A 124,471-nucleotide genomic window follows, 5' to 3' on the forward strand; every position below is an offset into this window, starting at 1 on the left:
GTTTGTTTTTGTGTTACATATTTTTTTTTCGTTCATTGATTTGTACATAAATAAGGCCGTTGGTTCTCTCATTTGAATTGTTTTACATTGTAATTTGGGGGCCTTTTATAGCTGACTAGGGGAATGAGCTTTGCTCATTGTTGAAGTTCATACAGTGACCTATTGTTGTTTATTTCTGTGTCATTTGGTCTCTTGCGAAGAATTTTTCCATTGGCAATCATACTACATCTTCTTTTATATATTAACCAGTAAAACTTAAGTTAGACTGATAAACCATGCAAATTAGTTCATGGTCATATAATAATTTACAGACAGACATATACACATTACAATTGTTCCATACATCAAATATAGTTGACCTATTGCTTTAAGTATTATAAAAGCACAAACAAAACCAAAACATTGAACAATAAACTAAAAATACTCAAATGTTCATTGTAAAATATTTTCATAGACCAAATATAGTTGTCATATTGAATACAGTATTAGTAAAACAGACTAAAACACAAAAACTTGACCATAACCACTGAAGGTCAAGGTCAGATGTACACCTTGCAGTCATTCCATTCCCAAATATAGGGATTTCATCATTTGAGATTTGGACTTGACCAGGAAAACTTAACCTTGTTCACTGTTCCTTGAAATGGGGTGGAGGTCAAGTGAAAACTATCTTGATTGGCATGAGGACCTTGCAAGGTAAGCACAAACCAAATATAGTTATCTTATTACTCAAAAAATCTTTTTTTTCAAGTAGTCACAGAATCATGAAAACAAAGTCCAGTACAATGGACATATGACAGGTGGAAACTACAAGTCGGACTCAGGATAAAATATGAAAGAATTTCAAAACAGGCTTTGAAGATTAATTCCTAAACGATTTGAGCCATAACCCCCAAAGCAAATTTTTACCATCCCTTTGTGGTTTGGAAACTTGTGGTATAATTTCAAAGAGATCCATACAGCATTCCACAAGTTATTGTCCGTAAACTAGAAAAATGCTTATTTAAACCCCTTTTTGAGCCCTTTATCCATGAACTGTTGGGACATAACCCCCTTAAGGTTTATGTACCCTTCTGTAGCCATTTGTGTACGAATTTTTGAAACCTCAATTGTATTATAACTACAGATATAATGAATAATAAAGATAGGCCATTTAGTTCATATGCCAAGGGGATACTTGATGCAAAGCATTATTTTTGACTGTTTCATTGCATTTGATAGACAAAGAGAACTTTGTGGCAAATAAATCAAGATTTTTATAGAAAATCCACAGCCTTTAATACAGAGATTTTTGTTATAAAATTTGAAACATAAATTACTCACTTGATTTTCTATGATGTGCTAGTGTTTATTTTTTACAAAAAGTTCGAAGCAACCTGTAAATTCTAAAACACCTCGTGCTGAGTCACTAAAGTCGAACGCACCCTAAAAGGTGTACTTGATTTTGGCCATATTTATATTTGTTTTAACCAATAACTACATTTATAAACATGTTTTATGGAAATCAATGCTAGCACTGCATGCAATAGTCATATATCTATCAGTCATCAAATTGACAAATATGAGAGTACAAGGATAAAGGCTGTGGATTTTCTATAAAAATCTTAATTTATTTGCCACAAAGTCCTCTTTTTCTATTAAATGCAATGGAAGAGTAAAAAATAATGCTTTACATCAAGTTTCCCCTTGGAATATGTACAAAATGGCCTATCTCTATTATTCATTATATCTGTAGTTTTGATACAATTGAAGTTTGAAAAGTTCGTACAAAAATGGCTACAGAAGGGTACATAAACCTTAATCAATCCTAAACTTCCTTTTGTGGTCATAAATCTTGTGTTTAAATTTCATTGATTTCTATTTACTTATACTTGTTTGAAACAAGTAACTAGTATAAATGATATGTTAATTTGGATACTGTTGTTTTTTGGGATACGATTGCTGTCAAGCAATCTGTAGACTTTTACCATTGACCCTACGACACACTCCCTCACGTCATTCGTTTTATTCTAAACATTCGGCAACATCTCAGATTCTTATGATTGTCTTGCTTTAAAAGGTAAAAACAAGCAAAACAATTGAACATAAACAACTTTCCTGTAATGTTTTACTCATAATCTTCATGTATGATATTTTCCTTGACTTATATGCGTGTTTTTAACAATACGGAAAATCAGAATTAAACAGTATTTATATTTAGTGTTTTTATAAATTTAGAAACACGTCAGAGGGAATTCCCAAATTTTGATAACTTGCGAGAGTTCTCTGAAAGCCGATCGATAATTCTATTTCTGTCACAAGAACTGAAGTGGAGTATTTCTATATTTTACCGTTATGAAACTGATATTTGATACTGTACTCTCATAAAGAAATGGAGAACCATTCATCATATTTAATAAACGTTCTTGTTCCAAATCGCAAGTCGCGGTTTGTTTATGTATAATGTCCATGCGTGGTCTCACTAATTAGAGACAAAAAGAATTGTAGAGACAAAAAGCGTCAAGAAGCGACAAGAAGAATAATATTAGCAACAAGAAACTATTTAGCGACAAGAAAACATTTTTTTATTTAAATTACTTATTCGAAATAAATATTAAAAAAATATGCAAAAGAAAACAATTTCAAAGACAGGAAAGTTAATTTTGATAGGGGGAAAAATGAAACTTGTAAATCTAATTCAGTTGCTACATTTATTTACATGATATTTTATAAGGTGTCACAGGAAGTATATTTTGTCTTTTTATTTGTTTTTAAAACCATTTTTCTACAATATATAATTAACTTGCAAAATGCATTATTTGTGCATAATTGTCCAGAAAATTCATACACAAATTGTGAAATACAAATTAAGAACTGAAATCAAACAAGAGGAAAACATAATTAAAATGTGAATATTTTTCATCATTTTATTTAGTGTATTGTCTCATTTAACGATATTTATCATGTTTATGCATATAGATCGAAGATTAAAGGAAACTGATGACAATCTTGAGTTTTCAACAGGTTTTCACTATTCGGTACAATAATTTTATATTCTGGTGCATGTAATTGATGAAGGTGTTAATGGGTGTTATTGTTGCAATAAAACAAAGGACACGCACCTAGTTAATCTCATTTGTTGCTCTTAATTGTGTATTACCTTAGAGTGAAGCCACAGCTAATGTTGGTCCTATCAGGAAAAATTAATTGTACAGTTAGGAGGGAAATAATATTTCATGTTTTTGTTTTATTAAATCCTTCAAAAGGAAGGTGACAAATCTTTGTTTTTATTTTCATTTTATAGCGTTTACATTTCCTTTGCTCTTACACATGTTTAATTTCTACATCTATCAATATGATAATAAAAAGTACACAATCTCTTCATCAATTTTTTTTTTATTTCTTCATCTTTCAATATAATCCTAAAAAATATTTTAATGTATGTGATAACAAAATGTATTCTTGTCGCTTAATAGCTTCTTGTTGCTTTTTATACGACCGCAAATTTTGAAAAAAATTTCGTCGTATATTGCTATCACTTTGGCGTCGTCGTCGTCATCGTCGTCCGAATACTTTTAGTTTTCGCACTCTAACTTTAGTAAAAGTGAATAGAAATCTATGAAATTTTAACACAAGGTTTATGACCATAAAAGGAAGGTTGGTATTGGTTTTGGGAGTTTTGGTCCCAACATTTTAGGAATTAGGGGCCAAAAAGGGCCCAAATAAGCATTTTCTTGGTTTTCGCACTATAACTTTAGTTTAAGTTAATAGAAATCTATGAAATTTTGACACAAGGTTGATGACCACAAAAGAAAGGTTGGGATTGATTTTGGGAGTTTTGGTTTTAACAGTTTAGGAATTAGGGGCCAAAAAAGGGCCCAAATAAGCATTATTCTGGGTTTTCGCACAATAACTTTAGTTTAAGTAAATAGAAATCAATGAAATTTAAACATAATGTTTATGACCACAAAAGGAAGATTGGTATTGATTTTGGGAGTTTAGGTCCCAACAGTTTAGGAATTAGGGGCCAAAAAGGGACCCAAATAAGCATTTTTCATGGTTTTCGCACCATAACATTAGTATAAGTAAATAGAAATCTATGAAATTTAAACACAAGGTTAATGACCATAAAAGGAAAGTTGGTAATGATTTTGGGAGTTTTTGTCCCAACAGTTTAGGAAAAAGGGGCCCAAAGGGTCCAAAATTAAACTTTGTTTGATTTCATCAAAATTGAATAATTGGGGTTCTTTGATATGCCGAATCTAACTGTGTATGTAGATTCTTAACTTTTGGTCCCGTTTTCAAATTGGTCTACATTAAGGTCCAAAGGGTCCAAAATTAAACTAAGTTTGATTTTAACAAAAATTGAATCCTTGGGGTTCTTTGATATGCTGAATCTAAAAATGAACTTAGATTTTTTATTATTGGCCCAGTTTTCAAGTTGGCCCAAATCGGGGTCCAAAATTAAACTTTTTTGATTTCATCAAAAATTGAATATATGGGGTTCTTTGATATGCCAAATCTAACTGTGTATGTAGATTCTTCATTTTTGGTCCCGTTTTCAAATTGGCCTACATTAAGGTCCAAAGAGTCCAAAATTAAACTAAGTTTGATTTTAACAAAAATTAAATTCTTGGGCCTCTTTGATATGCTGAATCTAAACATGTACTTAGATTTTTGATTATGGGCCCATTTTACAAGTTGGTCCAAATCAGGATCTAAAATTATTATATTAAGTATTGTGGAATAGCAAGTCTTTTCAATTGCACAGTATTGTGCAATGGCAAGAAATATCTAATTTCACAATATTGTGAAATAGCAAATTTTTTTTTAATTAGAGTTATCTTTCTTTGTCCAAAATAGTAAGCAAGAAATATCTTATTGCAAGAATTTTTTTTAATTGGAGTTATCTTTCTTTGTCCAGAATCAACTTAAATCTTTGTTATATACAATATACAATGTATATTCACTTTTTACTACCAACTGATAAATTTAAATAATCTTTACCATTCAGTGATAACAAGCAGTTTTTTTACATTTTATTTACAGTTTATTTTATGATGTATTTAAATGAGTAGTTATTGTTGCAAACTCCATTAGAATATTTTAATTGAGATTAGTTTTGGAATAAGGGAAAGGGGGATGTGATTAAAAAATTGGGTTCAATTTTTCTCATTTGAAATTTCATAAATAAAAAGAAAATTCCTTCAAAAATTATTTTGAGAGGATTAATATTGAACAGCATAGTGAATTGCTCTAAGAGAAAACAAAAAAATTAAGTTCATTAGAACACATTCATTCTGTGTCAGAAACCTATGCTGTGTCAACTATTTAATCACAATCCAAATTTAGAGCTGAATCCAGCTTGAATGTTGTGTCCATACTTGCCCCAACCGTTCAGGGTTCAACCTCTGTGGTCGTATAAAGCTACGCCCTGCGAAGCATCTGGTTGTCACTTATTATTTTTCTTCTTGTCGCTTCTTGACGCTTTTTGTCGCTAATTAGTGAGACCCCACATGCGTGTAGTTTTCCTGATTTCAAGGGGTATCAAGATTGAGTGATTCCCCGCTTCATTGATTAATTTGAAACTCATGGGATTCTTTCTATGTCTGTCTGCATATGGAGGGCTATTGTTGTTGCATAATTTTAAATCACATGCATAATTTAAATTAAAATAAATGTTTCATCGTAAAAATTACCTATAACACCCCTTCAGCAGAAATGGAATCTTCCATTTTATCGTTTCGAGTTGTCTCCCTTTTCGAAGTATTCGTCAAGAAGAATTAACTTGTTAATGCCGGTAAACGTCATATTATATTAAGAACGATCTCAATGTAAACAGAGGAGTGTGTACGGAAAGGAGTCATGCCCTCTGACCCAAAGGAACTTCAATAATTAAAGAGTTACAAATGGGGTTCCTCCTAAACTGGTCCGCCGTTCTATATATATATAGCTTTGCACCGAAGGTCAGTGTAGCGATCAGTGAACACAATATGATAGGGGTCCAGTTTAGGGTTCCTCCTAGAATTACGGCCTAGAATTACGGTGATAAGATACGGAAGCAAGTTAACTCGTACCACGGCATTGGAACCAAAAAAGTTAACTTGTACTACTGGGAAGTCGTAACATTTAGAAAAATATATAAAAAATATGATGTTTTATGGGTTTCTGTTTGTAAACTTAATAGAAATAAAGTTGAATTACTTGAATTTTACACAGGAGTTAAATGAAAACTTAGACAAAAATAAAGAATGTTTTAAAGCATTAATGTTTTAACTGATCTTTCAAACTAGAACATAGGCGGATCCAGCCCCCCCCCTCTTTTTTTGTGGAAAAAATTTGGTTGATAATAAAGGGAATCATTGAAGCATGACTGGAGCGGGCCCCCTCTTAGGTCAGTCAGCGGGCTCCCCCTTAGGAAAAGTTCTGGATCAAGGTTGGATGGTAAATACCACCCCCGGTATTTACCAGTGGTATTTACCAGTATTTACCGCCCTGGACAATACTCCCCAAGTGGTCAATACTGGCAAATACTGGTCAATTGAAATTTTTATGGTTATTTCTACTATTAATTGAAGTAAAACCTTGATAAAAAGTCAAATATAATGTGTCAGCTTATAACATTAATGAATTTGATATGTTTTATACATTTATAACACTGATTGTTACTGTCCCTGATTTAAAATTTTAGTTTTTATGAATTATGATATTACATACTTAAGATATATATATATATACAAATTTATATTTTATTTAAACATGTTTAAATTAATGAATTTTTTATTCAAAATGTATGATTTTACAGGTAATTAAAATTGAAGGTAAATAAAACCACAGGTAAATGAAGTTACATTGGGTCTTTTTACCTATCACCTGGCATTGCTAGGTGTCAAAAGTTAATTACTAAAACAACAGCCTCCAATAAAAGTTGACAGTACATGGGTTGAAAGTAATAAAATTGATATTTGAAGACTCCCCTAAACAATAAATCATTTCCTGTCTATAGCTATTTAACTGTGAGATCAGAAACCTTCTTCATGCTGGAAATGAAAATTTGAAATAGGGACAAAAAGTTTTTATCCTTTAACTATAATATTATGTTCACATTAATCAATATAGATTCCTGTTTGAATTTACAATATATATATATATAGAATTAAAATTAAAGCATTAAAAATGATTTGAACACCTTCTATATAAATTTATTGTTAATTGTAATTATAATTGACCAAATAGATAGTGGTTTTTATAGTAATGACCACTCAAAATTTCAATTGACCAGTATTTGCCGGTATTTCCCAGTATTTGCCAGTATTTCCCGGTAAATACCGGTATTTACCACTGGCATGGTCAATACTAGTATTGACCACTTTTTTGCCAACCTTGTTCTGGATCCGCCACTGTAGAACTTAATCCAGAGGAAAGTTAAAACATTGCTTTAACTGTACCTTATTAAAATTGAACATGTTGAATATGTATATATCCAATTTAAGTTAATTAAAGCTGTAATCCATGATCACAAATTGAATGCTATGTTTACAATTGTTGAAAGCCATGTGCTTTTTTTGCGGGGAAAATGCGGACCCCCTTAACAGGAATCAGTTAAATTTCATTGTTACATTTATTTATAGACAGTAAAAATAATTTTGGCAATCATTTTGACTAACTGCTAAGATTTTTTTATTCATGAAAAATTTTCTTCGGGTGAAACTGTATATACACAGGCACTTGTCTCAGAAAAAAAAAATTCCTATATACGTGTTATAATTAGGAATATAGGAATTTTTTTTCTGAGACAAGTGCCTGTGTGTATATACCTTAATTATCTACATCTGCCACAATATTTTCTATCCAATATACAAGGAACATAAGCTACAAATTGGTCATTGTACTTTCAAATTATATACATTTTACAGACTTAAGAGGTATTGGGTGAAAGTAACGTATATCATTCATCATTTAACACCATTTGAATGCATTTAAATAAGTTGGTACGAGTAAGCAATGGTTCGAGTTTTTTTTTTTTTTTAATGGTACGAGTTTACAATGGTACAGGATAACTATAATTCGATAAAACACAATAAGAACATGGCTCATACACTTGTAACGGGGATTGGCTATTCTTTAAGTTGAGTGACTATTCAGATTGTTACATTTTGCATGTGCAGTTGAATTAGTTTAGAGAATAATACTATCCAGCTGTACCAGGGTTACCGGCCAAAAATGCTTGAGACTCGCCCATGTTCATGCTTTTTTTGCAACAGTATTCTTGGATCTATTTCTTTCCTCTTTGATCTTTTGAATTTTGGCCAAATCTCATGCATTTGTTTAATGAAAATTTGGCAGAACTGCTATACATGTATCAATGAAAACTATGGCAATCGTATCCCTCAGAGCATTCTGCTCTTTGATTTCATTTTACTTTCATATTTTGATATTTTACTTATATTTATTGAGTAGTTCCAAGTCATGCATCAGTGGTTATATTTTATTGTAAGATTCTCTCATGGCTCAGTGAGTTTTGATCCATTGAGTATAAGTTTACTCTCTAGGTTTTACTAGTTTGTGATATGAAAACTTTTCTACTTCATGGTGATTGGTTAATTTTAAAGTAATGTGTCTTTTTTGGAGGGAAATTCTTTTGTTCGGCCAGATTTTGCTTATATTTTGAACTGAATGAAACTGTGCTGTTCCTTTGTACAATTTTATTCATATTTGGAAGACATCTTTGATTTTATCAAATAAGGTTAGTTTTCCCTTATTAATATCTCACATTCAAACTAATATACTGATATAAATGTATTATATAGATGATATTGTATGAATGGTTTGAAAATGAATTATTTTTATTTTTAGAATAAAAGATGCATATGAAATATGATTATAAAACACACAAGCATAATATATAAAATATTTGATTTTAAATTAGTTGGGTCAAAAATTCATAAGTAGCAAAACTAATAAAGTAAATGATTAAACAGTTTTTCGTATCAAAAATGATAGTTTATATGTTTAGACATATATTTAAATATGCATGAACTGCAACAAGTTTAAAATAATTCATTTAATTACAGATTTTGAACCATACTGTTCCTTTATTGTCCATGATGTAGTACCATTGATTCTTTGAGTGTTGTATATACAAGACCTTTGTACCTCGAGCTCATATATGGAAGGTTGCATTAAACTTTTGAAGACGTCTTATACAAGAAATTGTACTTGAAACAACAAATTTTACCACTTTTTCTCCCATTTTTTCTGCCTATTTATATCTTGAGAAATATTATAGATAGAAAATTAAGATAGTCACTTGATAAATAGCAAAAATGATCAGCAAGACCAGATCTACAAATAATTCAAATTTTGACAAAATGATTATTGCCCTTATATGACAAATTGGCACAGTGAAACAGGCTTTTGATATTGTTATCTAAAATAATCAGAGTTATATCTTTCTTAGTTATGGTTATTTAAAGGGTCATTAAAAACATTATTATTATATAATACTAGATAGATGGATATTCTTTGGTAAAAGTTTCTAGCATATTTTTCATCACTTGAAACATAGTGCATAGCCCTCATTTGGAGGTGCATTTCTCAATCTAAGCAATAGTCATCTGCCCAGACATTGCTTGCTTACTGTTTTGTGGCAAATGTTTTATACATATTCTAGACAGGGTGGATCCAGCCATTTTAAAAAGGAGGGGGGTCCCAACCCAGGACAAAGGGGGGTTCCAACTATATGTCCCCATTCAAATGCATTGATCGTCAAAAAAAGGGGGTCCAACCCCGGGAACCCTCCCCCTGGATCCGCCACTGCTAGTTGACACAAAATGTTAATAGATAACTAAAGTAGTTTCTCCAAATTCTGTAAAATTGGTTAGAGGGGAGTAACTATGGACCATAAAATTAGCTTTGAAACAAACCATCTGCAGATTCTTCTATAAACAGTCAGACTGTATGAACCTTACACTAAGTGCAACAGAAAATGTTTTAGTTGTGATCTATAGCATTTGGCCCCAAATATACACAGAAAAAAGTCCCATAAAATCTAAATTGAGGAAAACAAAAAATCAGCATTTTTTATTTCTTATGGAAATCAATATTAGAAAGGGAGATAACACTGCAAAAATTAGTCTTTTTTTGGTCAGATTTTGGTAGATTTTCTTAAATTTCATGTAAAGTATGATACTTTGATAGGGTTATAAGTTTGTATTTGACTATATCATATAATTTTCTACTCATGAAAGGTACAAAACCAATGTTATTGGTATTTTTTATTTTTTTGGCACATTTTTCAGTAAAGAAATTGCAAATTTATGGCTTTGTAACAATTTTGAAAAAAATAATGTGAATATTTGGTATTGTTTATATCTGTAAATTATATTTTTCAGAATCTTCCTTGTTTAAAGAAACTTTAAACCACAAAAAGAAGAATATATGCTAAATCAGTTTTTATAAATTTGAGATTCTTTACCTTGACATGCTGAAAAATCTAATAAATGGTCAATTATTAAATATGAAATCTAGGTTGTAGCTTGATTAAAGATATGAAAACACCTTCAGAGTTGTTTATTATACTCTAATAAAGGCGGGTAAAATATCAAGAAGCAATACATTCTGTTGAATAGTAGCAGTTTTAAGTTACAACTTTGTATCAATTTTTATTATTATTTTTTTTTTGGCAGAGTTATCTCCCATAATAATACAAATCTCCAAAGGAATTTTAAAATCATGATTTTTTAGTTTTCCTCAAGTGAGATTTTATTGGACATTTTTTTTGTGTATATTTTAGGACTGATGTTAAAGATTTAAACTTAAAAATATCTGTTGCAATTACGTACTTCAAGGTTAGGGTCAAATCTATGCTAATTTGACTGGACTAATTGAAGATTTCTTGCTTTTTCGCAATACTGTGAAATTGAAGATTTTTTGCTATAGCACAATACTGTGAAATGAGATTTCTTGCTATTATGCAATACTGTGCAATTAAAGATTTTTTTGTATTGCACAATATTTTCAATTTGAAGATTTCTTGCTATTGCGTATATTGCGCAAATAAAGATTTCCTGCTATTGCGCAATACTGTGCAATTGAAGATATCTGGTTATTGTGCAATACTGTGCTTTTGCGCTATAGTGTGTTGTTGTGCGATGATTGTGTGGTTGGGCAATAATGTGTTGTTGTGTAATACTATACAATTGAAGATTTCTTACTAATCCCAATCTTCTTGTGGTATTGATCCTTGTGGTACAATTTCAGAGGAATCAAAATGTTTTTACACTAGTTATTTTCCTGGAACCAGAAAAATAAAATTTGTCATGTGAAGAAATGCGCACTTAATTATGAGCAATAAGATAACTGAATTAGGTATATGCATGGGATCCTTGCATCTTCTACATGTCCATCAGGTAACATTCACCTCACCATGACCTCATTTTACAGTTCAATGTTTGAAGTTAAAGTTAAATGGTCAAATCTGTATGTCAGATTCAACTTTGGATTCATTTAATTTGGATATATGAGTTTATGGCTTTTGCAAAGTTCTGCATACATGCAGTGTGAAAGTTGTATTTGGTTGAACATTTGAATTTGTCACTTTTGCAAAATTCTGCATACAAGCAGTTGAAAAATTTATTTGGTTGAACATTTGAATTTGTGGTTAAAATTTTTGGATTCGAGCGTCCCTGATGAGTCTTTTGTAGAGAAAACGTGCATCTGGCATATATATAAAATTTAGTCCTGGTATCTTATATGATGAGTTTATTTACAACTACTGGGTTGATGCCACTGCTGGTGGAGTTTTATTTCCCGAGGGTATCACAAGCTCAGTAGTCAGCACTTTTTGTGCTGACATGAATTATCATTGATATTGTTATATTCATAAATTTTAACTGTTTACAAAATTTTGAATTTTTTGAAATATTAAGGCTTTTCTACCTCAGGCATAGATTACCTTACTTGGCAACACTTTTAGGAATTTTGGATCTCAATTCTCTTCAACTTTGTACTTAATTTGGCTTTTTTTTAAAACTTTTTTTGATTTTGGATTCAAGCGTCACTAGTCTTTTGTAGACGAAACGCGCGTCTGGCGTATATACTAAATTTAGTCCTGGTATCTATGATGAGTTTATTCACATGTACCCTCAGAATCCATGAAATTTCATGGTTCATTGGACAATGTTGAGTTTTTGTGGCTTGGTCTGTTTCTTAAATACTACTAGGAGTAACAATAGGTCAATTCAGTTTTGTGTATCATAATTGCAGAGGTGGATTTAGAGGGGGGCCCAGGCCCAAGTTTTCTGGGAAAACTTATGACAATTTCTGGATCCACCACTGGATTTTGAGTTTTCTGTCTGTCCTCCAGGATTCATATGACTTTGAACTCATTTTTATGGTTTATTGGTTGTTGTCAAGATTTTAAGGGTAATACTTAGATGTTAATCAGGTGCTATTTAGAATCACTATTTGGTGATTGGAATGACTATAAGTTGTCCGTATGGCATGTCTCATAATGCCATGTCCTCAATTTCATAAAACTTTGATAAGTTTATGTGATACTTCATTACTTGATTCAAAACCATCATATTACTGACTTTCAACATCAATTCAATAATTTAAGAGGCGAGACATCTCAGTAGGTCGTGTACATTTAGCAATTTTTTTTTTTTTTCTAAACTGTCATATGAATGTTCCATAAAAGACTGATTCACTCAAGCAAACAGCATTTAGGATTATAAACGTAATTGTGACATCATGTTGGTTTTTTTTTCTTTGCAGTATGTCAAGAAGTTCAGAACAAGCTACTTTGCTTGAAGTGGAATCACAGTGGTCAACATTTCATCCTTTGAATAAAGTAAATTATATTAGAAGTGAAGCTTTAACAGTCATAAAACAATAACCAATCTAACCAATTGGTATTTTAAAGACTATGTGGATTGTGGATGTTACCCGACTATCATTTCTTAATGACTTAAATGTAGCATTTTTCATGTGGAGACTCAAAGGATAAAGAATTGGATGTGACAAAGACTTGTATGCATTCGAAGACAGTTCTGTGTATGAAATGAAGAGTGTTTGCTCATTAAATGAATTATAAAAAATGTTTTCTATGCACTATGCATTCTGCAAGATTATTTGTAATCCTGAAAGTGTAACTCGATGAGTAATCAACATAGAAAACTACAGTTATTTCTCAGCCATATAAAAAAATAGATAAGGAAGTGTTGCCAATGAGACAACTATGGTACCCCTAAAGTCCTAAGATCAAAGATCATGAGTGATAAATTATAGCTTATCATGGATTAATCATTTCAATACAAAAGAAAGATTACCATATACTGTGGATTCATTTATTTTTTTGTGGGTCCAAATTTTCATGGATTAAGGAACATTTGCATGTTCTCAGATATTTAATTTTGCGGTTTTTCCAAAAACTGTATACAATAGATATAGGAAGTATGTGGTATGAATGCCAATGAGACAACTCTCCATTCAAGTAACAATTTATAAAAGTAGCTACTAAAGGTCAAGACATAACCTTCAACACTGAGTCTTGGCTCACACCGAACAGCAAGCTATACTGGGACCCAAAATAACTAGTTTAGATCGTTGTTTTTCCTGATTGAATGGTTTTAATCAGATTCATAAAGGAGGCGAGACACTGGGTTCCACAGAACCCATACGTTTTTGTTAGACATTTTTTACGTGTTTTTTTTTCTCTATTGTTGAGTTGCTGTCACACAGTATTCATTGTCAATCCCTCATGAAAATCAAGATTAGACTACTTGATCAATCTTTACTAGAACTTTTATACAAAAAAATATTCCACTTCTTACAACTTTACAGGAAACTTAGAATTAAGCACAGGCACTTGTTTCTGTCAATGTGGGGTTAACTATCCATACCAGTACAATTTTTTGTACTGGTTTGGATATAGTAAACCCCACATTGACAGAAACAAGTGCCTGTGGAATGAAGGTCTGTAATTACAGGGATCTACCTTTTATTTTGTTCCGTGACTGACATAGAAAACATGAACCGGTTACTTATCAGTACATATTGGATACTTATATACACGTATGGGAAGTTAAGCCGCACTCTGTGTTTAGGGTTCACAGATGCTATACCTCTGCTCTAGGTATAGTAACGTCCCCTACCATACGTATCAAGTATCCAATTTTACTGGTACAAACTGAGAGTGAGGAGGCTCAGTTTGGCTGAGAGGGAGAAGGCTCAGTCTGGCTGAGAGGGAGGAGGCTCAGTCTGGCTGAGAGTGAGGAGGCTCGGTCAAAAACCTTTTGTGGATATTTAATCCCCAGTACCAAGAATCCGCTATTTTTGGTACAGACTGAGAGTGAAGTGGCTCAGTCAGCATGTGAAGCTCTGTAACATGCTTTTAAAAGACCAAATTTTAATGGGGAATGTTTTTACTATTTTTATCACATTTTAATGGGGATGTTTTTACTGGTTTTATCAAATTTTAAAGGGGGTGTTTTTAATGGGGAAGTTTTTACTGTTTTTATCACATTTTAAAGGGGATGTTTTACTGGTTTTATCAAATCTTAAAGGGGGTGTTTTTAATTGGGATGTTTTACTGTTTTTATCAAATTTTAACTGGGGATGTTTGTACTGTTTTTATCTAAATTTAATGGGGATGTTTTTACTGGTTTTATCAAATTTTAAAGTGGATGTTTTTAATGGGGAAGTTTTTACTGTTTTTATTACATTTTAATGGGGATGTTTTACTGATTTAATCAAATTTTAATGATGTTTTACTGATTTTATCACATTTTAAAGGGGGTGTTTTTAATGGGGATTTTTTTTACTGTTTTTACTGCTTTTATCAAATTTTAAACTGGGGATGTTTGTACTGTTTTCATCTAATTTTAATGGGGATGTTTTTACTGGTTTTATCAAATTTTAAAGGGGATGTTTTTAATGGGGAAGTTTTTACTGTTTTTATTACATTTTAATGGGGATGTTTTACTGATTTAATCAAATTTTAATGATGTTTTATTGTTTTATCACATTTTAACTGGGAATGTTTTACTGTTTTTATCATATTTTATCTGGGGATGTTTTACTGTTTTTATCATATTTCAACTAGGGATGTTTTTACTGTTTTTAATCTAATTTTATAAAATTTTAAAGGGGGGTGTTTTTAATGGGGAATGTTTTTACTGATTTTATCACAGTTTAACGGCAGATGTTTTTTTTACTGTTTTAACCAAATTTTAATGGGGATTTTTTGCCGTTTTTATCATATTTTAACTGGTGATGTTTTTACCATTTTATCTAATTTTAATGGTTTTTTTTACTGTTTTGATCATATTTTAACTTGGGATGTTTTTACTGTTTTTATCTTATTTTAATGGGGATGTTTTTAATGTTTTTATCACATTTAAATTGGGGGATGTTTAACTGTTTTTATCCAATTTTAAAGGGGGGTGTTTTGAATGGGGAATGTTTTTACTGTTTTTATCACATATTAAAGGGGGATGTTTTTACTGTTTTAACCAAATTTTAATGGGGATTTTTTTATTGTTTTTACCATATTTTAACTGGGGAATGTTTTACTGTTTTTATCCAATTTTAAAAGGGGTGTTTTTAATGGGGAATGTTTTTACTGTTTTTATCACATTTTAAAGGGGGTGTTTTAATTGTTTTTACAAAATCTTAATTGGGATGTTTTTATTGTTTTTATCTAATTTTAATGGGAATGTTTTTATTGGTTTTTTTTCTAATTTGAATGACGTTTTATTGTTTTTATCACATTTGAACTGGGGATGTTTTACGTTTTTATCAAATTTTAAACGGGGATGTTTTTACCAGCTTTTAATTGGGAATGTTTATACTGATTTTCCCCAATTTTTAAATGGGGATGTTTTTATTACTGTTTTTACCAACTAATAATAGGGATGTTTTACTGTTTTTATCACATTTTAACTGGGGATGTTTGTACTGTTTTTACATAATTTTAATGGGAATGTTTTACTGTTTTTATCTCATTTCAACTGGGGATGTTTTACCGTTTTTACCAAACATTTAAGGGGATCTGTTTACTGTTTTACTGTTATTTGTGATGTTTTGTATGTTTTTATCAAATTTTAATGGTGGATGTTTTACTCTTTTTGTCAAATTTTAATTGGGGATGATTTTAATATTTTTATCAAATTACAGGGGAAGAGGTTTAAATTTTTTTTTCCTATCCATTTTAAACGGGGGATGTTTTTGATACTTTGAAAAGAAATTCATTGGGGAGATTTCATTGTTTCATCAAAATATTTAACAGGATATTTTATCTTTTTTATAATAAAGTTTGAAAAAAACTTGGCTGTTTAAGGCATGTAGATGTCAAATCAGAGACTTTAAAACTGGTACTCCGAATGGAAGAGACAGGTGTCTTACTGTGGGCATTTGTCTTGGTGAACTAGCACTCCAAAGTCCAGATAACCCACAGGCTAGCTGACTAGTACAAGCAGACAGGTACTTTTGTACCATTTGGCATTTTTAAAACTTTTGGCAATTTTTACTTTAGACTTTTTACTTTTTACTATTGTATTTTTTTTAATTGTTTTAAGAAATTTATACACCCTTCAGTTTATAAATACAAATTTTGGCTGCATAATGGTTATCAAATGATAATTTCTTTTTTTCAAAAATTACATCACACATTTTGGCTTATTGTAACTTTGGCTGTTACCTTAGATTTCAAGAAATGATATATATGATAACCATTTCATATTGAAAATAAAAACTACAATTAAAAATTGGCTCAATACTAAAAAATATTTCCAGATTTCATCTCTAAATGTTTTGATCTTTTATACATTGAAATTTTATTTCTTCCTGCCAATACTTCTAGATTTTTATTTTTTTATTGACTATCAAATTTTATTTAGGGTATCTAACACAAAGAGTAGGCTAATATTGGTGGATAAATTAAGACAAATTGAGAGGGTGAGTGGTATGTAAAGATTAATGTTCTAAAGGGAGATAAAAAAAAGCTGGTAGAATGAATTATATTGAGAGGGAGTGGAAATGTGAGAAAACGTTAATTTCTTTGTTAAAGCTTGATGTACTGGTCTAATGGAAGTGTAGTTATTCTCACTTCTCTCATGTAGTTTCTATTTTCTTTAGAAAATTGATAACATTTTAACTTCTAAAATTACTGCAGTCTGAAAATTTACAAGTTAACAGCCTTTCTTGTTACTGATTATGTGCTGCTTATATATAAACATTGTAGCACTTCCCCCTTTCCCTTATTCCAAAAATCTTTCACACAAGATATAGCCTTTTCATCTAAATTTGGGTTTTAAACTTTAAATGTAAAATTAGAAAAAAACAGGTAAAAAAGCCTTTGTGAGACCTGAAATTAAAAGTATTATCCTTTTTCTTTTATTCAAAATTAAGTATTGTCAATGAATAAAAAATCGCAAGTAAAAATTAATTGTTTGGCACTGGCTGTTATCAAAGGGAGACAATTCAATCTCAATGTGTTTTAATCACAGGAGATTAATCTGGTTACATGAGGAGGTATCTCATCTCAGCTATAGTCTATTTTTTTAAAAACATCTTCTAGGTATTTATTTTTCTTACCAATGTTTTATAATTAGTTCCTCACTTAGTGACCGCAAAGTAAAAGAAAAACCCTGAATATGTAACTGCTATGTAATCTTTCAGGATTTTTTTTTTTTTTTTTATTATAGGGTAATAAGGGTGCCATCAAATAAAAAGGTAAGAATGACAATTTAAATTTGACATTCAAAATTTAATTTAGTGTATGCAGGTCTGATTCTTTTTCAATTTATTCTATTGAAAATTTTAAAAGAGGGACGAAAGATACCAAAGGGAAAGTTAAACTCATCAATCTAAAACAAACTGACAACGCCATGGCTAAAAATGAAAAAGACAAAACAGAAAAACAATAGTACACATGACACAACATACAAAACTAAAGAATAAACAACACGAACCCCACCCAAAACTAGGGGTGATCTCAGGTGCTCCAGAAGAGTAAGCAGATCCTGCTCCACATGTGGCACCCATCGTGTTGCTTATGTGATTACAAATCCGGTAAAAAGTCTAATTCGGTAGGTCACATTCATGAAAGGGAAGGGGATTGTAGTTACGATGTAAGAAACATATCCGATATCATTTGTGAAACGGTTATTCCATAACGGTCAACCAACTCGTGATGGCGTCCTTAAAATTTATGAAGAGATGATTTCAACTTCACCATTTGGAACTTTTGGTTTAATAGCTTCCTTGTGAGCAGTAACCCTATATCAAGAAAATCAGGATAGGAAATGCAAGCACGGGAATATTGTATCAATTGGGAGATATATACCTGTATGCAGGTGCTGCTGGAATGTTGCTACTTATAAATGGAAAGTTCACCATTGGAAAGCTGAAATCATCTCTTTTGTCCTAAAGTTTTGTTTTCAACCAACCCTCATTGTCAATTTCTAGATGTAAGTCAAGATATGAAGCAGACTTAACTGTATCTGTAGTATCCTTTATCTCTAGTTCAATGGGATAGATGCGTGCCACATAGTCACCAAATTTTGAATTGTTTAGTGAAAGAACATCATTTATATAGCAGAAAGTAGAGTTAAAGGATATTGCTAACTTCTTATCTTTCTTCCTAAGAAGTTCCTGCATGAAGTCAGCCTCATAATAATAAAGAAACAAGTTGGCAAGTAGAGGGGCACAGTTTGTTCCCATTGGAATGCTGACAGTCTGTTGAAAAACACGTCCTCCAAACTTTACAAATATGTTGTCAATCAAGAAATCAAGCATCTTGATAATATCAGTTTCAGAGAATTTTTTGTTTGAATCAGAGTGATTCTTTACAAAGTAGGATTTATTCCTCCCTAAGACAAGATACTTGTATAATTTGTCTTTTAGTTTGGAATGTGGAATACTTGTGTAAAGAGTAGAAAAGTCAAATGTTTTAATACTGTTACAAGATGAAAGAGAGTTAGATTCAATGTACTCTAAAAATCTTTGGAATTTTAAGTATCCACATCTGGTTCACGCCACCTCTAGAATAGGCAGTTTCACAATAACTTTGAACTAAGAGTGACTATGATTTATTTATACAAGAATATTTATTGAAAGAGTACATTTTTATTATTTTGACAACAAATTTGTGAGGATATTATTTTGTATTGTTTTTGTGTGCATTGAGGCCAAATATAAAGTAAAAAATATGCTTGGGAGTTAGATGTGTGAGAATAAATTGGCCATTATTAAAGCAAAAGTTCTGACTATTAATTTTTGCATAAATGAAACAAATCAGCTAGTATAATATAATTTGTTGTCGAATCATGTGTTGATAATGGGTGTGAGTCATTGTGACACTGATAAGGGGGTAGACAGAATTATGGGAAATATGGAATCAGAATTGGATGGATGAAAGCTGGAGCCAGGGTGGTGTTAACCATGAGGAAAGGGGTGGTTAAAACCTGGATAATTCATGTTGCAGAAGTATAGGAGTGCAGAGGAACAGAATATGGAGTGAAGTAGGAGTTTGGGGAGGGAACTGGTAATAAATACCCCCTGTCCACCCCCATACTGATAGCCATAAAGAAAAAGGAGTGAGGTTAAGTAAATATAAAATAACTTAGTCATGGTTGAAGTTAATGTTAATTAACAGTAACTTCTAAAAATAAGTTTACAGCTACACATCTCAAGACAATTATCACTTCCTTTAACATAATTTTCAAGCAGTGTAAGGGAGGTAATCAAGTTATTCAAACATATTTATAACAGTATTCTTTAAATTGCAATTGGAATTGAATTACCTCCCTTACACTGCCTTTTAAATTTTCTAAATTGTCCTTAAACCAGAAAAACCCTTGTTTCCCCTCCTCCCTTTTGTTTGCCCCTTATTGCTTAAGGATTTGATCATACCCACTATAACCATCCCTTAGTAGTATGGAAACTTGTGGTATAACTTCAGAGAGTTTTATACACCTGAACACAAGTTATTGACTGCTTATTTGGGCCCCTCACTTAAATACAAGTTATTGTCTGTAAACTAGAAAAATGCCTCTTTTTGGCCCCTTATTCCTAAATATTTAGGGATATTAACCCCAAACTGACACCAAACCTGCCCTTCATTATATTGAACCTTGTGGTACAATGTTAGAGAGATCAACAGTTAAACATCAGTTCTTGTCAGGAAACATTAAAAATGCTTAATTCCTAGACTGTTTGCCCCATAAAATCCTGAAAATAAATCTCAACCTTCTACTAAATGATATGAACATTGTGGTACAATTTCGGAGTAATTGAAATACTTATACACAACTTATTGTCCTGAAACTATATAAATGTATGTTTTGGGCCCCTTATTCCTAAACCAATGGAACCATAACCCCAAAAATCAACCCAAACCTTCCTTTTGTGGTTTTAAACATTGTGTTAAAAATTTTTTGATTTTTATTTACTTATACTGAAGTTATCATCTGAAAACCAACCTGTCTCTGAACGAAGCTGACGCCGAAGTGATACCAATATACAACTGAACTTTTTTTTTGCGGTGGTATAAAAAAATCGGTTATATTTAGAAATTAATAAAAATCAGAATGCCATAGGCATAGTAAAAATCATCAGGAAATTGATCTGCTGCTGTACAAAATCATGTTTTCAGTGGAATTAATGATTTGTCCTTGCCAAAATTACAATTAAATCAGGTATCTAACTTTGCTGACACATATTGATACTATAATACATTGATAATACTGTCTTGTTAAATATCCTTAATTGTCAAAGAAAGCAGCAATAGTGTTGTCATTCACGGCCAAAGAAAAAAACGTGATGAAGCATGCAATTCTAGAAATTGACCGTCTCCAAAAACATTAAATTTAAAAATTGAGTTATTGTCTTTATCTTGCCAGATGACTTATGAAAAGGCAACAAGATATGGTTAGTATCTCAATTCAAACTAATGGAGTTTGCAACCGTAATTACCAATTTAAATACATCATTGAAGTTTTAAAATGTAAAATAACATACATAGTCACGGCTAAAATTGATATTTATTAAATAGTAACTGCTAAAAATAAATTGACAACTAATCATATCAAGTCAATCATCATTTCTTAATACATAATTTACAAGCAATGTAAGGGAGGTAATCCAACGATGTTTTTTTTTAAAATTCATTTGGATTACCTCCTTTACACTGCTTTTAAATTGTCTCAAGGGTCCTTTAACCAGAGAAACCCTTGTTTTGCCCCTTTTTTGCCCCTAATTCCTAAATGGTCTGGAAACAACAAAAATGCTTATTTTTTTCATATAATAAGTTATTATCCGGTTGTAAAAAAACAGGTTTTTTAGAATGTTTGATTTTCTTCCAATTTTTAAACCAGAATCATTGTTGTAAACAATATTTTATTATGAATAATACAAGTATATTTCATAAACACATTCACAATTAGGATTCAGAAACAAACAACAAGTGCTTATATTAATCTGTCTCTTAGTATCATTGACACCACAGTTCTTTGTTATTTGGGTCTTTGTTTAAATTTTTGCTTGATTCTCCATATTACATCAAGACACCATGGTTTCAGTCTAATTGATTTTTGTGTCCATACATTGGTTATACTTCTACTCCTCATTTTCTTTATCAACTGTTTTTCTGGAATATCACTGTTTTGTTATTTGCTGGCATATCAATCTGTAATAAAATAAGGCAGCTTCAATAAATCATTAAAGAATAAAAGGAGAAGGTATAATAAGGGGTCAAAAATTATTGCCCTGACTGACTGTTTATGATAACCAAGAGACTGCTTTTTTTTCTTAAAGGTTAACATCCTTAAATATGGAGACAAACCTTTGTCTTGTACATTGTACATAAAAAACTCTTATTGTGCATATTTGAATGATTTCTTTCTTTCACAATATCAATTTGGCAAAATGGTTTACCAAGTTGCAGTTTGCATTCATCTTTTCAAACAGACGAATTCCCAAGGGTGACTGGAGAATAGAAATATGGGCATTTGGTCTTCTTCCTACCAGCAGTAAAATGCATGTCAAAGTGGGGCGTGCGCTTGGCTGTGCAAGATTCATCAAGTTTGCAGCCATGTCCAGTCAGAATGGGGACTTTAAATCAGATGCCTTGTTTAAAGAAAATGCCTTGCTCTTTGCAAGTTAAGAACCCTTGCAACAACTCGTAGAGTCCCTATCCAATATACCCTCATTTTCTAGTGGTAGTCCAAATTTTACCGACCATCATCCCGGATGGCCTCTATTATTACAAGACCTACCTTATTTTATTTATTTTTAACTTGTTCTTGTCCTGAACATGCATGAAATATTTGCCACTGGACATTAAGCAACTTGAACCAATAATCAATTACAATGTAATCAAACAGACATACAAATTTTTTTCGTTCAGCAGATTGCTAACAATCTAATTCATTGGAATGATTGAACAGATATTCAATATTAGAAAACATGATTTCAAAATGTACGACTTCTATTAATTATACGGCTAAGCTTGGTTACCATTTCTAAAAGTTTAAATCCATTTTCTTCTGCTAATTTCTTCACATCATCAATATCTCTTAGTCCCCACTGACTGTCTCTATAAAGATAAAATTGCTATATACATGTAATGGAAATAATTGTAGGTGGTGGTGGAGGAATGGGGTAGAAAATCACCAGGCAACCAGATTTAACTTTCCCTTTCATTGGTTAAAGAACTGTCAGATTTGCATACACTCCTATTACCCATAGATAAAAATAGCATGCAGTGTTCAACCATCCATATATTTTTCAGGCAACCACCTTTAACCCTTCCTTTCATTGGTTTAAGAACTGTCAGATTTGCATACACCACTATTACCCAGAGATAAAAATAACATACAGTGTCCAATTTCATATATTTTTCAAGGAAGAGCCCTTAAAATTACATGTACATGCATTAACAGTCCATAGTCAAGATTAAAACTGGAAGAAAATCATTAATGGGAAATCTCTGAACTTGTTTGAAGTATTTAAGCTATTGGCTTACTGAAAAGCTGTAATATATGTTTTGTCTTGTAAATATAATTTCTTTTGCTATGAACTGAGCTGGTTAAAAGATTTCTATGAACAAAAATCGTCTTCATACATTACAGGCATCCATCTTGAAACAATTGCCCACCCTGATCAAGCAGTTGCATGGGCATTTGAACATGGTATAATACAAACCTTGATCTTAGAGAAGTATCAAACTGTAAATTGCTTTCAGGACTAATTGTACCTTGTATGGCAAATGGCTGAAAAAGAGTAAACTAAATTAAAAAGGGAAGATGGTGCCCCATCTTGCATATTACATTTAACCTTATAAAAGGGCATAACTCAATAACAGGAAAGCAACCCTACCCAAATTTATACTTGATTTGAGTTTGGTTGTAATAAGCATTGAGTATAAGTTTCATAACATTTGGTAGAGAAACACGTGACAAAATTAAGTTAGAAATTTGAATTGAAAAATTAAGCAATTTTCCCAATAGTGAAGGGGCATAACTCTAGACTAAAAAATTGTAAATACAACATCTCCTCAAAATTTTTCACTTAGCATTCTGAACATCTATGACTTTTACATTCGAAGTTGTATGACAGTTAAATTAAACAAATTTTGTTAGTTTCTTTAGTTTTAAACTCTACTTGAGTTTTATTAAAGAAAAATATTTGCAAAAAGAGAGAAACATTGGCCATATTTCACTAACATTATATTTGGTAATTTTCTGCTATATCATGTATATCATGCTAAACAAGATTTTTCATAAGAAAAAGATACTTATTTTGGTCTATCTGCCCCTGTATATTTGTAAAATGTCCAACTATTGTAATATAATCAACTCAATCACTTATTTTCATTTGAAAAAAAATTCTAACTACATGCATATGATGATGATGCTGCACTGAACCAAACCTTATCAATTTCTGCTTGAATTGTAAAATCAACAGATAATAAGAAAACTGAAGATCATTTTATTCTTATAAACAGACTTACTCCATACAGGAATAAATATCCAGCAGGACGCAAAAAATACTTTGCTGTTCTAAACAAACCCTACAAAAACAAAAAATCAAAGGTAAACATAATTAAATTCTATTCAAAAGGTATTTCTAATAATCAAAGGATAGATATTTTTTTATAATTGTTTAATTTTATTCTGTGTGACGGTCACTCTTCTTTGCTACATGACAGTCAATAAACTTTCAATAGTTTTAAAAGTTCTTTAAAACAAATGTAGTGTGAATTATCTCCCTTGTAGATGGCGGAATAATAATATAACAAATGTTAAGTGTGAATTTCCTTCCTTGAAGATGTCTGAATATTAACAAAACAAATGTTTATAGAATGAATTGTCGTAAATTCCTTAAAAAAATCTGAATAATAATAAAACAAATGTTTAGTGTGAATTGTCTCCCTTGAGAATGTCTGAACTATAATAAAACAAATATTTAGTGTAAATTGTCTCCCTTAAAGATGTCTGAATAATTATAAAACAATGTTAAGTGTGAATTATCTCCCTTGAAGATGTCTGAATTATAATAAAACAAATGTTTAGTGTGAATTGTCTCCCTTGAGAATGTCTGAATTATAATAAAACAAATGTTTAGTGTGAATTGACTCCCTTAAAGATGTCTGAATAATTATAAAACAATGTTAAGTGTGATCGAATTATCTCCCTTGAAGATGTCTGAATTATAATAAAACAAATGTTTAGTGTGAATTATCTCCCTTGAAGATATCTGAATAAAAACAAAATAAATGTTTAGTGTGAATTATCTCCCTTGAAGATGTCTGAATAATAAATAAAAAATATAAAAACTAGTGTTACAAAATATTCTACATACAGGAACTATATATCTCTATACCCCTTGAGTGAGCTTATTTAAATTTTAATAATTTGGTGGTTTTGTGCAATGCTCATGTCATAGGTATGACTTATGACAATGCCCATGCTTAAGCTTATGATTTAATTTAAATCAAGCTTATATTAAAGAAAGTAAAGCTAGATAGTCATGTATACATGTAATAAGAACTACAATCACCAACAATTGAATTCTTGTCCACCTGAAGATAACATGTCTAGAAGACTTAGAATGTATACTTACTATAGCTGTATCCCATGGAGATATATGGATCATATTGATATTGTTTATTATATCTACATTTCCTGGACTTATTGTGTCTATTTTTAGGTCTTCTGGAGGTGTTGTTATGTCTACATGTAGAGGTGGATGTACATTTTTCGCACCAGTATGTGCAGTATATGCTGATATACTATATAAAAAAGAAAACTGAATGAATATATTATTTATGTTAATATTTTAATGCATGTTACCATTATTATTAATTTGAATCAAGAAATTAAAATTAAACGTACTAGAAATGTTTTTTTTTTATCTCGTCATTACAATTCATAACATTTTATATATTTAGAACTCAAATCTATGGTGTGTTCCAGATCTATAAGAGATGCCTAATGTATGGTAAATATGAGGTCAAATCTATGGCAGATTTTATAGAATCCTAGTCTGAGGCAAATTTTCAGTTTCCTAATCTATGACAGATTTCTTGTTTTCAAATCTATGGCAGATTAAATGCAAATAGACGACCTGTCACTTCATATCAGACCAATAATTTCAAAGTTTTTAATGACATTCAATATGAAAAAGTGGTAAACATATAAAGAAGACTAATTGATATAATGTATACACATGATACATACCTTCCCAAATTTCTTTGGTCATATTCAGTTGGTTGCCATGTTATATTTGGGTAGAACTGAGCAAAATGTGAAACATGAACTCCTGCACCTGAGGCAATCTCTAATGCTCTACCTTTGAAACCTTGAGGAATGTATTTCTGTAGGACTTTAAGAATTGGTTCCTTGTTTCTTTCAGCTGCTGGTACATGAAACATTTTATTGTTTAAAAGCTGAAATAGTAATAAGACATTCTATTTCACAATAGTCCTTAAGGGTTACAGGGGAGGTAATGACGTTGTTAATGTAAATTGTTATCTTCAAAGTATGACTTATTGGGAAAAGATTCAGTTTTCAACTGATTTTTATCATTCAAACTTATCTAGCATGAAGACAAGTTCTGACATGAACCTCTCTATTTTACAATACCATTTGATTTTATTACGTAAGAAGATTATGTGTACCAATTTTCAGGAAAACGTAAAAATTAAATATGCATTAAAAAGTTACCTTTTTTTTACTACATTTGTGAACATTTGATAAATATGAGATATTTGAAAAACCAATTGCACAAATTAAAAGGACATTTATATAAAACAGAACTTACAAAATTTATAATTTAACCAAAAAAAACTTGTGCTTATCTTATAAAACAAAAAAGTATAAATGTATTTCAGCTGAAAGGAAAAATATGTCCACAAATCAAAAATTTTGAGCAAATATATAAAATGTAAACCTCATTTTACTTTAAAGTAGCAAAATTACAATATGGGATTAAAACTGTATTGTATGCCCTTGAAGTCATATGAAACCTTAAAAAAAAAGATGCATATGTTTTTTATAACTAAATGGATAGTTTGCATTATAAAACTTATGTACATACAATTTCTGAAGATGTGGTATGATGACAATGAGACAACTCTCCACAAGAGACCAAAATGACACAGAAATTGTCAACATTTAGAAGAAGTTTACTTTTTTTAATTGCTTGCTTCCAGATAGCAATTCCCTGACATATTTTTCATATGCAAGTGACTTTAGCATGACTCTTCTCATAAAAATCTGATGATCGAATACACATGGATCTGTCATTTAAATAAACTATTATCTGATTGTTGCACACATGCTCAATATCCATGCTTATTGTTGATTGTTTACTGTTAGGTGACAATCGGTAATTTACAGCATCAAAACATGGCAATTAATGAGCTGCCATGTTTGTCAAATCCTAACAGACAGAGAGAAAAAAATTGACGATTGTACGATGTGTTTGCATAAGTATTGATCAAATCCAGCACAGAAGACTACGATTATGATATACATGCATTGGTTCAAGAATTGGATAAACATTATTTTTCACAAGTTACTCGTTTCATATGACTTTAAGTTGTATTGAATTGAGCATTTTTAATTGATTATAATTCAAATGCATGTTAGGCTTTATTTCATCTGTGAGATTGTATTGCAACCAAAATGTTTAAATAAGTATAAACTTGTTTCTGTGTGGCCCATACTTCTTCTGAGTGATTGTGGTGATTTAAATGATAATTAATATTTCCATTCCTGAAACAATTTTTGAATCATGTAACAACATACCAAATATCATTTAATTATCATTATTACAAATATATATATATATATATATGTCATATGTCCCATGAAACCAACCTGTTCACAAACTTCAACAATTTATACTATGGAATAGTTTTAAAGTGGGTCTCATTGGGGTTTAAGCGTGATGCAGGATTGCTGTTTTTTTGTAAGCGTGACACGTGAAAGTTGAATTATTGTGTCCTGATAACGGGAAATGAGATCTTGTGGGACACGGGAAATGACAAAAAAATAAGAATTGCTTACATAGATAGTGTAAGCGGGATACGGGAATCTGACCAAACAGTTAGCGGGATCGGGGATCAGAACCCCCCAATGAGACCCCCCAATAAGACCATGACTGAGGGACTGAGGTAAAAAGAAGTCTCCAAAGAATAAGATGTGGCAATACTAAAACAACTGAATTTACCATTAGTGGCTCACTAAAATGACCTATTACAAAACATTGACTGAAACAGCATGCCTAAGTCTCAATAACTTCACCAGTGGCATTAAAAAATTAATGAAATGAGATGATCCTATTAAGCTAATTATAATACCAATACAACAGCATACCCTTTATAAAACAGGTCTGAGGGAATGGAAACTTTGAAAATGTCATAGACAACAACTGGGACAAAGAATAGAAAGCAGCCTAAAGCCTGCATAGAGTCTTCACTACAGCTAAAACATTTTGCCCTCAGAAGTTGGCTTCATCTGGCCATTAAATCAATAATATATACTATATAAAAAAGAAGATGTGGTATGATGACAATGAGACAACTCTCCACAAGAGACCAAAATGACACAGAAATTGTCAACATTTAGAAGAAGTTTACTTTTTTTTAATTGCTTGCTTCCAGGAAGCAATTCCCTGACATATTTTTCATATGCAAGTGACTTTAGCATGACTCTTCTCATAAAAATCTGATGATCGAATACACATGGATCTGTCATTTAAATAAACTATTATCTGATTGTTGTACACATGCTCAATATCCATGCTTATTGTTGATTGTTTACTGTTAGGTGACAATCGGTAATTTACAGCATCAAAACATGGCAATTAATGAGCTGCCATGTTTGTCAAATCCTAACAGACAGAGAGAAAAAAATTGACGATTGTACGATGTGTTTGCATAAGTATTGATCAAATCCAGCACAGAAGACTACGATTATGATATACATGCATTGGTTCAAGAATTGGATAAACATTATTTTTCACAAGTTACTCGTTTCATATGACTTTAAGTTGTATTGAATTGAGCATTTTTAATTGATTATAATTCAAATGTATGTTAGGCTTTATTTCATCTGTGAGATTTTATTGCAACCAAAATGTTTAAATAAGTATAAACTTGTTTCTGTGTGGCCCATACTGCTTCTGAGTGATTGTGGTGATTTAAATGATAATTAATATTTCCATTCCTGAAACAATTTTTGAATCATGTAACAACATACCACATATCATTTAATTTTCATTATTACAAATATATATATATATATATATATGTCCCATGAAACCAACCTGTTCACAAACTTCAACAATTTATACTATGGAATAGTTTTAAAGTGGGTCTCATTGGGGTTTAAGCGTGATGCAGGATTGCTATTTTTTTGTAAGCGTGACACGTGAAAGTTGAATTATTGTGTCCTGATAACGGGAAATGAGATCTTGTGGGACACGGGAAATGACAAAAAAATAAGAATTGCTTACATAGGTAGTGTAAGCGGGATACGGGAATCTGATCAAACAGTTAGCGGGATCGGGGATCAGAACCCCCCAATGAGACCCCCAATAAGACCATGACTGAGGGACTGGGGTAAAAAGAAGTCTCCAAAGAATAAGATGTGGCAATCTAAAACAACTGAATTTACCATTAGTGGCTCACTAAAATGACCTATTACAAAACATTGACTGAAACAGCATGCCTAAGTCTCAATAACTTCACCAGTGGCATTAAAAAATTAATGAAATGAGATGATCCTGTTAAGCTAATTATAATACCAATACAACGGCATACCCTTTATAAAACAGGTCTGAGGGAATGGAAACTTTGAAAATGTCATAGACAACAACTGGGACAAAGAATAGAAAACAGCCTAAAGCCTGCATAGAGTCTTCACTACAGCTAAAACATTTTGCCCTCAGAATTTGGTTTCATCTGGCCATTAAATCAATAATATATACTATATAAAAAAGAAGATGTGGTATGATTGCCAATGAGACAACTATCCACAAAAGACCAAAATGCCACAAACATTAACAACTATAGGTAACCGTACAGCCTTCAACAATGAGTATAGCCCATACCGCATAGTCAGCTATAAAAGGCCCCGATAAGACAATGTAAAATCATTCAAACGAGAAAAATAAAGGCCTTATTTATGTAAAAAAATGAACGAAAAAGAAATATGTAACACATAAACAAACGATAACCACTGAATTAAAGGCTATAAGTTTATAGTATGATAAATAGTCCCATGCAGGTACTCTGGTAGTCAAAGATTACTCTGATTTGACAGCCCCAGCTTGTCTAGAAAAACATCAGAGTTATTAAATGAGTCAAAATGAAACGACTTATCACTAAACTCTGAAACAAACAAAAGAACCAAAATAAATGTATCATAGACAAATTACCATTTGTTGCTAATCTTAAACTGACTTGTCACTTGATCCCAAATTTTATAAAAAATATGACTAGTTATTGTATTAATTGACTCCAGACTGATACTGATACTAGCATTATCTGGTCTAACCTGCATGAAGTCTGAGATTACTGTGATGTTTTTCTAGACAAGCTGGGACCGTCAAATCAGAGTAATCTTTGACTACCTGTGTAACCGGAGAGCATGAATTTCATTACAAAATTGCTTGTCTCCACCGGGACTCAGATCCGGGACCTCTGTGTTACAAGGCAGCACGCTAACCAACTGAGCTAAAGAAGCACTTCCTTAGCTCAACCGCTTACGGCTGACTAAGTATCTACTAAGTTTTTCTAAGGAAAGCAATTCCGTCACACTTCCCCCACCTCAAGAGTCATTATACTCTATAATGATGATATTTCCATCTTTTTTATATTTATATTTTAACCTGGCTAGGTAATTCTTCTAACCGTGGGTTATTATTGTTGGGCGCCAATGTAACCGGAGAGCATGAATTTCATTACAAAATTGCTTGTCTCCACCGGGACTCGAACCCGGGACCTCTGTGTTACAAGGCAGCGCGCTTACCAACTGAGCTAAAGAAGTACTTCCTTAGCTCAACCTCTTACGGCTGACTAAGTATCTACTAAGTTTTTCTAAGGAAAGCAATCCTGTCACACCTGCATGGGACTATTTATCATACTATAAACTTTTACTCACAGGCATTGTTTCTGCCAATGACAATGGGAGAAAAAGGGGAGGAGTTACTATCAGCACTTGTACGAGAGTTTTAGTGCAACTTGTGTACAAGTGTGGACAGTTACCCCCATTGACAAAAACAAATGTCTGTGTTTAGCTGTGAATTGTGTACAATAGATAATTTGTACTCTATAAATACCCCCCCCCCCCCCCCCCCCCCCTAAAGTACAAATGTACACTATTAGCTCTCAAATAGTAATATGACACGATAAATGCTACTGTTAGTTTAGAATAAGTTGCAGTCTTTTGTTGTGTTTTGCAATTAAAATTTGGTCACACCTGTTTAAAAAGCTTCAATAACATAAAATAAGAAATAGTAATGTTTGATTTAGATAACCGGAAGTGCCCTTTATCTTGTAAATCAGCCCAAGTTCGGAAACGAAGTAACTTTTCTAATATCATTTTCTAGAAAATTTTAATTGAAAGGAAAGAAATCTCCTGTTTCAACTTTTAAATTTTTATTGCTGTCTCAAAATTGTAACCCAGAGTGACTTAGTCAACAACGAGTCAAACGTTTTATTAGGATTCCGGAAATTCTGACGAGTCTTCTTCGGAAAATGTGTCAAATATTAGTTAATTCCCGCGAAATTTTCTTCAGCACGATTTGCAGCAAGCATAGGGATGGAAGGATATTAGGCAAACATAGAATAAGGTGTTTCCCCAAGCATATAATTATTTATGTTAATCACAAAAATGTGAGAGTTGACGAGTTTTCTGCTCTCTACAGAACTGAACTGTTTGATAGAATATATAAATTTTAAGAATTTCCAACCCCTTCAAGCTCAAGGCTTCATTTGTATACACTGAGGTTCCACATATGCATACTAGCTTTTTCACAAGAAGCTCTTCTGATTGCCGACTCTAATATTAACAGAATTTTATTGATAGAGTTTCCTATTTCTGTGGTAAATTTGCCTAATTGTATGATAACATTTACATTTCATAAAAAAAGTCCTTTCAATGTTATCACAGAGGGTGGTAAAGGAGGGTGCTTGCACGGCAAAAACATGAAATAAGACATAATTTCATGGTGAACGTAAAGTAATTTCTGTCATGAATGTTGCACGAAAAATAAAGACTTTGATGTGAACCTTTTGTGACTGAGTCATTATCTTCTTATATATATAAACTCTCTGTTTTACTTGATATTCCCAATTTGTTATACACATTTATAATATAAATAGTTTACGACTTTTAAAAAAGTATTTCTTGACAATCCCCGCTAAGTGTTTGAATTTAATTTGAAAAAATACCGAGCACGCAAAATAAGCATTTGAAAATAATGATGCATGTTAAAATAAATAAGCAGAACATGTTGAACGAGGCACCTGTCTTGCACGACTGAACGTCAAATAAAAAATTAAAAACACGTTGAACGTCAAATAAAAAACAGCAATCATTCACGTTGCACGAAAATAACCCTTTACCACCCTTTACCACCCATATATGTACCATGAAAAATATTTTACTTTTTAGGTTTGTCTGACTGTTGTCCAACATTTTAAGCTCGCCTTTCCAAAGGAAATGTGAGCTTTTGCCATTTCTTTGCATATGTTGTCATCCAGTGTAAACCATTTAAAACATCTACTCCTAAAGCTGAATAATCTCCTTTGAAACTGCTGAATTAATTTCAGCCAAACTTGGACTGACTAAGTTTCAGAGAATCTTGATTTATTTTTTTTATTTTATTTCCGTGTACATATTCTAAAATGTTGTATGCCAAAAATTTTTTTTATGGTTTATAAAAAATTTTGGATGCAGAGGATTAAGGTTTGTCTGTAAAAATAAGGAAGTCCCTTTTATATCAAATGGCTAAATCAAAAGCTGAAATACATCAATCCAATGGTTATAAACAACTCATATTTCTGACTTGGTGTAGGTATTTCCTTATGTAGAAAATAGAGGATAATTCCAAGAGTTTTATAACTAGCTTACCCCCTCACTAGTATGACAGTTGCATATATTTTGAGGACAGCTGTTATTGCTCGCTGACTGCAAGACTTCATTGGTAGTCAAGGTCCTTGCAAAAGAACCAAGTATTGTTTGCTTAAAGGTGCAGATGAACTTTGAATAGCCATATATATATATATATATTTATTGAAATATTCTACTACAGTACTTATTTTTGGGGTTAAAGAAACATCTATTTCATTAAAACCCTTATGTGGCTGGCTTAATAAAAAATAGTTTTCTAGATTTAATCAGTACTTCTGATATATACAAACCAAAGTGCATTAGGCCTAACATTCTAGACTTTCAACCTATAAATACTTCAAGAAATTTAACTATGAAATAAATATCCAAATAGGCAAGTTACAAACTAATGTGTACATATATGTGTATAACCATACTTGAACCATGTTGAACCCCACCTCATTCTGTCTGTATGTTCCTGTCCCAAGTTGGGAGCCTGTAATTCAGTGGTTGTCGTTTGCTTATGTGTTACATATTTGTTTTTCGTTCATTTTTTGTACTTAAATAAGGCAGTTTGTTTTCTCGTTTAAATTGTTTTACATTGTCACATCGGGGCCTTTTATAGCTGACTATGCAGTATGGGCTGTGCTCATTGTTGAAGCTGTACTGTGACCAATAATTGTTAATTTTTGTGTCATTGTGGTCTCTTGGGGAGAGTTGGTCTCATTTGCAGTCATACCACATCTTTTTTTATATTGTCAAGGAAATTATATAAATTGTGTATGGTACATACATGACATATACATTGTAAAGTCTGGTTTTGGAAAAACTGAATGTTATCGTCCTTTAAACTGTAAATCAATTAATTTTTTGTTAGTAATAAAAAAAAATCTTAATATCTTTTCTTTCTTAACTATAACAAGTAAATTTCAAAATCATGAAATTAAATTGCTTTAAATTTAATTGGCTAGAAAAGGGAAACGCAAAAAGAATCCACTGAAATAATTCAGTTAACAATTGCACCTTGTACTAGTAGTGCATGTACAGTGTATTAACTTGCACATTTTTTTTAATACACCTTTCAAATTTATTTATTTATTTTCTATTAAGGATCGAATACACAAATGTAGCAAGTAGAAGGATGAAATGACAATAAAAGATGTATCATAAAATTTAAAGCTATTTGTTTCAGTTGAAAATGTTCAAATTAAGTATGTCTAACAGATTTCAAGGTCCCCTTAATCTAAAATTGTCAATGTTTTGAGTTAAAGCTGGTAGACTTTTCTATAATCTTTTACATGTAAATATTTGTTTTCTGATCTGTCAAGACATCTACTTCCTTTTGTCAATGCTTTGCATGGCAAGGAGTTGAATGGTTAGCATTAGGAGGCATGCATTCTTGTTTATAATTCAGATTGTCTGGATTGAGGGTATAGCCTAGGCAGAAAATACAGTCATAACGAAATCAAGTTATTGTAAAATGAAAAAATAGAATCTCAAGAGACTTATTCTTAATTTTTGCTTACATTCTTTATATTTTAGGACAAATTAAGTATGCCTGGTTTTGAAGAGGGGTTCTCCCCATTCTCTAATCCAGGAGAAAGACCTGATGGTTCAATGGATTATGTTGTTATTAGTGGTATTTCCTGTCGTCTGCCAGAATCAGAAAATATGGAGGAATTTAAAAAACACTTGATGAGAGGTGACAACATGATAACAGAAAATAGAAGATGGGAACCAGGTAAGGCCTAAATTAAAATATTGTTTGTTTCCCCAATCCCGACCCTGCCAAGCCAGGTGTGGGTAGGTAAGTATGTAAATAATTTTATTTTTCCAAAAAGCTTGAACATTATCAGGCGATCCGGCAAGCCTGAAAATCCAAAATGAATAAAATAATATTTGACTTAGTTTTGACTAAAAAAAAATTATGAGTAGCACCAATTTTGCATGGTCGGTCGGGACTGGGGAAACAAACAATATTTTATTTGAGGCCTTAAATATGTAGGACAGGTTTGTTGAGGGGGCAGGATCTTTACGGGATGTCGGGATTGGGTGTTATGGACCCTGGGATTTTGGGATTGATCCTTTAGTGATCCAGGAATTCATTTTTTCAAATTTCAGGATGTCAGGATTTAAATTTTTTTCAATTCAGGATTTCAAGATCCAGACCCCTCCGACCCATCCTTTTTGTTGTGCATACAGGAAAGCAAACTTGGATTAAAGGAGATTGATGGGATACCTTAGACTTTAAATGTCAAACATATTGCAATTCAGGTCAGTTACAATCACTACAATGATTGAATGAATAAGCTGAACTAACATGTCAGGTTCATGTAACCTAGAAACTTCACTTTGTGCAAACACTGTTAACGTTCTTGCAATAATTTGAGTTTTTGTCGAGCATTTAGCTTTAGTTGAAAAAGTGAGACTAAGCGATCCTACATTCCGGCGGCGGTGGCAGCAGCGGCGTCCACAAATATTCACTCTGTGGTTAAAGTTTTTGAAATTTTAATAACTTTCTTAAACTATACTGGATTTCTACCAAACTTGGACAGAAGCTTGTTTATGATCATAAGATAGTATCCAGAAGTAAATTTTGTAAAAAATAAATCCACTTTTTCTGTATTTGACTTTTAAATGGACTTAGATTGTCTTCCAGTTAACATTACATACGTTTAAAGTCTGCAGTTTTTAAAACATTTATTAGATTCACAAAACTATACTGGATTTGTACCAAAATTGGACCGACGCTTTTTTATGACCATAAGATAGTATCCAGAAGTAAATTTTGTAAAAAAAAAAGATCCTCTTTTTCTGTATTTGACTTTTAAATGGACTTAGATTTTCTTCCAGTTAACATTACATAAGTGTGAAGTCTGCAGTTTTTAAAACATTTATTAGATTCACAAACTATGCTGGATTTTTACCAAACTTAGACAAAAGCTTCTTACAATCGAAAGGTTGTATCACGAGGTATATTTTTATTGATTTTTTTCCTCATTTTTGTTGAGCCTGTGATTTACAGCAAAAGTAGGCAAGACACTGGGTTCCGCGGAACCCTAACAAATTTTTACACAACTACTTATTTAGAATAATGGTATGGGAGAAAAAATCCTATAGATATTTTCACCTAAGATTTTATGTTCCCTACATGAGAATTTTGTCACATCCAAACTGACTGAATGTTCACCCAACCTGACCCATTCCACAAAAAAACGTTTTTCATTCAATCAGTACTGTTTCTGTTCAAAATGAACTGAAATAATGATTCAAGATTTCCTGATAGTTTGTCATATGCAGCATTCATCCTGAATCTCAAGAGCATGTAGAAATGACAAACTGAGTCATGTAGTGTTATTAATTTATACTTGGTACTAGAAATAATGACTTGGCAATTTTCATTATTTATTAATTAAAAAAAATTGGGTCCCAAAAATATCAGAAGACATTGTGATTAAAAATGTCCAGAGTATATTTATAAAGTTTTAAAAAAAATAATGAGTGAGAAAGTGACATACCTTACTTGTCTATAGATTTATGACTCCTGTTAAAGTATAAAGGTTGAATATATCTATAAACAGTGTGTTGAGATGAATAATATTGACTTTAAAGATGTACTGTACAGATATTTGCTGACTTTATGATTAAGGGAAAATGTAAACATATATGTTATCAACAAAATGATCAAGTACAATAGAACATATATGTTTATATAAGGGAAAATCTAAACAAACATTTCATCTAGTCATACTGGTGTATACAAGTCAAAATGTAAACTGCTAATCACATATTAGATATATATACTGAAATAAAAAAAATGAAACTTGCTAAATTCACTATAGATATATTGAAATAACAAATAATTTTAAAATCACATTAAAAATTAGTCATTTAAAAAAAAAATTATGGTCTTTGATCAATGTTAAGTTTTGTGTTCATGTCAGTTTTGCAGTTAAGGTGAACTACACCAATATCAGAAATTGCAACAAGGGTTTAACAATAATAACAATTTGCATTCTAAATTTTGATATTTTATATTTATGCAGCATTTCGTGAAATTGTAATAAGTAATTGAAATGCAACTACTGGTTCATTGATAAATGTTAAACTTCTTTGATAAGGTTAAATTACTATTTACTATTAAGATAAAGATAAAGATAAAGATATTTTTATTTCCTAATCATAGGGCTCATAACAAGCATGTAATCACACAAAGTAAAAATAAAAAGCCTTTCTCTCCCACTCGCATACACTCACACATACAACTATCGTTCTGATTAAGGATACTATTTACAAAACTTCAGCTTGCTTTGGTCTATGGAATGGTTATAGATATTTTTCATCCCTTATTTTCATGGTTCATTGATAGACATGTCAATGTGTCAATCCTTAGAAACTTCAAAGAAAGAATATACTATACGTTATGTAACCAGAAGTGTTATCTTAATGCAACCTTTTAATGCCCCTGCAGTAGGCGACGGATGCATTAAGTGTTGTCCTTGACCATCCATCTTTCAGTCTTTCCATCCATCCCAATTTCCCTTAATTTTACCTCATGCCAATTCTATTAAACTTCTTCACAATTCTTAAATTGGAACATGAGGAATTCACAAATTCACTTCTTGTTGCAAATGGGTTTAGAAAGTCATTTTGATTTTGTTTCTGAGAAAAATAAACATTTTTCATCATGAATATTTTGGTAGTTAAAACAGTCAATGACCATTGTTAAAAATTGTAATGTTTAAATCAACTGACTGCTGACCGTGCCGGACAGTATGCTGCTATAAAGAGTTAATTTAGTAAATGTTTGGAAGGGTCTGAAAGTGGCGGTTAGAGATAGATGACTATTGAGGCAGGTTTGATAATAATAAAAAAAAAATATGCTTCTTGCTAAAGATGAATTATTTTATTTGTAGCAGCACATGGTTTGCCTTCTAAAGCTGGAACCCTGGTAGACATAAGTAAATTTGATGCAGCTTTTTTTGGTGTTCCACCCAAACTGGCTGATAGTATGGATCCTCAGTTACGTGTCATGTTGGAATTAACTCATGAAGCACTTATAGACTCAGGTATGTGTTCCACCCAAACTGGCTGACAGTATGGATCCTCAGTTATGTGTCATGTTAGAATTAGCTCATGAAGCTCTTGTAGACTCAGGTATGTGTTCCACCCAAACTCATATACAGTATGGATCCTCAGTTACGTGTCATGTTGGCATTAACTCTTGAAGCACTTATAGACTCAGGTATGTGTTCAACCCAAACTCATAGATAGTATGGATCTGTCACCAAGGTCCCTCGAGAGCACTGTTAGATAAGGGGGAGCTAACTCGTTTGTGCTGGAACCAAGGGACAGGGGGTCAGTCTATCGCTAGACTTAATGTTCTGATAGGCATAGCTAAAACGCAAGGAAGGTTTTCATAATTTAATTACTGTAACAAAATAAACGAATGATGATAACAAATCAATTAGTAAACAATTCCAAATAATAATAATAATCTAATTAAAGTACAAAGTATCAAATCTAAATATCAAATCCCAAGTAAAACTATTTCTCCTTAAAATGTAAGATATAAACTAAATGCCAAAATTACTAAATCATAAAATGTAATTAATCTCAATTTCAAAATATAAAAGTCTCAAAATAAAAGTTTCTCAAAAGTATTTTCTAAAGTTAAATTTATGAGTCAGAGATAAATTTAGTCTCACACTACACAGTCAACTGGTAGACTGGTAGACAGTCTTATAGGGCCAGTATAATGACATGAGTAGTGTGAGGTTACGCTTCCGAAACACTGACTGCCTTTCCAAAATTTACAACGATATTTATACTAAAATCTAAAATAAATAAGTATGTCTCGACATGTTAATAATACTCTCATTAGCAAAAATATACTTTAATTGACAAAGCCTAATCCTGTAATGTTTTGATAAAATTCTGAACTTTCAAAGTGACATGTGTTAATTACAATTAATTTTTCAAAATAAAGTGCTTTGAGCAAAGTGTGACATTCCGAGTACTAATGCCACAGCATAGGCAAAATTAATTAAACAGATTAATTAAAACTTTTACAAAATACAAACATTAAATTTTCTTTCATAAAATAAAACATATTTTTATCCAAAATAACACTAACACAAATTTAAGCCAAATAACACACCATGACATATTCCCCCTTACTCCAATATGTTTGTCCCCAAACATGATATTTACATTCACATATTAACATCTTAAAAATATATCAATACACTCTGTTCAAACTATATAACCTGGCGCCAGAAAAAAAAATATATACAATAATTGTCAGCTAGCTAGCTTCTCTCAACCTTTATATTTTTGTGTAAATCTCCAAAGAAAACAAGACACTTTAACCAAAAGATGTAGTAATAAGAAATAGTATGCGTGCACTCACACTAAATCCTAGAACTACCTACCCCAAAAAAAGTTTTAGAAAAACCAAATAGATTTACATGCTTCTTAAATACTATTTTCAAGTCTCAAACACTGTACTAACAAGTCACAAATTGTTTGAAACAAATCACCATGGATTTATCTCACTTTGGAACTCTCTCGTTAACTCTTTTAAGAAAGTGTCAATGCACCCGTTCGGTACTTCATCAAAAGTCAGCCATTCTGGTGGCATAATTGGGTTCATCCAACTTAACAAAAACTCCATTTTTCCACTATTGTCAACTCTTGCTTCATGTACTTTAAATCCTTGACCACAGCTACTAAATTCCTGTTTCAGTGTTCCTTGGTGTTTTTCCTGAAGATAGTTCAATTTCTCTTTCAGCAATCTCTCCTCAAATATTGTTGTAAAGTATTTGATAAAATTATGAGCATGGTTTCGAACAGATGTAATTGAATGCCACCTCTGAATAATTCCAGATTGAATAAGATAATAAGCCTTTTTATTTATTAAACGCACTGCTAGTAATTTTTCAGGTTGTGAATAATCCAAAGAAGGGTTGTTATTGGTTGAAAGCACATTTACAGATTCCTTTTGCGAATTGGTACTAGTTTCCTTATTTTCTTCATTTCCTGGTTTGTCAGATTTATTAAAGAATTTATGCTTGGTTTGATTTAGAGGTCTTTTTCTCTTTTTCCCGCTCATTGTTTCTCCTGCTGTTGTCTCAATTTTGAAATTTTAACTTTTAAATAATTTTGAATGAATTTTGCCAACCTACATTCTAGCTATGCAGTTTCAGAATCTAATTTGAATCATGCCCGGGTCCTCCACCATATCTGTCACCAAGGTCCCTCGAGAGCACTGTTAGATAAGGGGGAGCTAACTCGTTTGTGCTGGAACCAAGGGACAGGGGGTCAGTCTATCGCTAGACTTAATGTTCTGATAGGCATAGCTAAAACGCAAGGAAGGTTTTCATAATTTAATTACTGTAACAAAATAAACGAATGATGATAACAAATCAATTAGTAAACAATTCCAAATAATAATAATAATCTAATTAAAGTACAAAGTATCAAATCTAAATATCAAATCCCAAGTAAAACTATTTCTCCTTAAAATGTAAGATATAAACTAAATGCCAAAATTACTAAATCATAAAATGTAATTAATCTCAATTTCAAAATATAAAAGTCTCAAAATAAAAGTTTCTCAAAAGTATTTTCTAAAGTTAAATTTATGAGTCAGAGATAAATTTAGTCTCACACTACACAGTCAACTGGTAGACTGGTAGACAGTCTTATAGGGCCAGTATAATGACATGAGTAGTGTGAGGTTACGCTTCCGAAACACTGACTGCCTTTCCAAAATTTACAACGATATTTATACTAAAATCTAAAATAAATAAGTATGTCTCGACATGTTAATAATACTCTCATTAGCAAAAATATACTTTAATTGACAAAGCCTAATCCTGTAATGTTTTGATAAAATTCTGAACTTTCAAAGTGACATGTGTTAATTACAATTAATTTTTCAAAATAAAGTGCTTTGAGCAAAGTGTGACATTCCGAGTACTAATGCCACAGCATAGGCAAAATTAATTAAACAGATTAATTAAAACTTTTACAAAATACAAACATTAAATTTTCTTTCATAAAATAAAACATATTTTTATCCAAAATAACACTAACACAAATTTAAGCCAAATAACACACCATGACAGATCCTCAGTTACGTATCATGTTCAAATTAACTCATGAACCTCTTGTAGACTCAGGTATTTGTTCCTTCCAAACTGGCTGACAGTATGTAACTACAGTTAACCTAAGAATAATGATAATGAATGTAAATGTGAATTAACAAGATGCTGATACTATTATGATGATGATCAATTAAACTGAAGGGGAGGGGGCATTATGTTTTATTGTTGGAACTCTCTTCAATAAATCTTATTATCGCTTTTTTGTGCATTTTTCATTTGATCTTTTTTTTTGTGATAATTTTCATATCATGCTTCTGGCTTGAGATGAAAAAATTATCACTAGAAACTAAGGAGGCCACGTGGCGTTGCTAACGAAATTGACATTGAAATTGACAATATCGTCATAGGTAAAATAGCGATAAACAGATTGTAATTGGTCATCTAAACTCGATTGCTTTTCTCACTTTCGCTGTTCCAGCTCAAGCGAGAAAATCAATCTTGTTGAGATAATCAACGATAATCTATAAAAGTAATTTATATGTTACATTCAATATCAATGTATGTATTGTCTAATGTACTTCCTGTATGTTAATTTAGGAATTTCCCCTGCAACTATAAGAGGATCCAACACAGCAGTATATATAGGATGTGGGATGTCAGAAGCATGGGAAGCTCTGTCAACAGATAATAGTAATGTGACAGGGTATTCTCCACTTGGCTGTACCACTAGTATGTTTGCTAACAGAATATCATTTGCATTTGACCTCAGGGGTAGGTTTAACATAGAATACTAGCAGGGGTCTGGAATTTATAGTCTTGATTGTAGCTATTTCTTTTGATCATAAAAATATACCTGTTTTTTATATTGGTAAGCTTAAGGATTATGATTTCGAATTTGTTTACGTTGGCGTAAAATACAGTAAAATATGCATTCAACTTAATAGTAAATCAGTGTAGCATCAAATTATTCATCAAGTTTAAAGATGATTTGATCATTTAGATTATAGATTAAAAGAGTTGAGCATCATATTTCTTAATTGTAGTTGTGGCTACTGTGCCTTTAAGCTTTGAGTATTAGACTTAAAATTATTATACCCCTGCTTTAAAAAATTAGGGGAATACTGGTCAACCTCTGTCTGTCTGTCTGTCTGCAGTCTATCCATTAGTCTGTCCCATAAATACTTTTTGTCCCATCTTTCTGAGGAACTACTTTACAAGGATTTTTGAAATTTGATTTCAGGATTTATACAAGTCAGCTTTACCGTGTGATGTATTTTCAGATATATCACACACCAACTTCCTGTTAAACAAACACTTACATCATTTTACATGTGAAATCTGTGTTGAATTTGTTCGTTACATTTTTTCAGGAACTACATTACAAGGATTTCTGAAATATGGTTTCAGGGTTTATATAAGTCAGCTATAGTGTGATGTGTTTTCAGATTCATCACTCAACAACTTCCTGTTTACTGAATACTTGCAATGCATCACATTACACATGACATCCAAGTTAAATAAAGTTGTCACAAACTCCTCAGGAACTACATTACAAGGTTTTCTGAAATTTGGTTTCAGAGTTTACTTAAGTCATTAGACTGGTTTATGATTGTAACATAATCTTGTTATTATAGGTCCTAGCTATGGTTTGAGAAATGGTTGTGGCTCTGGTTTGCTGGCATTAGACAGAGCTATATCAAGTATTAGACTGGGTGATTGTGAAACTGCCATTGTTGCTGGATGTAATTTATGTATGAAACCTGCCACCTCTGTACAGCTAGCAGAAATGAATTTATTGTCTATGGATGGTCATTGTAGATGTTTTGATGAGAGGGGTAAGCCTAGAAAATAATCATATTGTTACAGGTGGGCGAGTAGGGGTCGAGTGTACTTTTAATTCTGTACGATTGCTTATTGATAGTGTTCCGTTACTTTGTCTTGATTTGAGTGTAGTTTGTTGACTCCAGCATAATCATATATAAATGAAGAATCCAGCGTAAAAGAATGACTTTTATTCTTGTCCAGTAGGCATGTATATCTCAATAAATAAAGCATGCAAATATCAGCAATAACATAGTATAACCATAAATTGTAATAGTAAGATGCTGGCCTTCCGAACCCCAGATGTGATTTATATATACAGATTTACAAGAGTTTATCCTATCAATACAATAATGAGAGAATGAAATATACTTATTTCATTAAACTACGATATAAGAAAGTTGTCAAAGTGGTGGGACATCGTATCTTTACATCTTTAATAATTTGTATAATTTGCCAAAAACTGCTATTAGAAATTGTAAACATTGAACTGGTTCCTCATCTTGTCTTAATATAAAGCCACTTCCTGTTGAAGACCTGCTTAAGCGGGAATATTTATAAAAGCGATATTTGGTTCCTAGACGTCCTTATGTGAGCTTTTAGTTAAATATTCCAAAAGATGTAAAAAGATAAATAAAGACTTGAAATGCTATCGCATAGCTTAAGATGAAATAGCTGTATGTCGAAATGCATCCTGTACCTAAATAGCTTGCTTGATATTAAGGGTTTGTTTGGTTTATTGTACTGCTCTGCTTGATAGCCAGATACGATATGCCAAAGTGCTAGTGCGATGCCGTATTTATATTTGACGGTGAAATACATCCGCGACTCACAGAACTGAAAATCTACTATAACTTTGAAATACTAAGGAAAACTCTGGCTCATGTACCGAAATGTCGTTATAAAAACATAAAATCGCGAAAGTTTGCCTTTAATTCCAATAAATAAGTGACATAATAAATATAAACCTTAAAATTCCATACTCTTAGCCTTATCACCTATGTTACTATATGACGTCATTGAAATCACAAAATAGTTCCATTACGGCGCTTCACAAAAACGTACTTAACGTAATTATATCCTATTATTAAATATCCTACACAGTAAAAGGAAGGCCAGCAAGTAATTTAATCATATCTTAACAATACTTTTATGTATTATTATAACTTTATAAAGAAGAACCGTTACCCGGAGATACCATTCGTTGGAATGGCAACTTCCAATATACGTAAACAAGCACTCGCCACGATGGAATTTAAGGGAAAACTACCCAAAAGATGTGTCAAATAACACTGAGACTGAATGAATAGGTAACGACAAACATGTTTTATAAACCCATTATCCCCTGAAAGTGTGAATTTAATGTAGACCCGTGAAAATCGTGATCAAAGTGCCTGTTCACTGACAGTTGAATTTTACCGCTATGTCAACTTGATAAGTTGATAGACATTATGTTAAATGTTATGTTATCTGATAAAGTTGGTGCTAATTATAAAAATATGCAATTTGATCTCCCCAAATTGAGATTGCCAAAGTTGTCTTAGTGTATGAAAATCATCTAAGACCATTATTTTCAGGTTTTCAGATATTGATCCCAATAAAATTTAGAAATATAAAATGTGTTGTTTCTTTAAGATTATTATCAATACCCATTTATAACAATATGTTTTTGGTGTCTGTTGAAAAAATAATTCAGTATAGTGAATACAGTAATGCACGTAAACTTAAAAGTAAATAATGTAAAGAAAATGATTTGAGGCCTTTATGTATGATTACTGTCCAAAGCAAGATCATTTAGCAGACATTTATATATTTCTGAGTTCAGTATGACGTTCATTTTCACTGAACTTGTACTCATTTTTAGCTCACCTGGCCCAACACTTGGCGTCCGTCATACGTTGTCGTCATTAACTTTTTACATTTTGAACTTCTTCTAGAGAACCACTGAGTGGAATGAAACCAAACATGGCATGAATGTTCCTTATGAGGTGCTGACCAAGTGTTGTTACTTTGTAGCCGATCCATCATCCAAGATGGCCACCAGCTTGGGACTTAGTTTAACATAGGATCCTATGGGAAAAACATACAAATGACTTATTTTAGAGAACCACTGAATGGAATGAAATCAAACATGGCATGAATGTTCCTAATGTGGTGCTGACCAAGTGTTGTTACTTTGTAGCCGATCCATTATCCAAGATGGCCGCCAGTGGGGGACTTAGTTTAACATAGGACCCTATGGGAAATGCATACAAATGACTTCTTTTAGAGAACCACTGAATGGAATAAAACCAAACATGGCATGAATGTTCCTAATGTGGTGCTGACCAAGTGTTGTTACTTTGTAGCAGATCCATTATCCAAGATTGCTGCAAGCGGGGGACTTAGTTTAACATAGGACCCTATGGGAAATGCATACAAATGACTTCTTTTAGAGAACCACTGAATGGAATGAAATCAAACATGGCATGAATGTTCCTAATGTGGTGCTGACCAAGTGTTGTTACTTTGTAGCCGATCCATCATCCAAGATGGCCACCAGCAGAATACTTAGTTTAACATAGGACCCTATGGGAAATGCATACAAATGACTTCTTTTAGAGAACCACTGAATGGAATAAAACCAAACATAGCATGAATGTTCCTTATGAGGTGCTGACCAAGTGTTGTTACTTTGTAGCTGATCCATTATCCAAGATGGCCGCCTGCGGGGGACTTAGTTTAACATAGGACCCTATGGGAAATGCATACAAATGACTGATTTTAGAGAACCACTGAATGGAATGAAACCAAACATGGCATGAATGTTCCTTATGAGGTGCTGACCAAGTGTTGTTACTTTGTAGCTGATCCATCATCCAAGATTGCCACCAGCAGGGGACTTAGTCTAAAATAGCACCCTATGGGAAATGCATACAAATGACTTCTTTTAGAGAACCACTGAATGGAATAAAACCAATCATGGCATGAATGTTCCTTATGAGGTGCTGACCAAGTGTTGTTACTTTGTAGCCGATCCGTCATCCAAGATGGCTGCCAGTGGGGGGCTTTTGAATGAAATTAAACATAGCTTGAATGTTCCTTTACTTATGAGGTTGTGTTGTCACTTTTAGCAAGCCTCAGTGTGCAGGATTTTCTCACTATGTTAACCCATTGGTGGCCTTCGGCTGTTTTCTGCTCTTTGGTCGGGTTGTTGTCTCTTTCAACACAATCTCCCATTTCATTTCAATTCATTTTTTTATTTTTTATTTGTTGAAATAAAATAATTTGATGAAATAAACAGAAAATTAGATAAATTAATGGTAAAAGTTATGATTATACAGCAAAATTAATGATAACACTCTTATGAATTTCAGGAGAAGGTTTTGGTAGAAGCGAAGGAATTGTTGTGATGTGTTTACAAAAAAAAGCCAAAGCAAAAAGAGTTTACTGCACAGTTATTCACTCAAAATCAGCAACATTTACTACTGAAAATAACAGTGAGTATAATGGTAAAAAATTTACCAGTTTAAAATGCTACATGCAGAGGTATAAACACTAAGCACAACGACAACTTGTATATGGAAATTCCCTCAGAACATTTGGCTGAAAGATTTTATGCTTGGTTGGATTGCTTGTCATCATGTGCAGTTGACTATCCTATACCTTGTTTTTGACTTGACAATATTTTTTTGGAAGTTATGTTCTTCATTTTAGGTTTTCTGAATAAAAATCTGAAATATTTATATTCTCTTAGTCTGACTATCATTCAATCTGTTGGTGTGTCTTGATAAAATGGATTTTGAATTAAAACATTAAATTGTTAGATTTTCCCTTACATGATTTAGATAAAACTTTCGCAGAGTGAAGACAAAGGGAATGGGTCGAGTCAAAAGGTTGACGTTCACAGTGCCTGATAGGAAAAATAATAACTTTCCTTAAATAAATTATTTCTGGATTTATAAAACAGATTCTGTTAGGTTGTCAATGAGGATTTCTCATCTGTTATGATCATGTGGAACAAATGGCAGCAATGGTTTCTGAATGTGCAACAGTTTCTTTTTTTTTCTTTTTTGAACTTTTAACTCCTTAGCATACTTGTCAAAACCTATTGTTTATTTTACTGTACATTTATATTTTATGTTTTCCTATTTATTTTATTTAAGATTTTAACTTTCCCAACTTTGAAGAAGAAAGACAGTTTTTACAAGAGACCTACAGAGAAGCTCGTTTAGATGCCTCACACATTTCTTACATGGAGATAGGCAGTAGTTGTACAAAGATGTCAGACACAATAGAATTGAATGCTATTTCTGATGTTATCTGTAAAAATAAAAGTAAACCATTACTTATTGGGTCAGTTAAGTCAAATATAGGTCACACTGAAGCTACCTCAGGACTGGCTGCCGTTTCAAAAATTATAATAGCCATGGAAGATGGTATTATTCCACCAAATCTTCATTTCAATTGGCCAAATATTCAGAATGAACAGATTAAAGTTGTCAGTGAAAGAACAAGGCTTAATGGTGAATATTGTGCTGTGAACTCATTTGGACTTGGGGGTGTGAACGTTCATACAATACTGAAATCATATGACAAAGACAAAAAATATCATTTTGCTAATGAAAAGAAAAGACTTTGCATTTACTCTGCAAGAACAAAGCAAGGTTTAGAGTCAATATTTTATCTGATGAAGTCGCATCATAAAGATTCTTACTTACATTATCTGTTAAATGAAACCAGTGGCCCTTGGAATAAACAGTTGCCATACAGAGGTTATGTTGTCTTGAATGGAAAGAATCATATGCAGGAAATTCAAGTAAGTAAAAAGATCTATGAAAAACTAGATCAAGATGCCATAGTGTTTATTTTCAAAAACTATAGCCTAAAAGTCTGGGATGATTTTGAAAAAGTGTTTTATAATTTTTTTCTTTGAACTGTCTTTAGGAAAATAATAGTACAAACATAAACAAAGTGCAATCAACATAACATGGTCCAGATAGTCTGTCTTGGTACAGGCACGAAATGGAATTGTGTCAACATATGCAGAAATTTTGATGAAAAGTATTTTCTTTCTACTTGCACATGACATGGATTTAGATGGGTCTTTAAAAATTATGATTTTGAATTGAAATGAACTGCATGAATGTTTTATAATGTAGTTAATGATTTATGATTTACAGAAAATAGAAATAGAGAGCCAACGTCCATTATGGTTCATTTTCTCTGGCATGGGGACACAATGGCCTAAGATGGGCAGACAGATGATGCAGATAAACATGTTCAGAACTTCCATAATGAAATGTGACCGTGCCCTCAGACCACATGGTATCAGCTTATATGATATGATAATGGAAGGAGATGTCAATGTATTTGATTCAGTCACTAATTCTTTTATAGCAATTGCTGCTATACAGGTTAGTGTTCACACTTTAGGCCACAACAATTTGATTCCTTGTTCGACGGACCCTCCCGCACCTATTTTTTTCAAATCAGATTTTTTTTATTTTTTTAGCTCACCTGGCCCACAGGGCCAAGTGAGCTTTTCTCATCACTTGGCGTCCGTCGTCGTCGTCCTGCGTTAACTTTTACAAAAATCTTCTCCTCTGAAACTACTAGGCCAAATTTAATCAAACTTGGCCACAATCATCATTGGGGTATCTAGTTTAAAAATTGTGTCCGGTGACCCAGCCAACTAACCAAGATGGCCGCCATGGCTATAAATAGAACATAGGGGTAAAATGCAGTTTTTGGCTTATAACTCAAAAACCAAAGCATTTAGGGCAAATCTGACATGGGGTAATATTGTTAATCAGGTTAAGATCTATCTGCTCTGAAATTTTCAGATGAATCTGACATTCCGTTGTTTGGTTGCTGCCCCTGAATTGGTAATTTTAAGGAAATTTTGTTGTTTTTGGTTATTATCTTGAATATTATTTTAGATAGAGATAAACTGTAAAAAGCAATAATGTTCAGCAAAGTAAGATCTACAAATAAGTCAACATGACCAAAATGATCAGTTGACCACTTTAGGAGTTATTGCCCTTTATAGTCAATTTTTAACCATTTTTCATAAATCTTAGTAATCTTTTAGAAAAATCTTCTCCTCTGAAACTGCTTGGCCAAATTATTTGAAACTTGGCCACAATCATCATTGGGGTATCTAGTTTAAAAATTGTGTCCGGTGACCCCGCCAACTAACCAAGATGACCGCCATGGCTATAAATAGAGCATAGGGGTAAAATGCAGTTTTTGGCTTATAACTCAAAAACCAAAGCATTTAGAGCAAATCTGACGTTGGTTAAAATTGTTAATCAGGTGAAGATCTATCTGCCCTGAAATTTGCAGATGAATTGGACAATCTGTTTTTGGGTTGCAGCCCCTGAATTGGTAATTTTAAGGAAATTTTGCTGTTTTTGGTTATTATATTGAATATTATTATAGATATAGGTAAACTGTAAACAGCAATAATGTTCAGCAAGGTCAGATTTACAAATAAGTCAACATGACCAAAATGGTCAGTTGACCTCTTTAGGAGTTATTGCCCTTTAAAGTCAATTTTTAACCATTTTTCGTAAATTTTCTATTTCTTTTACTTAAATCTTCTTCTCTGAAACTGCTGTGCCAAATTGATCCAAACTTGGCCACAATCATCTTTGGGGTTTCTTGTTTAAAAAATGTGTCCGGTGACCTGGCCATCAAACCAAGATGGCCGCCACGGCTAAAAATAGAACATAGGGGTAAAATGCAGTTTTTTAAGGACATTTTGCTGTTTTTGGTTATTATATTGAATATTATTATAGATATAGGTAAACTATAAACAGCAATAATTTTCAGCAAAGTAAGATCTACAAATATGTCAACATGAACGAAATGGTCAATTGACCCCTGTAGGAGTTATTGACCTTTGTAGTCAATTTTCAATCTGCTTCCTTTGTTTAATATTCACATAGACCAAGGTGAGCGACACAGGCTCTTTAGAGCCTCTAGTTTATATTCCCGCTTCCCGCATCCAGAAATGTAATCATGTCCATTTCCCACACCGTTGTTTTTATAAATATTATAAAAAGATATCAACATTTGTTTTAAAATCACAGTCTAACCTGTATATAACGAATTTAAACATAAAATCACCCCATCACAAGTTGTAAATATTTGTGAGAATATTTGTTTCAGCATGAAACCTATTTATCCAAAGAGGGAGTGCTCCGATATAAATTTATAACAGCGCGGAAATACCTGTAAAGAACAAACGATCGGTTTCTTTCCCCCTTACTTATATTCCCTATCTAAACATGTTCGCTGTTAGAATAAAGTAATAAGAAGTTCAAGAACTTCTGAATGATTTGCCTTCAACTGCAATTATATTGTATGCTGGCTAAACAAAACTATCTGTAGCATGTTTATGCACCTGTCCTGATTGATTCAGGGGCCTGTCGTTCAGCAGTAATCGTTTGTTGATGTTGTTCATAATTTGGTATTTTCCTGTATGGATATATATATAAATTAGACCGTTGGTTTTCCTGTTCGAATTGTGTACACTAATAAGTTTGGGGTCCTTTATAGCTTGCTGTTTGGTCTGTATCAAAGCTCTGTGTAAAAGGCCGTATTTTGACCTGTGTTTGTTAAATCAGGTTGAGAACAACCCAGATAAGGGGTCATTTTATTGATGTAGAAAAGAAAATATAAATACCAAGGATTTGTATAGTTCTTCTATACAAAATGTAAATGTGTTAACATGGTTAAAGTCCAGGAATATTACAAAATTCTTGGACATGTTTCGACCATTTAATACCAGATGGATAAATAGTTCTTTGAGAAAATATGAGCTCTTTCATACATACAAATATATTATTACTTATATTGATCACTCATGAAATATGTAAAAGGGATATTTATAACATTAAGGGGTTGCCCCCAAACTGATTATGACTTGAATGGAGAATTGTCTCATTGTCAGTCACACACACATAGAGCAGATTTAACTATTTCTTGGTGAGCAGGGAAAAAATACATCAGAAATTAAAGAAATGTCAACGTACAAGTGATAAATCAAGTTTTAATATGGTCAAAATTTACTTTTTAATGTTTACAAAAACAAAACAAAATTGCTTGCCTTTACTTTTCAAGCTTCGCCTCAAAAATTTGCAAATTAAATATTTTTTTATTAAAATTTTCAAATCGCTCGCTCGCCCCATATTTTGGAGTGGAGAAAGGAAATATGAGGAGGTAAACTGATAAACATTTGTCTTTGCTTTACATTTTTTATATGATTTTTTGCTGCAACATCAAGTGATATCTTTTTGATATCATGATTGATTCACATACATAATGTATATTATAGATAGCGAATTGTCACAGTGCATCTTGTTTTAGGTAGCATTAGTTGATATGTTGTTTAGTATGAACATTAAACCTGATGGTGTTGTTGGACACTCAGTTGGAGAGCTGGGCTGTGGATATGCTGATGGATGTCAGACAGCAGAAGAGACAGTCCTGGCAGCTTACTGGAGAGGTTATTGTATCGCTGAGGCTAATCTACCACCAGGGGGCATGGCAGCTGTGGGTAGGTCTCCATTAGTGGAGTAGTAGATAAAAATGTCATATTACTTAGGTTTAAAGGTCAAGTTTCAGTAAATGGGTCATATTTTTTTGCCAAATTTTGAATGTTACATTGTTAGAATTGAAAAATAATAGTGCATTTATCTCATTGATCACTTTTGGTGTAGACTTGTGATGATATACCATTTTAATTTGACCTTTAGGTAAAATGATTAATGTTTTGCAAGTAAAATTTAGATGTTTTACCATAATACTATGTTTTGCATACCATTATGATAAACCAATGAATTTGACCCCTAAGATAAGATTTTTGTTATGATTCCTATTATTTTGGGGTAATATAAATACAATTGATAGGTACTAAGACATTATATAAATAACACATAGCTGAGAGGGTGATAGAGCAGATCGGTACCCCGAGAAAACATTGTCAACCGCAGCGAAGCCAAGGTTGACAATGCCTTTTCGAGGGGTTCCAATCTGCTCTATCACCCTCTCAGCTATGTGTTATTTAATTTATTATACTGAATGTCCTGTCATTATTGGCTTTTACAGATTACTTTTATTTTAAAATATTTTGTATGAAGTCACGTTCATAACAACGTTACGGTCATTAGAAAAGAAAAAAAAGTCAAGCAAGATGTTTTATTTTATTTATTTTAACAGTCGATAATAAAACCTGAGCTGAAAACGTAGAACTTAAGCATTGTATGTAATTCCTTGATGTAAATTCAATTCATTGTTCTATGAATTATCGATTTCTGATTGGTCTAGACGAGAGGGTAACATTAAAAAAAATTGTCACCTGCTCAGCCATGTGATAGAGTAAATTGACACCCTCGTCTTAGCCAATCAAAATATGGCATTTTAACGTGAAGTATAATAAATAAAAATAACAGTCGGCAATTTTATTTTCAAGGTCAAAGCAAATTTACTTTAAAATGTAGCAGGTTTACTGTGGAAAAAAATATTTTGAAATGGCTAGTGTATAAGAGCTCTGACTGACCAAAAAACGAGTTGCTAATTTTCCTGTGAAAATTTAATTAAGAACACTTTCCATTACAGGTATGACATGGGAAGAAGCCAAAAAGAAGTGTCCAGAAGGTGTAATACCTGCTTGTCATAATGCTAAAGGGACAGTTACAATATCTGGTCCACTAGAAAAAGTTTCAAAGTTTGTAAAGGAACTAAAGGAGCAACAGATTTTTGCCAAAGAAGTCAACAGTGCTGGAGTGGCTTTTCATTCTGGTATTATGCAGAAAGTAGCACCAAGGTTAAAAGAGGAAATGTCAAAGGTAAGTCTGGGCTCAAATATCTTGGAATGAAAAACATTATATCATATGCATCAGTTTGGTTATAGAAAAAGTGCCAGCTTACACTAACATGTTATATGTGAACATACTTTTATGACTTGGACGACTTTTACCATTGATTTGAAGTTATAAACCTGGAGTCCATGATATTGGAAAAAGTATTGAAGGTACACAGAAAAGTTTAAATCTGTTGTGATGTGTAATTATAGTTATACTGTTGTAATAATTGATGAAGTAAGGTTCTAATTAGGTCCCCAGCTGTTTTAGAAGATGCTGTCCGACTGCACATTCCTGTATATGATCTAAGATAGAAACAAACTAGACCAATTCTTTTCTTATAAAAATATGAAAATGTGGTATGATTGCCAACTTTCCACCAGAGACCAAATGATGAAGAAGCTTAGCAACTATAGGACACCATACACTCTTCATCAATGAGCTAAACCCAGACCACCATGGCAAGCTATGCTGTGCATCCATCTGTCCCTTACTAATTTAGAAATTTAAGTATAAGGAAGTTTGTGGTCACATCAAATTGAAACTAATCATTATGAAGTGAACTTTAAAAAAGGTTTGCCAAATTAGTATTCTACTCAGATTTCATATTTCTGTCAGTCTGAAAGAGGAATTCTATGGATACATATTCTTTCTAAAAGTTTATCACCTATTCACAGAATATATCTTTTAGAGATTCTGACATTCATAAATTTAGAATAGAATTTTAGAACATATTTAAAAAAGAGTTATGAACTTTTTGTGCAGGTTTTAAAACCAAAACCAAGAACAAGCAAATGGATCAGCTCATCAATCCCAGAAGCAAGATGGAACACTGACCTGGCTAAAATGGCATCAGCAGATTATCTTGTAAACAACTTAGTCAGTCCAGTGCTTTTTCAGGAAGCTTTAAAACATATTCCATCAAACGCTATGGTTATAGAGATTGCACCACATGGTCTGTTACAGGCTGTTTTAAAGAGATCATTAGATTCTACTTGTTCAATGACAAGTCTAATGAAGAGGGAACATCCATGTAATCCTGACTTCTTCTTCTCAAATTTGGGAAAGTAAGTTTTTAAATGAAGGATTATCAGTACAAACAAATTATATGTGATAAATACATTAAATAAGTCTTTTGGTTGAATATATTGTTTTGTTTGTTCGCAGTAATAAATGTCACGTGGCAAATATTACCTTCATGTCAAGATGAGAATATGAGATATGATTATGAACCCTACTTTGTACTAGACTAACATGCAGAGCTGGATTTTTAATGTTTAAGTTCTAAAAGTAACAGTTAACATGAAGTCATATCAACCTACGACACACATTATTCTGACTACCAGCTGAATAGTGTTTGCTCTTAATATTTGAAAAATAGCACATACCAATCAAGGAGTCTGGTTTGATTGAACACATTACCTCACTTTTATATAATTAGTACGATTAACTTCCTAAATATTTTTGAATTATTGCTAATTGCAATAATTGTCGTTTACAGATGTTACATTCAGGGAGTAGATTTCAATCCACTTGGAATTTTCCCTCCAATTGAACATCCTGTGCCAAGGGGAACACCAATGATAGCTCCTGCTGTCAAATGGGATCATACAAAGTCTTGGTACGTTCCAGAAAATGACCAGTTCCTCAGTGGAAGTTCAGACAGACAGGCCGAGTCAAGGTTTGAAATTGATGCCTCAAAAAATACAAAAGATAAATTTTTAGTTGGTCACAAGATTGATGGGCGAGTCCTGTTCCCTGCTGCTGGTTACATTGTCCTAGCATGGAGGGCATTGGCAAAATTTCATGGGAAAATCTTCAACCGCTTGCCAGTCATATTAGAAAATATTAAAATACACAGAGCTACATTGATACCCTCTAAAGGTTTGTTGAATATAATACATTGTGAAAGTTTTAAATCCTGCAAGTGCAGCAACTGAAAAAAGTCTGAAATTTGCATATATCAGTCGAGGCAATTGTATAAATATCCTTGTACTTAATTTTATAATAATACACTCTGCAGAGATTTGACGATTCTTTTTGGATTAAAAGCCATGTAAGGCTTTGTGTTTGTATTGTCTGGTTGAACAGATAAAAGATGTCAATGATATTTGTTATGTAGTTTACACAATATAAGTATTGCAATTTTACTTTCATATTGTATATACTGGTTTGTGTATTGCCATAGCATGTTATTTATGCTTTCGCAAATAAAATATTCATTCATTCATTCATTCAACATTTACATCTACTATAAAAAACAAATACACACATGAAATATCTCGGACTGTATTCAGTTAAATGTAGTTTTAGAATGCTTATATACTGTTGTTTATGTGGGGTTTGTTTACAATTATCAGGTAGTTTGAACTTTGAAGTCAACTTGATACCAGATTTAAGAGAGTTTGAGATTTGTGAAGGAGATGGACTGGTTGCCAGTGGAACAATCTATTCTCCTTCTGAACCTATATGTAGTTACAGCAGGGATGGAGTTCTGCCTCCCACAAGCCCTCGTAAAAAGAAAGAGAAAGAAATGCTGCCTTCAGACATCTACAAAGAATTGAGGTTGCGAGGTTATGAATATGAAGGAGATTTTAGAGGCATTTTCAAAGCTGTAAACAGGGGTAACAAATATATACTGAGTGCCAATGAAAACGCAACACTTTTGTTTTTCAAAAAAAAATTATAATTTTTATTTTATTTATATCAGAACTTTGTACACATGGTTTAAAATGACTTTTAAGACAATTGACGACAACTTTACGGTTGAGTGATTTTTGGAACTAATGTGAAGTAAGGGTTATTTTGAACGGACATAAACCGAGTTCACCGCTTTTCAACATACACACCATTTTCATGATTTTTGTCGAGCCTGCGACTTTTGTCGCAGAAAGCTCGACATAGGGATAGTGATCCGGCGGCAGTGTTAGCTCACTTCTTAAAAGCTTTATATTTTAGAAGGTGGGGGACCTGGATGCTTCATACCTTGTATGTATATGGATGCCTCATGTTACGAAGTTTCCGTCAGTCACATGTCCAACGTCCTTGACCTCATCTTCATGGTTTAGTGACTACTTGAAAAAAAAGTTAAGATTTTTTGTTATGTTAAATTCTCTCTTATTATAAGTAATTGGATAACTATATTTGGTAGGTGCGTACCTTGCAAGGTCCTCTTGCCTGTCAGACAGTTTTCACTTGACCTCGACCTCATTTCATGGATCAGTGAACAAGGTTAAGTTTTGGTGGTCAAGTCCATATCTGAGATACTATAAGCAATAGGTCTAGTTTATTCGGTGTATGGAAGCACTGTAAGGTGTACATGTCCAACTGTCATGGTTCAGTGGTTATAGTTAAGTTTTTGTGTTTTGGTCTGTTTTTCTTATACTGTATGCAATAGGTCTTCTATATTTTGTGTATGGAATGGTTGTAAGGTGTACAAGTCTATCTGACAGGTGTCATATGACCTTGACCTCATTTTCATGGTTCAGTGGTCAAAGTTAAGTTTTTGAGTTTTGGCTTTTTTTTCTAATACTATATACAATAGGTCAACTATATTTGGTGTATAGAAATATTTCATGATCTACATGTCAGTCACACAGGTTTTATTTGACCTTGACCTCATTTTTTATGGTTCATTGCTCAGTGTTAAGCTTTTGTGTTTTGATCTGTTTTCTTAAAGTATAAGCAATAAGTCAATTTTATTTGTTGTAATGAAGAATTGTTAGCTGTACATGCCTACCTGGCATAGTTCATCTGACCTTGACCTCATTTTCATGGTTCAAAGGTCAATGTTTAGTTTTCTTGGTTTATGTTAAGTTTATGTGACAGTTGTAATAAACCTTTATTATTAGGACTATCAACATAATATCAATGATTATTAAAGAAGGCGAGACATTTCAGTGTGTGCACTCTTGTGTCATTTAAAGCTTGGCTAATGTTATGAATTTTCCCGCCTTTATTGTAAGGAAACTGCAATAAACATTTGAGGAAATGCCAGGACTTTCTGACAACCAGCGACATGCAGTTTGGGCTTGATCCAATGAAGCCTTTCACTGCATACAATTACAAGAAGACTGAAGTTGTAGCCTCTACAATAACCGAAATCATCCACAAATTAAACCAAAATGGATCTTTAAATGATTAGTGACATCCCGGGGTCCAAAAAGCAAAAAACGCTTAGCCAGACCGATACATTTGGTCTTAAACATATTCGATATTGACCTTGATGGGTGTACAAAGGTCACAAGAGTTCAATGGTGGTCACGGTAGATCCTTTGGAGCAATTTCAGTAAAGCACCATTTGCGCAGAAATTGTTTAAGAACACCAAAGTCTTTCCTTAGTGACATCTAAACGGCCATAAGGCGTAAAAATCTAATTCTATAGACCAAAAATCATTCATTGTGTACCAAAAAACGTCAGTGGCGGTAACATAGACATTTGGCACCCATCTTGGCCAAAAGTCATGTGTTTCGTCCGTTTTTGGTCCGATCGAAAAAAAATTGCATCAGATTGGACATGGTTTAGACGATGAAAAACACCACCAATATCATAAAGTCAGCTTGAGTTTGATATGCGGGACAAGTGGAACAACATTCCTTGAGATCACATTAAACGTCCGGGATGGTTAATTTCACGGCGCTGTCAAGATTGCGCTGCACAACGGGGTTGTAACATGTTTTGTTAGGACTGTGAGTTGATGATTCAACATTGGATGTTTCGTTTACCTATAGCGTCTGAAAGATGACAATGAAACATTTTTGTTTAATATCGATCTATTGTTAGAATTGGTAATTTTCAAGAGCAATTCATTTTGAAAGATTATCATTTCTAATATATTTTTTTTTTTGAAAAACCAAGTGTTGCGTTTTCATTGGCACTCAGTATAGTTACATTAGATGTTCTCTAACAAATGATTGGAGGCAGATTGTGTGTATACATTAGATGTTCTCTAACAAATGATTGGAGGCAGATTGTGTGTATGATCAGTCTTTTTTTTTATCTATAAAAATGAATTGTTTTTTTGAATCATGAATGTTTCCATCTCTACATTTAAACTAATTGAGGTATCAAAGTTAAGTTTTAAAAAAATAATCTATTCCCGAAAATTTTATTTATTTGGCACTCTGCAATAGCTAAAGTTAACCGAGTAGAACTTGAAATTAAAGATATTATGAACATTCAACATTGCAATTTACTTTATCAGCAGTTGAATTCCTTGTATGATATAAATTTGATTCTGTTTCTAGGAAATGTCGGAGATTTATTGTGGAATAATAATTGGATAACCTTCCTTGACACTATGATGCAAATGAACCTGTTGACTAGACCAGGATCTGACCTCATCCTGCCCACTGGAATCAAGTCACTAAAAATAGATCCAGAAACCCATGTGTCTTCTATGAAGGGGAATGATCCACTGAGTAAGTAAATACAAGGGGGAAAAAAGTAAAATAACATTACAATAAAACCTATAAGTGCAAGAATACAAACATTTTACCATAGCAAACTGAGGTGAAGTACAGAGCCAGGTCAAATGAATATCGCGCAAAAACAGACTTAACAGTAAAAGTAATATTCACAAGATGATCAACAACGTCAGAAATATATTGTCAATTTCATCTTTGATAATTATATTTCGACCTTATTGATTTTCTTTCAAGATTTGTGTATTAAAGGTAAAGAAAAGAATGAAGTTGTTTAAATATCTTTATGCCTCATTTATCAGAATTATGTTTTCCGTTCTGTACATTAGTCCATCTGTTCGTTCTTTCATCCGATTAGAAATCAGTATAATGATTAAACACAATCATCCTTTAGTACATACAATTTTATATGTCTTCAAATAGACTGTCCTAATAAAGGCAAATTAAAAGGTACGTTCAAACTGATCAGTTGAAAAAAATGTATCATTGATTATTTTTTTTTAGCTATTCCAGTTTATCTTGACAAGTACTCTGATACAACCACAGCTGGGAGTGTAGAAATGTATGGACTTCAGCTGACATCAGCACCAAGGAAGCAAAACCAACAAACAGTAACACTTGAAGAAAGTGTGTTCATACCATACATGGAAGTAGGAGGAAAAGACCTGTCTCCAGAAGATCTGAAGGAATACTGTTCAAAGTGTTCTTCCATTGCAGCTAATGGTATTCTGAGAATGATGGGTATGGAGGGATTGGACTTTCCAAATTTTAACATGCTGAAGCAAGTCTCTAAATCCCTAAAACCTGTTCGATTCATTGAAAATGTGGAAAGGTTTTGGAAAATACCAAACAATGAGTTATTTATAGTCCTGAATAAACTTTTCAGTATGTCAGCAGATAACTTTGTACAAAATATCAAGAGAGTGCTGGAAGCATACAAGTCAGGGCTTGTAAAAGATAGACTTCTGTCAAACCTTATAAAATCAAGGTCACTGAAACCATGCCTTGACCTTGTAATTGAAAATAGTACAGTGAGCACCATGAAAGTACTGGAGTTGGAATCACCAGCAGATAGTATTACAAAATTAGTTTTCGAACATTTGAATAGCCAACCCATGACTTACATTGATTACACAAAAGTTACTTTGAAAGAATCTGACAATAAGACATTAGGTATAAGACAGATATTATGGGATGTCAATGAAATTCCTCCAGAAAACTTGAGTGGAATCAGACTGGTCATTGCTCACAACTTTTTACATAGACAAAGCAATGTTCAGAAATCCTTAAAGAATATTAACAAAGTGTTAGATGATGATGGGTTTTTACTGGTACATGAAATAACACATAATACCCACTTGCACTTGGCTGTCATGGGTCTGTTGACAGAACTTCCAGTGACTGCAGAGACCAGATCTATTGCCTGTTATTGTAATGAAGAAAAATGGTTGGAGATGTTCGAGAAGGAAAACTTTCAAGTTGTATCTCAAAAATCAGATGGCTTGCTGAATACAATCTTTCTTCTTCGTAAGAAACCACCAAATGTACTGAAATCTCAAACTGTATTGAATGTAGACCTAGACATCACAAAATCTGTAGAAGACTTGAAAAAGAAGTTACTTGAGGTTGTTGAAAAGCCTAAGGGAGATAACTTGTGGTTATTGACCAAGGACAATAATAATGGCATTGTTGGTATGGTTAACTGCTTGAGAAAAGAACCTGGAGGGGAAAGAATAAGGTATATTACAATATATTACAATAACTATGATGGACAGTCTGAAATATAATGACTGAGCAAAGAAATACATAAACACAATGCATACTGGATAAAGAGTGATTTTAGAAAATGAATTTGTCCAGACAATGATATTGTTTGCTTTTTTCAAAACTACCTCTACCCTTTTTTATTGGGAAAGTATGGGTCTTTTTCATCAAATTGGGAAATTTAAAATTAACCATGAATTTGACTAAAACTTCAATTTACAGAGGCATTTTCAAGAGTCAAACCCTGCTTTAAAATAAGACGTCATTTTGTCAGCGATGATACATAAATAGACCCTCAAATCTGCAAATATAGTCATTTTAGGCATGAAAAATGTTAAAATGAGTGTTTTTCAGTTTGCATTCATGCACAATTTCTACTGAGACAGCACTGTTTGGAAAAAATATGTCTTTTTGGGAATAATTTTAAGCCATTTTTTTTCAAATTGGGATTCTTTTCCAGGGGAAAAAGCCTTTATTCTCCACTAATTTAAGGCAAACAATATCCCTGCCAGATAACATTACTATGGTATTTACTTTCACACTGAATATTAAGTCTTGCATACCTTTACCATTAGAGCAAAAAATGAAACACAAAAACTATTAACCATATTACATTTTAAAAATATGTTAGTTATCATTATAACATTTTCAATAACTTGGTTTTTAGGTGTATTTTGAATACATCAGATTCAGATAGACCTCTGTCAGAGGAATTAGTCAAACATGATATGGTTATGAATGTTTTGCGTGATGGATCTTGGGGCTCATTCAGACATCTGCCTATATCACCTGGTAAAAATCTGTTGATGCTCTATTAACATGCACAAGAAATTTCTGTTTTTCAACACTTTAATATAAATTGGATGTAAAGAACTGTTATCAAACTTGTATAAAAATTATTAGACCCTTCATTTAAAGTTTTTAGAGCATGCTCAGTTGGGCGTTTCAGAGTTTTAAGTTAGTTTTAAACATGTGTTCCTGTAACAGTTGAAGTCCTTTTAACAACTGTAAATTCAGAAATTATTGCCAAAAAAATGTGACAGGGTTATCATCACAATAATTAATCAATAAATAATCGCATTTAAGTGTAAAATGACAAAATCTCAATAATTTCTGAATTTACAGTATTTTTGTTTCAACACATACTCCCTTTGTGGACAAGCATGCATTTTAGCACAAAAGGTTGTGGTATTTATTTTACTACAAGTTTCATAATTTGGTTTTGATTGCATATTTTAGCCATGAGAATGTTGGAAGAAATAGTGATACTGATTGATTGTTTCCTGTACTTGTTGAATACAAGTTACCATGAGAGCTTTTCTCAAATTGCTTTTTAGCAAGAACTCTTTGAGGCCATATTCTTCTAAAATAAGAAGGATAACCAAGATAATTATACTTTTAATAAATAATGAAGTAGTGTGTGTGGGGTTTGTCTTTCTGAGAACAAGATTTATGTAGACAAATAAAGTACTTATTTCTAGTGAATTCAGAAATGAAGTGCAAAATAAATTAAAAGGAAATGAGAAAGTGGCTATTAGATTTTCTGGTTTCTTCTGATGACAAACAGTGTTAGCATTGATAGTGATTATTTCTTGTAATGAAAATATGAAGGATAGTCAGTATATCTAATAGTTTATTTGTTAGTTTTAACTTCTCAGTGTTAATTTTAGGACAGATACTAGAAAAGAAGTCACATGGGTTCATAGATATAGCTAGAAAAGGAGATTTGTCCAGTCTATATTGGAGGGATCAGATAAAACAAGTGTGTTCACAAAAGTCTGATGTTGTCTGTAAGATGCACTATGTGTCACTTGGTATCAAGGATTTGATGTTTGCCATGGGCAGAATTCCTGCTGACCAGAAATTTCATCTAGGGACAGAGTTTTCAGGAGTAACAGACAAGGGAAGGAGAGTAATGGGAGTCATTGATGAACAGGTATAGTTATAATTTTTGTGCCAATGAACAAAGATAGTAGCAACCCGCTGGCATAATTACTTTAAACTAGCTTACACAATGCACAGCTTGAAGTTGGCTTTTACTACTGGAATTGTCAATAGTTAATCTTGTACTTTTTGAATGTGTGCACGTTAATCAGATCAGATGATTGATGCTCCCTTTTGATATTTCAAGTGATATAATATTATAAATTGATCACCTTTTTTTACAATTTCTGATGTGAACATTGATAAGTTATTGACAGGCGTATCATGAGCTCATCATACTTATTGTGCTGCTGTTTATAGTCCTTTTTCGCACTGTAGGTTCATCACTTTAATATTTGTTTTTTATAAGGTTTACATAGGTGGACTAGGCCATGTATATTAATAAAGATTGTGTATGTTTGCAATTTGTGCCATTTCTTCTTTTTTTCCATACCAAGATTACTGACCATATGTTATTTTTCATTTCATTGCCAGGCATTGGCCACAGATGCAATTGTTAGTAAGGAATGTCTTTTTGATGTTCCTGAAGAATGGTCTCTAAGTGAAGCAGCCACAGTACCATCAGCATTTGGCTTGGCCTATTATGCTCTGACCATGAAGGGAGACATTAGTAAGGGATCAAGCATCCTGATAGCCAATGCCTCCTCATCACTAGGACAAGCTGCTGTTTCTATAACTGCCTTTATGGGATGCCAGATATTTGCTTTAGTTAGTACTTTAGAATGTCAGCATTACATGAAGTTGAGATACCCATCATTACAGAACATTCACATTATAGACAAGAGTGAGCAGTTTGAAGGAGAAATTCTAAGGCAAACTAAAGGAAAAGGTATTGTGATTGTCTTATATTAAACGGAACCAATTGTTATCTCATGCCAAATCATGATTTGTTCAAATAGCTATAGTTTTTAACTTCTCTAGTTTATTCTTTTCAACTGGTATGGTATGATGCATCATATAACTGAAATAAATACATATTTTTTTGTATTTGGGTTTGTTTGGAAGTTTGCAAACTATTTAAGTCAGTCTGGAAATCAGAAAAAAAATGATAACCCATCAAGTTCTGAAATCAATGATGATCAATAATTTAAGAGACATTTCAATATAGAAAATTGCTTTGTAGGTGCTCTCATGTGTACAGTTGTTGCCAGATTGTTGTCAAATTTTAATTACAGGTTAATAATATGCAATATATCAGACAAGTTCTAAAATCAGGGCTGATCAATTTAAAAAAAAAAGCCTTGCCCATCAACAATTTTTAAAAGAATTATGTCCCTTGGCAATATTAATTGTATGGAAAATTGTGTTGATATAGCTATCAAACCTTCATTCCTCAAGAATTTTCATAAAAAAATATGGGGCAGGAGAGGAGGTCACTGTGATTGATATCTCATGTGTCTAATGTACAAATAGGGCATCTTTTTTATTTGTTGATTACCAATGCTTAGTTTCTTGTCTTTATAGGAGTAGATACAGTATTTACTTCAACATCAGGGAATTTACACCAACTGGTTTTAAGTGCTTTAAAAGATGGAGGAAAATACCTAGATTTGAGTTCTGATTTTAATAATAGTTTAATAGGTAAGCTAGTTTCCTCTTGTTTATTATAATCATGTAAATTTGCATTCCGATGAATAAAAAGAGATGTGGGGTTTGAGAAAAAATTAAATGACTTACTTCAATGTTTTCTTTCTACGACATGTTTATCCAGTGCAGGGAAAGTGCAGTCTGTTGTCTCAGAACTCTTGTCAATATCTTCAAGTGTTTTAGTTGAACTATGTGAAAGAAGGTAAAAATATGTCATGCTGCCTAAAACTATCTTGAAAAACCTCTACACCATATACTTTTCAGAAATATCAATACAAAAAATACAAATATTAAAATTCAAGATTTATATTTCCTGATTTCAGACAAGGACATTTTACATGAGAATATAACTTACTATCACATCAGGACAGATCATTTTATGCCAGAGGAATTAACAGGTATAAAGGATCTGATTGGTCAAGGCATAAAGGACAAAGTAGTACATCCTCTGGACTTTAGTTATTATAAATATACAGAGATCCAAAAAGCATTTCAACAGATACAGGACCCAAATAATCTAAAATCTGTACTTATACAGGTAAGATATCTTTACTTTAGTTATTATAAACATACAGAGATCCAGAAAGCATTTCAACAGATACAGGACCCAAATAATCTCAAGTCTGTACTTATACAGGTAAGATATCTTTACTTTAGTTATTATAAACATACAGAGATCCAAAAAGCATTTCAACAGATACAGGACCCAAATAATCTAAAATCTGTACTTATACAGGTGAGACATCTTTGAAATAGTTTTCTCTATTAAATCAGCAAACACTTGTAAACTACTGTTAAACAGTGAAATTGAAATACATCAACTCTTATCAAACTCAACTATACAAAATCTAGAAGCTCATTGTGTACTATATTTTTTTGTTGGAAATGTTTTAGCACGTCTGGCGTATAAAATTATAATCCTGGTACTTTTGATAACTATTAGCAAAACTGTTATCATTAAAGGAGGCTTGTGGGTATTAAAATTTCAGCAAAAATTTAAACATTTTATTTTTTATAACAAATTTTATTTAATACACTATTAGTTACGTTATAATATGGTACAAATTTAACCCCATAAAATCATTTTTTTTTGGCTCCAGATGACTTTTAAAATGTTTATATCCTTGAAAAAGCTCCAAATTATCTCCCTTTAGTGCAAATTATTCAATTTTTCTGCATTTAAATTGAAATAACTTTTACAACTCATGGAACTCACTGATCATGCAAGGGCTGTTTAGCCAGTCAAGGTCGTTAAAAACTTCCGTTTGTTGTCAACTCTGATGGGTGACCAATATTTTTTTTTTTTTTTTTCAAATAAGCTGTAGTTAAAGTAAATAATTACATTGAGTTCCCAGTTAAATAAAAACCGATAATTTCACATGTGAAATAAACGTGGTTATTTCACTCTCTGACGTCATACAACAATAGGCGTTGTCAAGACATCGATAATGTCGGATCAAAACAAATGGTAAATGCGTAGGAAAAATATATAAATCCTTACATTTTCTACATTAATTTCATAAAAAAAGCCATTTGACAATGTAACAAAAAGTATAACTAATCGCCGTATTTGAATATCAAAAATAAGACAACTTGTGAACGAACCCAGCTTTGGATTAAACTCATGCTGCACACTCGTTTAATCCATGCGTTGTTCGGTCACATGTTGTCGTATTTTTTTATATTCAAATACGGCGATTAGTTATACTATAAATATTGTAAAATTTATTAGTGATTTCTGTAATTTATTTCTTTTTGAAATTTCGGTTAATTTCTATTTCTCTTATTAGTTTAACAAAAAAAAAGTACCTGAAAGGGAAACTCTGCAAAAAAATGAAAAATTCATATTTTGTTCTTTAGTCATAAAAAAAGACATATTCAGCAATAAAAAAACTTATATTTTCTATTTACAGTTAAAATAATAATGAATGTAAACCAAGAGTTTAAATGCCTTGCTTTCCAACTTTGTTTGGTTGTTTGCTCATGCATTGTAATTAAGATTGACACCAAAATTCAATGGAGGGGTGAAGTAACAGTTTGTTTACTATATAAAAAAGAGTTAATTGGACAATGGATATTATATTGGAAACAATTTTGATATTTATTGACCAATCAAATCTTTGTGTATAGTAAACTGACTGTTAAAGTCTGAGCAAACAACCAAATAAGTATGGCAGGCAAGGCATTAAAACTCTTGGTTTGCATGCTGTATTATTTTAGCTGTAAAATTCACTATCGGTTCTAGACATATAGCCATCTTGTTGTCATGTTGGATTTAAAAAGTCCCGTGATATCTATAAACCACAAAGTACAATAGGAATAGAGAATTTAGAGAACACATGTTAATTACTCCCATCATCAATTGCGGATTACCGTAGACGGTTATTCTGTTTTAACATGACTTATCAAGCGTATGGTTGTTCTCTGCAACCAGGTTATGACAAAAGTCTACCTTGTTTTCCCCATCCCACAAAAAAAAGAAAGAATGGTTGTACAACCTTAAACTAACAGCAAATAGTTGCATTCATAGCAAGCAAGTTGGTGTGTGAAGACCATTTTGCAGACAAAATAACCAAAGACATCTAGAAAGCATAAAGCGTTCTTTAAAAAAAGACAGATGTCTTTTCTGCATGTCCTGTTCTTAACCATCCTGAGTCTAATAAACATATTTTGGAAGACAGTTACTTTATTTATCCACAAAATTATTTGAAAATGAACTGATGATTTCAATTTTAGATAAGAGAGGACAACTCAGAAGACATTAAGATATTAACAGAACCCAAACTTTGTTCACCAGACAAGTCCTACATCTTGGTCGGAGGTCTCGGTGGATTTGGTCTAGAATTAGCTGAGTGGCTTGTAAATGAAGGAGCCACAAAACTGGTTCTGACATCAAGGTCTGGTATAACAACAGGGTACCAGGAAAGAAAACTCAGGCTTCTAAGAGAAAGGAACATCAATTTAATGGTGTCGTCTAGAAATGTAACGACAGAGGAAGGATGTAGGAAACTGATGGAGGAGACTCAGAAAGTAGGACCTGTAGGAGGAGTCTTCAATTTAGCTATGGTAAAAAATGTTTATAGTTGACAACAATTTGATACTTCATACAGTTTCTTACGACACAATTTGATACTTCATACAGTTTCTTACGACACAATTTGATACTTCATACAGTTTCTTACGACACAATTTGATACTTCATACAGTTTCTTATGACATACTGGTTCATTTACAAAATGAAAGTAACACTTTATTGATAAGATGTACTAAAAGCTCTTTCTAGATTGACCTTCCCCTGGAAAGCTAAAATCTGAGGATTTGAAACCCAATGAAGTATTCATACTATATGGGCTGAATATCTATGACATGAATAAAATAAGAAATGTGGTATCAGTTTATGAGACTAAAACCCAACAACAACAATAACAAAAAGACTATAGACAGCAACATACTGTTTTAACAATAGAAAGGTATCTATGTTCAGCTCTTAATTATCCAGTCTATAAAAATGTTTTAAAATATTTATTCTTTTTTATCTACAAACTGAGTCTAGAAGGTTTTGTCTTAAACATTTTACTATTTTCTTTATTTTTAAATGCATGGAATCTCTATAAATTATTATTGTTTTAAACTTGACACGTAAATGCAATGTAATTTTCATCTCATTTGCAGGTATTAGAAGATGGCTTGTTTGAGAACCAGACACCAGAAAACTTTAAGAAAGTTTGTGAACCTAAAGTAAATGGTACAATGAATTTAGATAAAGTGACAAGGGATAGCTGTAAAGACAGTCTGGACTGGTTTGTGGTTTTCTCCTCCATTACATCTGGACGTGGAAATGTTGGTCAGACTAATTATGGATATGCTAATTCAGCAATGGAAAGACTTTGTGAACAGAGAAAGAAAGATGGTCTCACAGGTCTTGTATTCTTTTAATTTTTACTGATATGATCTATCATTTGTTTTTTTCTTGCAGCAAATATCCTGTTATTTCTTATTTTAACCAGGAAAGTTGTATTAACCCTTTCGCCGACAAGTCCCGGTTTACCGGGATTCATGCTTCAGACAGCTGACGATGAGTCCCGTTTTACCGGGATCGGAATACTTCTTTTATATTTCCCACTCAAACAGTGCAAGCATGAGTTATCTTTCTTTGATGAAAAACCCGGATGAAAGTGTAAACATGGCGCTTCCTTTTTTTGAAAACCGTGTCAAAATCAGTGGAAATTTACGGAATTTACGAGAATTTGAAATGAGGGAACAGTTCTTTTGAAAGAATATGGAAGAATTGAAGCTAAACTAATATACTTTTTAACATAAAATGTCGTTTTATGTACAAAACACTTGGAATGTACATCGATCAGTGTGAGGAATTTGTGCAGCCTCATAAAAATTTTCAAAAGTTTGCCTTTTTGGGTTAAAAAATTACTATTTGGGGTGAAAGAGCCGAATTTTGAGAATTTGATCTAGATAATGCCGAAAATTCGTAAATTTGAATATTTTATGAAGAAAAAATTTGTCAAAACATGAACCAAACTGTGAACATCATGGTGTTAGTGAATGAAATAAATACACAAATAATTATAAACAAGTTTTTATTGACATTTATTTTGAAGATCTCCCACTTGAGTAATAGTAGCCAGGGAAGCCATCGTCTCAGAGTAGCTTCTGTCTGGGCAGCAATCGGTGAAAGGGTTAAGATAGATATTTTGCCCTTTTATAAACTAAGAAATATATACTATTTTACAGAAAATTTCAATAAATTGTAGAAGACCCAAAGTTCACAGTGTTCAACTTGAAAATGAAAGGAATGTCTGTACACTTATTGAAATTGATTTTAATTTTGTTCCCTTTGGAAAACCAATAGATTTTCTTGGTGAACTTGCATCTTTACCTCTGTTTTAGCCTGAGCCCAATAAATAACATATTGCAAGTCAGTATGGTCTTTTAATCATGAAGGATCTTAGTAGGTTTACTTAAAAGTTAATTGAATGAAAATAGACTCTTCCTTTATTTCAGGATTAGCCATACAGTGGGGAGCTATAGGTGATGTAGGAGTTGTTATAGATAAAATGGGAGGTAATGATACAACAGTAGGAGGGACATTACCACAGAGAATGTCCTCTTGTCTGAGTACTCTGAGGAAACTTATGACCCACTCATATGCAGTGGCATCTAGCTTTGTACTGGCAGAAAAGACTATAGAGACAGGGCAAGATAAACAGGAGAGGAAATTAACACCATTAGATGCTGTTATGAAAGTGATTGGTAAGATTTAAGTAAACCTGAGAATTATTTTCTTCTTTCAAAGTTGGATTTTACATCAATTATAATAAGAATTTCAAACATTGCTTTTCATAAAAATATGATTAAGGATAATGGGTCACATCAGGAACATATATATTAACGGTACTTGACACTACCTAATTATCGCCGATTTCCTTGTCGTGAAGTTAATAATAAATGACACGATACGGAAACGGACATGGTATAAATTCGTATTCGCTATTATGGTCGATAATTAACGGCTCTACATTTCCTATTCGAAACAGCTCAAAAACTATTGGTTTGGAAACTTGTTTTTCTTCATTCATTGAAATAGGAATATAATGAATCACTATTATAAATATACAATATAATAAAAAAGAGAAATATTGGATTAAAAACGGCAAATTATTGTTATAATCGTCTTCTCTTTTCAAAATTAAATAAATAAAAAGTTTTTGGACACGTTTTTTTTTAATGATAAAAACAAACCTCTACTAGAAAATCCTTTTATCTTGAGAAAATATAGGAATATAATGAATCACTATTATAAATATACAATATAATAAAAAAGAGAAATATTGGATTAAAAACGGCAAATTATTGTTATAATTGTCTTCTCTTTTCAAAATTAAATAAATAAAAAGTTTTTGGACAAGTTTGTTTTTTTATAAATAAAAACAAACCTCTTCTAGAAAATCGTTTTATCTTGAGAAAATAACTTTTTTGTTCTTAAATGCTTTATTTTAGTTTCCATATTAAAATAGAAAGCCTTGGATAATTCTTTTAAATAAAGAAGCATAGTGAAATAATTTCAAAATTACTTGTTTATACAAGTCCTCATTAAACTTAAGGTTCCAATATGAATAATTGTTTTTATTAAACTGCTTTTTAGCTGATTAAAATGTAATTTCGAATTTGATTGCGGATCAAAAGATTTGATTAACGCAATCAAAACAATTATCATCCTAATTAAAAATGATGAAAATATTATGAAAAACAACCCAAGCCGACCGAGAACACTTACTTTGATCATGATTCCTCAACATTCATGACAAAACACACACAAGCCCACAACATGAGAATGAAGTTTGTAAATCCAAATTATTCATTTGCTAACCATGTACGACAAAGAGAACTTCTTATCTTGGTCTGATGATATCGACCTTGATGCTCTACTAGAATGCTACACAGAGTCTGAAACTGCCGAGTTTTCAGATGAAGATTTTGAGCCTTCACCTGCCAAAAAGTCTAAGACTGCAACAACAACACAATCTCAGCCTAGCCAACTCAACACGCCCTGTTACCAGTGTCCAGATTGTGATAAGACGTACAAGTCAATTGCTGGGTTCAGAGGTCATGTACGACAAAAGCATGGCATTACAAGTATAAAAGGTATAAATCATTTTTCACATCTATATATACATATATTAATGCGTGTTATTGACTGAATGCTTTAAAAACCTAATGAGACAAGATGTGGTATGATTGCCCATGAGCTTACTTTTATTGTTTGACAAGTTTGTGCAAGGTTTTCACTTTTCACTTTCCTAAGGAATGTGTTGAACAATTTGTTTGGGTATCTCAGTTCCTTAATATATACATAAATTTCCGAAAGGCCGTAGATTTTGTTGTGCTTGATAGACAGATTTGCAATGCGAATGCTTATGAATGTTTTTTTTTGTCCATTGAATATTTTACTATGGAAAATCTTAAACCTCAATCATGAAAAGTTCTTTGGTATATATCTAAAGTCTTCATATCCAAGTTTAATAGATTCAATGACTAACAAGCAGGAGACTGTAATTCATTAGTTGTCGTTTGTTTATGTGTAACATATTTGTGTTTTATTCATTCATTCTTTGTACATAAAAAATACCATTTGTTTTTGTTTGAATTTTGACCTTTTATAGCTGACTATGCGGTAAGCACTTTGCTCCTCTTTGAAGCCCATACAATCCTATAGTTGATAATTTCTTTGTCATTTGGTTTCTTGTGGAGAGTTGTCTCGTGTGCAATCATACCACATCTCCTTTTATATTGCTAGCTTTTGTGAATGTGATAAATTTCAGCATAATGAGATAAATTTGCTTCTTCAAGTTGCAAACATAAATATTGGTTCTTTGATCTCTGGTGAATATGTCTCATTGGCAATCTTTTGTGTTTCAGGTTTTTATTTTATGCATAATTTTGACTGCTACATAATTCTTGCAATGATGTTTAAGCGTTTTCCATTTGTGATGATACCAATTAGACTTTTTATTGGATATGAAGTAAATAACAAACTAACTGGTAAATTGCTATGCTCTCTTTAATACAGAAAGCAGTTATTAATACTGCAGTGTGTATATATAAATGTATAAAACATACCAATATAAAATAATATCATACATTACAGAAGTATTTACATGATTTATATACAAAAGAATAAAACTTTAGCATGAGAAACTTTTAATAAAATTATTTTTCTAAACATTCATTAATGAATATAATGAATACTGTAAAATGATATAAATAAACACAGCAGTTCTATGATATTTAATATTAGAATTAAAGGATCAAAAAGGCTAAATGTATAGGTTGACAATTGTAAGAGAAATTAAATTTGTCATCATTTCCTGAACTATTAATATTCCATATTTGGTCAAGACTTTGGCCAAAATAAAATTCTTAGTAACAATACAACAGGAAATAAAAATCAGCAAATCTAATTAAAATATAATTATTTTTTTAGTGAAAAAAACACAAAAACAAATTTAAAAACTATTTCAGTACATGCAATTAATAAATATATATATACATTGTTGTGTCTATAAGAACGGTTGATTAAATGTTCTTATTTTTAAAAGCTTCATATATACAAAAGTCAACATGGTCAATGCTGAAATAGCATGAAAATTAGTATGAAAATGTCTGAGAATGCCCGCGCATAAAGCACTATTTGAAACGGCTCAAACAAAAGCATCCCATTCATTATCATCACCATATTACTAATAAAAATTGTTTTGATAAAAGGTCAACGCTGAAATAGATTGAAAGTTAATATGAAAACTCCATATACTCGTATATAGAACAATTTCATGAATTTATGAGATATATTACAAATTTCATAGTAGTCTATTGTACCAAATTTTTTATGAATCAGAATTCTGATTTGTGATGTAAACATTAAACATCCAGATCTGATAAATGCACATTTGCTCCATACCTTTTTTAATATCATATATTGATTTCAACATTGACCTTTAAAATAAGGAATAAATAAAAATACAATTTCAATACTACATGTATTATGTAATAACCTTCACTCTTTTCTGTAGAAGCATAAACTACATGTACATTGTAATATGGATTATTTTATACATGTTATATCTATTTCTTTTCTTATAAACAAACATGTATGCAAAATGTTTAAATCTAAACCCAGTATTCCTGATTTATTCATTCACTCGTGCCAAAATAACAAAACTTCCCATAAAGGTAATATATACTTTTTCTAGTAGACCTATTTGAATTAATTAACTCCCAAACAGATAGAAAAAAAATTAAGGTGCTTGTGCTTTTCAAGATATAAATAATTTGGTTGATTGGGGGTATTTTATAAGACTTTTCATTACTTAAACACGTTAATCACTTAAAAGTTACAATATCTTATGACTTAAATGTATAAACTCAGATGATTTTGATTTTTTTTTTACAATAACATCAAAACATGACTATCAAACATCCTTATGATACACTTTCAAAAAAATATGTCTATATTTGTACTATCTTTACAATGAGTGACGTGGACGCTTTGGAAGAGGATTATTGTCTATGACATGTGGATAGTTCAGTCTCCTTTTGGTATTACCCCTCACTGGTGCAATTGCATGCTGACCTACTGTCCTTATTTTGACCATAGCATGGTTAAACTGGTTCACAGTTGGATTGTTATTGCAACCTCCACTGGTCCTATGTATCCCAAAATGCTGTTCAATTGGGTCTTGGTTAAACCTTTCTGTTAACACAAATGGCATTCCTTTACGTAATAACAGACGTGTACATTCCACAACAGAACGAACAGTTATCCGAAAGCCTTCTAATGTCTGGTAGCTTAACTGCATTTGATTTTTCTGTGTCTTACTAAATTCTCCAGGTCTTGCTTCAACACTTTGCTTCCAATCATCAAAATACTTCAAAAAATCATCCGTCAGATAGTCCAACCTGGGATCATTTGGGTCTGTAAATGGTTTAAGATTGTCTTTTCTCTTCTGGTGACCTTCATTTAAGTTTCGGACATTAAGACAGTCAAAAAATTTGTCCATGTGGCGTATAAACTCTGTTGTAGCACTAGTTCTATCCCCATAAACCATTTCTAGAGCATTGGCCACAGTGGTACTTAAAACTTGGGCTGCCAGACTTACTTTCATTGCACCAAAGGATGTTATGTCAATGTGGGCCCTTGATAACTTTGGACACAATCTAAAGACTCCAGTACAGTGGTCCTTATATAGATCTACAATATGCATCCATGACACATCTTTACCTCCACACCACATCTTTCTGGTATTCTTGTGTGAGCCTGAATTTGAGAAACAATTCCTTGCTGTTTTGATCAGATGGGGTGGATCTGAAACAAAATATATGTATCGTTCATCTGCAGCAAATCTGTTTATAGCGCGGTACACAGTTGTCTGTTGTTCATCTGTTTTGTGAAGTTTTATGAATCTTCTATTGGGTGAGGCACCATCAGCAGTAATGTACAACACCTTAAGTTCTGCATCAATCTCAACTAACTCCACACATTCCCATAAAATTCCAAACAGTTGGTCCGATGTTATTCCATTGGTGGCGAAATGAGCAAGTGGGAACTTGAGGTCAACTGATATTCCGCGTACCATTACAACTAAAATGTGCGTAGCTAGCTTCTTTGCTTCTTCTTTAATGCATTCCTCCATATGGATTAGACTATTTGACATGCTGTCGAGATCTATGAAGCCAATCAATTCACCTGAATGTTTGTCATATACTAACTCACTCTTTACTTTTATTTCATCTTGTAGTAGTCCTACATATTGTTGCCATTCTTCTGTTGCACCTTTAGATTCCATTTCGTCTGCTAACATGTCAATAAGTTCAGGCTTAAATCCTACACCTTGCTTAATCACATGAGTGTAGTCGTTAGTGTTGTTCCGATGATCGGAATAAGTCGGAAATCAGTTGGTTGGGCCTTGCGATGTCGATAATCGATTGGGATTTTGTTCAATCGATTGTCGTTTTAAATTTCCGGACCTTTAGGTTGTCAACTTCCGGTCTGTTTTACGGTTTGCATTTTATATGCGCAGTCAAACAATATTAACCAGTCGATGACAGTAACAATGTCAAACATCCAATAATTAAAGAATAAACCAATTTCCTTCTTTATAAACGTGACAAAAGCATTTGCAGATTGATGGAAGGTTATTTAACATTAATAACTTTGTATGAAATACTTTCTTTCATTACCGGTACTTGTTACTTGAGAGCGGTACAAATCATTTTGAGTTTAGACAAAATAATTTCGTTGCTTCATTAGAACGTGTTGCAAATTGCCTTTTAGAAATGTTTATCCATGTGTTGCATCAAAAACGTCATATTCCTTTCCAAATTGTTTGCCAAACATCGTTTATTGTTGTAAATTTTCCGAAATTTGTCCGCCATTTATAAAAATATAAGAATCACGAATCGGATACGGTTCAACTATGTAATAATTCCGCATTCTTACAATTATAAGTTCAGACGTACGAATGAAACAATTGACAGAAATTAATGATCACAAGAGTGAAAAAAAGCGTTCTTCACGAATTAACAGACAATGGCTTAATACCCTTTGTATACTGTATATCTTATAATGCAAATACATTATTTTATTTTTTTGTGTTAATTTTAAATTTCTAAAAATTAAAAACTTTATATATCTTTTCCTAATTAGAAGCATTCAAATGTTCATACAGCTATGTTATTGAAATTGTTTTGTGAGTTACACCATTGAAATTTAGAAATGTTAGTGTCACTGTTGGTAATAAATGTTGTAATTATGAGATAAAATATGTTCAATATGAATCTTGATTCTTATCAAGACATTTCATTGTTTTAACTACTGAATAGATAATTATCAAAGGTACCAGGATTATAATTTAGTACACAAGAATATGAAAAGGAAACAAAAGATCAAATATGAATATATAAACTCTGCAATGATATTGAATGTACACAATAGACAATAGACAATGAGACTAAATACATGATTTCCTTTAAAAAAAAGGGCAAGGTATTATGATCCGATTATAACCGATAGTCGGTTAGTTGCTGTCAACCGATTGTAATAGATAATCGGTTGGTAATTTCAACCGATTATCCAACACTAGTAGTCGTAAAGCAATCTTTCACTAGGAAGCTTAATAAAACCTGAGTGTCTTAAACTGTCATAAGTTGATGTTGATTTACTTTTCAAATATATGCACCATTTAATTAGCATAGGATGCCACCGCATACCTCTTTTGTCAGCCAAATTGTTGAATTTTGCTTGCTGTGACCAAAATAGGCGCTGGAAGCAGTTTTCATCTGGAAATTGTTCATTGACGGTACTTTCACATGATGTCATCAAATTAAACATATCTTTACTGTTATTTTCACTAAGGGAGACACCGTCAGATCTAATGGACTTTTCGACTTTCTTTTTCAGTGCTGCAACCTGACTAACTAAGTTACTATTGTACTTCTTTAACTGTTTAATTTTTTCCACTTTCTCTGAATCAGTTAATCGACTGTTTCCTTTCCTGGATAGGCAGTATCTGCAATAAAAATGAAAAAAGGCTAAAGATACATTTTACAGCCAGTAAAGGTAAACCGACAGAAATTCAGGCCAAAATTATTAATGTTTGTTTCCCCTCCCCTCCACTCGGTAAATAAGCCCCCTGGTCAAAAAAGTGTTTTCCTATAAAAAAAATCAGAAATTATTTTTATTCCTGAAAATGATTTGTTTCTATTTATGTAGGGCTTGAAAGCAAAAGGATCGAAACATTCAATAAATACACTCAAATTGAGCACACATATTGACATAACTGATAAGTGGCCTCATTGAATAAATTTTAATTACAATGTTGCCTCATCATGCTCATACATTCATATAAGATTTCTAGAAACAATTAACTTATTTTATTTTCAAATAAGTGTTTTCTATTTTTAAGGGAAAAAAATAAAAATGGATTGTTACTTTATGCTGAGACTTAAATAAACACCAGCTTTTTGTCATGCGACTGAAAAAGGGAAAATAATTAAAGAAATTAATAAAATTGATCTTCTGCTTAGAGAGTTATTTGTCATGCTTGGGGCACACCAATCAAAAAGATTTAAATAACATCCACTCTAATTTTCAATATCCTGTAAATCTTTTAAATTCACTGGATAAGTAATACACAAGTTTTAAGTAAAATATGGTTTTTACCTGTATAACACACCTGTTCTAAGATTTTTGTTTTTGCCTTCATTAATTTAAAGCGATTAATTAGTTTTCTCCTTTGAATTGTTTTATGGCCTTTTATAGGTGACTATGCAGAATGGGCTTTGCTCATTGTTGAAATTTGGTCACTTGTGGAGAGTTGTCTCTTGGCACTCATACCATGCCTTCTTTTTGATATTTGGTTGATTATGAATGAATTGAATGAATGGACCATAAACAGGAAGGCCATTAATATACTGGAGGAAGCAATGTAAAAACAGTTGAATGCTTTGGTTTTTAAACACAATGCATTTATCCATAGTCAGGGGGTTAACCCTTTCATCCAAATTTTCTGTCATTTAATACAACTTACCATCAATAAGTATGAGCTGTTCTTCGATGGTATTGGCATCTGAATCAATAAGTATATGTTGCTGTTCAATGGTATGGGCATCCAAAACTTTGGGTTTTCTAACCCGCTTCCTTGCTCTACACTTATCCCTGTAGCCAATACAACGTCTCTTTGATGTTCGAGGCATTATCTGCAAATAGTACATAATTAACTCCATAAGTAATAAATATATGAAAAATATCTAAAATTGATTAAAAAGAAAAGCAGTTCACACCAACAGATATGTACAATTCACTTGACTTAGTTTAATGCGAATTGGTTAAAGTATTTTTGCGTAAGTGTCTGACAATGGTATACAAAAATACGTCTTGTAAACAGGCATATTGTTTATGTAATTTTAATATACTTGTTTCTCATTTCTATTTTTTTATATAAATTAGTCTGTTGATTTGCCCATTTGAATGGTAATTTTGGGGCCCTTTATATCTTGTTGATTGTTGAGAGCCAAGGCTCCATGTTGAAGGCCGTACATTGACCTATAATGGTTTTCTTTTTTAAATTGTTATTTGGAGGGAGAGTTGTCTCATTAGCACTCACACCACATCTTCCTATATTTATATAAAAAGAATAACCATACTGTCTGAAAAAACAAATTTTTACTCTGCTCTACTTCAATGGTTACTTATATGTTTGTCAAAATATAGGTATATATATTATATTGTTTACTGTTCCTAGCCTACATATTTCAATATCAAATGGTTAAGAAAATAAAATATGTGTTTTTGCAATCATGTTTGCCATTTTATCTAATGACAACAACGCACTATTGAGACAGCAACTTAACAACAAATTGTTTGTATCTTATAAAAAATCAATTATCATACATGTCATATATATTATTAAACTTTACATTCAAATATAAAAATCAATATGATCAGAGAGATTAACCCATAATTGACCCATCAATTGGATAGCATGCATATGATGCCCCTCTATTGTGTTAGGGATGACATTAAAATTATTTAAAATTATTTTTTATGGAAACAAAGAAATTTAACTTTCAAGTTTGATAAATCTGTTTTTCATGAAATGAAAAATTGCAGAACATGTATATGTACAAGTATCACATGTGAAACTGGAATAATGATTTATTCATCTTTATTAAATTTATAAAATGTAGAAAATATGCTATAATTTTTTCTTGTCTTATAGTTTCAGAGCACAGAAAAGATGGTATTACAGAAAAAATCAACAATAAAACATCTTTTAGTATGACCCCAGAAGAATTTACTAAGATCTTTGAAACATCATATCAAGAAGCATTGGAAAACATAATAAACAGTCCTTTCAGGAACAGTAGCCGTTCTAAGCATGGGAAAGGTATTCTGGCAATTACTTTATATTATGCAACAAGTCAACAGACACACACACAATTGTCAGAAGAACTAGCACCTGTTTTCGCAAACTTGTTTGAAAAAGTAGAGTCGGATTGCAATACAGATTTGAACACATCTGAGAAACTTTTCTCATCTTTTTATAAAATAACAGTTGATAATGAATTTCAATCAAAGTTATCTGCCATTGTTACATCTGAATTTGAGAACATTGAATTCGAAGGTGAACTTTCCGCTAAACTGTTTTTATCTGTGCTGCAAGATGCCCTACTGAAGTCTCTAGTGAAAAACCGTTCACAGCTGTACCAAAAGAATGCAACTAAGCTAGATACCACAATGACAAATATAGACCAATCTGTTCTTTACTACATTTCAGGGTATATTATTTCAAAACTTCAGAAGAAAACATACCAACACAAAAACTTGAAAAACCAGAAAATTCGTGAAGCTATGACTAATTTTGTGGTAAAACAATCAACAATGTTACAAGAGCATGTTAAAAAGTTTGCGGAGTGGACCGAGAAATTAAACAGAGGAGGACTCAAAATTCCAAGTGACAACTTTTATTATTTCATCCGGCATTGTGAAATTGTTCTCCGGCAAAGTATTGACCTTGGCAATGTGAATTCCCAAACACTTATGATTACAAACCTAAAAGAAGTTATAGTTTCCGCACATATGGTAAATTATTACTGGGAAATTTTGTGTGATAACAATGAATTTTCTTCATATATCATGGAATCATGTGTTTCATTATTTTTAACAATCCGTGGCCACTCCTTAGCACGTGCAGTGCAACTTCAAATGCCCAATAGCACATCACAACATGAGAAGCCACTAAGGAAGGTTTTGAAAGACAAATCTGATAACCGCAAACAGTAATTAGTGAAATTAAACATTTGTGACTTTTGAAGAGATCATATTAATTATGTGTATCTTAATTGTTTATAGTTTTTGGTTCTTTTAGTGCTTCATTTTCTTCATACATTTATGATTTACATGTATGACAACATGCTGTTAGATTTGTCTTTATGTTGTTGGTTTTTTTTTTTAATACCATAAAATGTCAGTGCTTCTCTTGGATATGTACAGACTTTTTATTTATATAACATATACATGTATGTAGCTGTTTATATTTTTAATGTACGTGTATGTTCATGCATTGGTGTGTTGTTTTTTTTGTTAGCACAGATGATAAATAATGCACAGGTTTTTTTATGCTCATTTTTCAAGTATGAAGTCGATAAATTCTTAAGAATTAAATCACGTTTTTTTAAAGTCATGTAAGTAGGAAGAATCTATTTTGAGACTTGTAAGTTTTTCAAAATTCTACAGAAAAATTACAATACAATATACAGCACATGTACATTATGTAAAGTTTGTTAAGTTTAAATAATTTCTTTTCGCCTGTTCAATATACCAACCAGTAGTATTGTACATGTTGGATCATATGGTTTTTATCGTTCAGCTCTAAATTGTATAAAATTTGTGACTGTTCATCCTTCATTTTTATAAAGTAAAAGCAGTTATATAACATAAAGTAGAACTATTTTATTTCTATTTGTGCTCCACTTAAAGGGCATATATAATACATGTACATATTGAAGATGGATGAAATGTACCACATATACCAGTTTTTAAGGTTATACTTGATGTTTATTTTATTGTCTGTTACTATCATTGAGAAATACTGTATACATGCACATTGTATATACATGTAGTCTGAGTTGATATGAATATGAACATGATGAATAAACTTGGAAAACCAATTGCTTTTTTTTATGAATTAAGATATATAGGAAGATGTGGTGTTAGAGCCAATGAGACAACTCTACATCCAAATAACAATTTAAAAAAAGTAAACCATTTTAGGTCAATGTACGGCCTTCAACACAGAGCCTTGGCTCACACCGAACAACAAGCTATAAAGGACCCCAAATTTACTACTGTCAGATGGACTTAAATGTTTCCATGATTGCAATATATGAATGTTTATATTAAGGGAGACTTATTAATTAGTTTGCCAGATAATGTAGATATAGGAAGATGTGGTAAGAGTGTTAATGAGACAACTCTCCATCTAAGTAACAATTTATAAAGGAAAAGCATTATAGGTCAAGGTACAAACTTTTACACCAAGCCTTGACTCACATAGAACATCAAGCTTTATATGGCCTCAAACAGTACTAGTATATAACCATTCAAACGGGATAAGAAACAGAATTATCTTTCGAGAAACATGTATGAACTACATAAACAAAAGACAACCACTGTACATCAATCATCATGTTGCTGCATGAGAAGTTGGGAACAGACCAGTCTGATCATTACCATTTTTTTTTCTGAATTCAGTTTTGTTACATCCAGGTCTGGGATTAAAAAAATTAAACTTCATATAGTCATGCAAGGTACAAACTGTTTTAACGTTAAAATGAATACAACCTGATACATGAGTGCATGTAATGTTCAAGTTGTTATCAGTCATAATGATTATCAAAGATTTCCATCATTGTTTTTTCATACCAAGTTTAGCTCCAAATCTCAACATACACATATATGCATATATACTTGTCTAGAGACTTCATAACCATGATCATACCCGTAGCCAGGGGGCTCTTTCAGGTTCGAACAACCCCCCCTTGAAAACAAATAAGCATAATTTTATTGTGATGCAGATTGAATAAGGTACACCTTGGAATATCCATAGTATAATATAATAATATATATGTTCCTGGGTACACACGTAACACAGACTGGCCAGATAAGGACCAAAAATGGCAAAATTGATGACTCGATATTTCTTTTAATATCAATAAAATGTCATTAAAACTAAGTTACACGGGATGCCAGTGTATCAAACTTGTAATCTGCTACATTTTTTTTGTAATAATTGCATTCATTTAATCACAATAAGGTGGACAATGCAAGAGGGGGTAATAAAATTGGCGCCAATGGCATTTCAGAATGAGACCGTGAATGATGACTGATTTCTTTATTAATACCAATAAAATAACATCCAAACTACATAAAACGTGAAGCTAGTGTACTAAACTTGTAAACTGTCGCTTCAAATTTGTCATGATCGCATTTGTTTCATCACAAAACGGGGGCAATGCAATCGGATATTACAAAAAAAATGGCGCCAGTAGCATTTTTCAATGATCGTGAATTTGGCCAACGTAATAAAACACTTTACATAGAATAAATCACTCTCATATTAGTTACTCCATGTGAAAAAATATATCTTCTTTATGCTTAAACTTACCAACTCATTAAAGTTGTTGAACGTGTGGAATTATGTGGATGATTCATTAGCAGTCACGATAGCTTTCGGTCCGACGCTTCCAGTCTCCATTAATCTCGCGAAGTCTCGTGACGTACGGGAGTGAAATAACTTTATACTGAAATGCGTACGAGATTCATTTCCCGTTAGATATACTGTTCCCAGGTCACATGCAACCCCAATATATTACATCAGTGAAGATTTTTGTGTAATATTTCTTTAATATTAAAAATGAAAATTGTGGGGTAAAATTTAAGAATTGACAATATTTATCTTCATAGTGTCGTGTTGAATTGAACATTTAATAATGTTAGTTGGCATTTTTGTAGGAATTACAGATACTGAAAATGTAAACTCAAGTACCCACCTTATTGACCTTGGCCTTGACTCTTTGATGACAACTGAAATCAGACAAGTGATGGAGAGACAGTTTGGTATAACCTTCAAAGTGGATGAAATAAGGAAGCTTACAATTAAACAGCTCCGTGAATTTAACAAAGACAAAGATACCAAACAACAGAAGAGTAAACAAGAGGAAGAAGTGAAGCATGATGGGATTACAGCAGACGTTCTCATTCAATTGGAAGAGATTGTTCCAATCAAATTAGTGGAGAATGATCCTGAACCTGTCTTTATTGTTAACATGCTACCAGGTAATTTGTTCGATTAACAGTTATTATAATAATACTGAAAAATATATAAAAACTACATTAAGATTGTTTTCATTAAGGAGAATAATGTACATTGAAAGTCTTTGATTCAATGTATAGTTTAAACCTTATTGAGGATAGAAGCATGTAAACTTAACTTTCACTTGAGAGCTGTTGTGAAAATATCTGGTTAGTTTGGACCAAAGTTAGTCATCTACTATCAAAATAATGTCGGTAGAAATGACTCACATTATTTTAAACATTTCATACATAAAGGAGTAAGGTCTGATTTTGGCCTCAAACATCAACCAAATATGCTGAAAAATGTCACTTTTCATATGGTTTTGTCAAAAATGAAAGTGGCCGCGCCGCATCTGTGTTCATCCTCAACCTTTATATATGTTATGTATTATTATAAAATACAACTTTCATTTCAATATTAAGGATGAACACCAATGCGGCCACTTTCGTTTTACATGAAAACCGTCTAAAATTTTACTAAAATGCTAGAATTTTTGAAGAATTCAGTAATTTAGCATGACTTTAAGGTGCCAGTACCTGATATATGTTCATTGTATAGTCAAAAATAGCCCATATTTATGTAGCAGAAGCACTCTACTGTTCAATAAATAACTAAAAGTTAACATTTTATCAATTTTGTAAAACTGCTATATTTTGAGGCCAAAAAGGGCTCTTACTGGACCTACTCCTTAAACCAAAAAATACAGAATCAACAGTATACTATGAATTTTGAATGCTGTGATAGACCTTGACAATATTTGATATTATTGATGTCAACTGCCATAGGATATCTTGAACAAAGATGGATTGATTGATTTATCTATTCATGGGTTCAAATGTTGCATGATAAATGCATATGCTCTGTTTCATATCTTAAACAACACCACAAGTCAGATTTTAACATGTAGCAGGTTCAAGAGGAAATGTAATCTTACTCTAGGACATTATATCTGAAAGACAAACTGTCTTTTATCTTGCTCATAAAGGATGTGTGTTAAGCATAAAGCATTGAAGTCTGGTAAGACCTGACCTAGTGATCAACCCTGTTCATAGGCAAAATTCTATAAGCACGAGACCACTAAGAAGGTTGAAGGTTGGAATATCTTTTCCAGAGGTTAGATAGAAATTTATTTACCAAATTCTATATTAAATGCACAGGGTCTTATTTGTTAACTATTGCTCATTTTATTACAGGTTTTAGGGAACCTTGAGTACTATTGATATGGGTCTTTTTCAACTGAAGAAGGTCATATAAATGGACAACTAGACCAGGTTGATAAACATGTTTTGTTAAAATTAATTGTATTTTGATGCAAAAGGTTTGAGGGATGACTTTATTTTGTGAGTGTTGTATTTTGATGCAAAAGGTTTGAGGGATGACTTTATTTTGTGATCTTAACTCTGGTAACCTTGATCTATGTCTTTTTATACTTTCAGAAAATGTTGAGACATTTAAACCATTGACTGAAGATGAACAACACAGTTTCTATGTTATACAATGTACAGATGATTCACCTTTATATTCTATTCAAGCCTTAGCTGGTCACTTTTTACAGGTATGACTAGAGATAAGAATGTAATATTTAAGACAGACTTGTCTGATATTTGATATCTTTTAAAAACATGTTTTTATGTATGCTGTAACAGTGATAATAGGGATAGATCAATCATATTTGTAATGCAGATGTATTAGGTTTTTATTAGGTCAGTTTATTGGGAACCACTAGTGGTAGATCAATCATATTTGTAATGCAGATGTATTAGGTTTTTGGAAGGTCAATCATATTTGTATGCAGTTGCATCAACATTGGTACACCTCATTTTCATGGAAATTGTTAGGCTCTATATCTTCATTCATGTTTCATTGACTGTTTATCTTGCACAACTTACATGTGAAATATTGCTAATTGCTTTAAACTATCGCATAAAGGAAGGACATCTCTTTGTTGACAGTTCATTTGAAATATTTGTAAAAATAAAATGTTCAATTTATCTGCTTTTAAATATTAATGTATATATAGAAACTATAGATATATATCTAGATGTCCATAGATTTCAAGGCAAGATTCAACATTATTCTGTGTGGTAAAGTACATTATTCAACTTTTAAAAGTTTCATATATATTTTCAGGAGATAGACCTGTTACATCCAGATAAACCAGTCCATCTAGTTGGTTATTCTATTGGAGCGAGGTTGTGTTTGGAGATGGCTTTACAGAAACCAGACAGCCCTACCAGTCCTGGTGTCAAGAGTTTAACTTTGATTGAATCACCACTGCCACTGATTGAGAAGAAACTGAAATCAATTGAACCTGCACTGGAAAAGAAGAGAGAAATTCTGAAGTCGCTGTTGCAAGTTCTTAAGTTTGATAAAGATATTGTAAGTAGGAACTTGCTGTTTCTCTATTTTTGGTGCTATTTTCACATTTCTTGATCGATGTGAGAAAAATATTTCTGCTCACAAGTGATATATCTGTTCTCTGCAAATGATTAGTTGAAATTTGATCATGAAGTCAAAATGTTTTGTTTCTTGTTAATTTTCATATTGTGACGTCACGAAAAAGGCGACAATGTCTGATGACATTGCATATATAAAGAACACAAGTTTCTGAAAATCTTTGAAAATGAAGGATAAAAATCATTCAGAGAATCAGATTCTGACACTATAACTTGTATATTACCAATTATCAATCCTAATAAAAATGGAAAGTTAAAAGTGATTTGACAACTGTATCAGAAAAGAATATTCTTTAAAGAATTTTACTACCAAAACCCAAAATATAAGAAGTTTTGGTGGTGTCATTTAGACTTCATTCATGTGGAGAAAAACTTCCCAAAATTCATGTAATATATTTTTAGAGTAAGGCAAGTAGAAACCTAAACAGTATGAAATAATCTGCTATCTGTAACTAAGTCCATTGGATGATTCTATATTTGTGTTTCTACCTTAATAGCAGATTTTAAACTACTATTCAAGGTTTTTCTTTTAATTTAAATTTTAAGTGCATGTTGCAGTTTCTTATGAGCTTCTTGTTTACAGTACATTGCATGTTTATGTCATTTTATTTTAACAGGAATTACCAAGTGAATCTCATGAAATGGTAGAGAAAGTGTGTATCATTATAGCAGAGAACAGTAATGGTCAAGTCCAAAACCAAGGCATTTTTAGGGCAGTTCACTCATATTTACAGAAGATGCAGATAATTACAAGTTATATACCAGATGGAACGTATGACGGCAGAACAGTTATTGTTACACCACAGGATGTGACTGAATTAAAGGCTCAGAAGGTATATTAATTAAGTTATATTAAGATAAAGGCTTGAGAGGTATTCTGAATTTAATTACTTACTTGTAGACTAAAATGGATATGAATTAGATAACTGTCAGACTCAAGATGTAATCTTACATAGTTCACTTAAAATACCAAAATGTATTCTAAGATAGGGGTAGAATGTGTTTTTACCACATTGATTGATGATTATCTAGATTTGGATGAACACATTTGTATGTTGGCATCAAAACCTTTATTTGGTTGTCAACATTTACTGACTGTTTCCACTATGGTCCATTCTCCACTTTGGTTTTCAATTCTTTCGCATTTTTCGCAATAATAAAAAACCTCGCAATAATTTCTGAATTTACAATTACATCATGATTTGGTTCCCTTCTCCTTTTTAAAAGTATATTCAGGGCTTTAGAACTTACATGTTATTATTTTAAATTTATTTTAAATTTTTTGCTGTCAGAACAGTTTTAATGTCATTCTTTTTTTCATTTTTTTCAGTATTTCAAGCAAAAAATCCTCCATGTACAGGTTGGAATTCAGGATGAGACATTCACCGACCAAACTGTATCAGCAATAAAGACAGCTCTACACAATAACATTTCACATTGAGGAACATTTGTTTGACTAAATACTATTAGTGCTATATTTATTGTTTGCTAAAGTTTATTCTAATTGAAATTTATTGATTTGCATAAAATTAGATATTTTGTTCTTAATATATGTTTTCATATGATCATTTTGAAGCTTTGAAATTTAGAAAATTGAAAGTTGAATAAATTATATTTGCTCTAAATGTCTGTTATCCTACAACCAGAGTTTTTTCATGTCATTACTGTTGTGTATCATGTTCACAAACAAATTCTTACAACTTGCCAATTGTTGGTTAATATAAAAAAAGAAGATGTGGTATGATTGCCAATGAGACAACTATCCACAAAAGATCAAAATGACACAAACAATAACAATTATAGGTCACCATACGGCCATCAACAATGAGCAAAGCCCATACCGCATATAGTCAGCTATAAAAGGCCCCGATAAAATTAATGCCAATTTCTTGTTGTTTGTTTAAATTGCAGCTGATTTGGGAAAATATAGTTCAAGCTACCCGGTATCTTTAAAGCTTCATATTTTAAAAGGTAGAAGTCTTGGATCTGTCAAATGTCCATTGTCCTAAATCTCATCTTTTGTTTGCTAATGTCAATCTTAATGAGGATAATCAAACATTTAGACAAACAATGGAAACAAGCCATCCAAACCTTTAAATCACAATCTTAAGATAATTCCTCAAATTACATGCTTTTGTTTATTCTGAGGTAACCAACAATTTGGTTGAGCTACAGTTTAAAGATAAAAAAAAGGAATATGGTGTATTAATTCTTAAATCCCTACTTCAACTGACAGAAGAAAAAGCAAAGGAACAATGATTTTTTTCCACCCATATCAAAGACTCAGTAAAGCCTTCAACAATAACCAAAAGCTGATGCAACAGAACTCTACGTATATCTTGTTCTCACCTCGTATGCAGAAGGAAATGGGCTTGTTTTGACAAGTTGAGACCAAAGACTTGATTAAATTGTTATTTGCTGTTTCTAATCATGTGGCTTTCATGAATATGAGCAAAGACTAGTCTTAATAAGTGTCCTGGTTGGAAACATGCACTGAATTAGCATTTTGAAATCTAGCTCAATATATTGGCCTAGTCTCAGAAGGGCATGTACTTTTCTTGATATTCCTGTAATATTTGCTACTGGCTGTAAACACCATGATATGGCTTTGCAGAAACAGTCGATCTAAAGTGTTTGCTAGATGTTGATCATGCTAGGGTAGTTCTGTACGTTGAAATGCTCATCCTGTAGGATGAAATCAACAAGTCATAAGCTATAAGGCTGCTTTCTAAAAATATATACATGTATAGAAAAAAGTTAGTTTTACAAGTCTGAAGGATTTTTGGACAGATCCAGTCCTGATAATTTTTTAGTTGTGATTCATTTTCATACACCTATTTTCTGTTTGCTAATACTTAAAACATTTCAATATGTTGAATGAATTAAAATAAATTGTCACACATTCCTGGTGCTTCTGATTAGTTGGACTTCATATTTGGTAATTAGCTTGGCATCCATAAAACCAAAAACACTCACTGAAATGTTGTGTTCACTTGACTGACCATTATTGAATTAATGTTGAGGTCCTAGAGTAAAATATTCTCCAAGTTTTATTGATGGTGGCAACCTATTGATAGAAGTACTTAAAATGATCCATGTAAATATGGTTAATGTCAGATAAACATGTACAGCATTCAATCGTTGTAGATGCCTAAGGCCGTGTTCACATTGACCTAAACTCGGTGTTGTGTTAGTGTAACTCACACATAAACTAAACATCATTACGTTCTCATTGATAAAACTCAATGTTTACATGTAGTGTAAATCATGTTTTGTCTACATGCAGTCGATAGTCGATGTAGGCCTTGTGTAGGTTAAGTGTACACTAAACTAGTCATTCAGAACTTTAATTTTCCCATGTATATTTAAAAAAGGAGTGATTTTTATATAAAATTGATACTAATAACACTTATCAATAAAGTTCTTTGAAGAAATATTTGTCTAAACTTGATATATTTATTTGTTATAATTTTCTTTACCTAGCCTTATTAACCCTTTATCAAGACAAACAAGACTCATCCATCATCATTGCCCAACACATAATTCATTTGAAAAGGTCTTCCCGAATCGACTGGACGTACACACTGACAGAAATATTTGCCACTGGTCTTTACTCAATCAACGATTCACTCATAAATGCATTACTGAAAAAGGGTGAGGCTAATTGTTTTTTTGTGCAGAATCTCAAGTCCGTTTAAAAACAGTTAGAAAAACCATAACCCCCTCTTTTTGCTAAGGCAGCACCCATGTGATGTTCGGAGGGGGGGGGGGCTATGGATTTGTTTTGGAAAAAAAAGTTTGTTTCCAATTTTTTGGGGAAAATATAATTTGTATTTGACCCGGAGAAAAAAAAATGTTTGTTTCACCCTGAGCTGCCACTATATTTAATGCTAAAATTGAAAGAAAAAAAAATGTTTTGGACTTGTCGACAAAAAATAGATTGTCTTTCGCCGAAGGCAAAAAAATTGTCCAGAAAAAAATTAGGCGAAAGTTTATATTTATTTATTTTTTCTATAGTACAAATTCAATATTTGGCACTATAATGTATGGGCAAACTTTGGATTCAGAACATTTGTTCATTCTAATCTTCTGTATGACCCCATGTTTTTAAATTAAATTGTGGTAAAATCACTCCCCCCCCCCCCCCCCCCCCCCCCCCCCCCCATTTTTAAAGTCATATGGTTCCCTAACTGCTAGAAAAGTTGTTGGAAAATTTGAATTCTGTTCTACGTAATGAACATTTAAATGACATATAGTTTACAAGTGTGAACAAATCTTATGTACAGGTAGCTAAACAAGGTGTATAGATGTGAACAAATTTAATGTGAAACTAGTGTGCATTACATTAAACCAAATGTAAACATGTTTACTGTACACAGTGTTTGGTGTGAACACGGCCTAATTCTTGTAGTATCAGAAAACAGACCAAACCAAGAAAAGTACACCAAACAATCATGTTATACATCAAGTATAGTTGACCTCATGCTCATGGTTTTTGCCAAACCAACTTAACCATGAAAACTTACGAACAATGAATCATGAAATTGAGGTAACCTGCAAATCAAATCTGCCAAACAGTCATATGTCCAACAACCAGCTAGACAGACCTGTAAATTTTTTGTACATCATGCAATCATTTCATACACCAAAGGTATTGGACACTCTGCTTCCGAGAATCCGAGATTCAGACTTTACCATGCAAACTAAGCCTTCATTACTGATCCATGAAATGGGGTCTAGGTCAGGTAAACCCTTTATACAAATACAATGCACTTCAAGCATCATTGTAATGTCCATGTGTTGCAGAAAAAACAATCAAAACAAATGAAATTGTGAGCTACTGCTCATTAGTAATGCCCCAGCGGAAATATTTTGGTTAACAGGAAGTTGTTGAGTGGTGAACCAGAAAACACATCACATAGTAAAGCTAATTCATATAAACCCTGACACCAATTTTCAGAAATCCTTGTATATTATTTCCCGAGAAAAATGTGACGAAACTTTTAAACTTGGCTATTGTGTGTAAAATGATGCAAGTGTTTTGTAAACAGGAAGTTGTTGAGTGATGAATTTGAAAACTTATAACCATATAAAGATTCTTATGACGGATAGATGGCGGACAGACTGAGGAAACTCACTTTTTGAAAGCCTGGGTATAACTATGATATGGACAGTATAGATGTCAATATGAAACTTTTGGACTTGACATGCAAGGTATGAACAAAATATACACTTGAGTGAAGTGCCATAACTGTGCTTCTCCATGCCCTTATTTAATACCAATTCTTAAATATTGGACTATAATTTGGAGGTGAGTGCAGTACAGGTTTTACAAAAATCAGACGTGGTAGGATTGCCATCTATCCACCAGAGACTAAAGGACTAAGACAACCAGGTGCTCTGCAGGGTGCAGCTTTATACGACCGCAGAAGTTGAACCCTGAATGGTTGGTGCAAGTATGGACACAGAGGCAGATTTAGGGGGGCGGGCCCTCCTTTTTGGGAAAAAATTTGGTTGCTTCAATAGGAAATCATTGAAGCGTGACTGGAGCGGGCCCCCTCTTAGGTCAGTCAATGGGCCCCCACTTATAAAATTTCTGGATCTGCCACTGGGACACAACATTCAAGCTGGATACAGCTCTGAATTTGGATTGTGATTAAATAGTTGACACAGCATAGGTTTCTGACACAAAAAGAATGGTCTTATGAACTTAAAATTTTGTTTTTGTTTTTGAACAATTCACTATGCTGTTGAATATTAAAGGGGTACTAGCTACGAGATGTATAAAAAATCTAAAGTTAGATTTTTTTTCTGTTCAATCAATAATGAAAGTGAAATAGTGAAATAACAATTTGCTTTTTGCAGCCAAAAAGGTTGAATTTTGTCAAATTATGCTAAGAAACATTGATAATTAGTTAGTCACTTGCAAGTGAATGAGTCAACCTCTTTAAATCCGTATTCATGTGAACTTCAATTTAACCCCTAGCTTGAGATTGACAACTCATGCATTGTACCTGTACTGGTTATTTAAAGGAAAAGAATGTCAACAATGAAAGTGAAATTACGGTAAATCATTTCATTACTAATTCGATGCACATAAAATCATTCTTATACGGTTTAAAACAATGAGAAACATCTATTTTTAATCTATAAAATAAAATCAAACAGACCTATAAAAATCCAATTGCACGTGTTGGTTTAATCTATTCATATCTTTATTCATGTTTACATCTCTTATATGGTCGTCTGAGGTCAAATCGAAAGTTAATAAGATGGCGTCTGGAATAAAATACACACAAAACGAACCTATATATTATCTACCCAATCCTCTGTAAACTAATTATTTTTTACTTTTGATAGTTTGGATAAATGTTTTACATTGTTAAAAATCAAATATGAGAATTTGAGTCGATTCGGTGACCATGAATTTGACAGCTAGTGCCCCTTTAATCCTCTTAAAAAAAATATTCGAAGAAATTTTCTTTTTAAATTCTGAAATCTGAAATGAGAAAAATTGAACCCTCCCCCCCTTTTTTGTCCTTCATTCCTAGACTGTTTGCCGCATAACCCTTAAAATATATCACAACCTTAAACTTATGGTATTTAACATTGTGGTCAAATTTCAGAATAATTGAAAAACTTATTCACAACTTATTGTCCTGACACTAGATAAATGCTTGTTTTGGGCCCCTTATTCCTAAACCTTAGGGACCAGAACCCCCAAAATCAATTCCAAGTTTCCTTTTGTGGTAATAAACATTGTGTTAAGATTTTATTGATTTCTATTAACTTATACTAAAGTTAATATCCAGAAACTATCCGTCTTCGGACAACGCCAACAATGACGAGGACGTGATACCAATATACGGTCTTTAGAAACAACTCTAGTTCAAAGCTCTCTAAATTAAGGTAATCAAAAATTTCAAATACCTCCATATCTAATCACCTCTTTCCTTTTGTGCATTGTAATAAATATTTGCATTTGTTTTGAACTTTTAATTGAGGTTTCTTAAAAGTAGAGGTTTTTGGCCCGACATTGTCGTCTGACTTTGACCTAATAATTGATGCTCCAGTGGTCCTGTTCAAGTTTTCAGGATAATGAGTTGCCCTTTACAAGTTAACATTTGGTGTGAGGATTTAATAAGATAATAAAAGGAAGAAGAAAAACACAAAATGTATCAACAAAATTTAATATCTAAATTAATAATACTGCACATAATCACAACAGATGTCATTTTAATAAATATGTATAAATTTTAAACAGATAACAGTTAAATTAAAGTTTTAAACATATGACAATGTTATTTTATCTGGAATGAGAACTTTTAATTATATACAACATGTATATCGCACCAATCAAGGATAAAATGAATCTATATTGGAATGAAAAATATTGAAGTTCTTGAAATAAATTAAATACAAGATCCATTAAAACTGAGCCTTAGGACTCGTGAGAGATTCAGTAACAGATCTACTCTTTCTGCTGATATCAGTGTATAGTACATGAAATCACTAATGCCTTGTCAGTTATCGATATTTAAAGTAAAAATAACTTGCAAATATCATGTTATGCATTAGCCCTACAAAAGAAGGTGCTTTCAGTGGTGGAAAATGAGAACTACTCAAATATAACATATTCAAATTATAAAGGTACATAAATAACACATTACAACAAAACAAAACAAGGAATGTCAAAACTGGATTTCAATGAAATACAAGCAGATTAACAAATAACGAGATGACATTTGAAAATATGAAAGAATCACATCTTTTGCTTCACATTTTTGGATGCACATATGTGATTATTCTTTTTGGTGACAAATGGAAAAGAGACGTACAATTCAGATGAGAAGTTTTTCCTTAATTGCATACGATGAAAATTTTAACATGAAAAATAATGTACTATTTGAAGAACATATTTGAGAGAAGTTATACAAAATATGTTTAAAAAGAAAAAAAAGTCTTGAAAACAAAATACAACTACTTTACAAATACTACAAATCTGTCAAGACAACTGTCTTACAAAAATAATTGCTATAGATTTTTTCCAAGAATTTATAAACAAAGAAACTACTTTTCATTTCCTCTCGATGACAAGTTTATCCATATGATGAAGCTATAGTCATGTTTCCTAGCAGAGCAACATTTAATCATAACATATACCCTTATGGATGCTATTACTTATAATCAATCTTTCATCAGCTTCTCTCATTCATACTAATCAGTATTTATTAAGTTATCACTATAAGGGGCAGTTGTCTCCCCTCTGGACTCTGTAACCACTTCCTCTTCCTGTTCCTCCTCCTCCTCTTCATTTTCTTCATCATTGAATTGATCAGTTGTATCATAAGTAAATGTTCCTCTTGATAAGTCTACTTCTATTGGGAATACAACAGCTTCTTTCATAACACCATGACAGTCATTATGGTATTTAGCCATCGCTGACACAAATCTTTGTAACTGGAACACAATATCTTGTACTGTAGAAAATAAAATATAAATACATTTATTGAACATCCAAGATTGTTATATTCAACAAGTGAGAGGTTGTTTTGAAATATTTTGACCTTTAAAGTATTACTTTCATTTCAAATTGATTATATAAATAATATCAACAAATTGATTAACAAAATTTCAGATAACAATTTTAACTATAAAACTGGGTTCTGTCCACTTTCTATAGATCAAACAGTTGTTAAGTTAAGAATCAAAACTTATATGCAACAGGTGCTACCTGATGAGCTAGAAATAAGTTTTATTGGTTCCTTGTTGTTAAATAAATTTCAGCGTCACAGTTTTAAAGTTTATGGTTCTTTTATTGGTTTCGTAGTTTTTTATGAGATTTTGGTCTTATATACATCTCATCTTCTTCTTTTTTAATTTTCTATTATTTGTTTTATCTTTTACTCCAACTAAAGTTTTTTTTTTATATTTGAACAAGAATGTGTCCCCAGTACACGGATACCCCACTCGCACTATCATTTTCTATGTTCATTGGACTGTGAAATTGGGGTCAGAACTCTAATTTGACATTGAAATTAGAAAGATCATACCATAAGAAACATATATACTAAGTTTCAGGTTGATTGGACTTCAACTTCATAAAAAACTACCTCAACCAAAAACTTTAACCTGAAACGGGACGAACGAACAGACAAACGGAGGCACAGACCAGAAAACATAATGCCCCTCTACTATCGTATTTTGGGCATAAAAAAGCTAACATACCATGTTTCTGATCCAACAATTCAAGCTTCACTAAGACATCTGATCTCATTTTAGCAAATCTGGTCCTGGCATCTTGTCTACATCTTAATATCAATCTGCAAGTAAAATGTTATAACCGTCTATATTGTTTATCTGCATTACAGATTTGCAAAACCTTTATATATTAATATTTTTATGTTCCTTAAATAGCAGAGTTGAATCAAGAATTTCAGTTAAGTGAGCCAATGGCAAAGAAAAATTTTCCAAAGAGCATCCACAAAGGTACAAGCTAAGTGTCTACATGCTTGAATTATGCACATCCTTCTAAACAAAAATTTACATCTAGTTTTTTATCCTTCATTCACTGTAAATGTAACTTTTTTTTCAGTATTATCAGGCATATGTAGAGCTAACAGATATTGTTTTACAGAAAAAGATCCAGAGCTGATATTCATACAAAGAAATTTGTATTGCCTACAAATTCCTTGTTTACTAATATTGGTATATAAAATAAGGGATAAAATTTCTAAATTATATTTTTAATCAAGCATTTATATTTTGTTATGAAAACCCCATCTCATAGTTGTATACAAGTTTTATAAAGTCTATGCTCATCTGTTTCTATTCTATTGTACTATGTTACAAAACAGCATAAACAAGAATGTGTCCGAAGTACACGGATGCCGCACTCGCACTATCATTTTCCATGTTTCATGGACCGTGAAATTGGGTAAAAATCTAATTGGCATTAAAATTTAAAAAGATTATACTATAGGGAACATGTACTAAGTTTCAAGTTGATTGGACTTCAATTTCATCAAAAACTTATTTGAACAAAAACCTGAAACTCCCACTTTACTAATCATTGATATTATGTTGATAGTCCTAAGTATAAAGCTTTATTAATAACTGTCACATAACTTAACATTAACCAAGATAACTAAACAAAGACCACTGAACCATGAAAATAAGGTCAAGGTCAGATGAACCATGCCAGGCAGACATGTACAGCTAACATTGCTTCCATACAACAAATATAGTTAACCTATTACTTATAGTTATTAAAAGAAAAATAGACCAAAACACAGACCCTTAACTCTGATCAATGAACAGTGAAAATGAGGTAGATTTCAAATAAAACCTGTGCAACTGACATATAGATCATAAAATATTTCCATACACCAAGTAAAGTTGACCTATGGCATATAGTATTAGATAAAAAGACCAAAACAAAAACTTAACTTTGACCACAACCATGAAAATGAGGTCAAGGTCAGACGACAACTGCCCGCTAGACATGCACACCTTACTATCATTACATACAACAAATATAGTAGATCTATTGCATAAAGTATGAGAAAAACAGACCAAAACACAAAAACTTAACTATAACCACGGAACCATGAAAATGAGGTCAAGGTCAGCTGACACCTGCTAGTTGGACATGTACACCTTACAGTCCTTCCATACACCGAATATACTAGCCCTATTGCTTATAGTAACTGAGATATGGACTGGACCACCAAAACTTAACCTTGTTCACTGATCCATGAAATAAGGTCGAGGTCCAGTGAAAACTGTCTGACGGGCTTGAGGACCTTGCAAGGTACGCACATACCAAATATATTTATCTGATTACTTATAATAAGAGAGAATTCAACATTACAAAAAATTTGAACTACTTTTTCAAGTGGTCACTGAACCATGAAAATGAGGTCAAAACATTTGACATGTGACCAGGGGTCGAAATTAGTGCTAGTCCGGTAGTCCAGGACTAGTAAAATTTGCATCGGACCAGTAGATTTTGTCAGCTGGTAGTCCGGCGGACAAGTAGAAATTTATCGATAAAAATCACTGATTGCATCGCAATCTTTGTTTGTTTACAAAAACAATTTACCTGTGAAATCAATTACACGGTACTGGGGGTATTACAATTGATCAAGTTAATTAATATCTCGGGTGAGCGTCCTTCACAACAATACAAAATGTGGAAATTTTTGGAAGGAGTTAAATCGCCGTACAAAAGAATTAAGATAACTGAAAATCAAAAGGAAGATCGAAATAAAGTATACGAAAGTCAAATACCAAAAATCATGGGAAAAAGATCGTGAATGGTTGCATGATATAGTAGATCGGAATTTAATGAACTGTACAATATATATATATGTGAAAAATTTGCAGTGACAGACCTAGATAGGAAATGTATTTTCGTAACTGGATCGTCAAATTTCAGATTGGATTGGAATGTTGAATATTTCTGGACAGCGCTCCAGACGACCTAGTCAGGCACCTGTCGTTGTGAAGATTGCGATGACGTGGAAGACAATGTTGATATTTTTTCTGTCCTTGATCCTGATTTCGACAAAGAAAATCATTGAGATTACCAAAGCCTTTATCAAAATCAGAATAAAGACTATTCCTTTGTTACTGTCTAACTTATGTAAACGAAAGCATCAAAATAAACATTTGTCATTTATATTAGTGTTTGTCAACTTAATGTCATTTTTTGCAGGACCAGTAGATTTTTTTGTCCACTGGTCCGGCTGGCCAGTACAAAAAAAAGCTTAAATTCGACCCCTGCATGTGACTGACAAAAACTTTGTAACATGAGGCATCTATATACAAAGTATGAAGCATCAAGGTCTTCCACCTTCTAAATCAAGCTTTAAAAAATTTACCTAATGCTGCTGCCACCAGATCACTATCCCTATGTCGAGCTTTCTTCAACAAAAGTTGCAGGCTCAACAAAAACTACCTTTACCAAAAACTTTAACCTGAAACTCCCACTTTCATTTTCAATGTTCAGTGGACCATAAAATTGGGGTCAAAAGTCTAATTTGACATTAAAATTAGAAAGATCATATCATAAGCAACAAGTGCACTAAGTTTCAATTTGATTGGACTTCAGCTTCATCAAAAACTACCTTGACCAAAAACTTTAACCTGAAGCGGGACGAACGAACGGACGGACGAAAGGAGCCACAGACCAGAGACCATAATGCCCCTCTTCTATCATATTTTGGGCATAAAAGTTAACATTTTCATATTTTATGCTGTTTTGTTAAACTGACAACATATATTTTTCTTCTTTAATGTTATAAACTATGCATTAAAATTCATGCTCTTCTATTGCTAAAGACTGAACTTGGGACCAGTCACTAGGGTAGTATCATTTATTGTTTACCTATATTCATAATTCCCTGTTTCTACTCTGTAAAGAGGTTCTTGTAAAGCAGCATAGCTGTATTCCTCATCATCCATTTCTTTAACCTTTAAACAATATGCCTGGAAATTGAAAATATTTGTAAAGTATTTTGCTTTAAATATTCTGGTTTAACTGCACCAGAATTTCTTAAAGTATTTATTTTTATATGATCATTGTATGTTTCTGTATATTTTTAAATAAGCAACTAGCCAGAAGATTTTGCTTTTTACAGCACAACAAAATTCTTGACTGTAAATACCTAGAATTCCTACATTTCGGTATTGCTCACAAGACTTCTATATAAAATACAACAAAATTAAGTTTGGTTCAAATGTGTTCAGTTAAAACAGGAAGGAGTGTTCAAATATTGTCCTTATTAAAAGTAGGTTCCAGGATCGATGGCAATCAAATATAGATAATTTTAAGTGTTTTAAGAACCATGTCAATGGTTTTCTTGTTTGAAATGAGTCTATTTCTGTCATGTCAGTGCCTTTAATAGATGACTATACAGTATGGGATTAACTCATTTTGAAGGCTGTGATAATACCAATAGCTGCCTAACCGTTAATCATAGTTTGAGAAAATGGATTTATTATAACTAGTGAAGGAAAAAACGAAAACATCAGTACATGTAACACATAAGATTGATTTTTTTTAAATTAAATAATTATTTATAAAATATTTATGTATACATACTAAATATTCAAACTTGACATCCAGATATTTCTTGATTGTGAGTCTAGTATCTGGAACTGCTTTATTTAGGTATGTGTTTAAATCTGTTATCATCTGAAAAAGTCAATAATAAATCACTTATTTTGAGATAACATAGGATGCTGGTAACATATACAAATTCATAATAACTAAAAGTCTACTATTAACTCTACTGAATAAAAAAGTGAGTCTCCAAGAAATTTCATTTTATAGTTGGTTGCTGGGACACATGCCATCTCTATACATGAATACAAATAATACTGTATCTTTTTTTTCAAAGGATTTATCATTTCTGTATAAGTAAACATTAACATAACTAAGGAACAAATCAACATTTGATTTTGTGAAAATAACATAACTTGAACTAAAATTTATGGAATTGTACAATGAAACAGTAGTTAAATATGAAGACCACATACTTGTTGCTTTTTATGAAATTTTATAACAAAAAATTATACATTTTTAATAAAAGAAAGATGAAATACACCAAATGGATATTCAAATAGTGCAGAAAATGGTGTTAAACTCCAATCACGAAATCATTTTCTGCACTCCTGTCAGACAAAAACAATTGTTTTCCTAGGTTTAAAATGAGTTACCTCTGTACTCCATGGTTTTGACTATTTCAAAATTTAAAAATAATTTTTAGCAAATTTTAGCTGTCCCATTTAGAACAGTTGTGGTCAAAATTTGTGTTAGCAATATTTTCATGTCATAACAGTAAAACAACAGAAAATCAAGTAAATTCAACATATATTACGAAATAACAAAGCTCTTTATGCCAAAACACGCACTGAAAAAAATTGAAAAAATAGGTGACAAGACTATCTAATAACTGAACCAAATTTTCAGCATTTAGTGAACGATAGTTTTTTTTAACAAGCAATCCTAAGATAAAAATGTATCCTTTGTGCAATGCACTTATAATAAATAAGGTAAATGAATGTTCCCATTTAATTTTGACATGTTCAAAGACAGTCTTCACACTTATTTTTCATTGCTTGTAACACATCAGTGTCCTTACAATCTTCTTGTGTAAACTTACAGGTTTAGCTGTCTTTAACATTTTGATAGCAAATCTTTCCATATTGCGATGAGCTTCACCAAACCTAGAAAATGCTTCACTAGCAGCAGGTTGAGGCTCTCTTACTCCTATTGCTGAGAATACTTCTCCAAATGCTGTAATAATATCACAAGTAAATAACTTTACAAGGTAAATGTTGATTTCATGTGAAAATCAATACGTCAACTTAATGGATTTCTGCTGGCAGATCAGCTGGGTAAAAAGGTTTAATTAAAGAAAACTGTGCAGTGAACTAAATTTATACTTCAACTTGTAACAGTTAACACTTTTAAATGTGTAATAAAATTGAGAATGAAAATGGGGAATGTGTCAAAGAGACAACAACCCGATCATAGAAAAAACAACAGCAGAAGGTCACCAACAGGTCTTCAATGTAGCGAGAAATTCCCCCACCCGGAGGTGTCCTTCAGCTGGCCCCTAAACAAATATATACTAGTTCAGTGATAATGGACGCCATATTAAATTCCAAATTGTACACATGAAACTAAAATCAAAATAATTCATGATTGTCAACATGGATTTGAGAACTACATTATCTTTTAGTTTTTAGGTTTTTAGGTGTTTGTTTTAAAATGTAAGCAAACTTTGTACTACAGGTTTCCATTCTGATTAAAATGTAGGTGAGTTTCATACTCCCCTATCAATCACGAAATTGTCTGTTAAACAGGTATTTTGGTGTAGTTATCTAAAGTATAATTGTTGACTAGTCAGTATTTTATGTATATTTTATGTTTTTTTTTATTTACATTTTATCAAATGTGAAATTTTTACATAAACTTTATAAAGCTTTGTTTGGATGAACCAACAATAACCGTGTTAGATATTTCAGCATATTATCTAAGCTCTATTCACGCTGATGCATGAAGAAAGACACATGACAGTCAAATATAGCCATTTCCATTACCATTCAGTGAGACCTTACAATTCAATACAATTACATACCTTTATGAGATTGAGATAATTCAAATGTTGTCTTTAATAATGACTTGGTGAGACCTATTAAGCCTTTATACATTTCAGCAACTTTCTCTAATTCTTCTAGTTTCTTTACAAGTCCATCTGAAAACAAAGTATTTAAAAATGGATGAAAACAATGATTTATTAAAATGTCATTGCTGATTTTTGTGCTCTCAAAAAGATTGAAACAGAGAGCTTTGTTACAGCATAAGGATATCATACACAGTACTTTTAAGTATTTATCCTATATATTCCTGAAGTTATTTTTGTAATAGTGCTGTTGATTTTGTTCTTTATTTCTTAGAAAAGAACAACATTGATAACTTTTGAATTTTTGTAAATAAAATTTACCAAATATCATAAGTCCAGATAATAGCATCCATCAGTATTTGATGAGAAGATTATATAATCCCTGACTCTAAATACTAATGAACTCTATAAAGCAATATAATTAAACAGTTATTTTAAAAAGATTGTATGATGCATATTCTACAATTGAACTACTGTTGATTCATTATTGTTCGTTGAATACCAATTTTCATGGGTTTCGTGGGTACAGGTGAACCACTATATTAAATGTTGAACGAATATCATATTTTCAATAGGCTTTGTATAAAGAGTTTAAAAATCAAAGAGCTGAAAGCTCTGAGGAAAAATGACGCCACTGTCTCTTCTATTGGGATATTTTTTATGCAAGTTTTGATTTTCACATACTGTAATTAGTTTTACAATGCAACATGTCTCGTAAGCATATAATTGATATTCGTATATATTTGAGTGTGAAGTGAAGATGACAACTGGCTGTTTTTTTTTAAAGACAAATGAATAGGTCAAGACTACCTAAATTGTACAAATAAATACCGTAGAAAGGCTTGTATATTTCTCAATGGTACATAGTCAGAACCCCCTTCTCCCAGAAAATTTTAGGTAATTTAAAATAATCTTTTTGTTATTGTTATCAAAGGTCTAATGAAACTCAGGTAATTTCAAAGATTTCTAGTCAAACCGGCACCTGGTTAAATTGGCACCTGGTCAAATCGGCACCCGGTTTTGTCAAATTGGCACCTGGTTAAATCGACATCGATATAGTCAACTCGTCACCCATGTTAAATATATATTTTTAACAGTATTTTAAGCAAAAAGAGTAAAAAATAAGAAAGGGGTTGCCAAATTTATTTTCAGTATTTAAGTAAAAAGAAAATAGAGCTCTATACATGTGAGACTTAAAAGATTTACTGATAACTGTCTGGCTGCAGCAGTGTAAACTATTTGTATAAACATGATAAAGCTTTATATTTTAGAGGGGAGAAGACATGGATGCTTCAAACATTTTATGCAGATACCTTATGCTAAGAAGTTTCCTTCTGTGAGGTGTCCCTTTTCCTATACAACATTTTCATGTTTTAACAAAACCATAAAAACATTACCTACCAGGTAGTTTGATCTGCTCCTGACCTCATTTTCATGATTCATTGGTCAATGTTAAGTTTTGTGTTTTGGTATGTTTTTCAATATCATAAGCAAAACAAGATAAAACTACTTTAGTGTACTGAAGTGAACAATTGTAAGGTGTACATGTCTGTCTGACCTTGACTGTAATGGCTCATGGATCTTTAACAAATGTCCAGTTGATGAGATACATGTATATTATGAGCAACCAATTTGTTGTCCTTTTTAGAAACAGTGTTGAGCTTTATCTTGAACCATTACTACTATATAGATATGGATCATACACCCCTATTCTTGTCCAAATTCCAAATTGAATTCTTTAGAAAAGATAAAGGAATAAGTTCCATTATTAAATGATTTAAAGGCTATTCCTTGCACTACAAACATATCTGAAAAGCTTTCATTGATTAAATATAGAGCTTAACTGTCAGAGTTAACATCCAGATTAATTCTATGAAGGGGGAGGGGGGATGACAGATATCTTGAAAGGGTTGTTTGAAAGATATAAGTTTAGCATCAATATTTAATATTTTTGCTCTTTACAATGATTTTGTGCAACAAATGATAGTTTGAACAAATATTGTTTAAGTGATTTTAATTGGAAATTATGTAAATCTAGGCATTTGTCTCCATTTGTCTCCATGACGACCAAACTTCCTTCTCAACTTTATTTCATCATTTTGAATAATTTGATGTAACTATGTATAACATGGAGAAAAATTTAGAAAAATTAAATGCTTCATTAAAATTTTATCATTTTAAAGCAAACATTTATCAAAAATGTGTATTTCTCAAAATTGGTGTGTTCTGTTTCCATGGCAACTGGTAGCTTGATTTGAGGGAAATGATAAATAAGTAACTGGTTTCTTTTCTTTGTTTCAATATTTAGGTGTGATACATGCAAAAAAGACACAATCAAATGAAATTTGCTACAAATACATGAAAATAATTTAGCTTATTGTAAGAAAAAAAATGCCAAAAAAAAAAAAAAAGAGACAGAAAAACCTTTTTTTTCTGAAAAATCTAAAGGAGGCTATAAATGATTATTTTTGATATGTTATAGACAAAGGTCAAATGAACACATGCAAACACACAGGTAATCAATAGGACCCTGCTCTTGGAAGAAAATAGAATTTGAAAAACGTTATTTTCACTCCTTTTGAGAAAATGAAAAAATGCAAAAATTGGTTGCCATGGAAACAAGAGTTGCCATAGTTGCAACTTTGATTTATCAACTTTAATTTTTAGAATAAATGTGAAACTATGATAACATATATTTGTTTTATCCCAATTAATTAGCGGTTTATAAAAAAATCTGTGATGAAAAACAGTAATTTTTGAGGTTTTAGGACTGAAATTAAAGGGTTGTTATGGTGCCATCGTAACCATAGCAACCAAATGTACAACACATGCATAATTGTTATTTTTTTTAATTTCTCATCAAAATAGAACATATGAAGCCCAAAAAAGTCAATTTGACAACTATCACTGTATCACCCTCTGCATGATTCTTAGGTGGAGCCATACTTAAATACCTAAGGAAGGGATAGTCCAAAATTATTAACTTTCACATTTTTGGGGGTTCATGTACACTTTTTATATATTTATTTTTCTTAACTAAATGTGTATGTTCCAGACCGTATGAGTATTTGTACTGTACACGTACAGTCTGGACTGTATGCATACTTTTTTAAAATACTCATACCATTGGACCCTACGCGTACGGTCTGATTAATATCATTAAGAAGTTGCTTAAGTTTATAAGTTACAAATGCATGTAAAGTTCATGTACATGCTTATTAAATCTGTTAATATCTTGTATTTAGCATGTTGATCAGTAAAACATTAATTGAATTATGATCATAGAAAATTACGATATCGGAAATTAACATGATGTGGGACGACAATTTTAGAATATAAGAAACCTTTAATACAAAATAATGCAAATTATGCAAAGGAACATGCATGAACTGCAAACATGTAAATGTAAAAAATATATCATTAATTGTGGTAGTAAGTGTCACCTTGGGCGAGTGTACCAAAATAGGATTCAGATATACAATTAAACAAATATTTAAGTTCAATTGTTCAATTGTTCATTTAATCCATCTGAAAGTGATTGTAATAACAATTTATAAAACTGAAAATAAAAATTGTGATAAATGGTTAGCTCGTACTGGACCATACGTGTATACTCATATGGTCTGACCATACACATTTGGTAGGACTGTAATACTCATATGGTCTGGAACATGTATTTTTAATTATATATATATGAGGTATATTTGGGAATTAAAGGTATAACTTGGATATTTTTTTATGCATTTTTTAACCAGTTGAGCATTTTACAGGATTGTTAGTTAAATGCTGTTTAAACTTTCCTGAAAAAGAACACCTTTGGCTATTATTTGGCATGAAAGTTTGATTTATTGAAAGGGACTTGTAGTTTTCCATTTCATTTTTTTAATTGTCTCATTGTTAAAACAGTTTGGGTAAGGGCTTCGTTGTTTACCTTTATACACAACAACATAGTAACTATGTACTTGGTAAAAGTTATTATTAATTGAATAGAAAATATTATAACAAATATTATTGGATGCCGAATTGACTTCAAATAGGTGCCGATTTGACTAGATTTGACTTTGATTTGAATATTGAACTTGCTTTCTTATTTCTTGCTAATTGTACTATATAGTCCACAGCCCCACTGGAAGGTCCAAATTTGGAGAATAAAAGCGCGGACTTCACAAGCCTTCCTATGGACAGGTCAACATTTTTGTTGTTAATAAAACAAAGTATGTAAACTGCTTCCCGTCCAACTACAACACTTTGCTCGAGTGTAGCAGAATGTGCCGTAGGCGGAGGCAATAATCGACTTTCTGTTGTTCTGGTCAATGGTATTGGAACAATGCCGCTGACACGTCATTTTCCAAAAAACAAAATCAAATATGTACAAATATGCAAGTTTTCAGTAATCTAAGAAAATGTGTACCCTAGAAAATAAATGAATCCAAAGTAACTAAAAATAGCAGTATGAATTACAAAAATATTTTGCCATCATAAAGCACTATGTCTATCAAATAAGATATCTTACCGTTACACAAGATAGCTCTACTAAGTCCTAATGCATCTGCTGTGTTTGTATTCATGGTTTCTACCACTTTGTGCTTCACTTTCTTTAAAACTAAAAAAAGGTAAACAAAAAAATGTTTTTATTTCTCATTTATTTAATAATAGGACTTAAAGGATTAAAAATACAGCTTAAAATAAAAGAACAGCATTCCAATGTCCCCCTCCTATATGTTACTTTATATGTTCAAGGGAAATTACTCCCATATATATATTTTCTTTTATTTTTAACTTTCCATGAATATCTGACAAATTACAAGAAATGTAGATGTGTGATTGCTAGCAATTATATTTTATACAATTTCTATTTCTAAGGGGCATAATCTCTATTAAAAGTTGATCAGGTAATAATAAACCAACAACAATAAAAGAAACCAGCTCTTTATTCGTCCATAGCTGTTTTTACTTTTACAAAAATACCTTCAGCAGGAACTCACAAAGCTGAATAATTGAAAGCCAAGAATTTGTGACAGATTTAAGAAAAAAAAACTAACTAACAAAAAAGACAAATAAATAATAATCAAAATAGGTCTATTTTGGTTGAGAGTCTTAACAAATAAATTATCAGCACTAAAAAATATGTGTTATGTTGAAAAAGAAAGTCAACTTTTTGTTTCTATTTTAAACTTACCAATATCTAAACTTTTGCCTTGTTTGGTATCTGCATGTAGTTTGTTGTAATTGATAGTCACTTCTTCCTGTTGGTAAAAAAAGAGAAATATGGACCATAATTTGGTATTCGGCCTTTGATTTCTTTTTGTATCGTTTTTTATAAGTTCTAAAATTTTAACTTTTATTTTGTGGGTTGTGTTGGTGTTAGAATAGTATGAATGGAACAATTGAGTTTTTCGAGAAAAATTTATACATTTAGATTCACCGTTTACGTGACATGAAACCAAACAGGAAACCAATCTTTATTTTCTTTATTTTGCACAATATAATTCAAAAGGCATAAATAAACACCATTACTAGTGTTACTTGCTTCATGTTAATATTTAAAATCTATTTTCAATGTTATATTAAAGGTTTTTTTAAACCTGACAGGAAAAAATAAGAAACCGAAAGCATTTTTTTAGTTTTATTTAATTGCAAAATCTGCTTAAAATAATCTGAACAGTATACTTTTACCTAAAATCCATCTTAAATGTAACAGTATTATAAAACTCCTAAATATGTGCTTGTTTTGAAAACAATTAGTACAATTTATTCAGAATTTTCCATATTTTCTTCATTGATACAGGATACCATAATCGTTGTATCTTGATGTTTAAGCCAAAAAAATGTATTTATATTTGGTTTTGATATTCCAGTTATATACAATTTATTCCAAATCATTGGCAATGTAACATTCTTTAAATCCAGTAGAGAAAAAAACTTTTAACTTGGAATTAAAATCTTTAAAATAGGCACAATGTGATACTTGTGACCTGTACACTATCTACATGGTTTCCACATTTTAACCTACTTTAGTGGGCTAAAATCAATAAAGTACTTCCTTTCAAGTCATGCATGGTAAAAGTTTACTTCTCCTTTGACAAGTTTATTGCGTTTCTGATAAGTGTTTGCAGAACATGAATAAAAAATATTAATTAAAAACTGTGACAAAGATTCCAACTTTGTACATTCCAAGTGTAACGGTATATTAACATGTATTTTTTATTAAATTATATTTATTCACCTAAAATATCCAGTAATATTTACTGCTGAAGTTAAATCAATCCAACGAGCATTGGTACAATGATAAGAGACGTAATTTATATTGATTTTTCCAAGGACTCTTCACGTCATTATGGGGAAACGAAGTGTGTTCTAACGTCTGTCAAATATGAAATCGATTTTCTCAAGTCATTGGGCATTTATTTTCACACAGGATCGTATGTAACATTATGCACATAGGAAAAATAACAGACCACCAGCACAATCTCTTTGACAATTGTATTTTCCTCTTTTAAACAAGACGAAACAAGTCTACAGATTATGTTTGCTAACATCCCGTTGGAAACAAAAACAATGTTTAGACCTAGTATTTCGTACATCCGGCCATAATGGCGTTATCACATGTTAGTCACATGTTTCACGTATGACTGGAAATGGTTAGAACTTAAGGACAAAAACAATTTTAATAAATAACTGGACTTCTGTTTCGTGTGAAATGTAACGCATAACGACAACGTAATTTTCTTACTTAATTATTACGAAGATCAAAACAAGAATGTAAATCTTCTCGGATTTACCTGTTTGAACATCTCGCGAGAGTTCATATTTGCATATTGTTTTTAAGATTTCTATTACAACAAAGCAGATTACATCATCAAAAAATTGCGTTACGAAATCGGACACAAAAATCACGCCACTGTTCTTACATCTGCTACATAAATACTTATAGTTCTCGGCATTTTCTTCTCACTATTCTTATTGGTCGATGTTCTTTGTTGTTTGAAAGCAAAAGTTACGAATTTGCCGGTGACGATTATCTATAAATCAGTCAGCGTTATGCTCTTCGGAAGCAAAAAGTAACGTGAGAAACGACACAAAAATACGGTTGTAGAATCTTTGAAATTTGTATATTTTAAAAAAAATTCTAGGGAAGAGTAGCATACACTTGTATGTTGATAAAAATAATGGCATCTTTAGATGTAGTTGCAACTTTTCTTACAGTAATTCACATTTTATCACTTTTCTATAGTTATAGGAAACGGAGCCCAATAGCAAATTATGGTCCATATTACAAAGCTTGCTGTTCCAATCTATGGTTCTGTACTGTACATTAGAACTGTTCTGGTGTTAAAAAACTTTTAATAATGAAATAATAATAATAAAATCTTTTTACATTCCCTGATACTATATTTGTCCTATAAACCAAATACTTACATATTCACAATAACTTAAGGATGTTTGCTTGTCTGGTTTTGGGATTTTTGTCAAGATTTTCAGAATTTTCTGGTTTTATCCATTTGAATCCCTTAAAAACTGCCCATTAACCCCTATATTTCTTTTTTAAAATCTTTTATATGTATAATTATAAACCAGTTATGAAGGTCTTATAAAATCTTTGTTATTTTTTAACATTTTTTGAGAACCTCAACTTGTCAATGATACTGATATGAAAATCACAAGAGAACACTTTCCCGCCAATATTTCAATGGCATATATCTGGAAAACAAGCAAATTGACCTATATTTTTTTTTGGCTTTTTGTTCCTTTATTAATTCCCTATCAATATATACTGGTGTTATGGAAAGCTTGTTATTTTGAAACTGAGTAGCAAACCTCCTTAAACTTATTATAAACACCTGCAGGTATACATTTGACATGTATGATCTTTACCTTTATAGACTGTATCATCTTGGCCACCTCTACTTTGGTTTTCCCTTTAACAGATTGTCCACTGACACCAACCAGTTCATCACCAGAGGCCAGAGTTCCTTCTTTAGAGGCAGGTGTGTTATCAAAGATCTGTACTATATACAGACAGGGACAGAGTGGAGCTCCACCTCCTATACTTATACCAATCAAATTCTGGCCATCTTTCTGAAGTGCTACACTGCCAGATGTCACTGTCATGCCCCTATATCAAAAAATAATAATTGTCTATAAAACTGTGGGTTTTAACTAAAGCAAAGACCAAACATTTAGGATTTCATAAGTTTACATAATTTCCTGACATCAAATTTAAGTTAAAAAGTTACTTGAGAATATGTCATTTACACACATCCTTTTAATTATACCATGGAAGAGCCTATTACAATCCATCAGGCATTTGACTAAAATCAAATAATGATTAATCAGTTTAATATTTAAATGGAGACTTCAGACTTCAGAGTTCAGAGCATTTTTTTTTATATATATTTAGCAGGGATGGGCACGATTACTGACAAATGTAATCGATTAATAATCGATTACATGAAGGATTTTTGTGCAATCGATTAATAATCAATTACTTAAATTTTAGTATGTAATCGATAACAATCGATTACTTTATCAAAAGTAATTACATAACTTTTCGATTACTGTCAATTACATGCTCATCATTTCACCAAAAAAATAACACGAATAAACAATTTTATTGTATAGCAATATAATATTTCACACAGAAAGTAACCAAAAGTTAGCGTGCAATAAATTCTGATATTGCACTAGCACAGTGTACAAGCGGACAGTGACACAAAACGGAAGTTGCTGATCTGTCCGACGGCGATCGGCTCGTTGTTTTTCAAAAAAATATAGAATATCAACACAAAGTGTCCCATAATGGATTGTTCAGCAGCTCAAGGTAAGTGAATAACTACAATGATGTATTTTTGACCATTTAAAGCTTATTTTATGCTTTTAGCATCAACCGTCTTTTTAAAATAACTCCTGATCATGAAGAGGGGTCAAAATTTTGCGATTTTTCGAGTCATAAATCTTAACAAAACTCCAAAAATTCAAACATTTTCAAGATTTTTAATCGATACATAGTTGAATAATCATATTCCGCATACACACACAAAAGTTTGGTTCATTTTTTTTTATTATATTGTCACAATTGAATTTTTTCTATTCAAAGTGTACTGTCCGCCTCGTTGCCACCGTATGTTTTCATACTGTCCGATTCGTTGGTCATATTCATGATCGATATCTTAAGCAAAAGTAAGATTGAAACATGCAATTTATCCACATTCATGACCGATTTCCTAGGAAATATCAACATTTATAAAATGTTACTGATTATTACATATAAAAAGCATTGTTAATGCATGCACATGAAAATTTAATATACGTTTTTCTAGTTTGTTTTAGGAAAATGGGGCACGTAGGTGATTTTTATGGTATATTTATTCATACATTCATGTGGAACATTGTTATTTTTATCACTTAAAAACATAAATAGGGGTAATAACTTTTCATGAAAAATACAACCATGCAACAAAAGTTATTTCTAGGCCTTTTATAGCTGACTATGCGGTATGGGCTTTGCTCATTGTTGAAGGCCGTACGGTGACCTATAGTTGTTCATTTTTGTGTCATTTAATTTGTTCTCTTGTTTAGAGTTGTCTCATTGGCAATTACACCAAATCTTCTTTTTTATATTTATAAACGTTTGACACAGAAAATCAAAACAATAGTTTTTTACACCCAGTTTGCGTCTTATTTCACCAATAATCAAACAAATCTCATGGCTTGGAATTCAAGTCAAATTTAATTGATGTTCTTAAGTGCGCTGCATCACTCACTATCATCTACTGTTGTTTTAAAATAACTTTTAAACAAGAATGTGACCATAGTACACGGATGCCCCACTCGCACTATCGTTTTCTATGTTCATTAGGCCGTAAAATTGGATCAAAACTCTAATTTTGCATTAAATTAGAAAGATCATGTCATAGGGAACATGTGTACTGAATTCACCATGCATTTATTAGAATATTATATCGGTAGAGAATCTAACAACAAGGTCCGCAAACGATGAATACGAGCAGCAGACATGAGTAAAGGTTCTGGAAGAGTGACCAATGTCCCCCTTTAATTGACACGAGATCCAAGCTGAATATATAATCTATAAATATTTTCCATATATAATCATAGACAGTATCTGTGTTGAATAAAGTTTAAATGTGGATAAATTGCATGTTTCAATCTTACTTTTGCTTAAGATATCGATCATGAATATGACCAACGAATCGGACAGTATGAAAACATACGGTGGCAACGAGGCGGACAGTACACTTTGAATAGAAAAGATTCAATTGTGACAATATAATAAAAACTAGAGGCTCTAAAGAGCCTGTGTCGCTCACCTTGGTCTATGTGCATATTAAACAAAGGACACAAATGGATTCATGACAAAATTGTATTTTGGTGATGGTGATGTGTTTGAAGTTCTTACTTTACTGAACGATTTTGCTTCTTACAATTATATCTATCATGAACTTTGCCCATTAGTAACAGAGAACTATATTTGGTAAAAATTTACATAAATTTACCAAATTAATGAAAATTGTTAAAAATTGACTATAAAGGGCAATAACTCCTTAAGGGGTCAATTGACCATTTAGGTCATGTTGACTTATTTGTAGATCTTACTTTGCTGAACATTATTGCTGTTTACAGTTTATTGCTATCTATAATAGTATTCAAGATAACCAAAAACGGCAAAATTTCTTTAAAAATTACCAATTGGAGGGCAGCAACCCAACAACCAGTTGTCCAATTCATCTGAAAAATTCAGGGCAGATAGATATTGACTTGATTAACAATTTAACTTCTTGTCAGATTTGCTCTAGATGCTTTGGTTTCATAGTTATAAGCAAAAAACTGCATTTTACCCCTATGTTCTATTTTAAGCTGTGGCGGCCATCTTGGTTGAATGGCCAGGTCATCGGACACATTTTTCAAACTAGATACCCCAAAGATGATTGTGGCCTAGTAGTTTCAGTGGAGATTTTGTAAAAGATTACTTAGATTTATGAAAAATGGTTAAAGATTGACTATAAAGGGCAATAACTCCTAAAGGGGTCAACTGACCATTTTGGTCATGTTGACTTATTTGTAGATCTTACTTTGCTGAACATTATTGCTGTTTACAATTTATCTCTATCTATAATAATATTCAAGATAATAACCAAAAACAGCAAAATTTCCTCAAAATTACCAATTCAGGGGCAGCAACCCAACAACCGATTGACCGATTCATCTGAAAATTTCAGGGCAGATAGTTCTTGACCTGATAAACATTTTTATCCCATGTCAGATTTCCTCAAAATGCTTTGGTTTTTGAGTTATAAGCCAAAAACTGCATTTTACCCCTATGTTCTATTTTTAGCGGTGGCGGCCATCTTGGTTGGTTGACCAGGTCACGCCACACATTTTTTAAACTAGATACCCCAAAGATGATTGTGGCCAAGTTTGGATTAATTTGGCCAAGTAGTTTCAGAGGAGAAGATTTTTGTAAAAGATTACTTTAATTTACGAAAAATGGTTAAAAATTGACTATAAAGGGCAATAACTCCTAAACGGGTCAACTGACCATTTTGGTCATGTTGACTTATTTGTAGATCTTACTTTGCTGAACATTATTGCTGTTTACAATTTATCTCTATCTATAATAATATTCAAGATAATAACCAAAAACAGCAAAATTTCCTCAAAATTACCAATTCAGGGGCAGCAACCCAACAACCGATTGACCGATTCATCTGAAAATTTCAGGGCAGATAGTTCTTGACCTGATAAACATTTTTATCCCATGTCAGATTTCCTCAAAATGCTTTGGTTTTTGAGTTATAAGCCAAAAACTGCATTTTACCCCTATGTTCTATTTTTAGCGGTGGCGGCCATCTTGGTTGGTTGACCAGGTCACGCCACACATTTTTTAAACTAAATACCCCAAAGATGATTGTGGCCAAGTTTGGATTAATTTGGCCAAGTAGTTTCAGAGGAGAAGATTTTTGTAAAAGATTACTTTAATTTACGAAAAATGGTTAAAAATTGACTATAAAGGGCAATAACTCCTAAACGGGTCAACTGACCATTTTGGTCATGTTGACTTATTTGTAGATCTTACTTTGCTGAACATTATTGCTGTTTACAGTTTATCTCTATCTATAATAATATTCAAGATAATAACCAAAAACAGCAAAATTTCCTCAAAATTACCAATTCAGGGGCAGCAACCCAACAACCGATTGACCGATTCATCTGAAAATTTCAGGGCAGATAGTTCTTGACCTGATAAACATTTTTATCCCATGTCAGATTTCCTCAAAATGCTTTGGTTTTTGAGTTATAAGCCAAAAACTGCATTTTACCCCTATGTTCTATTTTTAGCGGTGGCGGCCATCTTGGTTGGTTGACCAGGTCACGCCACACATTTTTTAAACTAAATACCCCAAAGATGATTGTGGCCAAGTTTGGATTAATTTGGCCAAGTAGTTTCAGAGGAGAAGATTTTTGTAAAAGATTACTTTAATTTACGAAAAATGGTTAAAAATTGACTATAAAGGGCAATAACTCCTAAACGGGTCAACTGACCATTTTGGTCATGTTGACTTATTTGTAGATCTTACTTTGCTGAACATTATTGCTGTTTACAGTTTATCTCTATCTATAATAATATTCAAGATAATAACCAAAAACAGCAAAATTTCCTTAAAAATTACCAATTCAGGGGCAGCAACCCAACAACCGATTGACCGATTCATCTGAAAATTTCAGGGCAGATAGATCTTGACCTGATAAACATTTTTACCCCATGTCAGATTTGCTCTAAATGCTTTGGTTTTTGAGTTATAAGTCAAAAACTGCATTTTACCCCTATGTTCTATTTTTAGCCATGGTGGCCATCTTGGTTGGTTGACCGGGTCACGCCACACATTTTTTAAACAAGATACCCCAATGATGATTGTGGCCAAGTTTGGTTTGATTTGGCCCAGTAGTTTCAGAGGAGAAGATTTTTGTAAAAGTTAACGACGACGGACGACGACGACGACGGACGACGGACGACGACGGACGCCGGACGCCAAGTGATGAGAAAAGCTCACTTGGCCCTTCGGGCCAGGTGAGCTAAAAAATGAACCAAACTTTTGTGTGTGTATGCGGAATATGATTATTCAACTATGTATCGATTAAAAATCTTGAAAATGTTTGAATTTTCGGAGTTTTGTTAAGATTTATGACTCAAAAAATCGCAAAATTTTGACCCCTCTTCATGATCAGGAGTTATTTTAAAAAGACGGTTGATGCTAAAAGCATAAAATAAGCTTTAAATGGTCAAAAATACATCATTGTAGTTATTCACTTACCTTGAGCTGCTGAACAATCCATTATGGGACACTTTGTGTTGATATTCTATATTTTTTTGAAAATCAACGAGCCGATCGCCGTCGGACAGATCAGCAACTTCCGTTTTGTGTCACTGTCCGCTTGTACACTGTGACTAGTGCAATAAATCTTCAAATTTCATGATGTCATCAACGACAAAATCTTAGTTTAGACCAATTTTTACTCTCAAATATTATATTGCTATACAATAAAAGGGTTATTGCATGAATATTTGTGAATATTGTCCCTTGTAGAACATATATTGCACTCGAAAGCTCATGCAATATAAATTCTACTCGGGACAATATTCCCCAATATTCATGCAATAACCCTATAATATTGCTCAACATTTGTAAAGTGAAAATTAAAAACAGCTGGGTTTTTTTTTAGATCAAATCTCTTAATGAAGATTAGAAATATTTAAAAAATCTTGAAATGTTTACTCAATCACTTATTCATAACTAATTGTTTTTCAAAAATTTTGCTTTCTTCCTGACTTTAGTTAGCTTTTTTGTTTTTACTCTTTAAAAAAAATATATTAGCATAGTTAATTATAATATTTAAGGAAATATAAAAAAAAAAAAGGATTAATTAGTTCAGCTTATTTTTAAAATCAAAATTTATTTTTATAATGACATGCATAATTTAAACCTTTTGTTTGGATAACCACCCTAATTACAGATTATTTAACTCCCACTGGAGTACAATTTATTACCTGGGGCTAAATACTGTAAATTTCCTTCTTAATTAGACCATGGAAGTATTATATTGACAGGAACTCCAACAAGCAGACTTCAAACGTTTATAGTGCGATGCCGCAAAATCTTTAAGTATCTGTTAATTAACTCGACATGTCTTATGGATGCATGGGATTTTATCAAATTTTTGGATCCTCGTGAAAGATCGTAATTACGGAACATACCGAAATAAACGGATGTGTACTTAATTGTCAAGGAAATGACATTTACTGACAGTGTGAATGATAAATATGTCAATATTTACGGGTTTTGCTGCTTAAAAACAAATAAAAAAGAAATTAAACGAAATTCTCGCAACTGTTTTCAACACAGAAAAAAATATAGAAAAAACCTGAGGAGTAAAAATACTCAGAAGCAATGCACATTTATTAAGTATAAGTACAAATGTAACAATAAATCTTAAAATAGGATTTTTTATTCATAAGAGGATCGTTGGCTAATCACGCGTAACTGTATATTTTAAGCTTGAAAATCATAAAATGTTCATGTAAAATAAACGGAAAAGTTATCAGTAATAATTATTAATATTTCAATAGATATAGGAAGATGTGGTGTGAGTGCCAATGAGACAACTCTCCATCCGAATAACAATTTAAATGGTAAACCATTATAGGTTAAAGTACGGCCTTCAACACGGAGCCTTGGCTCACACCGAACAACAAGCTATAAAGGGCCCCAAAATTACTAGTGTAAAACCATTCAAACGGGAAAACCAACGGTCTAATCTATATAAACAAAACGAGAAACGAGAAACACGTATATATTACATAAACAAACGACAACTACTTGACATCAGATTGTACAAAACTGTTTAGCTTTTTTAAAAACACACCAATAAATTCAAATGTGATTTCCATGATAACAAAAAATAACTGCTCAGACCCAATTATAGTGATTGTTCTTTAAATGCATTCAGAAATATTTAAAGCCATCCCTAAAAATAAATCTGTCAAACATCAGAATATTCTTGGACTAGGTTGAATGTTAAGATTTGTTTACAACGTATTATCATAAAAGGTGTAAAAATTAATCTGCTTGACTCGTAAGTTACTAACCTGATATTGCTATATAGTGGACATCACATGTGTGTAATAATTAACATCTTTTAGTCTTTAAAATATATTTGATAAGTAAGTTGATATCATTTTACGATAGAGAAAACCATATATCTTTGAGGTACACTCGATAAGAGTTTACGATCTTTTACTTGAAATTTAAGTTATCTGGCGCCATCTGGCACACTTCACGCGCATCACATTATTTTCTGCTAACACTCTACTACAGACTCATTTAATTTTTATAACACGATATTTTCCGATTTTCTAGTTATATTGGTAAACATATATCTAACAAAACTAAAAATAATAGTAACTTCTTTCCAATTAAAGTTAATTTTCCTTTGTCATTCTGTGAAATGTGGACCGATTTTTTAGATTGTTTCAGCTGTAGTTTTTATTTATTGAACAGAAACAGGTGTCGTTGTCCATGTAGCGAATCGCAAAAAGCCACAGGAGTTTCCGTGTTTATTTACATTGGTAGGTAGACAAGCCCTTCGATAACAGATCACGTGATAAGACCAGTTTCTGTAAACTTTACAGGCGACAGCAGCATCGCAGATACCCCACAAAGGAGTTATCACGTACTTGACAAACTGAGTCGGAAGCTTTTATTTTCTTAAAGAAATCAGTGGGATCCGAATGTGCTAATTTTTCGTTGGAGTTCCTGTCAATATAATACTTCCATGATTAGACATAAGATAATTGAAATAAAAACAAGCCATGTTTGTGATTGATTAGAAGTTTTTGATCATCTTATTAGTAAAGGCAAGAATGTTGTTAAGATTTGTTGACTTCTCCAATCAAGTTATATACAAAATATATTTATAGTGTCAAAGGGATACATGTATCTATTTCTAAAAAGAATTGCAATGCATTGCCATTGGTTCATTAATGTTGAAAGGATTTTTTATTCTTTTTTAATTAAATTTATATACATGTATATCATAACATGTAAGAAATCAACTGATTATCTATGCTTTAATTTCAACTCTAATTGAAAATGATGTTTTCAGGAAATATAATACAAATAAACTTACTACTTTTAAAAATGTAGTACATAACTTAACGAAAGACAGACACATTTCTTATTTAAGATCTACTGTATTATTTCAAATCTATTTAATTATTTTTATATTAAAGCTCTTGAATTATTGACAAGCACATACATCCATTTGTTTTAAAAAGCTAGATATAAAGTTAATTTAGGTAGGGGATCTGGTTGCTCATAATGCAGCTTGAAACAATAGATAGAAATAAGGCAGTTGCTTAACTCTCAAGTATTGATGATGCATAATATCTATCTGTACTTTAAAGTGATAACATACATATTTTCCTTTGAAATAGGTTGTTTTTCATTAAACTATTTTACTAAAGTAATCGAAATGTAATCGAAAAGTAATCGATTATTACATCCAATTTTTTGCTGTAATCGATTAAATTACGATTACATGTAATCGAAAATGTCTTCGATTACAGATTGCTGTCGATTACTTGAAAAAATGTAATCAATTACAATCGATTACGATTACAGATTACGATTACCCCATCCCTGATATTTAGATAAATCAAAAAATTATGTAAATCTTAATTCTAAAATATTTGCATTGGTCATTTTGGTAAGTCACAAATAATAATCCAAATGCCAAGATTGCTCTGGAGTCTGACTACATTAACCAATCCTAACCACAGACTGGTTGCTGTTAGAATCAACTTTGACCCTTCATATTGAATAATTAGATGGATGGCAAGACAACCAAATTATTGTGTTATAGTGTTTTATCATGGTTTAACTCATGCATTTATAAATTACACATGTACATGAAAAAGTACACTCTGACACTGTTCAAAATTACTCTTACAGTTTGTCCTCTTGATAGTAAAACTCTAATAATCCATCCTCATTTGGATCATACTCATCCATGTCAAATGTTGGTAATAGGTCATAATCGTAATCATCCATATTTACTTGAACACAGCCACTAAGATTCTTAATTCTCAAAGTATTCACCTACACATGTAAAGCAATTTAATGCAATGAATGCTGTAGTATAGCTTTCAAAAATTTTACAATAAAAATGCATAAAAAAAGTCAGAAAAAGTGAAATAGTATATTATATTATATAGCACTGATAAATCAATCTTTCAGACTTATTTATACAAACATTTTCACAGAATAGTCATTGGAAGTGGGATTGTCATATAATTTTGAAAGACAACTTCTTCTTCTTTCAGTAACTTCCTCCTGTGGTTAGGAGCACATCAATTTCTTGATTATACACAATGGACTTATATTACACGGACTTATACAGCTAAAATCACTTTGTTATTTCACAGTATAAAACGCAATTGCATATATTAAAAGACGATGGGCTTATTTTACACGGACGATATTAAAAGTTATTCACTTTGATACTTCGTTAAAAATAGTCTAAAATCTAAAATGACACTGATTCACTTAATGATATTAGTAAAACCGTGGTCTGACACTATTAAATATGACTCTATATTCTAGAAGGCATCAGCTACCACTTTGATACGGCAATTGTCTGTATATTCCGTATATTATTGATAATATCAACGTATTCCCAAGTACATATATATCACAACTGTCCTCCATGTACTTCTCACTTCTAACTGTTCTTTAAGTTCACTATTTTATGCTCTGAAAAGGATCGAAAGAACGCTCAATTCCATGTTATTGTTAATGGATGTATATATTATGATAGAGCATTAATCTGACTTAACCTCTGTTGATGTAATTTATCACACAGATTCCTAGAAATTGTTTCAACCATATTTAAAAAATTGTTGTCGTTTGGAAGTATAGAACCCGCTAGTTTTCTGCAGTCAATAATTAATTGGCTTAATGTTTCCCTATTTTGAAAAGTTGTTTTCCACTGATCAATCCCAATTTTATTTATAACAGTCTGTTTTAGTGGGGCATAAAAAGTTCTACGGACCCCTTCCAGAGATGGACATCTAGTTAGGAAATGTATAAGATTTTCTTCCTGGAGTTTGCAGAGGGGGCAAATTGGGTCTGTACTTCCTATATTAAATTTAGCTTTGGTTGCTTGTAAAAGGTAGGTCCCAGTTAGTATTCTAGCTTTTGTTATGGCTTTCTTTGTATCCCCTGGAATTTCTGTTGCTGTTTTCCAAACTGGATGTATTTCTCCTATATTGATAATGTCAGTACAGAGCCTAATCAGGGTTGATTTTTCTTTACTTAAAGACCTAAATTTATTACTCCAAAATGTATTGATAGCATGTCTAACGGATTGTTTCCATTTAATTTTTGTTGGAAGAAATATTAGAAGCTCATCAATGCTTGGTAGGCTATATTGAAGCAGGACATTTTCAGTTCTATGTAGAAAAGTTCCATTGCAGATTTCAAGCCGATACTGACGCAACAAGATATCCTTAAGATTTTGATTTTCAGACGCTAGGATTGAATGCAGAAGGCTTAATTGTCTTTTGTGAAGCTCGGCCTCTATAGGGAGGGCACCCAGTAGTGAAAATACTGCAGCAGAAGCTGTTCTTGTTGGAAGAGCCTGAATATTTTTTAAGAAGGATAAATGGAAGTCACTCAAGTCGTTGATTTGGCTGTTTGTAAGAGGCAACACTTCTAGACTGTAGAGCAGACGGGGTAATATGTAGATTCTATAAATGTTATAGGAAATCCTTGGATTCAAGCCGTTTGTACCATGTACACCTGTTGACATAAGTGAATAGGTTGTTCTTCGAGCTAAACTAATGCGGTCTTTCACATTTAATATATTTTCGTTTTTTGATGATCTTATAATACCTAGATGTGAGGCCTTATCCGACTCTGCAACAGACTTATCTCCAAGAGACCAGGAGCATATGGATGATTTTCTAGAATTTGTGGAGTTTTCATTTTGTTTAATGAGAACACTCTTTTCAGGGTGAATATTATATTGATGTTCTTTCGAATATGAGTCTTCTACATTGAGCATGATTTGCATTTCTTCATCCGAGTTAGATAAGAGTAGGATATCATCTGCGCAAGTAGGACATCCTGCATAGTTTGTGCCTAGGTATAAACCAATATTTGAATCTTCTAACTGTCTTAAAAGGTCTTCAATATAAATTTTATAGAGATGCGTGGACAGGATACCACCTTGACGGACTCCCTGTTGAACTGGAAAGCTGTTGCTATGTTGGCCTTTCCAGTTAACCCTTGAAGTAAGGTCATTGTACATTTCGTATATAGTTTCCCAAATCTCAGGAGGAATGTCTTTTTGGAACAGTTTATCAAGAAGGATGCTGTGGTTGACTACGTCGAAAGCTTTTTGAGTATCCAATGCTGTCAAAAAGAGAATTTCCTTCATCTTTTTTGCATTCATATGTGCCTCAGATATCAGCAGAGCAGCCATGGTGGGGGAGAGACCGGAGGTAAAACCAAATTGTTGAGAAGATACATTCGAGATTGGATCTATAATTTTTTCCAGAAGTGCATGTTCAAATAATTTTCCAAGAACAGATGAAACCGTTATACCACGATAGCTATCCATAATTTTGCCGTCTTTTCCTTTTTTACAAACTGGTGTTATTATGCCAGATTTAAAATGTTCTGGGGTTTTTCTGTCAGCTAATATTTGATTAAAAAGATTCTGTATATATGGGATGATTACTTTATCAGCCAATTTTAAATGCTCTGCAAAAAGGCCATATTCATCTCCAGCTTTTCCTGAATTAAGATTTTTAATAGATTGAATTATTTCTTCCTCTGTAAAATTAATTTTAGTTTCTATATTATTTTCTGAGAGTTCCTTAATTATGTTACAACGGAGCTGGCACATACGAAGATATTCCTCATTGAAATTTGTATCATCTTTTGGCGTGGCTAGATTTTTATAGTACTTGGCCAGGACTTCTCTTTGTTCATCTGGGCAAGTAATGTCTTTTTCTTCATGACGAATGACTTGGGTTACAGAGGTTTTGTTATTGCCTAGATTCCTTTTTATGAGTTGGAAAAAGGTTTTTGATGAGGGTTTCTGTTCTAATTGACTAAAAAAGTTTTACATAAATTAAGGTTTTACACATGCAAACATTCTCCCCACAGATTCAGGTTGATATGGTTAAAAAAAATAAAGATTAATAAGGGTAACTTTGTTAAATTATAGGAATGAGGATTTATCAGTTATGCACATGTACAAAATTTATGAGCATGTCAGATGTGACTTGGGACAAATCAAAGACGAAATACATTGTATTAGTATTTAACCCAGAGAGCTACTTTTAAAGAAACAATAAGACAAGAAAAAATGCAAAACTTACAGTAGATAGTATGTTTTCAAATGAATAAGGACCAAAACTGTTTTTTTATTGTTGGATTGTTAATGAAATTATCATATTATATACATTGTACAAGAGAAATATACAAAGTTAACCTATAGATAAATATAATGTATATTGGTAAGTCATTGTTCAGCAACATTTATATATATGTCTTTGAATAAGTTAGATTTTTTTATGGTACTAATTTTCTTTTTCTTTTTACAGTATGAATTTTCTTTTTCCAACTTTAAGTTTCTCATGAAATGTCCAAAATGGGTTTTAATAAATCTATATACAATATTATGCTGGTTGTCCATTAGTCCAAATAGATATGACGTTTGGCAAGGCTATTTTAAATTTTTTTCTGGGACGCCTTCCTTCAATAAGCACAAAAAAGGTAGGACTTTGTAACTATGTAAAAATTTCTAACCGGCAATAAAAACTTCTTGTCAAAATTAGGTTTCAAAGTTCCCCCCAAAATTTGCTCTCAAACTCCATACGTAAAAAATGGCTTCAGCGTTATGACATTGTAGGAAGGCGTCCCAGAATTTTTTTTAAAATAGCCTTGCCAAACGTCATAATTATTTGGACTAGTTGTCCATCAGCATCCCTAAAGAGTACATGTAACTGGAAACACCAAGTAAATGTAGCATGCATTATGATGTTTTTTAGAGGTCATAGCTAAAAAATCCTATCTTTTCTTAATACTTGATTAAAAATGAATACTTAGTGACTGTGCCACGTCCCTCTGTTTGCCATACGTTTGTAATTGTCATTTAAATCATGTCATGTGATTTATGATGACAAATGAAGCATGCAAATAAGCAGTATAAAATATTTGTACGATATATATTTCCTATGGTCATATTCCGACTTCATTAAAACCAGAGTATGGTATCTTTTTACATATATCATAAGATATATGCCAAAAAGGCAATATATAATTTATTGGATTTTTAAACTGTCAGTGTCAAAGAAAAATATGAACACGTGTCCATGGGTGAGTTCCTGATACCGCGACTGAGTAATCAGTTGAGAATAGGACCAAGGCTTACAGTTTGTCCTCCTCGAGTTCATATTCCATCCCTCCCTGGTCGTAATACATATCAGTTGATGCAGGGAACAACGATATTGATTCAAGACTCTTGAATAGAAACCGGATATAAACAAACTGGTGCCAAATGAGACATGCGCAAAGTTAATAAAGATACAAATAATAGCTGTTCTAAAAAGCTTGCAATCTAATAGCTATTTTACGTAAATTTTTCTTATATACAATAACAATATAAGTTATATGGTTTGCTACTGATCCCATACGGATCCGTAGAGTGTTAGTAAAATCCATAGGGGGTGAGGCCGGAGGCATATAACCCCAAACGGTCTCATAGGGGGTCACCCCGTGACGGCGTTTAACCAATCACAACGTGATAATTCATCTGTGGTCCGATAAAGAAACATGAGCTCTTTTAAATCGACTATCATATTCCTTTTAATGCAGCTTTATGCAAATTTTATGAAAGCGATAATTTTGATTTATGAACCTTCTGGGTAAATGCCTAGAGAGGGGATCATATATTTGCCAGGGACACAATTTTGCCGTTTTATGTTTTTGAGGTGTAAAAACTTTAAAGCATGGTTGAAATGTTAGAAAGATGCTGGTAAACAATATTATTATATTACGAATATGATTTTTTTTTAACTTAGACAAAATAGACAAAATTTCGGCACTTTATATATCGCAAAGGACCGAAAAACAGACAACCATTTTCGGCCAATTTCCTGTATGAAAAAATGATTTCAAAGAAGTTTTTCTAACGTTTTCTAACTGATTGCCCTAAATTTGAGTTCTTCACACCTTGTGGCTATTCATCTTTAATGAAATTGATTTTGATAAATATTCTTTAAAGCTGCAGTTATTTGGTTGTAAATAGATGTGTAAAAACGGCGAAAATGTGTCCCCCTTTGACAAAACATCAGGAAATTTCAAATAGCTTTTAAAGGGATAATTCGCGAATGTTTACTTATCAGCTAATTATCGGTCCATAATACCATAAAAAAACAAATTCACCAAGTTTTATCTACAATAAAGGAGAAAATTAAGAATTATTAATTCTATTTCTTCAAACTTCCTGACTTATGTGACGTAGTTTAATATAAAAAAAGAAGATGTGGTATGATTTCCAATGAGACAACTATCCACAGAAGACCAAAATGACACAAACATTAACAACTATAGGTCACCGTACGGCCTTCAACAATGAGCAAGGCCCATACCGCATAGTCAGCTATAAAAGGCCCCGATAAGACAATGTAAAACAATTCAAAAGAGAAAACTAACGGCCTTATTGTCTTAATTAGGTAAAAAAAAATGAAGTCTTTAAGTCTTTTAGCATGCCGGGAGCAATCTCCATGTCTGTATGGGAGATTGTGCCGGGAGTGGAGACAGCGCTCAGCTTGAAATTAAAATGTACGATTTATATTTTAATATTTTCTGAAATGATTAAATTGATACAAGTAAAAGATTTATAATATTTTTTTATGATTTTTTTCCCCGACGGATATTTTGAATCCTTATCAAAATAATTTAAATCTCACAGCGTACTAATTCTTCAGCTATTTGAACGAAAATATCAAAAATGTTGACAGAAATTTTAACGGTCAACTTTGTCTTACTGGAATGGAATTGATTAAGAACGAACATTTTTTTTTATTCTTTGTGATTAAATCTTGCAACGTGCTGTCTATTTTATTTCAATCAGTGTATGGTTTCAACCCCGAGGCCTTCAAAATCTAACATGAATACCCAGAGATTTGTTTGGATAACCTGGAATTTAAAGAATGGAATCCCATTGTTATAAATACACAAGCTAATCTAACTTTTAACTTCTACCTAATTTTTAGACAAGATCAAAAGGCGTCGAATTAACTTAATCAATTAACTTTTTTCTCAATTTCTTGTTTTCTAATGATTGGAGCGTGGTTGTTTTTGTAAAAAGAAAAAAGTTTTATATATATATATAGATTTGGTCGATTTACCTGTGGTCAAACAAAGGTGTTCAATAGAAAGTACCTGAGAAAAAAGTGGTTATTTTATGAGATATATACCAATTTTAGACATTTTATACAGCACAAGTGTTTATTTTGTTAACAAACAGTGTTAATATTAAACAGTAAGACATTTATTGCGTGAATATAGGATCATGAATCAGGAAATGGATCAGTTTGTGAACTTTCCTTTGTGTACAAATGGCGGACAATATGTAAACAATCATGTTACGATGAATCAAGGATTCGCACCTGTAAGTACTTTACATTACAACACAGCAACATCTTCGTCCGAAAGAAAACGTCAGTTATCAGATCACGTTTCTAGTTACCAAGAAGACATAAATTTCATGCACAAAAAAAGTAAATGCGAGTTAAGTACACCAAGTGCATCGAGTACACCCGAAATGATTGACAACACTAGTAGGCTAGAAACTTTAATTTTGCAACTTTCATCGAACTTTACAACTATGAGTAAAAATCTAGAAAAGAGAATGGATGATTTTGAAACAAGATTCGAAGAAAAAATATCCGAGAAAGTCTCCGAGAAAATTTCTTCGATTATAGATAGAAAATTAACGGACAAAATGAATGAGGTGAAAACTGAAGTAAAACAAGAACTTAATACTATGCAAAATAAAATAGAACATCTTGAAAAACAGGTACATGAAAAACAAATTAACAGTCAAAATAGCGATAAAACCAAATATAGGCTAGTGATCAAGAATCTTGAATATGATGAACGCGAAGAAACTGAAACCAAGTTAACAGAACACAAAGTACAGTCAATGTTGAAAGATTGCTTAGGCTTAGCTAACGTAGGTCTTACAAATGTATCAAGAAAAGTAGCCAGAGGGAAATACCCAGGTGTAGTTATTGTAGAAACTGATTGTATTGAAAGTAAAAAAGAAATCATGAAGAATAAATCAAAGCTAAAACAAAACAGACAATTTGATCAAGTGTACATAGAAAATGATTTACCGGTCGAAACAAGAAATTTTCAAAATGCAGTCAGAACTGTGCTTAAGGAAATGGGTAAAGACAAGAAGTATATGTTTGCTGGTAGTCGTCTTTTAACCAAACGCAACTAGGACAAACTGCGGCTTGGGGTGTGGAATTGTAGGGGGTGGTCAGCAAAAACGAACGATAACTCTATTTTTCGAGAAAAGGTTTTAAACTTTTCAAAGTGTGATATTTTAGGAATATGCGAAACGTTTTTGAGAGGAGATGAAACACTTAGTGCAAATGGTTTTAGATTTTATGGAAACAATAGAAAATATTTACATAGTCGAGCTACGAGAGGCTCTGCAGGGGTTGGCGCTTTTGTTAAAAATGAACTACAGTCCATATATAATATTGATATTTTAGATGATAACGAAGAGGACATTTTATGGTTAGAATTTTCAGCTAAATTAGACAATATAAGTTTTTGTGTCGTAATATGTTATTTACCACCAGCTGAGTCGTGCAGGCCTGTTGATGCGGACACTTTTTTCCAAACACTAATGCAACAAGTCTATGTATATCAACATAAAGGGAAAATTTTTATTTGTGGAGATTTTAACGCCCGTGTGGGTTGTAATTCAGATTATATAGAGGGGGTTGATTTAGTGAGACCTAGGAATGTTCTAGATCAAAAAGAAAACCACCATGGAGACACATTTATAAATTTTCTGAGTGATACAAATTTTGGAATGTTAAATGGACGTTTTCAAGACAGCGAATACACTTGTATTTCTACATCAGGTAGATCCGTAGTTGACTATA

The 124,471-nt window shown here is 32.1% G+C and overlaps 3 protein-coding genes and 1 long non-coding RNA gene across 8 annotated transcripts; 1 reads left to right on the forward strand and 3 right to left on the reverse strand.

Annotated features, from left to right (window-relative positions):
- Positions 1–21,570: 21,570 nt before the first annotated feature.
- LOC134725465 (methyltransferase-like 26) lies at positions 21,571–36,249 on the reverse strand. 3 transcript variants are annotated; one of them, XM_063589299.1, is made up of 7 exons: positions 36,131–36,249; positions 25,728–25,936; positions 25,111–25,279; positions 23,999–24,058; positions 23,191–23,258; positions 22,504–22,582; positions 21,571–21,673 (listed from the first exon to the last, which is right to left on the reverse strand). In XM_063589299.1, the coding sequence occupies exons 2-7, from the start codon at positions 25,919–25,921 to the stop codon at positions 21,623–21,625; spliced, it is 621 nt and encodes a 206-aa protein (XP_063445369.1). In that variant the 5' UTR covers positions 25,922–25,936; positions 36,131–36,249; the 3' UTR covers positions 21,571–21,622. The 3 variants fall into 3 exon arrangements, with proteins under 3 accessions (XP_063445369.1, XP_063445370.1, XP_063445368.1); XM_063589300.1 differs by having other exon boundaries at positions 36,136–36,191; XM_063589298.1 differs by lacking the exon at positions 36,131–36,249 and adding an exon at positions 30,978–31,059.
- On the forward strand, positions 31,260–85,616 carry LOC134726570 (fatty acid synthase-like). Its single transcript, XM_063590977.1, has 28 exons — positions 31,260–31,350; positions 34,155–34,353; positions 37,529–37,681; positions 41,321–41,494; positions 42,358–42,558; positions 45,901–46,023; positions 46,690–47,342; positions 47,707–47,940; positions 50,900–51,089; positions 52,151–52,380; positions 53,161–53,462; positions 53,897–54,279; positions 54,756–55,019; positions 57,643–57,816; positions 58,324–59,557; positions 60,251–60,375; positions 61,254–61,519; positions 62,002–62,356; positions 62,992–63,108; positions 63,438–63,850; positions 65,851–66,180; positions 66,787–67,033; positions 68,134–68,382; positions 81,200–81,523; positions 82,979–83,097; positions 83,673–83,921; positions 84,616–84,831; positions 85,329–85,616. The coding sequence occupies exons 2-28, from the start codon at positions 34,167–34,169 to the stop codon at positions 85,437–85,439; spliced, it is 7,623 nt and encodes a 2,540-aa protein (XP_063447047.1). The 5' UTR covers positions 31,260–31,350; positions 34,155–34,166; the 3' UTR covers positions 85,440–85,616.
- LOC134725466 (uncharacterized) lies at positions 72,140–80,975 on the reverse strand. The gene is made up of 3 exons (XR_010108560.1): positions 80,853–80,975; positions 76,215–76,383; positions 72,140–72,379 (listed from the first exon to the last, which is right to left on the reverse strand). It is a non-coding gene; the product is annotated as an uncharacterized LOC134725466 (long non-coding RNA).
- Positions 85,617–91,879: 6,263 nt separating the features above from the next.
- On the reverse strand, positions 91,880–120,845 carry LOC134725467 (PRKCA-binding protein-like). 3 transcript variants are annotated; one of them, XM_063589301.1, is made up of 12 exons: positions 120,386–120,464; positions 116,221–116,369; positions 107,071–107,311; positions 104,375–104,441; positions 103,709–103,798; positions 99,151–99,267; positions 98,170–98,303; positions 97,885–97,917; positions 97,107–97,199; positions 96,390–96,490; positions 93,227–93,321; positions 91,880–92,478 (listed from the first exon to the last, which is right to left on the reverse strand). In XM_063589301.1, the coding sequence occupies exons 2-12, from the start codon at positions 116,319–116,321 to the stop codon at positions 92,216–92,218; spliced, it is 1,335 nt and encodes a 444-aa protein (XP_063445371.1). In that variant the 5' UTR covers positions 116,322–116,369; positions 120,386–120,464; the 3' UTR covers positions 91,880–92,215. The 3 variants fall into 3 exon arrangements, with proteins under 3 accessions (XP_063445371.1, XP_063445372.1, XP_063445373.1); XM_063589302.1 differs by lacking the exon at positions 97,885–97,917 and having other exon boundaries at positions 91,882–92,478; positions 120,386–120,463; XM_063589303.1 differs by lacking the exons at positions 116,221–116,369; positions 120,386–120,464 and adding an exon at positions 120,715–120,845 and having other exon boundaries at positions 91,885–92,478.
- Positions 120,846–124,471: the final 3,626 nt, after the last annotated feature.

Source organism: Mytilus trossulus, chromosome 7 (genome assembly GCF_036588685.1).
Source record: "Mytilus trossulus isolate FHL-02 chromosome 7, PNRI_Mtr1.1.1.hap1, whole genome shotgun sequence".
NCBI lineage: Eukaryota > Metazoa > Mollusca > Bivalvia > Mytilida > Mytilidae > Mytilus > Mytilus trossulus.

What these genes read in the sequence shown, in the direction of transcription:
- LOC134725465 (XM_063589298.1), bottom strand. Translation starts at nt 31,001, where the DNA reads ATGTTATTGAAGCTTTTTAAACAG. An exon ending in CTCCATGGGATACAGCTATA is followed by an intron (nt 24,059 to 25,110) that starts GTAAGTATACAT and finishes TTGTTTTTGTAG; the next exon opens with GGTTTGTTTAGAACAGCAAA. An exon ending in GATACTTCTCTAAGATCAAG is followed by an intron (nt 22,583 to 23,190) that starts GTTTGTATTATA and finishes TTATCTTTATAG; the next exon opens with AGACAGTCAGTGGGGACTAA.
- LOC134726570 (XM_063590977.1), top strand. Translation starts at nt 34,167, where the DNA reads ATGCCTGGTTTTGAAGAGGGGTTCTCCCCATTCTCTAATCCAGGAGAA. An exon ending in TGAAGCACTTATAGACTCAG is followed by an intron (nt 37,682 to 41,320) that starts GTATGTGTTCCA and finishes ATGTTAATTTAG; the next exon opens with GAATTTCCCCTGCAACTATA. An exon ending in TAGCTGGTCACTTTTTACAG is followed by an intron (nt 83,098 to 83,672) that starts GTATGACTAGAG and finishes ATATATTTTCAG; the next exon opens with GAGATAGACCTGTTACATCC.
- LOC134725467 (XM_063589301.1), bottom strand. Translation starts at nt 116,321, where the DNA reads ATGGATGATTACGATTATGACCTATTACCAACATTTGACATGGATGAG. An exon ending in TACTATCAAGAGGACAAACT is followed by an intron (nt 107,312 to 116,220) that starts GTAAGAGTAATT and finishes TTTTTGATATAG; the next exon opens with GGGCATGACAGTGACATCTG. An exon ending in TGTTAAAGACAGCTAAACCT is followed by an intron (nt 97,918 to 98,169) that starts GTAAGTTTACAC and finishes AATTTTTTTCAG; the next exon opens with TGCGTGTTTTGGCATAAAGA.